General features: G+C 37.8%; 10 protein-coding genes and 2 long non-coding RNA genes across 15 annotated transcripts; 10 read left to right on the top strand and 2 right to left on the bottom strand.

Annotated features, from left to right (window-relative positions):
• Positions 1 to 22037: 22037 nt before the first annotated feature.
• LOC112184691 (protein argonaute 16) lies at positions 22038 to 29749 on the top strand. The gene is made up of 23 exons (XM_024322933.2): positions 22038 to 22433; positions 23174 to 23414; positions 23495 to 23700; positions 23819 to 24019; positions 24130 to 24266; positions 24359 to 24456; positions 24547 to 24644; positions 24740 to 24908; positions 25022 to 25138; positions 25221 to 25328; positions 25468 to 25530; positions 25661 to 25774; positions 25857 to 26022; positions 26107 to 26219; positions 26305 to 26442; positions 26527 to 26657; positions 27000 to 27065; positions 27935 to 27998; positions 28290 to 28401; positions 28481 to 28554; positions 28808 to 28902; positions 28992 to 29023; positions 29125 to 29749. The coding sequence occupies exons 2-23, from the start codon at positions 23184 to 23186 to the stop codon at positions 29298 to 29300; spliced, it is 2709 nt and encodes a 902-aa protein (XP_024178701.1). The 5' UTR covers positions 22038 to 22433; positions 23174 to 23183; the 3' UTR covers positions 29301 to 29749.
• A 3209-nt stretch (positions 29750 to 32958) lies between these two features.
• Positions 32959 to 42483, top strand: LOC112189434 (protein argonaute 16). Its single transcript, XM_024328770.2, has 23 exons — positions 32959 to 33114; positions 36382 to 36591; positions 36677 to 36882; positions 36976 to 37179; positions 37272 to 37408; positions 37500 to 37597; positions 37688 to 37785; positions 37867 to 38035; positions 38139 to 38255; positions 38333 to 38440; positions 38516 to 38578; positions 38703 to 38816; positions 38919 to 39081; positions 39175 to 39287; positions 39370 to 39507; positions 39616 to 39746; positions 39971 to 40036; positions 40878 to 40941; positions 41189 to 41300; positions 41383 to 41456; positions 41700 to 41794; positions 41888 to 41919; positions 42023 to 42483. The coding sequence occupies exons 2-23, from the start codon at positions 36397 to 36399 to the stop codon at positions 42196 to 42198; spliced, it is 2673 nt and encodes an 890-aa protein (XP_024184538.1). The 5' UTR covers positions 32959 to 33114; positions 36382 to 36396; the 3' UTR covers positions 42199 to 42483.
• Positions 42484 to 42623: 140 nt separating this feature from the next.
• Positions 42624 to 43929, bottom strand: LOC112184979 (probable sphingolipid transporter spinster homolog 2). Its single transcript, XM_024323197.2, has one exon. The coding sequence runs from the start codon at positions 43842 to 43844 to the stop codon at positions 42624 to 42626; it is 1221 nt and encodes a 406-aa protein (XP_024178965.1). The 5' UTR covers positions 43845 to 43929.
• Positions 43930 to 52216: 8287 nt separating this feature from the next.
• Positions 52217 to 59417, top strand: LOC112190389 (protein argonaute 16). 3 transcript variants are annotated; one of them, XM_040515133.1, is made up of 22 exons: positions 52217 to 52345; positions 53772 to 54007; positions 54100 to 54311; positions 54438 to 54635; positions 54748 to 55072; positions 55159 to 55256; positions 55357 to 55525; positions 55622 to 55738; positions 55818 to 55925; positions 55996 to 56058; positions 56208 to 56324; positions 56392 to 56560; positions 56644 to 56780; positions 56863 to 57000; positions 57091 to 57221; positions 57400 to 57462; positions 57845 to 57908; positions 58062 to 58179; positions 58355 to 58428; positions 58653 to 58747; positions 58850 to 58881; positions 58994 to 59417. In XM_040515133.1, the coding sequence occupies exons 2-22, from the start codon at positions 53786 to 53788 to the stop codon at positions 59170 to 59172; spliced, it is 2829 nt and encodes a 942-aa protein (XP_040371067.1). In that variant the 5' UTR covers positions 52217 to 52345; positions 53772 to 53785; the 3' UTR covers positions 59173 to 59417. The 3 variants fall into 3 exon arrangements, with proteins under 3 accessions (XP_040371067.1, XP_040371068.1, XP_040371066.1); XM_040515134.1 differs by lacking the exon at positions 52217 to 52345 and having other exon boundaries at positions 53365 to 54007; positions 54748 to 54887; positions 54975 to 55072; positions 58994 to 59416; XM_040515132.1 differs by lacking the exon at positions 52217 to 52345 and having other exon boundaries at positions 53365 to 54007.
• Positions 59418 to 62858: 3441 nt separating this feature from the next.
• LOC112188144 (zinc finger CCCH domain-containing protein 12) lies at positions 62859 to 67162 on the top strand. Its single transcript, XM_024327191.2, has 7 exons — positions 62859 to 63196; positions 63733 to 63902; positions 64073 to 64126; positions 65009 to 65125; positions 65212 to 65511; positions 66173 to 66433; positions 66559 to 67162. Exons 1-7 carry the CDS (start codon positions 63133 to 63135, stop codon positions 66901 to 66903), a joined length of 1311 nt encoding a protein of 436 aa, XP_024182959.1. The 5' UTR covers positions 62859 to 63132; the 3' UTR covers positions 66904 to 67162.
• Positions 67163 to 69033: 1871 nt separating this feature from the next.
• Positions 69034 to 71143, top strand: LOC112184711. The gene is made up of 3 exons (XR_002930087.2): positions 69034 to 69424; positions 69668 to 70061; positions 70747 to 71143. It is a non-coding gene; the product is annotated as an uncharacterized LOC112184711 (long non-coding RNA).
• A 5256-nt stretch (positions 71144 to 76399) lies between these two features.
• Positions 76400 to 78161, bottom strand: LOC112185364. The gene is made up of 3 exons (XR_005805752.1): positions 77799 to 78161; positions 76859 to 76915; positions 76400 to 76662 (listed from the first exon to the last, which is right to left on the bottom strand). It is a non-coding gene; the product is annotated as an uncharacterized LOC112185364 (long non-coding RNA).
• Positions 78162 to 90072: 11911 nt separating this feature from the next.
• Positions 90073 to 91228, top strand: LOC112188146 (ethylene-responsive transcription factor 3). The gene has a single exon (XM_024327192.2). It carries the CDS (start codon positions 90443 to 90445, stop codon positions 91136 to 91138), a length of 696 nt encoding a protein of 231 aa, XP_024182960.1. The 5' UTR covers positions 90073 to 90442; the 3' UTR covers positions 91139 to 91228.
• Positions 91229 to 93522: 2294 nt separating this feature from the next.
• Positions 93523 to 96303, top strand: LOC112188766. Its single transcript, XM_024327970.2, has 5 exons — positions 93523 to 93954; positions 94049 to 94121; positions 94726 to 94790; positions 95138 to 95247; positions 95858 to 96303. Exons 1-5 carry the CDS (start codon positions 93832 to 93834, stop codon positions 96132 to 96134), a joined length of 648 nt encoding a protein of 215 aa, XP_024183738.1. The 5' UTR covers positions 93523 to 93831; the 3' UTR covers positions 96135 to 96303.
• An 8394-nt stretch (positions 96304 to 104697) lies between these two features.
• LOC112188765 lies at positions 104698 to 106306 on the top strand. Its single transcript, XM_024327969.2, has 2 exons — positions 104698 to 104827; positions 105094 to 106306. Exon 2 carries the CDS (start codon positions 105095 to 105097, stop codon positions 106250 to 106252), a length of 1158 nt encoding a protein of 385 aa, XP_024183737.1. The 5' UTR covers positions 104698 to 104827; position 105094; the 3' UTR covers positions 106253 to 106306.
• A 4561-nt stretch (positions 106307 to 110867) lies between these two features.
• Positions 110868 to 112904, top strand: LOC112188764 (triacylglycerol lipase 2). Of its 2 annotated transcripts, none has more exons than XM_024327967.2 (9): positions 110868 to 111044; positions 111203 to 111313; positions 111410 to 111550; positions 111628 to 111738; positions 111837 to 111980; positions 112064 to 112104; positions 112184 to 112263; positions 112347 to 112442; positions 112528 to 112904. In XM_024327967.2, exons 1-9 carry the CDS (start codon positions 111012 to 111014, stop codon positions 112845 to 112847), a joined length of 1077 nt encoding a protein of 358 aa, XP_024183735.1. In that variant the 5' UTR covers positions 110868 to 111011; the 3' UTR covers positions 112848 to 112904. The 2 variants fall into 2 exon arrangements, with proteins under 2 accessions (XP_024183735.1, XP_024183734.1); XM_024327966.2 differs by having other exon boundaries at positions 110902 to 111106.
• A 1065-nt stretch (positions 112905 to 113969) lies between these two features.
• Positions 113970 to 115971, top strand: LOC112190690 (triacylglycerol lipase 2). The gene is made up of 9 exons (XM_024330157.2): positions 113970 to 114103; positions 114204 to 114314; positions 114409 to 114549; positions 114642 to 114752; positions 114857 to 115000; positions 115082 to 115122; positions 115213 to 115292; positions 115374 to 115469; positions 115566 to 115971. Exons 1-9 carry the CDS (start codon positions 114017 to 114019, stop codon positions 115883 to 115885), a joined length of 1131 nt encoding a protein of 376 aa, XP_024185925.2. The 5' UTR covers positions 113970 to 114016; the 3' UTR covers positions 115886 to 115971.
• The last annotated feature ends 5738 nt before the right edge of the window (positions 115972 to 121709 follow it).

The following is a 121709-nucleotide window of genomic DNA, read 5'->3' as shown; positions in this document are numbered from 1 at the left end:
TAAATGGTACATTCTAAGAATATTCGAATTGCATATTATAGTGGGTTTTGCGAAAATGCGAGGCCCGTGCGCCACGTACTGTTTAATTTCGTCGTATTAATAATTTTGGCGCCAAAAAAACCCACGCCCACAAGGTGCAGAGGGAGCCACTTCGTTGTTATGTGCTTTTCTTAGTCGCTGCTGACTGGGTCCTTGCTTCGTATATTCATCGGGCAAATCATGCAAGAACAGCTCTTTCCTCTCGTTTAGATCCGAAATTATTGCAGTATCGAAGCGAAGCGAAGCGAAGAAATATGCAATAATAATTAGTCGTAGTTCTTTTTGAGTCAGTTTGTCGAGCATTTTGTTTTTGTTTATAATCATGATCATCATTGCCTTGACTGTTTTAAGTATATACTTGAAAAGAACAACTTATTTTTCATAAAGTGATTGAGAGGCTGCAACTGCTTATTAATTAATTATATATATTCAAATCAGGGTGAAGAAGTCTGTTCTCGATATTACTTACGGTAATATGCATGGAATCGTTCACATGGTTTGGAGACGTAGAATTAATCATCAGTTGATCAGATGATTCCAAGTTGGGCATTCTTTTGGTCATTGTTTTCAATAAAATTGAAGTTTTTTTTAATTGAGAAGCGATAGCCTACCAATTGTTTAAAATTTGCTCAAAATTTCAACCTCTATTGCCAACTTTAATTTTTGACCACATAATTGAATTATAAAATACAATGATTTATGAAGGACCACCGTCTCCATCAAACATGCATGCCAATAGCCTTGAAGATTTTAAACTCCAATTATGTACATGATTCATGATGTCGATCTACCTTCTGACGACATTTCATTTTAAATTAGTCCATAAAAAACATTTTGAAATTGAAGAGCAGAACAAACTAGAATGATGAATAATGCTAATTGCTTTCGATCCCTAGCACTTTCAATGAAGTCGAATTTAGGGTATTGAAAGAAAACGTAAACGTTCATAGGTACATTCATCTTAGAAATAGCTCTTGGAGGAGGCTTACTTGCTGAAGAACTCGGTAATTTAACTTAAAAAGAGATCGAGGGGATCCAACTCAAGCCCTTTCAACAGTACCGGGAGAGTTCGCGATGGTCTCTAACATTCAATCACATCGTCCCGCTAAAACAACATTACAAACGAAAACGGTCCAAAATGTCGAACCAGTCCAAAAAGTATATATATGACTGTAACTTGATTGGAAACGAACCTTACATGCTTATAATTAACAGATCCCACCCGTCCAAAGGTACATAATTGAGTGTTGTTATCATATCCTTAATTAGTACAAGACGTTTGGAAAGGGATGAAAAGAATGCTTGCGGATAATTCGAATTCTCAAACCTCTTTCGGCTTCACATAATCATGTACGTTAAAGCTTGTCAACTCTCGCCAATGATGATTTTTAATCCGATATCGATCGTTTTCGAAGAAAGATGCGTGCAAATCCATTATGACCCGGAGTTTCAATCGTGTCAAGTCTTAGTTTCTGAAGTAGCTTGCACAGGCCCCCTCCTAATGGATTTAAGGTTCCATACAGTAGACAACTAGACAAGTATGAAAGGTTCCTGAGTTGTCAACTTAACTTACTGTACAGCCAAAAAGTTTCATTAAAGTTATGTATGTTTGATTGTTTGTACGTCTTGAAATCTTGAATGAGCAAGTTCAACAAGTTATCCCCTTTGATAATGGTTTATATACCGAAAGCATTGAACACGAATCCTAAACGCGTAATCAATTACATAAAGAGTAAAACAGCGTGTGCGTACAATTATAGCAGTATCTGTATATAACATATATACTCGAATTATTGGTATTAATACTGGTCTAGTGCTAAGAAAAAAGAATTCTTATGTTTATGTTTTCTCGCTTATCTGCTTTGTGTTTATTAACATCCATCACAACTCGCTTATATATTGAACGTTGTCATCTGAAATTGTGGACGGGTCTTCCTTTGGTTCTCTTTAATTTACTTACATCTTTCATATGTAAATCTCTTCAAACTAATTTGCATATAGTCTAAGCTTTGGTTCCGAACTAATGGTCGTCTATGACTTATATTGGTTCATCCTATATATGTTCGCAACTTGGTTGGTCTATAGTCTTCATCAAAAAAAAAAAAAAAAAATTACTTGGTTGGTCTATAGTCGAAGGTCGGCAACCAGACAACCCTGATCACTATATATTGGGGTCGGTTTTGGCACTATCATGGACATATAACTTGTTTATTATGTGATTAGTGCGTTTGAGATTCTGAGCTTTTGCTCTGGCTAATCCGGCTGTGTATATGATATTCTCCGCCAATTAAATTGCATGGTTGCCTAGAAATTAGGTCTGATCATTTCTAATTGTTTATCAGAAGTTCAGAACCACCTCTTAGGCTCTTATAGTGGCCAACTAGTAGAATTGCACCTCTTCTCGTTAGAGACACCAAATTTAAAATTAAAAAAGTGCGATACTTTCAAGTATTACACTTTTGTCATCCACCATTAGTCCATTAATTACCGATCATACACTCAACCATGCTTTTTTAATTAATAAAAAGTGCCAGTTAAAGATGAGAGAGTATTCAGAGCACCGTTGTGCGCTTGCACTAACACAAATAAATGGTTAGATTGCATTAAATACACTTTTTGTTTATTCAAAATAAAGTTGATAATAAATATCAATGGTTGAGATTATTTTATAAGGGTTTGGTCACTTGCACCGTCGGTGCATAGAATAATTTCCAAGTTAAAGATATATAAGATTACTTGCTTTTTTAATTTATTAACATTTCCAATTATTTAAATAAAATGCCAGCTAGAAGTTGTTGTTTGATCAGTAAGAGAGAGTTTTCTAAGTACAAGTAATTATACTTTCAAAACAATTGAATACTTTCGGGTATGTACTTGTTCTCGATGACTTTATGACCGAGTGTTATTGTGTTTTTTCCTCTGTTTAAAGTTCGGACAATTATTATATGATTTTGACCGTGAAAATTATGTGTTATATATTCTCTTTCTTATTAAAAGTCTAGGAGTACATAAACTGTATGTAATAAGCCTTATTGATTCAAGGATGAAGAATTTGTCAATCGACAAAAGAAAAAAAAGAAAAAAACTAGGTATAACAAGTTGCCTCAAACAAATTAATTAAGCCAAAGCAATAATGTGATACAGTGACATTTATATCTTCCCATTTGCAGGAGTAATCCTCATTCATACATTCAAACTTGGAAATTATTCCATTCAAACTAACCTGAACAGAATTTTCCTTGCAGAAGACTTTGATATGGGAGCAGTTAATGTGTTCTTATCGTCTTATCAATAATTGTGATCGATGACAATATGAATGAATGGTCATTGTCCTAAACGTGGCGGACGTATAATAACGTTTAGGGCTATGTGAGCCCACCGCCAGCTTAATGTGCTAGCTAGCTAGAGCAAGGGCACGTACAAAATTAAAGAAGATGATTATATCTTCACGGGTGGATGCTCTTTCTTCGTATATTTTTTGAAACCCTAGAGCTCAATAGTCAATACTGAAGCACATGAAGTCGATGATATATAATTAAGTTGGAACAAAACACGTAAATTAATAGACCTAAAATGGAACAAGAAACAGACAACAAATTCGAGCTTGTCCCATTTTCTCCAGCATGCATGTTCATCTTCCACGTAGCTAGCTAGCTTCATCGATCTTGAATGCAGACGTACTCAAAAGCTAGGGTTCCTATATAATTGGAATCTTTTAATTAGAGGTTGCGTATGGAATCTTTGTTCAGTGAGTCATGCATTTGAAAACTATAGCTCAAATCGGAATCTAATACAGTTGGTAGTTTTGTACTGTTTATGTGGTTGCTTGTAATGAATCTGAATTTTAGTGGAAATATATATGGGGTTGAGACTTGACTGTGGGGATCATCGATGTGGGTACGTTATCTTTGTGTCAATTTGTCAAAGGTAGGAAAGTCGGGTATTGTATTGCTTCACCGACAAGTCTTGACCAATTAGTTTTTTGTGGTTAAGCAGGACAGTCTCCACTTACCAGGTCAATAAATCAACAAGACTGATCACCTAAGAGGTTTTAATTTGTAGTAATAGCTCGCTTGGGCCATGAGTAGATCGATCTGAGAATCCTTTTGAAATATGACACCGAGGGGACCCACCCCCCCCCCCCCCCCCCCCCCCCCCGGTCCTCCACGTCCTTAACCAGCAAGTGAAGTTTAATTCAAAAGTCCTCAGTACTATTAACAACGATTCATGAACTCGCTTATCTTACATATATACATAGAGCTTACATATATAGAGCCACTACCACAATTTATAAAATAGTTAATGCATTATGATGAACAAAAAAAATATCGTCATCTCAATGGTTATTAGTCGATTCTTTCTACTCAATTCACTGTGAAATGGGGTGATCTTATAGCTCTTGTTAATTATACGAATATGTGTTTTTAGTCTTTTCGATCTCTCTTTAAAATATTGTAAGTATATTGGACTATCCCTATTCGACACATGACTTTCCCAAAGCCAAAAGGAAATCAGAAATTACAAAGCACTAGGAGAGTATCTCTCCTACTTGTTCGTGGCTTAAAGGAAATTAAAGAAGTCTGCAAGACCGGATCTGCATGATCGGATCTTCAAGAGGAAATCAAGGAGGAATCAATCTCATTGATCTTGAGTATAAGTGGTATTCATTTCACATCATGCTAGATGATTCAAATTGATATGCATGTCGATTAAATTGATTTGGTACACATTTGCATTAAAGATTTTTTTGACATGCATGGTGGTTAAATAGAAAGTGTTGATTTCAGTTTTTACATCTTTCCATATTTATCATATTTGTTAATTAAGAAAAGATTTGATTAAGGGGGAGTTTTCCTCTCTTATAAAAGGTTTCGAAACTGAAGTTAGAGCGTGGGTTTTTGAATGCATAAAATTGCTCTTACGTGAAAACTCTTTCTACTTGTTTCATGTTTTCCATGGTATAATCTCTTACATTCATTCTCAAGATCAGTGATTCATTTGAGAGCAAGGAAGGTTGAAGATAGATTGTCTAGAATGTTGTTTTAGGAGTTAGAACAGTTGTAAAACAAGTTAGCATTTGTTGCTAAATGAAAGTGTTTGTTATGAACAACACTACTTGTATTCTGTAAACTCTGGTATTTCATATTGGATTGTTTATTCGTGTTGACTACGTTAAAAGTCACGCAGTGAAGTTTCCTCAGTGGAGAAGTTTACACTGCGTCAGCAACTTTCCGTGTTGTGAATTATATTTTCCCTAGATAAATTCATTGAAATCAAACACTTTCATCAATACTCGTGCCATCAAGTATTTTCAAATATAAAATAAAAAAGATATAGAAAATAAAAAGATGAGAAAGCTAAGGAAAATAAATTCATTCACCAACCAAGGGACTACACGTGATTGAAGAGTAGGAAATTGCCGTGAGATTTGTATTGAGGAAGAAAAAGCCGAAGGTTGAATTAATAAGAACAGAAAGAGAGAGTTAGCTAGAGAAATGTAACGGATCACATCTTTACTAATTGAGGATTGTTGAAGATAACCACGTGGTGTGGTGTGGTGTGGTGGACGAGCGGCCTAGTCTGGAACCCCCAGGTCTAGTGTTCGATTCCTAGCTCCACCCTGTGGCCAGCAGATTTGAGGGACCTGGGTTTGTTAACACCCAAGGTTCGTGCGTATGCGGTGCAGTGATTAGTCTGGCAATACTGGGATACACTGCATGGGTGCGTGTGTAAAGGCTCTACTGTCGTCTTGCCCCTAAAAAAAAAAAGGATTGTTGAAGGTGCCCTTCCATTTCACTTTTACCGTCGCAATATCTCTCTTTGTTCAAGTGGTCTCATTCTTCTCATAAAAAATGAAACGAAAATTCTTGTATACACAGCAGTGCAAGTCTACATATATATAACAAACATGCAATTTAAGCCTTTCATATGTAGGATCAATTATTTATCACTCAAAATTGTCTAATCTCAATGGTGAGTGTATCTTCACACCGTGTACTGAAAACTCTCCCAAAATGAAATTGCCTTCAAATCTTAAATATCTAAGCCGATCGAGCATACAGCCTTATTCAGGGAATTTGAATTACAGAATATAGGGGAATTGAAAGGGAATAATAGCCAATGGAACTCAAAAATGGCACCACACCCTGCAGTCCAACCTCTTCTTCATCTCTCTCTACGACTCTACCTTTGCGCTGAGCACGTTGGTCAAAACTCAAAACGCGTCCTATATGATAGTTAAATTGTTAGGTCCCCCACATCACTGTAGGTGACATTAGCATATGACGAAGTAGGCTCATGATGAAATCCCTCAGTAATCTTCACGGGTTTGAAACTTTGAATCAGAACGTAAAATATTTAGCGTTTACAGTCGGGTGCACTCGAGTATAAGAATTTAAGACGTTGCAGGGTCTCTGAGACAAAAGATATCCATTACCATGCCATAATGAGACGCATAAAAAGGACAGACGAAGGGGTCAAAACACCATTAAATGGTGAAGGCCATGTGAGATAGACTTCACAATATATACGTTCCAGGCTAGGTAAGCTAGGTCCCAATAATTCTGAGACTACTGCATGCATGGCGAGGTATAATAATTACATAAGACATGAGAATTAGAGTCTTGGTTTTGTGTGATTCTGGAAAAATTTGCAGAGAGAGACAAAAGGAGGGTTACTTTGAAGAGAGACCTACATATACAGGGCTCTGTGATCATGTTCTTTCTCTATCTCTCTGGCGAGAAATTGAATGATTCTCTTACGATGTATGGAAGGCCGAGATTTAGCACAGCTGGGGAAAGGGAATTCAAATGGTCAAACTCAATTTCATGGTGGATTAAATTACGAAAATTCTGGTGCATGTGGACCACCCAAGACTCTTCGTTAAATTTACTCATATTGGTTTCTGTACAACTTGGGCAACGGGGGAAATAAAGATTTTTTCTGGGTGGTAGATTAACAGTGATGATCTACGGAAGTCAGAAAGAGGTAGAAGACAACAAAAAGAAGAGAACAAACAGAGGAAATTTTTGAATCCCAAAAAACAAACAATCATTATGCCTAGTGTCTCTCGACTCAGTCCTACATTTGAAAAGACCCATCACCTTATTTTTCCATTAAAGACCCCATTATACCCACCAGCCTTTATTTCCTTCTGTGACCATTCCTCATTATAAATACATATACTTCATCACCCACCCTCTTTCACCAGCACTACTAGTAGTCAACTTCCATATATATTAATACCTCTTTCTCCCTCTCCTTAATTCTCCTTCTTCATCTTCTCAGCAGGTTCTTTTGCTTTGGCTCTTGACCATGGCTCTCTTGGTGCGACTTTTGTTCATGGGGAAAGAGAAGCATATAGTTATGCTATTGTACGGTTGGAATTAGAAGTTATGGCGATATCTCTCCTGAGCTTATTCTTGTTATATGCATTCTTTTATTTTCTGAACTCCACGACAAATGTTCGAGTTTTCTTGACCTTGCAAGCCTGAAAATGTTACGCTTCAAGTCTAGATTGTGCTCGTGCTCCTTCAGAAACCGAAATATGCAACTATTCGTTTCGGGTTCGTGGTGGTTCTTCTACCCCTTCTATCCCTCCTGAGCTTTATATATATAGGTTACAAAATAATTAGAAAGGTTGTTTGTTTGGTCCTTTGTCATTGATTTATGCTTGGTTTTGATATCTACCGTCTACATGCACTTTGAGAATCTATGTATGAAATCTTCTCCTGAATTGTGAGATTAATTTATAGGTTTCTACGTTTCAAATTTCAGTTCTCTTTTCGGCTAAGTTTATTTTTGCATGTACTTTGTTGTGGACAATCATGGATGAGGCCATTAATATCATCTTTCAAAAGACGAAGAAAAATAATGTGAAAAAGTTGAGCAAAATGGTCATATTGGTTAAATTCTTTTGGTTAGAAGCCCCACTAGTGGAAGAGTATAGACGTGGTGTTCTTTGTTTAACAGGGATTAGTTCTTCTAAAGTGAAGAGTGTGAAGTTATGTCATAAAATCTTGACTCTCTTTTTCTAATACTGGACACATTACTCTTGTCATGAATCTTTAAAATTTTTGTTTGAACACCACTAACATGCCCGTTAAGTGAAAAAAAACAAAAACAAAACAAGTTTAACTCTTAACGTCAATCTTTCTCAGGCCAGTGCGTAATTTGGCTTTGACCTCTAACCTTCATGAGGATTGTTTGTAACAAACCAACCTTCAAAAAGGGGTCATCAATGTGGACTGATAATCATGAACTAGGACTGAAAATTTAATATATTAGGGACGAGGTGCGGTCAGGAAAAACCAATCTTGCCAAATTCAATGAGTGCATTCCCATCAATTTTCGTCTTCATGTTTTTCCTATTCAAATATATTGATTCCTATGTTTAATTTGGGTATCTTCACATGTCTCCACTAACGGTATCCATCTTCAAATAAAAAATATTTAAGAAGCCCTAAACTTATGTTGTACAGAGTACGTCGGATCTGTACTTATGAAAACAAACTAAAAAGCATAGGATCATTATTTTTTGATGAATTTTCCAACTAGAAGTGCAAGAAGTCAGTTATCATGGTTAATGCAGCCATGGATGCCAAAAGAAATAGCTGAGGAAGCACAAAGAAGGAATTGGGCGCAATAGACAAATAAAAAATGACGAGAAATATCTAATTTTTTTTTTCTTTGAAGTTAATGAGAGTTAAGAATTTAGATTTTACTGATATAATGATCTGTCGAAAATTAAGACTCTTAGATTATATAAAGCATCCAGATTTTATGAACTTGACGTAACTTCACATCATTCTTCTATTTAACAGAATCAATCATTTTTACTCTCTCCATTTTAACTCTCTCTTTCTTTGCTTTCGTTTACAAACTAAAAACCCCTCTTGTTTTCTTTCTTTCTTTGTTTTCTTGCGCGTAAATCTTGCAGTCTCTCTAATCCTTGGCAACGATCCATCTCTGCTTCTTTATACTACAATCTAGCGACAATTTCTTGTAGGGGTTACGTTGAACGTCTATTTTAGACGTTCAACAAACTATCTCCTAGCCAAGCTTTATGGCCACTGCCCCACCACTCCTCGTCCACTAACTATCTCCTAGCCTTCTGGCCACCGCCACCTCCGCTACTCTTCGTCACCAGAAAACAGTCAAATCATTCACATGCTCAGCCAACGATGAGGTTTCAAACCACTTACATAATGACATCTACCTGCCATAAAGACTGAGAGATATCCTCTCTCAGTCTTTAATTTTGACTGCTCAAAGTTCAGCTCCGCGGAAAGACTTGTTAACTTTCTCAAGTTTTTTTGAGGATGGCAACAAGCAGGCGTTGGAGTGGATGAGCAAATTCCACCGGGTCTCTAATTTGAAGACCCCAGTTTGGATGGCGGCGGCCATAGATGAGTTTAGGGCTGTGTATGTGGACGGTTTCACCAACTCTGACATGGTAATCGTCGCTCTGATCATTCTGAAAAAAGGTTTTGATAGACATGCGGTGGACGGGATCCGCAATACGTATCAAGATTTTTATTGCTCCTTGAACTGCCGGAGCTCGAGGAGGGGGAATCGTACCTACTGTTGTCCTTCATCCCCGAGGTTGGTCAGTTCTAATGAAGAACGTTGAAGAGGCTGAAAAAGTCAAGGTGTCTATTAGAAAAGGCTGAACAAATGGAGGGTTAACAATTGATTTGAGCTGAAAAAAAGAGGCTAAGCATGAATATTAACATTATTGCTCTAGAAATCTGTGAAGAAATGTATAATAAGGTTCTTGGTAAGGAGAAGGGAAACTGAGTAGGCGGTACTGGAGTGGGGGTTACTTGGGATAAAGTTCCTGGAATTCATTTGGAAGAACGTGTTTTAAGGGAAGTGCAACTCTTGCAAGAACGATTGGAAGCACAAGCCAAAGAGGCACAAGAGAAGGAAACGTATGATGGATGAATTACAAAGTAAAATGGTTGAACAAACACAAAAGATGGAAGTAACGTGTATAGGCGTAGCAGTCCAAAAAATAGGAGAAATGTGTAAGCAATGTGGAATATATATCGATGGATACACAAGAAAATATGGTGAAATCAATGTCTTAATTTGCTCATCACATTTCTCAAAGGCTGTCAAATGTGATTTTTCCCCCGAGTGATGATGTTTACCGCCCCACATTACCATTTGTGTGTTCTAATATGCAAACGAATTTAAGACATTAGTTAAAGACGGTGGTCGCTCGTTCAAGTCTATTAAAATTAGTTCAATAATAATTTAAGATTTTCGTATTAGTATTTCTATTTTCTAGTCATTTGAGGTTTCAGAGTAATTTTAATTATTGTCTTTTGTTAGTTTAAAGTTCAAACTTCGTAAATTTTATTACTATTGTGGGGGTTAGGAAATTTTCAAACTATTCAATTGAGATTATAAACTAACAATCAGATGATGGTACCTTGGATTCTTATTCCTATGCAAGAAAGCTCGAACAAATGTTTCTTTCTCCTCTTTTATGTTTGCACAAATCGAACTATCTTACTTTGTAAACATTAACAAAGAATGATAAGGCTCGAACAAATGTTTCTTTCTCCTCTTTCTATTAGTTGATTTAGTTCCAACAGAGACCAACAATGGAAATATGACCCCAATTGAATTTACAAATGTATGAATGATAAATCAATCAAGGTCGCTTATTAGTATTTCTGCTATCACATTTATCATGCATTTATGTGAGCTTTTAAAAATCAAATGCTAAGTATTCATTCTCTTCTCTTTCGTCATAAACAATGACAATCAATTTCATTAATCTTTTTATGAAAATTTTGCTGCTTAATTGCCAAAATACCTCCTAAACTTGAATATAATTGTCAATTTACACCCAGAACATGCAATTGCAAAATTAGCCTTCTGAACTTGACGAAAGTTGTCTATTTACATTTTACACTCTCTTCGTTAATTCTAATGTTTTTCATCTAAATGTGAGGCATGTGCTTTGCACATGAGGGGTAATATGGTCATTTTATAATAATATATTATTTAAAAAAAATTTCTTATTAAGAACAAACATACATAAAAATTATATATATATATATATATATATATATATATATATATATATTATAATGAAAACTTATGGCCTTCCACCTCAGCCAATTAAAATAAAAGTTAAAATTATCGTACTGATATTGTAGTCATTCACCAAGAAACTACTAATTTAATTTAAAAAAATGGAGTTGGAATAATTTCCAACATTAGTCTGATTATTGAGTGCTAATTTTTAATATAAGTATTTTACTGAGTTAATATAATGTAATTCAATATATAGAGACTTACTAGATACCAATATCAGTGTTTTGACCTAGCAGAGTGCTCTGCTAGGGTTTGTGGTGCGGTGGCTCTCTTGTTCGTCATGTCCTATACCTACTCCATCCATGGAGAAAATTTACGGCTTTGGCCTCTTCATCCTTGTCTTCGTTGTTTTTGAAGGCAGTGCCTCTTTGGAGGGGAGTTTGGGCAATGCTGAGGCTGTGTTGAGTTTGGGGTTTGGAGACGATGTTGTTTCTGCATCTGCATTCGATAGTAATGTGACAGATGCAGCTTTGAGGCTGGGGATGGCATCTAGATGGCAATTGAGCAACAATTCGGTCTTGGTTTGGTCAAGATCGAATCGGAATGGTCGCTTCCGATCGAGCCCAGGGGACGTTGGTGTACCTATTACAGGTGATGATCGTTGGCGTGTCAACGATCTTGCTATTCCCATTGGTGATGGCGTGCTATTTTGCGTGGATTCAGGGACTATTGCTGGTGGTGGTGGTTGTGCTCATGGGTATATCAGTTGCAAGGATGGAAGCAAGAGCCACTGTCAAATCAAATCGGGGCTTCTGGAGATATGGGCGAATCTGTTTTTCTCCGACCTAGGTAGCTCGTTGGCGGGGCTGTTGGCGTGGCTCTGCTCATCAAAGAAGATTACCTCTGGGGATACTGACTAGTGCAGCAACGAGGTCTACCACGTCGGCGATGGTGGAGGCTTGCTGGTTGGCGGCGAAGGTGTGCTAGTCCTGCGGGGTGGATCTTGTGGGGTTCCCTTAGCAATTTCTGCTTGGGCCCTCTGGGTGTCAATCTGGTCTGTGGGCTTTACACATTGCTGGACTTGGGTGGGCTGGACCTTTAGTTTTAGGTTTTGGGCGCCTTGGTTAAGGGAGTGGATGGTGATCTGTCACCTTCCGCTCCTATTATTGCTTAATTTTGTTTGGATCACAAAAACCAGTGCCTTAGTTGTTTACTTTTATGTCTTGCTTCGAGGTTTCTTAGTTTTTTTAGAAGGATTAAATACTTGTTACTCCTCATACTTTTCCCTGAAAAACAGTTTAGTCCTTCGCCTTTTAAATTAAACAGAATAGTCCTTATTCTCTCAAATTCTCATATAACAAGTCCAAAATGATCCGAAATGACTATTATGCCCCTAATTTTCTATTATTATTATTTTATATATATTTTTTCTCTATTTTTAAAAATTTTCTCCCTTTTTTTTAAATATTTTCTCTCTCCCTCTCTCTCTCTCTCCCTCTCTTCCTCTCTCCTGGCCGCACAGTCTCTCTCTCTCCCTCGACCTCTCTTCTTCTTCTTCTCTTCCTCTGCAACCACCGGATAACACCTTCCTCTACACGTAATTTAGCTACACTTCCTTAATAAACATTTAATCCTTAATATAATTTAGCTACACTTAATTTACCTTCCTCTCTTCTTCTTCTCTTCCTCTGTCATCACCGGAGACCACCACTTCCAGCCACCATCTCACCAAAAACCTGAACTCTCCCTTTCTCTATTCTTCTTCCCTCTGCAACTACCGGAGAACACCATCTCCGGCTACCATTTCATCACCATCCAAAATTAAACAACATAATTAGGGATTCAATTTCTCGTCAACCCAGAAGCTCCAATAAAAGGAAAAACATGAAGATTACCTAATAGAGGCGGTCTGAACCTCCAGCAGCCATGAGCAGCGGAGCTATCTTCTCCCACGCACCAGCGGCGGCGCGTGAAGGGCGTGCGACGACTTTGGTCAGAATTGGAGGTCGGGTGTTTGGGGTTTCGAAAGATAGTGCAGCTCCGACTTCGTTTATGGAGGTGTTGAAGCTCGATTCGAGCTGGAGACTAGAAATCGAAGGCATGCAGAGCCGAGAGCTCCGGTGATTCTCGAACGGCGTCGTCAGGAGTCGGCGGGCAGAGGGGTTTCTGGGTTTTGCTCTCTAATGCTTGCTGAGTCTGACGGTGGTGTCGATATGGCGAGGTGATGGTCGGAAATCGATGGAGGTAGAGAGGCGGTAGCGTCGCAGCCTTGGGTGGTCGCGGGTGGAGGCCGGAGGCGATGCATGTCGATGGTGAGGCTTGGGCTTGGGTCGGATTTGGGTGCTGGATCGATTGGAGGTAGCGGCGTGATGAAATGGTGGCCGGAGATGGTGTTCTTCGGTGGTTGCAGAGGAAGAGAAGAAGAAGAAGAAGAAGAGAGGTCGAGGGAAAGAGAGAGATTGTGCGGCCAGGAGAGATGGAGAGAGGGAGGGAGAGAGAAAATATAAAAAAAGGGGAGAAAAATTAAAAAATATATAGAAAAAATAAAAATAATAATAAAAATAGAAAATTAAGGGCATAATAGTCATTTCGCAACATTTTTCAGTTCTGTAGGCACTAAGGGAATGTTCTTATCCTATGCTAATGTTACTCAAAACACTATAATCAGTATTAATTCATGTCATGAAAGAGCCTCAAATCTAAATAATTAATTATAGCGTCAAGCAGGTAACGATTGTGATAGATTAGCAACTCTAAAATTTCCTTGTAGGATTCCTTGGGGAAATTGTTGTTGTCATCTTCTGCACCTTAAACATGTTCCTCCTTCTTATCTTCTGTTGTTCATTCTGCTGCTGTTATTGGTGTCAACTACAGAGCTCATAACCAGGTTATCTTGAAGAGTCCAAGTTGCTCTTCCTCTCTCATTACGCTAGTCTCGATCCCTGGAGTATTTCTCTAAATTAAATTTTGATGGTTCTGTCTTAAAGAAAAAGGAGGTTGCTGCTGGTTTTGTCATTAGATATTCTAATGGAGCCCCTGTCATTGCTGGTTCCCGGATTATTAGCCAATCTATTATAATTGTTGTGGAATGCAGTGCTATTAAAGATAGTTTACTTCAAGCTCTAGAAAACAGGTGTTCTAAAATCCTTGTTGAGGGAGATTCAAAGCTAATCATCGACTCCATCAACAAGAAGTGTGACCCTCTTTGGAGTATTAGGGCTTTGGTTAGAGATTTTCAAGTTATTGCTCATAACTTCAAGGGCATTTCTTTCGAGCATATTTTCCATGAGGCGAACTTCGTTGTCAACACAATTACTTTCCTTGGCCATGAGGATCAGACCCCCTGAATTTGGAGGGACATGCTTCCTCTCCCTGCCCTTACTGCCTTTAATTTAGATCAATTTGGTAGTGATGTTGTTAGGGGTTTCTCTTTGTAGCTGTTCTGTTTTTTTTTTTTTAATAAAAAAAAAAACCTTGAACTAGTAACTTAGGCACTCGCATACAATTTACCAAAGAGAATAAATTTTAATTGAATTGGAAGTTCTAGCATGGAGTCATGAGCTTAAGCTCCGATACGACAAATTTTTGACAAATTCTGGGCCAATTAATGAATATATTCACCATCGTCATCTTCTTCTTCATGATTCAGGTTCTTACGGAATCAACATGATTAAAAATTAATCCCTATTAATTTTGTCTCCACTTCAGAAGTCTTATGCATATGTTTTTTTGGTTAACCCAACCGCACACCTTGCAACCAAAATTTTATCTATACTTGTACTATCGGCAATATACGAAGTCACATATTTTCTCAGTCAAATCCTCCAAGCCATGAAATTTGGAATTCTTGAACCTTCTACTAACATCAGTGTCGACTGAGCAAGATTGTTAATGTAATCAGATAGTCGGATGTAGACAGTGGCGAAGCCACATTGGGGCACACTAGGTCCCGTGACCCAATCAATTTTTTGCTATATATATAATTAAGCTGCTCAGATGGCAAACAGCCAGCTTAGTGCAGTGGGTCTGGCATGTGCTTGCTATATTAAGGTCTAGGGTTCAATTCTATCAACCATCATTAATTTTTGTTTAACATTTTTTGCAAGGTTTAATGCTATCTTGTAGCACTAATTATTATTAATATTGCTATTTTTTTCATGTGGGTTGCTATTATAAACTTGACATAATTTTAACAGTATCTTATCTTAAATTAATCTTATTTTTAGATTATAATATTTCTCTCATATTTTTTTTATCGGAACTTTCATTAAAATTTGATATATAGAGTTCTAAATTTTTTTTGTACAATTTCTAAAAGTTCTCGCCTGGGATGAAGTTCTAGCTCCGCCACTCCTTGATACTTTTAAGTGATGTAGATAAAATAGAAAAGCATAGTTGCAATCGTCTCTTAACTTAATCACAAATTTCTTTTTATTTTCTAAGATTTTTTATGTTTTGATATTTTTGTTTGTTTGTTTTTGTGCCCCAGTAATCCTAAGTTTCTGACTCCGCCACTGGATGTAGAAGTAGATAACAAATGTCTACAAACACAACGTTAATTTAGAACTGCATATGTTAAGACTTATATACCTAAACCTTTACTTATATTATATATGTTTATAGGTGTTCAAGGAGTAACTAGCTCGCCATTTTCGCCCTTCATCTCTCCTTTTCCCTTATAAAACGGTACGTACCTCACAGCCTCTGCAACCCTTCACAGCCTCTACAACCCTTGCATTTATCTCCGCCCAAATGCCTATCTCTCAGCTTCTCGCCTCCATCCTCTCCTCTCCTGTTTCTCCCTTCCAGTTTGCCACCCCCTCTGTCCTCTCCTCTCCTATTTCTCTTTTCCAGTTTGCCACCCCCTCTGTCTTCTCCTCTCTTGTTTCTCCTTTCTAGTTTGCCACCCCCTCTATCCTCTCCTCTCCTGTTTCTCCCTTCCACTTGGCCACCCCCTCCACCCACACCCTACTCTCCTTTTCCCCTCCACCACGCCGTCTGGCTACTTCACTTACCCTTGTTAGGTGCTCTGCAGCTGATAATGAGGGTTCAGATGATGAAAAGTTCCATCTTTACAAAAAACCTCTGATCACCTTTACTTGCCACAAGAAATGTACAGACTGCCTCCAAATGAGATTTTCATTCTGGAAGGACTAAGAGAGATACTCTCTCAGTCCTTCGACAGTTTGAAATGCGACGCGACCTAGCGTTTAGCAACTCACTCATTTCCTTGAGTTTGCGGAACTGGGATATCACCAAGCTTTGTATGGTATGGGTATGAAAAGGATGTGGAACTTTCTGGTGCAATGTCTGAAAATGCCTATTTGGGTGGCCATGGGAACTGATCAGTCTGGAGCAGAGGTACTGTAACTACAAGAGTTTGTACGTATTGAGTGTTGACATTCCCATACAAAAGCAAGTGATGTACTTTATCTAATCTCATCTTTAGAAGCTAGAAAAATGACATCAGTACTGATCTCGGAGAAGCTTCAAAGAATGCATCTCATAGTTCTGCATATGCACTGGGGTTGCAGCTGTGTTGCAATCCCTGAGTCAGTCCTAGGTTTTAGAAAGTTCATTTTCGAAAAGTATCTTTCTGCCTTTTAAATATTATCTTGCAAAGATATTTTCTACCTATTAATTTCGAACCATTGAAGTTCTAATTGATTTAGGATATGTTTATTTTAATTGACAATATTTTCTTAAAAGATTATTCCTATTAGGAGTCAATTCGTGTAAAGACTTGATTGAATAGGATTTCATTTTTTCACCCATATATTCAAACTAGGGTGCGTTCATTTTGAGGTGGCTTTGACGCAAGATTTGTGTGCATCTTACTTGCTTAGAAAGAGTCTCATAGGCGTTGTTGAAACACTTGTTCTGCGTCAAAGTGTTTCATCATTCATTCATTCATTTGCATTGTTCTCTCGAGATCAGTAGAGAAGTCATTGATGCAAGAAGAGTGATTGTTGAAGATCATTCAAGTGAAGAGGGCAGAGAAGATTCAAGACAAACACCTCACTTAGTTGTCTAATGATTGTAGCCGAGTGTAGCGCTATTTGTGTTCGTAAAGAAACTTGTTCTTCACCACTAATGGATTGATTACATCTTTTGGGTTCTTAAGAGTTAGAGTCCCGCAGTGTTTTTAACCTCAAATTGAGGTTTTCACTAGGTAAACAAATTTGTGTTTGTGTAAATTTCGATTATCTGCCCAGTAAGGATTGCAACACAGCTATCAATCCCAATATCCAGAAACATGTTCATCCTTATATTTTCAATTGGCGTCAAAGCTGGTTCTAAAGATTTAGTAGATCCGAGAACAAGATGGAACGTGAACGTGATAGAGCTGCTGGTTCAATAAATTGTCCCCCATATTTTGATGGTGAAGATTACTCGCAATGGAAGATCATGATAAGTGTATTTCTCTATTCTCAAGATTAGAATATGTGGAACATAGTTGAGACTGGATGGAAACACCCAACCAAGCCTGAAGACCCAAAGATGAAGGAAGCTGCTTCATCTACAAGAATTCTTAAGCTTAGGGAAGAGTAGACTCAAGATGAGATTCATAACCGGAATTGCAACTTCAAAGTAAGAAACAGTCTTTACACCGTCTTGTCCAAGATAGAGAGGGTCCGTATTAGTCACTGTGAAAAAGCTAAAAAGGCATGGGATCTTCTTGAAGTTACCTACGAAGGAAATAAGAAAGTTCGCTCTCAAAAACTTTCAAACACTACTAGAATTATGCTGATAGACATCGGTTTCTAGCGGATGTAAACAAAAAAAAAAATCTACCGATGTCTTAGTCGGTGATGTTAAATATCATGAAAAAAAGACATCGGTTTTTAACCGATATCCCATACCAAAAGAGACATCGGATAAGCATCCAGAATCGATGTAAAACCATTATGATGATCACAAATTGGTGTGTTTCTATTGTTAAACCTTCATATATTTACATTTAATGCTTAATGGAGTATAGGTCCAACAACACAACTATGCCTACTAAATCGTTTCTCATAATACAAACGATGTCTTTTAGTCTTCGACACATCGGTTCTCATTATATAACGATATTCTAAAGTGATCAGCATATGATATAATATGCACTATCTTAAAAAGGAATACTATTTTAGGTATTTTTCTATAAGATTTGTGTAAATGGGCACAATACATACTTGTTGGTTTGATTGGGCAAAATATGGTGTGTTTCTGGGCATACGGGCAAAACCCCTATAAAAAATGTGTTGCGGTTGCATTACATATAGTTTAGGAAAAAACGTGTTGCGGTTGCATTACATATAGTTTAGGGTTTGGAGTAGTAGTATGTTGAGACCCTTCAACACCAGAAGAAATTGTTCACCAAGCCCATTCACAACAATACTAGCCCAATTATTTATAGGTATCTATAAGTTGGCACAACACAGCTGTGGTCCTTGCCACGTGTTGCCATTATGGGTATCTAATGAAATGAGTAGTCTTTGAAAGTTTGAATTTCTGCAATTTCCTTTCTTCTATATTTTGTAGTTCCAAGTCAGCATGCGAGTGGGCTTGGGGTAATTTCGTCAGTGTACTGTGGGGCCATTAGACAAAATGGTCCAGGGCTATTTATGTAACTTTACCACAGTTAGAGCTGGCCATCTGGCCTTTTTTGCCTGAAAGAAGTTCGTCACTTTCTATATAAACGGTACCTACGTACCACTCTCTCACAGATATCTGTAACTCCTCTCGTTCCTCCTCCAAACCCTCATCTAGCACTATCTGCATTCACAAAATATCACTCTCCACCCTTGTTACCACCAACACATCTGCCTCTGCTCGTTCATTAACCCACTCATTTCCCCGTTCCTCCAACACCTCGGCCACTACTCCTTGACTCTTTGCCATGTCGTTTTCTGGTCCAACCCTCTCATTCTCAGACTTCTGTTCCGCCACTCCTCCGCCATACCGCCGCCACCATTCCACCCCCACTCAGCTCTGCTCCTCCGCCACGGATGAAGTTCCAGACCCATTCCAGCGCATCTACCTCCCACCAAGATTGAGAGAGATTTTCTCTCAATATTTCGACCCCTCCAAGTTCAGCTCCTTCGAGCGACTCACTAACTTCATCAAGTTTTCTGCAGAGGGAAGCATCAAGACTCCCCTGGAGTGGATGGGCAACTTCAAGCAGGTTCCCAACATATATACTCCCATTTGGGTGAATGTCACTGTGGATGACTTCGGGGTCGTTCACTTGGATGGTTTCATCCTTTTGAACGACAAGCTGATGGCGGCTCTTATGGTAATGAAGCAGGGTTTCGACACACCGTTGTAGAAGTCAAAGCTATGTATGATGAATTTTTTGGGCTCCTTCAACTGGATCTAGGGGAGGATGATACATTCTTGTTTGAGTCTTATATTGTGTTATGCTTCATTCTGTATTTGGTTTCTCTTCATCAGCTTGAGTGATCGAGGGTTTGTCGTCCATCTTTATGTTCTGTTGTCGTTTTTTCGATTTGTATTTGGTTTATTTTCATCAGCTTGAGTGATCGAGGGTTTGTTGTCCATCTCTATGTTATGTTGTCGTTTTTTTTGTATTTGTTTTATTTTCATCAGCTTGAGTGATTGAGGGTTTATTGTACTTTCATTCTCTATTTCAGTTTTGTATTCTGTGATGGACTCTGGTTTGATTATGTTATTTGAAAACTTATTTTTTGTTTAGAGAAACAACATAACAAGAGGTCTGCTAGCTTCAAACTCAGGAGTCAGGAAAAAGTCAGAAATACCCAGGACCCAGATCCCTCACCTACAAAAGGAATTTGCTTTTTGATCCTTTTTGTCCTTCAATTGGAGTTGAGACTAGGGTTTATGGGCTAGTTTAGTGATTTTAAGACACAACAGTGGCAGAATATATAGTATGAGGGTGCTGCATGTTGATCCAATTGTAATTTGTTTATTACCCGAGACATGCATAGCGTGCAACACCACCACCATGTACGGTCCAAGCTCTTGCAGCAGTGTTGTGGCACAGGGGCAGAGCCACTCCCATGTAATGGACCGTTGCTCTCCTCTGAGTAAAATATAGGGCTGCCACTTGGTTTGATAATTACCAAACCGACCGAATACCAACCGATATTTTAGGTTTGGCAAAACCGACTTTTTGATAACCGAGATCGATAAAACCGAAATCGAAAATTATAGAAAAGGTTGGTATACTGAATCTACCAATTATCTAAGTATTAGCTTTATATACTATGATTTTCAATACACATACATGTATATTAAGAAATAAACGTAATTTTTTTTTTTATAATAGTAGAACATTACATATACTACATTAATAGTGCATGTATTTTAAGTAACCTAGTCAAAGATGGTTAACTAACCTAGTTTTATTGAAAATGGCTAAAACTTGATGTCATATATACAAAAGAAAGCTATAATTAGTAGATGAATACAAAGTTTATGACTATAAAATTGAAAAACCTAGTTTTGTTCATTCTAATTTATATTACAAAGAATTAGTTGTTTTAAAGTTGGTAATACCGAAAATCAAAATACCAAATTTGGTAGATATGATTAAAAACCAAACATTTTGGTTGTAAATTAATAGCTCAATTCAAACCGAAAGTTTTAGTTTTGAAGTTGGTAATACCTATAAGGCTATAACAAATTCAAATTGACCGAGGACAACCCTAGTAAAATATCATGCGACTTTCACATTATGGGAGGGACACGTATAAAGAGGAGTTTTTTTTGACTCTGTTCACTTCCTTACTTGAATTTTGATTCTTTTAAGGAATTCCTATTCTGGGTTTGTTGATGTTTTGTATTTTTTGAAGTCTTGGCAATTTATTAACCAAAGTTACTTTTGTCAGATCAAAATAAAGAAAAAAAAAACAACCATAATTGGACCTCTCAAAATAGACCAACAAATTGGGAGATCACAGAACTCTGTTGATGCTAAAAAACACACATCTAAGAAGAACCAAAAGGGGAAGTTGAATCACTATCGTATGGCTTTGTTAGGATGCAAAAGCCATTCAACAGACATGTACCCTATTTGCTAGGTGGCCTTCCTATAGTTCAATTTTATGGCCGTTCTTCAGTTAGAAAAGTACCAAAGACAGCCAGAATACCTAGAAGTAAACAATTTTGAGAAAATTCCACCTATATAAATCCGTTGAAAACCTTGAACTCAATTAAAATTCTCCGAATGACGGCAATTAGGATTCCATACAACTTATGCAAGTCCTTGTCACCGGAGAATAAGTGGCGGATGTCTATTGATCACTTATCTTGAAACCCTTCAAAGTTTGAATATCAATCATACATCGGATAACATGGTTTAGTATTTGTTCGCAACATAAAATAATTAAAAGTTTTGATGGCTTAAATATTATCGGGGTAAATGTCTCCTAAATTATTAAAAGAGTTTCTGACTTTTGGTGATATCTTTGTAGAGATTCCTCATTTATTTATTTATTGGTTCTATTTTACCGTGCGCAACACGTAGTGTGATTACTGACTTAAAAATATGAAAATAGAGTTCTCCTACCCACGGTAGACCTCTTTAAGGTGGATGTATGATCGTATACGAACAAGAACAACACCAGAGAATATCAATTTCTCTCGAGGAAGGTGATTTTCATTTCGTTTCAAAAAAAAAAAAACCACCTTTTATTTATTCATTAGTAGGGGTCTTTCCAACCCAACAATCATGCTCCTTAAACTTGACCCCAACACGGCAACACCCAAACGTCCCCGTTTAACCAGTGCACGCATTTCTTTGAATTTCACTCGTGCACCCCCGGATGATGCTGACGCGTCCCTTAATGGAATCTATTGAGGTCCTAACAAACCCACACAGCAAAAACCGTCGCAAAATTCCCAGCAAGGCGGTCATTAGACTAAATGACGAAAATACCCCTTAACGGAATTGCTTGTCCCCTTGTGAGGGCCAGTTGGCGAATTGGAGCCGACGACGGTCACGAGCATATGCTTTACAGGCGAGCCAACTATCCCCTGCAAACGAGTGTCTCTGCCGATCCCTCCATCGCTCAATCTACGGTCGTGATTTCAAATTGGGAATCAAATTCGAATCAGAGCGATGATCAAAAGCAGCGGATTATTTCTCCGGGTAAAAGAATTTGGTAACCAATTTTGAAAAAATATAAATAGCTGCAGCACCCAATACTATTCACTCTCTTTCACTCTGATTCCCTCTCTCTCTCGCTCATTCCCTCCCTCCCTTCCTTCATGGTCTCGCGCTCTCTCCGAAGCCAATAGAGCGAGAGACTCTTCGTTTTCGCTCGCTCTCACTCTCGGAAACCCTAGCTGGAGCTCGTCCCCGAACACCGACGGTACGATTTCTCACCTAAATCGCCGCTCTAGCTCGGCATTTCAGTATTCTGTTCATGCTTTGCTGCGTGCTTGGTTTCGTGTTACATTGGAATTAGGGATTTTGTTTGCTCAAACAAGGCTCTCACTGCAATGCTTGGTTTCGTGACATTTTACTCCATTTAAGAAGACTATTTACATTGCTTTGCATGGTTAGCCTTATATATTTGGAACGAGTTGGAAAATTTTCTAATCAATCAAGAGTGCTTCTGTGATAGCAAGATGGTCTTACAACATCTGTAGTCTAACGGCATACGAACTCATTATTGGTGAATGACTTAATGATTTATTGGGAAATTTGTGGTAAATTTGTTTCCTGTGGTTAAATTTGGTAGATTTTGTGCTTATGTTCATATTTTACATTTGGAACTATGGTATATATGGTATGCTTAAGATGGATATGACGTGTTTAAAATGAAATTTTACTCCATTTAAGAAAAACAATTTATATCGCTTTGCTTGGTTAGCTTTATACATTTAGGAAAAGTGAGAAAATTTTCTAATCAATCAAGAGTACTTCTGTGATATCAAGATGGTCTTACAACATCTATAGTCCTGTGGATTGGTGAATGACTCAATAAGTTAGTACGAAATGTAAACTGCATGATCATTTCACAATCTTAGTATATGCAAAAGTCCTGCTGATTCTGTATGATTTCCCTGCCAAAGTATCTTCATTTTTTCTTTCATTAATGGCTTGCAGATCATAAAGGATGGTGGATGTAGCTGTTGCTGGTGCTGGGAAGGCAGGTGGGGAACCAGATTTGATCCCACCACCTCCTCCAACCATTCCGCCCAATGTGAAGCCAGAAGTCCTGAGTTCTCCCAAGTACTCTATTATGAGTAGGCGTGGTACTGGAACAACTGGGAGACGCATACAGTTGCTCGCAAACCACTTCAAAGTCACTGTGAAAGCTCCAGATGCTGTATTCTACCAGTATTCTGTATGTCTACCTCATGTGATTCTTTTGCTGTGGAGTTTAATGTGTTCAGTACCAATTTCTTAATGGCATGCTATTTGCAGGTTCATATTACTTCTGAAGACAAGAGGGCCGTTGAAGGCAAGGGAATTGGCAGAAAACTGGTTGAAAGGCTCTATCAAACATATTCTTCTGAACTTGCTGGTAAGAAGTTTGCGTATGATGGAGAGAAAGCTCTGTATACAGTTGGTCCTCTGCCACAGAACAAGCTTGAGTTTACAGTCGTGCTGGAGGAGACATTTGCAAAGAGGTATATCCTACTATTGTTCTCTTTTTTGTGTTCTTGCTTTAAAGATTCCTCTTTATAGTCTCTTATACAAGAATCCATATATTTTCTCAACTGGGATTGTTCTCTTCTTTTGTGTTAGTGAAAGTGGGAGTCCCAGTGAAGTGGCTGAAAAACGGTCAAGACGATCTCTTCAGTCAAAAACTTTTAACGTAGAGTTAAGTTATGCTGCCAAAATACCTCTGAAGTCAATTGCTCTTGCCCTCAAAGGAGCTGATGTCGACAATACTCAGGATGCATTGAGAGTGCTTGATATTATTCTACGGCAGCAAGCAGCTAACATGTACCCCTCTCTTCTCTCTCACATATGTATTGACTTCATTATGGTTTTCAGCTGTACTCATATTACTCTGAGCTCTTACTTTCTTTAACTGTGACCAAAATCATGCGCAGGGGTTGCCTTCTGGTACGACAGTCATTCTTTCATGATGACTCCAGGAACTTTACTGATGTTGGGGCAGGTGTGATTGGTGTTCGGGGATTTCATTCCAGTTTCCGTCCAACTCAGGGTGGTTTGTCCTTGAATATGGGTACGAAATTTTGTTGTATTCATAAGCTCTAAAACTGACTACAACTTTTGTCACTTGTTTTGTTAATAGTTATGCTTCCCTTTCTTGTGTAGATGTATCTACAACAATGATCATGACTCCTGGACCGGTAATAGATTTTCTGATTGCCAACCAGGGTGTGCGAGAACCCCGCAACATTGACTGGGTAAAGGTAAAACAAAAAATGCTTAGTCTTTTCCTTAAGGTTCAGATTTTAGCAAAGTGTAGTCTCTTAAAAAATCAATTTCCTGGTAACTTACAGGCCAAGAGAATGCTGAAAAACATGAGGATTAAGACGAGACACCGTAACATGGAATTTAAAATAATAGGCATCAGCGAGAAGCCCTGCAATCTGCAATAGTAAGTCCTTGTTTCCCTTGAAATAGTTTGCCTCCTGATTGATTTCCTGGTTTTACCACCTCAAAAGTTTCTGATTTATTCGTGCTTTCCTCTAGCTTTCCTATGAAGTTAAAGCCTGGTGATGGTGCAAGTGAAGGGGAGACTGCAGAGGTTACTGTGTTTGAGTATTTCACCAAACACTGTGGCATTGAACTCACTTACTCTGCATACTTGCCATGCCTTGATGTTGGCAAACCAAAAAGGCCCAACTATCTGCCTCTGGAGGTCTGCAAATTCCTTGTGCTTATTATATACTTCTTTTATTAGTCTATATATCTGGAAATCTTGTCTTTAAGATTCTGATATGTTGTACCCTCCTTTCACCATGCTGTGTTTAGCTCTGTGCGCTTGTTTCCTTACAACGGTATACGAAAGCATTATCTTCACAGCAGAGGGCATCCTTAGTTGAAAAATCAAGGCAGAAGCCTCAGGATAGAATACGAACTGTGACTGATGTAAGTTTGTCTTGCCACCAAATTGCTTCTGCATTTTTATTTTTCAGTTACATGCAATCTAATTTCTCATTTTGAATTCCAGGCTGTATGCAAATACCAGTATGATAGTGATCCTGTGCTTACTACATGTGGTATTTCTATAGAGAAGCAATTAACTCAGTTTGAAGGGCGCGTTCTTGATACTCCGAAGGTAAAAAAAAAAAAAAAAAAAAAATTTTGTTGCTTAGTATATGGGTGTCTGTAGAGAGAAAACGTATAAATAACATTTCCTCTTCACAGAATCTATCTGTCAGTCCTCTTTTTAATGCATTCCCTCTTTTGATGAACAGTTAAAGGTAGGTAACAGTGAGGATTGCACCCCTTTTAAGGGACGATGGAACTTCAACAACAAGGTATTGGTTAGCATTTAAAAGTCATCTATCAGTTAGTCAAAGAGGTTCTACTCATTGTTCCCTTCAACACTAAGATTTAAATGTGTAGCTACTTGAGCTTAATGGTGCTCCTAATTCTCCATTCTTGTAGACACTTTTGAACCCCACTCGCATTGACCGCTGGATTGTTGTCAACTTCTCTGCACGCTGTGATACCAGCCATATCTCAAGGGAGCTTATCAACAGTGGGAGGAAAAAGGGCATTGTAGGTTACACCCTATTTGGATTTTAATTTTAATTGTCTGGAATGCACTGATTCTGATATCTCTCTCCCTCTCTCTCTGCAGCTTATTGAGCGTCCCTATACGCTGCTTGAGGAAGAATCACAGTCTAGAAGACAAAGCCCTGTTATAAGAGTTGAAAAGATGTTTGAACAAATTCAAACTAAGCTTCCAAGTCCACCTGACTTCATTCTTTGTGTTTTACCAGAGAGGAAAAATTCTGATATTTATGGTATGGTTTTGTTTTTTACAGTGGAATCCCAACTATCCATTGATATGATCATATAATCACCTTATGATATTCTACGTGGTACAGGGCCTTGGAAGAAAAAGAGTCTCAGTGATTTCGGTATTGTCACACAATGCATTTCCCCTTCCAAGATTAATGATCAGTACCTTACCAATGTGCTTCTGAAAATCAATTCTAAGGCAAGAACTAAATCTTGATATCTATATCTCTACTTTGTCTAATTTGTGGACACTACTGATTTGTTCTATCTGTTTACCTTCATAGCTTGGAGGAATAAATTCTTTGTTGGCGCTAGAACATTCCTCACGTGTCCCTTTGATAAAAGATACTCCTACAATGATTTTGGGGATGGATGTATCTCATGGGTCTCCTGGTCGATCAGACATTCCTTCTGTTGCTGCCGTAAGAACAAAGCTAGTTTCTTTCAATATTTATTACCTACCGATTGTTGCTTGCTAGTAATGTCAATTTTTTTGGAGCATACAGGTTGTAGGCTCTCGAAGTTGGCCACTTATTTCAAGGTACAGAGCAGCTGTTAGAACACAATCTCCTAAGGTGGAAATGATTGATGCTCTTTACAAACCACTGGCAAATGGAAAAGATGATGGTATTATCAGGTATTGAAACAAAAAATTTGATAATCTGTACCTGTTGACTATGCTTAGACATATAGACTGTGTTAACACTGAAGAAATGTCCAATATGGACCCATTAAGAGTATTCAGAAGTCTCCACAGCCCCATCTATCACTTGGAAGTTTTGCCTTTTTTTTTTTTTTTTTTTTTTTTTTTTTGTGTGGACCGAAAGTTGTGGGTTTAGATGCATTTAAACTTTAAATGTGATCCAATTGCATATTTTATACGTCGTGATGTTATTAAATGAAAAAGAAAAGTTTGAGAAGTTCATTTATTTGAAAATACTAATTCCAGTATACTGGTTAATGCTTGAACTTGTTGCAGGGAACTGCTTGTCGACTTCTATAAGACAAGCGGTGGACGTAAACCAACTCAGATTATTGTCTTCAGGTATCACAAGATTTTGTTGGCAATATAATTTGGCAATATAGTTTTTGTTTGTTGGTATTTGAAAATAATGCCCATGATCATGTTTTGGTCTCTCAAAAGAGAAACCATTTAAAGGGAAATTTGAAACATCCATGATCTTGCAGTAGCTTCATATTGGCATTTAAATCACTGAAAATATTTTTGACAATTTGTCATTTTAAAATTTTCTGGAATTTTGTTTGCTGTCTTGGGGGGATTGTACGTTTGAAGTAACTTATAATACTGCATAACAGTATCACTGTACACATGTAGTTAATTCATTTTACAGTGTAAAATTGTCATTTGAAGCAATTAAGTAGCTTTTTTCAAGTTGGCCGTAATTCATCACAGTGGTATTTTGATTTGAGGGAACTTGGCATTCCCCCCTCCCTTGACCCTAGAGGGTTAGTTTGTCCTATTACATGTATGGAAAGCTATAGATATTGAATGAAACTGGTTCCTGAAGGAGAAGTGGATGCCTTCTGTTGCCCAATGAGTAGTGAAATCAGATATCTTTTAAGCTCAAGGAGGTGTCTGGCATAATTGTCCTGTTTTATCTGACTTTTAAGTAGGAATGTTATTGGTTGCATGATTTATGCCTGTAAAGTCTTCTAGGAGCTTATTGTTCAAATTTGAAATTTTTTATATTTGCTCAGTTTCCTTTTCCTTAGGATCTGGTTTACTTTTAAATTCTTGAAGCTCAAAATAGCACAAGTCTTCTTTAGTACCTTATTTGTTTGAATCATTGCATCAAAAAAATATTTGGTGTTTCTGCACTTCATTTGGTATTTGTAAAGATTTTGTCTTTTTCTAATATCTATAGTTGTTTTTTTATTTATTATCTATTTCAGGGATGGAGTAAGTGAATCACAGTTTAATCAAGTCCTGAACATTGAGCTGGATCAAATTGTAAAGGTATGTCCTGCAATTCAGTGTTTGCAGTGCCTTGAATTAAATCTTTGATTCTAATGATGGTTACTGACTCAAAGAGTCATCCCTGCAAATAATTCATCAATTAAATATATGACGCCCTTAAATATACTTGAACCAAGTAAAGCCTTTTATTGAAAATGTCCAAAATAACTATATTTTATTGATAATCTGTTGTATCTGATGAACTCTGGCTTGGCCCTTGAGACCTGCTGTCAGAGGTATGGAATTTGTTCTTTTTCTCAACATTGAAATAGTAAATTTTTATTATGCCAGGCTTACCAGCACCTAGGGGAGGCTAATATTCCAAAGTTTACTGTGATTGTGGCTCAGAAGAATCATCACACAAAGCTATTCCAAACTAATTCCCCTGATAATGTTCCACCAGGTCTTCTACTTTATGTGTTTTCGATTCAGTTCTTTTACATCTATCCAGTTGTCCTGATCTCTCCTATTTCTCTCTCCAGGGACTGTTGTTGACACCAAAATTGTGCATCCAAGGAATTATGATTTCTACATGTGTGCTCAGGCAGGCATGATTGTAAGTCCTTCCTTCCCCAACCTTCTAGAAAGTAACTTATGAGTACCTATGCTGTAGCTACAGAATTCTGCACTTTATGCTGTTTTAAAAATAAAATCAGAAGGGACTCTGCTAAATGCCAACTGTTGGTTGAAAGTTGGTATCCTGAAAAAGATTATTTATTTACATATTTATCTTTTGTTTCCCCATTCTCAAATTTCTGATGTCCCTTTAACTATTAATCCTAATCTTTTGCTTTGCTTTCTTTAAACAGGGAACTTCCAGGCCAGCTCACTATCATGTCTTGCTTGATGAGATTGGCTTTTCCCCTGATGACTTGCAAAACCTGATCCACTCCCTTTCTTATGTGTAAGTGCTTAATTCTCTGTCACTTTACTTATGACTTAGTTCGACTAACCTTTCAATTGATCATCTAAATGTTCTTTTATGTATTTCAGGTACCAGAGAAGTACAACTGCAATCTCTATTGGTAAGCTTTTAAATCCTTTAATCTTTTCTTTTTCATACTCTTCCTGTTTTACCAGTAAAGCCTTTGCTTCCATCTCACCAACTTCTACAACCATTTTCCAGTGGCGCCCATATGCTACGCGCACCTTGCTGCAGCACAAGTGGGGCAGTTCATGAAGTTTGAAGATCTCTCGGACACCTCATCGGGGAAGGGCAGTGTCACTTCATCAGAGAGCATCCCAGTTCAAGAGCTTCCCAGGCTTCATGAGAAGGTCCAGGGCTCCATGTTCTTCTGCTGACGTCTCCCAGCTTCTAATTGCTAGCTCTCTTTGTGAATATGGCTAGTGCTATCAGCTTTTTGACTCTCTAAATATACCCTTGGCGGTATAGGAATAATAATCTAATGCAGGAATGACAACCCCCAGCTTTGCTTATATGTGGGGTAGAAAGAGATATAGGAATACATAATAGATTGGCAAACTTCTTGGTCTTGCTGCGGACAAATTTTGAGGCTTTTACATGTCCTAGCGGACTCTTGAGGTATGCTGGTCTCTACATTTATCAGTCTCCCTTGTTCTGGGTATGACAAGGACTTGCTTAAGTTGTATGGAACCCTAATTACCGTCATTTCGGGAATTTTGACCAAGTTTAGGGTTTTCGACGGATTTACGAAGATGGAATTTTCTTGAAATTGTTTACTTCCATGAAATTGAACTATATGAAGGCCGCTACTGGCAAATAAGGTATATGTTTGTTGTATGGCGCTTGCATCCTAACAAATAAGCCATACAACAAAAACGAAGAGCCTGAATTTGAAACTGGTACATGTTTGTTGCTATTTGCACCCGCGGTATTTTGGTAGTCTGGATTCTGGAACCAACTGACGGTGGACCACGTGATGTATCTGTCTATTACAAGTTACAGCTATGGGTGCTCGAAATCTTATGGGTGGCTGAAATCCTAAGCTTCTGTTTAAGTGTTCAACCCTGAAACCTACCTCCTTGACATTTTCATCTATTTAGATTGAAAGCGAACTAGAATTTATCCAACTCTTATGCCAATTAATGAATTAAGATTATTTTTTTTCCCCCGAAGAATGGCTGAATCCGGGTTAAGTTGGATGGGTAGACACTCACACGTACAAAAAGTTTATTGGGAGATGTGACGCCAATCCGTTTACTCATTCCTACTTACTCATTTTAATATTAGCTCGTGTGAAATCAATTAATTTTTTAATTTACTTTAACGGAAGACGCATTTAATGAATGATTCTTTTTAGTGATTTCCAAAGATTTTGTCTTGTCATCATAAACTTGATCTATAGCCGTCAAGTTCATTGAACACATTTCGTTTTTAAATTCAAAATCTACTTTAACATTGTCATTGTTATATTTAACTCACATAATACATTTCACTCATCCTAATTCTAAATATTTTCAACATTGAATCAACTCATTTCTCTAATAGCAGGCACAATCATTGAACAAAGTTCTTTGCACTACAAAATTTAGTGTTTCCATACAATTATTAGAAAACTGAGTCAACTCATTCGGGTAAACACAGAAGAGGAGGAGCAAACATTTTCCTCAGTGTTTTATCTTCGGGAACAGAAAACCAAGGTATTTATTTTTCCATCTAGTCTTTTTTTTTTCCTTTACTAGAACCCGAATTGTTACTTTGATGCATGATAAAGGATTGAAAGTGCACGGAGTTTTTTTATCCAACTTTTTTGCCAGTTTTGTAAATATTGTTTGAAAGATGGCTAGAGGCCACGTTTGGTTCACGGAAAGGAAGCATCAGGAAAGAAAACTTGTTCCTTTCTTGCGTTTGGGATGCAAAAGGAAAGGAAATCGTTTCCTGAAGGAAAGGAAAATAAGGGGGAAAGTGATTCCTTCCAAATCTCAAAGGAATCACTTTCCCTTCTTCTTTTCTTGCATTTATTACTCACAACATATTATTTTATTACATTATTGATAATTTTTTAACAACTTTCCTGATAACTTTCTTTACGTTACCAAACATCAGAATGAAAAGTTATTGGGAAAGATAAAGGAATTACTTTCATTTTCATGAACCAAATTAGTCCAAAATCCAGTTAAGTTGGATCGGTAGACACTCACACATGTGAAAAGAGCATGAGGATGTGACGTTAGTGTGTTCATTCATTCCAACACGATTTATAAATATTCTCGTGTAAAATTTTTTTTGTATATTTTATCGACAGGCACATCAAGTGAAGGAAATTTTTTTCTTTAATCTCATAAAGATTTGTTGTTCCATAATAGACTCACTCAACTGGAGTCAAATTTATGAACAAACTTTTTTTTTAAATTCAAAATCTACTTTTACGACTTTGTATTTTACTTTAATTTGTCCTTTATATTCAACTCATAAATGTCTGTAATTCTCATCCGAGCTCTAAATATTTTTAACATGAAATCAACTCATTTCTAAATTGCCTTACTTTTTAACAAATTTTTGAGCACTTCAAAATTTAGTTGTTCTACATAACAAACACAATTTGAGTCTAACTCATTTGTGCAAACACAAAAGTGGATCAAAGATTTTCTTCGTGTATTTGTCTTCTTCTTTTTTTTGTTTAAGTTCGTGTATTTTCGTTTAGGAACAAGATTCCAAGGTATGATATTCTCATACGTTATTTTTCAACAAAATAGGTTGTGTTGTTCCCCCAATCGCGAACTATGTTTTCATTTGTCATGTGGGCTCTTCTTTTGGCCTATTTGGTTTTACACAAAACCAAAGCTGGTTTTAAAAAAATTAATGGAAATTTCAGAATGGGAAATCAAAATTCAAAATAAGGAAGGTAACAGAGTCAAGAGGACTGGCCTTCATTCGTGTCCCTCCCATAATGGTGAAAGTTGAATGACCCTATATTACCCATAGGATAACAAAGAGCCGCAGAAAACAACAACAGAGCTATTCCCATTGCATAACATAAAGAGAATAAGTGGTGGCTCTGCCTCTGTGCCACTGCAGGAGCTCGTACCGTGGTGGTGGCGTTGTTGCACCCAAAACAATACTCTGATCACCAACAAAGGGATCAGCAGCACCCTCTGATCACGTACTATTCTGCCATTGCTACTTTTGTCTCATTTACCTCCCCAAAAATACCAAGCTGCCCATCAAACCCTATATCCTAGTCTTCATTGTACCCAGCGTTTCAAGTTTTCTCCTCTCAACGGTAAGTTTGTTTGGGTTCCATTTGCTCCACTTCTTATTGGTATTCAGAAATTCGTTTTTTTTTTTTGGCTACTTAGGGAGGGATCCAAGGCTAGCATTATCTGTATCAGATTCTAATCTCTTTCTTATTTTCTATCTAACCTTTTCCATTGCATCTAATTTTGGCATTGGAGTAGATTGCCATTGTTTGCCTCTAACTTCTTTTGGACATATATATGGTTGCATATAGTTGATGTGTGCAGATTCATTAGTCATTGATTATTTTTTTTGGATAGAGTATAGTTAACCACTTTTTTTTTTTTTTTTTCAGCTTCCATTTCATTAGAAGAAAGACCAAAATTACATGGTTCAAAACAAAAATTTCAGCATCGCTATTTAACAAAAACACAGGGACCAAAAGCACAATGATCTATTCTTTTGAAAAAAAAAAAAAAAAAACTTTAAAGTCTTTGATACTTTAAAAGACAAAATAGAAGTTAATAAAGTTCACATGTCATGAGATGATGAATGAATTAGATATAAGATGGAGATAGCAACATCATTAAATTTTTTTTACTCTTTCCAAAACACATTTAAGTCTTAACTTTGAAGGAAGAGAATTTTTTTTTAATTTTTGGTCCTTGTATTTTGATGAAATTACATAGTGTGTTTGAAGCTATTGTGTAAATTGTTGATGGGTTTACTATAAGTAGCCTCGCCCGTCACATCACCTATTTTCTAATAACAGCCTCTTTCCCTCCATTATAAGCATTGGCCTTCTCATTCAACCCAAACTGAAACAGAGAGCTTTTACAGAAAACCAAAACCAAACTCTTTTTCTCACTCTCTCTCTTTCCCTTCAGTTCCCTTCTCTCTCCCTCATCTCAAAGCCCTCAAGAACCCTAGCCGAATCTCTGTTCTTGTTCGTTGACGGTACTGTTCTTTCTCAATCTTTGCTTTTCTAGCTCTGCATTCCTCTATTTTTTTTTTCACCCATGCTTTGCTTGCTCTGTGTTCATGCCTCCTTAGCTTTGCTTTTTCTTTGGGTGAAATATGTGTGCAGCTTTGTTTGAAAAAATGGTATATTTGACACAAACTGTGTGAGTGGTTTGTGGGTTTTAAGCTTGAAAACGTTTTCATATGTTTGAAAGCTCCTCACTTTATTCTGTTTTTGATGTTCTAAGGTAAAAAAGAATCTGATCTTTTTTACTATTGGTAGTCAAGATTTAATTTTTGACTATTTTGCCTGTCTCTCTTGTTAGATTTGGTGTGTTTGATAAAACTTGTGTGCCTAGTTTGTGGTTGTTGTGCTTGAGAATGTTCTTTTTCTTTTGGTTCAAAGCTTGAGAATGTACCTTATGTGTTTGAAACCACTTTTTCGGTCCATTTACCAAAATTATTTACTCTTTTTCATATGTTTTCTCGGTTCTGTTTCATAATCCAAGAAAAAGGTCTGTTCTTTTTTGCACATTTTTCTTCTCTGTGCTCTTGCCTTGTTATCTTTTCTTGGATGAGGCTTAGACTGTAAATCTTTGCTTGCCACACCATTTCCTTATGCTAGTGTCTACATGTGTCTCTTTTGTCTTTCTTTCTTTGAGAAAATGGTATATTCGATACAAAGTCTGTGAGTTACTTGCTTCTGTCTCATTATCCAAGAAAAAGATCTGATTTTTTTTGCTCGTTGTAGTTTTAGTTTGATGTTTGTGTAGTTTGATGCACATCGGTAGTTCAAATTTGATGTTTGAGCACTTCGCTTGCTTCTCTTGTTAGTTTTAAGTATGTATAGATGATACCAAATGTGTGACTAGTTTGTGGTTGAGAATGTATATAACGTGTTTGAAAGTTTGAAAACTGTTTTTACACCATATACCAAAGGTCCAAAACTACTCAGTCTGGTTTGTACGGTTTACCTATTCTGTTCTTAATTTCCAAGAGAAAAATTCTGATTGTGAATCTGATATGATGTTCGAGTTAGCTTGTTTGTTTTGTTGCTCTGTTCTTATACATTTAAATACTCAACTCCTACTGTGCTTGATTCTGGTGCTGTTTGGTTCTAATTGAAGAACTCCATATGAGCCAAAATCTGAGCAGCTTTACCATTTACGGTGCATGGAAAGATCATTCATATGATCTAACTAAATAAAGCCATGATCTTTATCAAATATTTATGTCCTTTCTTACTTTCTTCTGGCTTTTGGTATTCAGCTGTATATTTATTAGTCTATTTGCTTCTAAGTGATTTCAATGAAGATGAAAATTAGTCATTGTTCACTATTGTGTAAATTATTGTATGATTTGTCTATTTGTGAAAATTAGTGTATTTGACTCTTGTATGATTTGGTGTGTTTGATAAAACATGTGTGGCTAGTTTGTGGTTGTTGTGCTTGAGAATGTACTTTTTCTTTGGTTCAAAGCTTGAGACTGTACCTCATTTGTTTCAAACTAGTTTTCGGTCCATTTACCAAAATTATCTACCCTTTTCCATATGTTTTCTCGGTTCTGTTTCATAATCCAAGAAAAAGGTCTGTTTTTTTTTTTTTGCACGTGTGCCTCCTCTGTGCACTTGCCTTCTTATCTTTGCTTGCAAGAGGCCTTTTTTATTTATTTTATTGCTTGGATGAGGCTTAGACTGTAAATCTCTGCTTGCTATACCATTTCCTTATGCTAGTGTCTACATGTCTCTTGTCTTTTTTCTTTGAGAAAATGGTATATTTGATACAAAGTCTGTAAGTTACTTGCTTCTGTCTCATAATCCAAGAAAAAGATCTGATTTTTTTTTAGCTCATCAGTTATTTTTAGTTTGATGTTTGAGTAGTTTGATGCACATTGGTAGTTCAAATTTGATGTTTGAGCACTTTGCTTGTTTCTCTTGCTAGTTTTAAGTATGTATATTTGATACCAAATGTGTGACTAGTTTTGGGTTTATGGTTGAGAATGATTATTTCAATATTGGACCTTGGACATATAATAGTTCCGAATAGAATCTCTTTAGAAAGAAGATATAACGTGTTTGAAAGTTTGTTTTGTGTTCATGCCCTCTTAGCTTTGCGTTTTCTGTGGGTGAAATATCAAATATGTGTGCAGCTCTGTCTTTTCACTATGAAAAAGTGGTATATTTGACACAAACTGTGTGACTAGTTGTGGGTTTTAGGCTTGACAACTTTTTCATATGTTTGAAAGCTCTTCACTTTGTTCTGTTCTTGATGTTGTAAGAAAAAAAAATTTGATCTTTTTGACTATTGGGTAGTCAAGATTTAATTTTTGAGTAGTTTGCCTGTGTCTCTTATTAGATTTGGTGTGTTTGATAAAAATGTGTGACTAGTGTGTAGTTGTTGTGCTTGAGAATGTATTTTTTCTTGTGGTTCAAAACTTGAGAATGGATTTCATGTGTTTGAAACCAGTTTTCAGTCCATTTACCAAATTATTTACCCTTTTTCATATGTTTTCTCGGTTCTGTTTCATAATCCAAGAAAAAGGTCTGTTCTTTTTTGCACATTTTGAGAAGATGGTATATTTGATACAAAGTCTGTGAGTGACTTGCTTCTGTCTCATACTCCAAGAAAAAGATCTGATTTTTTTTGCTCATCGGTAGTTTTATTTGATGCACATTGGTAGTTTAAATTTGATGTTTGAGCACTTCACTTGTTTCTCTTGCTAGTTTTAAATATGGTATATTTGATACCAAATGTGTGATTAGTTTGTGGTTTATGGTTGAGAATGTATACGACGTGTTTGAAAGTTTGAAAACTGTTTTTACACCATTTACCAAAACTACTCACTCTGGTTTGTATGGTTTACCTATTCTGTTCTTAATTTCCAAGGGAAAAAATCTGATTGTGTATCTGATATGATGTTTAAGTTAGCTTGTTTGTTTTCTTGCTCTGGTCTTATACATTGAAATACTCAACTCCTACTGTGCTTGATTCTGTTGCTGTTTGGTTCAAATTGAAGAACTCCTTATGAGCCGAAATCTGAGCAGCTTTACCATTTACTGTGCATGGAAAGTTCATTCGTATGATCTAACTAAATAAAGCCTTGATTTTTATCAAATATTTTTTTATCCTTTCTGACTTTCTGCTGGCTTTTGGTATGCAACTGTATATTTAGTAGTCTATTTGCTTCGAAGTGGTTTCAATGAAGATGAAAATTAGTCCATGGTTCACTTAACTGATACAAATCTTCATTATTATTGCCTGGTAGGTCATATTTTTCAAGATGGAGGATTTGCCTCCACCACCTCCTATTGTACCACCGAATGTGAAGCCAGAAGTTGTGGCTCTGGCTCCTCCTAAGCACTCTATTATGGTTAGGCCACGTGGGAGTGGAACCACAGGGCGGCGCATACAATTGAGCACTAACCACTTCAAAGTTTCTGTGAAGAATCCAGACGCTGTGTTCTACCAGTACTCTGTATGACCTCATCCTATCTTTTTAATATGTTTACTCTTTTCTAGATGCAATGTTCTACAAGTACCAATGTCCTACTATTTTGCAGGTTCTGATAACTTATGAAGATAAGAGACCTGTTGAAGGCATGGGACTTGGGAGAAAGCTGGTGGATAAGCTCTATCAAACATACTCTTCAGAGTTTGCTGGTAAAAAGTTTGCATACGATGGGGAGAAAGCTTTATACACAGTCGGTCCTCTCCCGCGAAACAAACTTGAGTTCACAGTTGTTTTGGAGGAGTCATTTACAAAGAGGTAGTCAGAATGTCTTTCTAACGGTTCTTTCTTTTCTTCCTGCTTTTGTTTTTATTCAATTTTTGTTGTCTAACATTCTTTCTTGTTATGTAGCAACAAAATTGGGAAGTCTGGTGAGACTGATAAAAGGATGAAGCACTGTTCCAATCGGTCGAAAACATTCAACGTAGAGATAAGTTATGCTGCCAAAATAACTTTCAAGTCAATTGCTCTTGCCCTTCAAGGAGCTGAAGTAGACAACACTCAGGATGCATTGAGAGTGCTTGATATTATTCTACGGCAGAAAGCAGCTAAGATGTATATGTTGACTGCATTTTTGTTATTCAAATGTACACTAGCTTGTGAGCTTTAAGTTCCTTAACTGTGGTCTATGCATTATTCATGCACAGGGGATGCCTTCTAGTACGACAGTCATTCTTCCATGATGACTCCAGGAACTTTGTTGAGATTGGAGGAGGTGTGACTGGTGTCCGGGGTTTTCATTCCAGTTTCCGTCCAACTCAGGGGGGCATGTCCTTGAATATGGGTACAATATTTTGTTCTTTTGTGATTTTAAGACCTGCTATAATTATTGTAATTTGTTTTGTTAGTAATGCTGATTCCTTTTCTTTGATCAGATGTATCTACAACAATGATTGTGACGCCTGGACCTGTTATTGATTTTCTGTTAACCAACCAGGGTGTACGAGAACCCCGCTACATTGACTGGGTAAAGGTAAGAAAAAGAAATGCTAAATCTCTTCCATAAGGTTCATATGCTGCATCAACTTTAGTTGCTAAAGATTCTGTTCATGGCAACACACAGGCCAAAAGAATGCTGAAAAATATGAGGATTACAACAAGACACCGTAACATGGAGTGCAAAATCACTGGGTTGAGTGAGAAGACCTGCAATAATCAGTTGTATGTGCTTATTTTCTAAAAAAAAAATTTCCTGTAGGTTTCCTTGTTGCAAAACTTATTTGCTTTTGTTTTCTCCTGAAGGTTTAATCTGAAGCTAAGGAGTGGTGATGGCATGAGTGAGGGGGAAACTGTGGAGATTACGGTGTATGAATATTTCGTCAAACACTGTGGCATAGAGCTCACCTATTCTCAACACATGCCATGCCTTGATGTTGGCAAGCCAAAGAGGCCCACTTATGTTCCAGTTGAGGTCTGCAAATGTCTTATGCTTATATGATGTTAGTCTATATTTTTGGAAGCCCTCTATCTGAGATTTCTAATTTTTGTTCCCCCTTCCTGTCTTGTGGTTTTAGCTATGTTCACTTGTTTCACTACAAAGGTATACAAAAGCATTATCTTCCCAGCAAAGAGCCTCCTTAGTGGAAAAATCAAGGCAGAAGCCTCTGGAGAGAATAAAGAGTGTGACTGATGTAAGTTTTGAATTTCACCAAAGTGCTCCTTTTCTGTTGTATGTTGCAACAATCTTCTTGATCATTTAAAATTGCAGGCTTTAAGAAATTACCGCTATGATGAGGATCCTGTGCTTGCTGAATGTGGTATATCTATAGAGAAGCAACTGATTCAGATGGATGGCCGTATTCTTGAGACCCCAAAGGTAAACATAAGAGATTGTCATCTTCACTTAATTTAACTTTAACTACTTTCTAATATACTTTATTCTGATGAACAGTTAAAGGTCGGTGGCAATGAGGACATGATGCCCTTTAAGGGACGATGGAACTTCAAAGGAAAGGTATTGTTTCTCCACCTTATAAACAGCATGTGTCAGTTAAAAAGGTTTTGCTGAGTTTGTCCTTCATCAACGCAACTTGGACTAACGTACCTTACATGGTTGTCCTAATTCCTCATTGTCCCAGTCATTTTTGGATCCTACTCGCATTAACTCTTGGCTAGCTGTCAACTTCTCCGGACTCTGTGACCTTAGTCAAATCTCTCGGGAGCTTATCAATGTTGGGAAGAAGACTGGAATTGTAAGTTAAACCATCTACAAATCTTGCTTTCTTTGAACTCTCTCTCTAGCATTATTGTAGGTTACACTGTCTTTGAGATTGATGTTGATGTCATCTGTGCAGCATATTGAGCGACCCAAAACTCTAATTGAGGAAGATCCGCGAGCTGAAAGACTAGGCCCTGTTGCTAGAGTAGACAAGATGTTTGAACAGATTCAGGCTAAGCTCCAAGAACCACCTGAGTTCATTCTGTGTGTCATACCCAAGAAAGGTTCTGATATCTATGGTATGGCCTTTGTTATCTATAATTTTACATAGACTTTCTGACTATCCCTTGCTTTGATCATATAATCAGTTCATGATCTTCTTCATTGTCCAGGGCCTTGGAAGAAAAAAACTCTGGTTGACTTTGGGATTCCAACACAATGTATTTCCCCACCCAAGCTTAGCGATCCTTACCTGACTAATGTCCTAATGAAAATCAATACCAAGGCAAGAAACTAAAGCTTGAAACCAATATCTGCATGTTTTGAATTTTGACACTATTGTTCTCTTCGTTTGTTTACTCTTATAGCTTGGAGGAATAAATTCTCTCTTGGCACTGGAGTACTCCTCATGTGTTCCTCTTATAAATGATACTCCTACAATGATTTTGGGGATGGATGTGTCTCATGGTTCTCCTGGCCGTTCAGATATTCCTTCAGTTGCTGCGGTACTTACAGTGCCACTTATTCTTCTTCTCTTTTTTTTTTTCTCAGTATATCGCTTATCTTCCAACTGGTGCTTGGTATTAATGTCATTGTTCTGTTGGAGCTTTCAGGTTGTTGGCTCTCGTAGTTGGCCTCTTATATCAAGGTACAGAGCAGCTGTTAGAACACAATCTCCTAAGGTGGAGATGATTGATGGTCTATACAAGCCACTTCCAAATGGTAATGATGATGGTATTATCAGGTATTGAAACTTGAAACTTTAGTCTTTAGCAGTAGATTACATGCTTAGACATATAGTTTATGTTAATGGTTAGGGAAATCTCTGTTATGTTTCAAAAGTCTTAGAATTCCAAGTGGAATCTTTCGCTAGTAGTTGTGGTGTAATTAAAAAATACATGCAAATTCTGTTAGTTTAATTATCAATTCCATTATTATGCTTAATGTTGTAATTTCCTTGTGTTGCAGGGAACTGCTTCTGGACTTCTATAACACAAGCAAAGGACGCAAACCAACTCAGATAATTGTTTTCAGGTATTACAAGATTGTCTTGTTATCATGTTTTGGTCTATCAAAAGCGCCATCCTTCAAAGGGAAACCCAAGTACAGGCATAATAATCTTGCAGTACCTTTCATGTTAGATCTTAAATCACTCGAAAATCTTTTGAACTGCGTTAATATAAATTTTTTTTAGAACTCTGAACTGCTCAATATAGAATTTTTCTGAAATTATTGTCCCAAAAAAGATGATAAAATTTTCTGGAAATTTGTTTCTGTCTAGGTAAGAGTAGTTATGAAACTGCAAAGTGGTAAGAGTGTACCGTAGTAGAGTTGATTCATTTTACAGTGTAAAATTGTAATTTTATAATCATGTAAATTGGTGCTTTTCTGTTGGAGGTAATTCATCCATACTCTTATTATTATTATTTGAGGCAACCTGTCATTTCCTGAAAATGGTTCTGGAAAAAGAAGTAGGGATGCCTTTTACACAAGGATCTGTTGCCAGATGGTAGTCATTTCATATATCCTTTTACACAAGGATGTGTATCCATGCTGTTGTATCCAATCCATCTCACTTTAACAGGAACTACCGTTTATTAAAAAAAAAAAAAAAAAAAAAAAAGGAACTACCGTCAGTTGGATGAATTAACTTTGTATGTAGGGGTTCTTTACTCTAATTACAGTTTACTATTTGCTTAGTTTTTCTTATCCCTCTCAGCTAACTTATCCAAGCAGAAAATATAAACAGTCTTTGTTGAGTACATTATTGTTTAGTATCCCTGCAGCATTTTCTTTTTGTTCTCACATTCTCTCTGGTAGTTGTAAAGACTTTTGTCTTTTTAAATATTTGAAGGGTATTGTTTCTGTATTATAGGGATGGCGTCAGTGAATCACAGTTTAATCAAGTGTTGAACATTGAGCTGGATCAAATTGTAAAGGTTTGTCTGCAACTGAAAGTTTCAAAGGGGCTTGAATTTAGTCATTGATTTGAAGGATAAATAACTACATGTCCAATGTTTCTATGTAATGTCACCAGTCAATTTCAAATGAACCAAGTAAAGCCTTAAGACTACCCACTAAAGGAGACTATATTTATTCTCCTGATATATAGTATTTGTTGCACTGTGGCTTTGCTCTTTCGTTGTTTCTTCCCAACACTGAGATAATCCATTGTTATTATTTCAGGCTTACCAGAACCTTGGGGAGGAAAATGTTCCAAAGTTCACTCTCATTATAGCTCAAAAGAATCATCACACAAAGCTATTCCAAGCTAATAGCCCTGACAATGTTCCACCAGGTCTGCTGCTTTCTAGTTTTTGTTTCAGTTATTTATATCATTTATCCAGTTCTCTTGATCTCTCTCTTTCATCTCTCTACAGGGACAGTTGTTGACACAAAAATCGTGCACCCAAGGATCTATGATTTCTACATGTGTGCTCAGGCTGGCATGATTGTAAGTCCCTCCTTCCTCAACCCATCTTAAAAGAAAACTTACTGGTAGTATGCCTCTGCAGCAGAATATTGTTTGTGCGGTGGTAACTCTTTCAAGAAATAGTTTTTCAAAAAGGACACTGATGAGATAAATGTTGGTGGGAAAACTAGTTACTCCTGAAAATTACTAGTAGTGTGCCTCTGCAGCAGAATTTTGTACTGTTCCTTATTCATTCTTTTCTTTTGCTTCGCTTCCCATAAACAGGGAACTTCGAGGCCAGCTCACTATCATGTCTTGCTTGATGAGATTGGTTTTTCCCCTGATGACTTGCAGAACCTGATTCACTCCCTTTCTTATGTGTAAGTTTTTCATTTTCAATCATCTCCATGTGACTCTTCTTGAATTACCTGTCAATTGAACTCATCCAAATATTTTCTTGTAACACATTTCAGGTACCAAAGGAGCTGTACTGCAATATCCATTGGTAAGTGAAACACATTTGTGCTCTTAACTTTCTGTCTAATTAAATCTTGGTGTGGAGATTGACTTTTCCATCTCACTAACTCTTACAACCATGTTTTTTCCAGTGGCACCCATATGCTATGCGCACCTTGCTGCAGCACAAGTGGGGCAGTTTATGAAGTTTGAAGATCTCTCGGAAACTTCATCAGCTAAAGGTAGTGTCACAACATCAGAGAGCATCCCAGTTCCCGAGCTCCCTAGGCTTCATAGAAAGGTCCAGGGCTCCATGTTCTTCTGCTAAGGTCCTGCTGCTACCTTTCTTTTGTGGATGTTATTAGCTTTTTGACTCTCATAGATGTTATTAGGACAACTCCAGCTTTTGGTTTTATGTGAGATAGAGCGCTTTAGGCATTCTCGTTGAGGACAACTTTTGAGACCTCATGTGAGCCGACTTTTGAAGCATGTTGATCTCAACAAGTATTTTGTTCTCTTTTCTGGGTATGATCGAAAAGCACTTATTCAAGTTGTATGGAATCCTTATTGTTGTCACTTCAGGAAATGAATGCAGATTTAAAATTTGGCTTTCTATTATCTTTGAATTTATTCTTTTACTTACTGAGAACTATTCTAAACAATTTGCATTATGTACAAACCCTTACAAAGTTTGAAAAGAAAATAGTATTGAAAAAGCCCTTGGAAAGTAAGAGAGAGAATATTGCAATTACACTAGACAAGAGTTGAATATGTGACAGGCTCGGCAACAGAATCAGTAGATTCTGTCTTCTTTTCTTCAACCTGAGTTGTGGATATCTGGTTCTCACTTTCTTCGCTGTACCTATCGACGCTGTACAGAAAAATTCCTATAAACCATATGGCAGCCGCTGGAACAAAAATAGATGTTAGAATAAGAGCAGTCGACCTCCAATTCTTGATGTGATCCTGGAGAACTCCGACGAGAGGCGAGGAAGGCACATCTCCAAAGATGTGAATTGCAACAGTAGAAATGGCCATAGACAGTGGCCTTAAACTAGGTTTCACACAATGCAGACAAACATAATTTACGGGACCCTGAATTGCAAAGACAAGTAGTTGTCCAACTGCAAAAAGAGCTAGGAAACCGTACGTGTTCTTCAAGCAAAAGGCACCAAAGCATAATATAGCCCCAATAAACGTTGTGGTTGCAAGAAGCTTGAAAGCATTGGAGATAGTGTTAGACATATAATCCAGAACAAAGCCTCCTGCTACTGTGCCAAGTACTCCGCACACAATTGTAACACCTCCAAACATCATATCTGCATTATTCATATGATATATATTGTAACCAGCCTTAGGTCCCCAATATGAGTAGGCACCAATTACAAAGGTGTATGCTACATAACCAAGAACATTAACAATGTACACCTTATCGACCAAAAGCTCCTTCATATCTTTCATAAACCTCGAAAGATGCTTCTTTATTTTCGTTGCAACTTTAATCTCGGAAGCACCCGAACCTCGAACTTGTGACACAGCAACTTTTGATTCATCATGCTTAAAACCTCTCATCTGCAAAGGCTTGACAACAAACCCGAGAATCACAAAGGGAAGCATCAGAATTGCCTCCCCCCAAAATGCAGCACGCCAACTTAGCCTGGTGCCCACCAAGCCACCATAAACATAACCAAGTGCATATCCAGATGGTATGCACATGTAGAATATCGAAAGCCATGCAGTTTTCTGAGGAGGTGGGGCATTATCATCGATGAACGGGGCGGCAAGACTAATAAATGAAGCCTCACCAACACCAACCAGCATGCGGCAAATAATGATGGACCAGAAGTTGAATGAGAAACCACAGCCAGTTACAGCCAAGGTCCAGACAGACAGTCCAACTCCGATGAGCCGAAACGGATTCACACTCTTGGCTAGTGATGCAAATATTGGAGAAGAAACGAGAAGTCCAACCATGAAAGCAGAAGATAACCAGCCATCTTTAAAGTTGTTCAACTTAAAATCGCCTTGTATGCCCGTAGCAGGTGTGCATTTGCCATTGTTGCAAGTTTCGAGGTTTCCATTGACGCCGTTGCTTGCTATTGCTCCTCTGTCGACATAGTTTATCAAGTTGATCACACAGAATATGACGAGTAGCCTCTTGGGCGTGAACCACGAAGGGCGCTTTGATTCTTGGTGTTGATTGGCCATGGAAATATTATAAGCCAATATCGTTATATTTCTATGAAAAAACAATGAAAACGCTCTGCTTTCTCTGTGCGTATGATGAGTTTGGTGTTTGCGTTCGTTTGGCGTTAGAGTTCCTCCTTATACGTCGAAAAAAAAAAAACAGAACAAGACTAGGAATTTGGCTTCTACCATGGTTAGGACTTTTGAGTTTTCTGAGGTTGATAAGAATAAGGAGTCCAGGGAGGATCGAGCTATCAATTCTATTCTTGTTAGGAAACTAAACGAACTGAAGTAACTAGCAATTATCTGTTCTTTGAATTATTTATGAGACTGACGTTGATCATAAACTTAGATCTTGAAAGTCCATTTTAGTGTCCTACACGATTGAAATTGTCTGTTTAAAATCTTAACTCTATCTTACCAACCAATAACTAAGCAACTATTGTATTGCTGCAGCTTAGTCTTTATGGAGAGCCAGAAATGATTTGATATTTAGACAGTAAACTATTCATCCTATCCAAATAGCTAATATTGAATATTTCATTGTAATTTTAATTCCCCAAAGAAATAAAAAAACTCAGCAGACTATCAAATGGTCTCCTCCTAGATCTGGCTTTATGAAATTAAACCTTGATGGTTCAGTGATTAGTAATAACAGCGGTGCTGGAGATTTTGTTTTTCGGAATGCTGAACGAGATCCAATCCTTGCTGCTTCCAAACATCTTGGAGAAGTTGACATCTTAGTCACTGACTCTATAGCCCTTCGAGCAGGTCTTCATGCAGCCTGGATTCATGGCCACTCAAATTTGGAGGTGGAATTAGGAGATTCAAAACTTCTGATCGATTGCATTACTCGTCAAATTCAAAACCCTTGGTGTATCAAAGCTCTAGTCAGTGACATCCTTCATCCTTCTCGTTTGCTAAATATTTATATTAGCTCCTTCAAGCGTGTTAAACTTGAAGCCAAGTTCCTTGCTGATGCAATTGCCAAAGCCAATCCTCCTCAAAGCTGGATCAATGCTCTTCTTCTCTCTGCTAGTCAAGCTTACCTTTTCGATTCTTAAGGTGTTGGTTCTAGTAGAAGAGCTTCTTTGTATTTTGTTTCTTTGTCCCAAAAAACTAAGCAACTATTATCTAGTGACATAAGATGAAATAGTGGTCAGCAAAAGCCTCTCTTATGAAAATAAAGTAAAGGAGATCCAACTTTAATTACCAACAAAATATTCACTGTCAAAAGCTTCCAATTAAAATATAGCCTTTACCGACGAATTTTTCATCTGCAAAAGTCTCTCAAATGAAAATAAAATAGAAGGATGCAACTTTGCCACCGAATACAGCTAAAGTCTCATAATCTTAGCTGACATTCATCGGCAAAAGCCTCTAAGACACCAAATGAAAGGAATGTATATTTTGCGACAACATTCATTGGCCAAAATGCTCCCATAAAAAGAATATCACCATTGCCGAGGAAAGTTTCGTCTCTAATTGTTTTAGTAGTCTGTAACTTAAACCAATATTCGTTTTATGTAACCTCCTCATGTGACTCTTATTTATCGTACTCTTCAGTACATATGTCATAATGCCATACTCGATACATATGTACTTATGAAGATTAAACAGTTGTTTAGGGCATAGAACTTGGTAGCTAGAAGATTGGTGGATAAGCTTTATGAAACAAGCTCCTCCGAATTCCTATAAAAAGGTTATAAAGTCTGGTTGTGGAGATGAAACATTTGAGGCTTCCCACAACATATACTTGAAACTCGTTAATCTTAGGATTGTTTATAATAATAGATGGCATATTCAGTCTAACAAATAGGTATATGTTATTTATGCAAGATTAAGGAGTCCTTCCAACATCACTGAAAGAAAAATTTGTAAGGGTTTTTCAGGAGCTAGACTTACGATCCACAATAGTGTACTAATATGTTTCTAACACATGTCCATTGTAGAATGCACCCACAAAGCTCTGGAAAATTTCTATCTGACTTTCTGACAATTAGGAAATGGAAAGCTGGGATTAAAAACATAAGGATAACGATGTCTACTTAAATGAGGCTAAGCACATGAGACTGATGATACGGTGTCTCTTTAAGTGAGGCTAAACACACCAATATATGTCGTATGTATTTCCAAGCATTGTGGGATTCAACTCGGTAGTTTTCTCAACAATTAAAAAAAAAAAAAAGTTTGGGACCATGATATTCCACCCAAATCATGCTCTATATAAACAAACACCAATTACTGCCTCTACATTTCACGAATCAGTAGCTCTTTCTCTGGTCCAACTATGTCTTGGCTTTATTTGAGTGGCACTGCCATCAACCACCTGCTCATCTCTCAATTCCCAATCCCTTTCTCATACAAAATATCATTCCCAAATCTAATTCTTATCACTCACCACAAGACTCTGCTCATTGGGAGGTCTTTATAGATCTCTTTCTAAGCCAAAACTCAATTCTATGTGATCTTCCAAAGTGCACCAACCTCAAACGTTTAGGCATATAAAGGTCTTCAACATCCTTAGGCTTATATGAGGTAGTAGAGCCTAAGGATGAGATCCTTAGGCCCATTCCCCCATTCTCATTTTGTAAAAAAATATCATATGTTTGTTGTTTGTGACATTTTCTATGCGTTTTTATTAATTTGCACTCTCATTATTATCTTAGTAACTAATGAACATGAACTTATAGAAAAGTGTATCTGTCCAACTGGGTCAAGCTTTTAGGGATGATCGATCTTCACAATGAAAGAAATGCTACGTACTTTGGATTTATGATTAAGAATGATTCAAAGATTACTATTATTGTACGTGTTGAGGAAAAATGCACTATGGTCCTCTTCAATGTACAAAAGTTTGTAAAAATAAAAAATGAATGGTTATTTTTTGTTCATGTACGGAGTGTGAATTCTTTTGGCTAAATTTGCGAGATCTTTTATATAACTTTTGAGGAAATCAATAATATTTGATACCATTCTCAACTTAAGTATGTGACCGAGGGAAAAGATTACAAAAATGAAGAGCTTGCTAGGGCATATTGTTTTGTATTGTATTAATATATATAAAAAATTACGTTTTTGAATTTGTTGTTCTAATATTAATACAATACAAAACAATATGCCCAAGCAAGCTCTTCCTCTTTGAATCTTTTTTCTCAGTCACACACTTGAGTTGAGAACGGTATGAAATGTTATTGATTTCTCAAAAGTTATATGAGAGGTTTGGCAAATTTAGTCAAAAGAATTCACACTCCGTACATGAACAAAAAATAACCGTTCATTTTTTATTCATAGTCCGTACATGAACAAGATCTGCTTGTGAAAATTCGCAACTTCAGGAATTATTGTCCAACAAGACAGTATGAGTTGAAAAATATAAGTTCAACTAATCAATCATTTTGGGGTGGACAAAATGTGGACAGATAGCACTCCGACTTCAAAGCCTAAATCAGCTAAACAGGAGCAAATTGGTCATATCCTAGATGGTATAGAAGACCATTGCCAACGTAACAAATTCTTCAACCTTTATCACCTCTATACCTTAAGGATGGTATTTTCAAACAACAATCTGAATCTGATGATTTGCTTAGCAACGTTTGTGCAAGTTACTGATACACCTGTGTAGCCGATCTCGGATTTGAAGTCTGAGTGCTATCTCTGATTACGTTTCGTCCCCCCAAGAATGATTGATTGGCTGGACCTATATCTTTCAACACATAGTGTCCTGTTGGGTAATTTTTCTTGTATTTGCTAATTTCCTGGAGCACTTCTGCAGATGACATGTCTTTCACCTGAAGAATATCAGGAGATTTGGCCCTTGGAGTATCGTTCCGTTTATTGGCAAGCATTGTCTCGCGCCAAGTCTGGAACTGTTTAAAGAGATCATGAAGTTCTCCAATTGGTATCGGCTGCCAAGGAATGTCGGTCATCTCTCAGTATATGGCAAGAAGTAGATCTGTAAAATCATGGTGGCACAATTATCAAACTTGGGTTAATCGAAAGCAGTAAAGATTAAAATCTTAGGACTAAAAAATAAAATAAAAAAACCCTTTTTTGCCAAAGAATAAATTAGGATAAATCAAACCATAATTATATATACACATCCCTCAACCTTGTGTTTCTCAAGAGATGAATGAGCAGTTATGTTTGCCATATTCGGCAGACGAGATAAAGTGTGCCTTGTTCTAGATGTATCCCAAAAAATCACCTAGTCCGGATGGTATGTCACAATTGTTCTTTCAGCACTATTGAGAGACTATTGGTGAGGATGTGACAGAAGCAGTACAAAGTTTCCTTCATACTGGTGCGGATGTGAAAAAACTTTGGGACATTCTGAAACTCCTTATCTTTAGTCTTATGGATTGCGATCCATTTGGATTTGAGATAGTACATGTTTACCAGCATAGTTCAAAGAAAATGTCCTATGATAGCAAGAGTATGGCTTCCCCGTCTACTTATTGTTTAGGATTTTCGCCTTCGGATTTGGAAGAATTTCCTAAAATTCCCCGTAAAGGGTTGAAGGAAGCCTATGAAGCAAAGTTGACTACGTTGTTGAGTAAAATAACTGAAAATTTGTTTTGGTGGACACAGATTTTAATGATGAAGGAAATAAGTGAAAGAACAACTATTGAAGTGGTGAGTAATATGGAGCCTGATTGTTTGGCTAGAAATTATCTACCATATCTCTGATTATGTTTCGTCCCCCCAAGAATGATTGATTGGCTGGACCTATATCTTTCAACACATAGTGTCCTGTTGGGTAATTTTTCTTGTATTTGCTAATTTCCTGAAGCACTTCTGCAGATTACATGTCTTTCACCTGAAGAATATCAGGAGATTTGGCCCTTGGAGTATCGTCCCGTTTATTGGAAAGCATTGTCTCGTGCCAAGTCTGGTTTGCTAATTTCCTGAAGCACTTCTGCAGATGACATGTCTTTCACTTGAAGAATATCAGGAGTTTTGGCCCTTGGAGTATCGTCCCGTTTATTGGCAAGCATTGTCTCGCGCCAAGTCTGGAACCGTTTAAAGAGATCATGAAGTTCTCGAATTGGTATCGGCTGCCAAGGAATGTCGGTCATCTCTCAGTATATGGCAAGAAGTAGATCTGTAAAATCATGGTGGCACAGTTATCAAACTTGGGTTAATCGAAAGCAGTAAAGATTAAAATCTTAGGACTAAAAAATAAAATAAAAAAACCCTTTTTTGCCAAAGAATAAATTAGGATAAATCAAACCATAATTATATATACACATTCCTCAACCTTGTGTTTCTCAAGAGATGAAGGAGCAGTTATGTTTGCCATATTCGGCAGACGAGATAAAGTGTGCCTTGTTCTAGATGTATCCCAAAAAATCACCTAGTCCGGATGGTATGCCACAATTGTTCTTTCGGCATTATTGAGAGACTATTGGTGAGGATGTGACAGAAGCAGTTCAAAGTTTCCTTCATATTGGTGAGGATGTGAAAAAACTTTGGGACATTCTGAAACTCCTTATCTTTAGTCTTATGGATTGCGATCCATTTGGATTTGAGATAGTACATGTTTACCAGCATAGTTCAAAGAAAATGTCCTATGATAGCAAGAGTATGGCTTCCCCGTCTACTTATTGTTTAGGTTTTTCGCCTTCGGATTTGGAAGAATTTCCTAAAATTCCCCGTAAAGGGTTGAAGGAAGCCTATGAAGCAAAGTTGACTACGTTGTTGAGTAAAATAACTGACAATTTGTTTTTGTGGACACAGATTTTAATGATGAAGGAAATAAGTGAAAGAACAACTATTGAAGTGGTGAGTAATATGGAGCCTGATTGTTTGGCTAGAAATTATCTACCATATGCTTCACATAGTAGGATGAATGATATTATGAATGGAAGTTAGACTCTTGAAAGCTCTTAAGATGCCTATATAAACTTCTTGTCATGTTATTGAATCAATCAAATCTATCAATTATTATTAGTCACGTATTTAACTAATTTAAATATCTTATCCACAAAGGTATTTTGATTGTTTAGAAGCTTTGTGCATGCCTTTGGGTTGCACATCTCCATCCTAGTTTTGTTTGAGTTTATATTTTATGTTTCCATCCTCCCAATAGAATAGCTTCTGCAATATCTATTTTATCAACCTTATACTAGTTGTATCAAGCCTTCCAATAGAAACTCTTCTGCCCTTCAACATATGAACTATTTTTTATATATTTTTTATCTTATAGTGTGATTTTTCTTAAGATTTTTTTTTATTCATATCTCCAAAATTGACATTTGAACTCTAACTTACTTTCTTAAATCAATCTAGTCATTTCAAAAAACAAAAACATACAAAATGCACAATTTAATGGATGTATTTGTCTATGCTTATGTAATGTATTGTTGTACCACTATAGATGAACGTGCTAATAGAAGATGAACTGTTTTTTTTCATTTTTATTTTTTATCTTATAGTATTGTTTCTCTTAATGTTGTTTTTATTCATATCTCCAAGCACATATCACCGCATATATATAGGGAGTCATTCTCAAGCTCGAGCTATTCATTCATTCCATTCCCCCTACTCTAACTTTCTTATAAATAGCTTCTGCTTTGTTTCCATGTCTGACTTGAGCGTCGGATGAAAGAAATCAGGAACCTTCCAGACTTCCTCTTAACGATTTCCTTTGTTGACAGGTCTTTTGAGAAGGATTGAATACAAGCCAAGTCATCTCTTCCTTCTGCTCAATCGCGCGCCCCGTCCGGATTCACGTACAAACAACATTCATATTGTTCTTCGATCAATCCTCCAAGAAATCAAGAAGCGACCTGAGCTCTGTAATTGCATTCTTCTTCTTCATATCATCTTAACGATCGATGTATGGAGTGCCAAATCATTTACTTCGAACAAAAAATCATCACGATTTACTTAGCTCCATTAGAGATGGACAGTTGGATTACAGCCCGTCGGACCTGGAATTAATCTTGCATTTTCTAAGAAGATGGAGCAATAATCCGGTATATGCAAATCAGCATTCTCAACTAGCCTACGCGGTTTCATATCTCGAGTTTTGCTCCTCCCCGGAATTGCTTCATGGTTAATTACTATTCACTTTGCCTTTTATTTTAGTTTTCTTTTTTGGTTTCCTTTGCCCTTCTTTTATTTTTCTGGTTTCTTTTGGGTGATTTAATTCCTTTTGTTTTTTAACGTTACTAATGTGTGATATTTGAATCTCTAACCTACTTTGTTAAATATCAAATATGCTAACTACACCTCCTCAATTTTCCTCACATGCCCTTAGATCATAAAATAATAAAATATGAACCAACATGAGAGTTCTTCGACAAGGGTTCTTAACAGCAAGCAACCACCACCGAGTCTCTTCTTCCACTCTATCCTCTGCGTTGAGTAGCAGTCGGGATAAGCCAAGAGTTTTTTTAGAAAATAGTACCAAAGAATTCAAGCCATATTATAGGGCTACTCCATAGCTAACAAGAACTTTTTATATTATGCAGTAAAAAATAGATGAAGTTAGGTGATTGATTAATAATTTAGTCATGACTACCGGAGTACTTAATGTGTGTATAGCCTACAAAGTTTTCTGAATTCCACCACATTTATTCCTTTAGCAATTAACTATCTCATCCATTAAATTGGATGAAGTTTAAGCTCAAATCTTTTTCTACTTATAAAAGAAAAAAGAAAAAAGAAAAAAAAGTTAATGAAATTCATGTGGCACGACTCGAATGTGAAAGTAGAAAAGGTATATAGCTACTTTGGTAATTGGTTAGACTTTTGGAGAAATTCATACAGTCATACTGTCCCAAACATTAAAGTCAAGATAAGACTTTTTATCTATACTATTATTAAGAGAATAGAGCTTGTTCTCTAAAACTAATTTTTTTTACCAATATGACCTTTATATATTAAAATATTATGAAATATAATTAATCAATAGGGATAATTTAGTAAATTGTAAAATAAAAAAATAATAGAATAAAAATATTTTCAAAAAGCAGAAAATGTGGTAGTTGTACAAAAAGTTTTCCCACTATCTTTAACTTCTCTCCACACACATAGTAGGTGGGTCCTGTTAGTAGATATTAAATTGGGGATGTGGAAAGGCGCTGAGGAAAGTGAAGAGTTTGTTATAAATAGTGAGCAGTTACACACTTGCACCAAACGCTTTATAAGTTGCTTTTTCCCTCCATGCTCTCTCGCTCCCTCTCTTTGAAGCCAAAGAGATATTGAAGAAAGAAAAATCTCTTGGTGTTCTCTCCTTCTCATCTTCATCTTCACTCTCATCAATCTCACTGCCTTTAACGGTATGACTTTCTGGCAATCTTTGGTCTCTCACTCTTTTCTTTCTCTGGATTTCCCAATTATTGTCTCCTTATTTGCTCTTGCTCGTTTGCTATTTCATCTCACAATTCTTGTAACTTGTTTTAGTATTTATCTTTCAATGAAGCTCAGACTAGGCTTTTGGTGAAGTTTATATGTGTACACATTTTTTTTCTCATCATTTTGAATTAAAATCCTGTATGTTTGATTAAGAGAAGTGTGACTACGTCAGGGCCGGCCCTGAGGGCTGCCATCTGAGGCAACCGCCTCAGGCCACCTGCTTTCGGGGGCCTTGGGAGTTTCTATATGTACGTTGTGGATAGTATATATATATATTGTTTCCTTCATAAACCAAATAAGGTGTGTTGCTCCAGTGGAAATGTAGTTATTATGTGTCTTCCCCACCCTGGTTCAAATCACAAGAATGGTTCATTTGCTTTTTTTTTTTTTTTTATCTTTTTCAATCACCATCTTGGACCCTGTGCCCCAGCACTTTAATTTTTTTTTTCATTTACTTATGTTAATTTTTCTTGGACTCAATAGCCCAGCCAACTTTTTTTTTTTTTTTATTGAAAAAAAATATGGGTATGACATGACTATATGTATTTTTGCAGCTAAAAATGTGAGACAAACAAGGTTTCAGTGATGCTTACAAAAATATATATATATATATATATTTAACTAGTTTTTTTTTAAGATATTTAACTAGTTTTGTAATTCAGAAATTTATGTAGGGAGTAGATATCTATATACTGTTGTTTTGTTATTAATTTCATATTTACTTTTATTCAAAATACATAATTTTGTACTGCTATTTGGCGAAAAAAATTTATATGTATATATAGGAGGCCACATTTTAATTCTTTGCCTCAGGCCGTTAAAATCTCAGGACCGGCCCTGGACTACGTACTTCATGGTTATTATTCATTAGAATGTATATAACATGCTTGGAAACAGCTTTTACACCATTTTGAAACATTATTATCTGAGTTTGTGTGTTTAGCCTTCGACTTTCAGAAATTTCTCATAGGTTTTGTGTTCTTAATGCTTCATTTCTGATGACTGGTTGAGTACATCATGATCTGCTGCAATCGATACCTACTGTAGATCAGTGAACTTAGCTTGATTAATTATAAGAGTTATCTGAGCATATATGTTAGTATGTTACTCTATTTAGTCGGCTCAACATTGAAAGAGCAAGATCCATGATCCATATTAATAAGTGTATATTTTGGCCTTGGTGCTTACTGCCTATGTTGATAAGTAGCCATATCAGAATCATGATCATATCAAAATCTTTGTATAGTAGTAAGTTCATCAATTTATTCTATATGATTCCAATGAAGATGACAATCATTTTTCCCTACTTTACAAACTTAGTTTATTCAACCTTGCATTGGTGCCTTGTAGATTTCTTTGAGTAAATGATGGTAGCTGGTGCCAAAAATGCAGGTGGGGACGCAGATTTGCCCCCACCCCCTCCAACCATACCATCCAATTTGAAGCCAGAACTATTGGCTCCGCCCAAGTATTCTATTATGACTAGGCCATGCAGGACTGGAACTACTGGACGGGGCATAACTTTGCTTGCCAACCACTTCAAAGTTTCAGTGAATAATCCAGATGCTGTATTTTATCAGTATTCTGTATGTAACCTCATATGACTCTTATTTAATTTGATGCGGTTTATTGTACTACTCTGGATTAGACCAATGCGTTAATGCAATACTATTTGCAGGTTCACATGACTTATGAAGATAATAATCCAGTTCTTCCAGGGATGGGAATTGGGAGAAAATTGATGGATAGGCTTTATCATACATACTCCATGGAATTTGATGGCAACAAATTTGCATACGATGGGGAGAAATCTCTGTACACATTTGGTCCTCTACCACTGCACAAGCTCAATTACACAGTTGTGCTGGAGGAATCAGTTTCTAGGCCACAGTATGACTTCACCTTTCCTTTTCCTACCCATGGTCATTAGAATTCTTTTTTGTTGACCTCATTTGCATTGTCCAACCTGTAATCTTTATTTATTTATTATTATTATTATTTTTTATAATGTTATAGTGAAACCGGCAGCTCTAGTGTCACTGAAAAACGGATGAAACTATCTATTCAGTCAAAGACTTTCAATGTAGAGATAAGTTATGCTGCCAAAATACCTCTGAAGCCAATTGCTCTTGCCCTTAAAGGAGCTGATGCAGATGATGGTCAAGATGCATTGAGAGTGCTAGACATAGTCTTAAGGCAGCAAGCAGCTAACAGGTAGCTCTCTATATCTTTCTCATGTATAAATTTACTACATTGTTTTCCTGTTACTATACTTGTATTTCTGTGAGCTCTAAATTCATTAACTATGACCATTAAACATGCACAGGGGATGTCTTCTAGTAAGACAGTCATTCTTTCAGGATGACTCCAGATGCATCACTGCTGTTGGAGGTACCGGTTTAAGTACTGTTCGGGGCTTCCATTCCAGTTTTCGTCCCACTCAGGGTGGTCTGACCTTGAATATGGGTACAAAATTTTGTTGCCTTTTTGTAATCTCTGTGGTTGCCTACACTTGTCGTCACTTGTCACTTTTTCTGTTATGGCTTCTTGCAGATGTATCTACTACACTGATCTTAACCCCTGGACCAGTGATTGATTTTCTGAAAGCTAACCAGGGTGTACAACACCCCCGCAACATTGACTGGGCAAGGGTAAAAAATAAAAATAAATTTGACCAAGGTTCTGATCTAGCCATCAACTAAGGTTTCTGAAAACTCAATTTCATGTTAACATTCAGGCTAAAAGAATGCTGAAAAATTTGAGGATAAAGACAAGACATCACAACATGGAATTCAAAATTACTGGCTTGAGCCAGAATCCCTGCCGTGAGCAATAGTATGCTTATCTCTTGAAATATCTTTCCTCCTGTTGGTTAAAGTGTTCATCCTAGATGACAAATTCATAATTGTCTTTTTTCTTTTTTCTTCTATTTAAGTTTTCCTATGAAATTGAGAAGTGATGACGGAACTACTGTGGAGCAGACTGTGGACATTACTGTATATGAGTATTTCACCAAACATCGTGGCATAGAACTTACCTATTCTGCAAACTTTCCATGCCTTGACGTTGGCAAGCCAAAAAGGCCTAACTATGTGCCACTCGAGGTCTGTTAGATAGCTTCTTACGCCTAATACACATGTTCTTATATCCCTCATGTTCTTGACTTGTTGTCCCCTCCTCAATGTCTCTTCTTATTTTAGCTTTGTTCCCTTGTTTCCCTCCAACGGTATAAAAAAGCATTATCTTCAAAGCAGAGAGCTTCTATAGTTGGAAGTTCAAGGCAGAGGCCTCAGGAGAGAATAAATAGTGTGACTAATGTAAGTTTGCATGTTACCAGAGTCCCTTTTTTTTTTCTGGTGTATGTAGCAAATATTTTTCTAATCGTTAACATCACAGGCTGTAAGGAATTATGGCTATAATGATGATCCTGTGCTTGCTGCATGCGGTATATCCATAGAGAAGCAATTGACTCAGATTGAAGGTCGTGTACTTGAGGCTCCGAAGGTTAGACATGTCAGTGTGTCCTTGATACTCAATCTAATCACTTTCTAAGGCACTCTCTTTTGATGAACAGTTGAAGGTAGGCAACAGTTCCGATTGCATGCCTTCAGATGGGAGATGGAACTTCAATGGCAAGGTATTGTATCCACCTTAATAATAAATGACATCTATCAGTAGATTTTTGAGACAAATGTTCAGCTGGTTCTTTTTCCTTCTTGACCACAATTTAAATTTTATTTTAGCTATAATTCTGCTGAATTGATGCTCCTATCTCTTTTGTCCCAGACATTTTTGAACCCCAAACACATTGACAAATGGATTGTTGTCAACTTCTCTTTGGAAAATTGTGATACTAGTCGCATCTCAAGGCAGCTTTATGACATTGGGAGGAAGAAGGGCATTGTAGGTTACACCACCAGAGATTTTTCTTTTTAACCTATTGCTTTTTTACTTATGCTATTCTGTGCAGAGAATTGAGTACCCAATCACATTGATTGAGGAACAACCACAGCTTAAAAAGCAAAGCCCTATTGAAAGAGTTAAAAAGATGTTTGAACAGATTAAAGTGAAGCATCCTACAGAGCCACCAAACTTCATTCTTTGCGTTTTACCAGAAAGAAAAACTTCTGATATATATGGTATGGCATTGTTATTTATAGTTGCATTCCAAGTATCTCTTGGTTTAATCATACATTTATATATGCTCATCTCCATTGTATAGGACCGTGGAAGAAAGAGTGCCTTGTTGACTATGGCATTGTCACACAGTGCATTTCTCCTCCCATGAAAAAAAATAATAGGGAGAGAGAGCTATCTGAACAGTACCTCACTAATGTACTTTTGAAAATCAATTCTAAGGCAAGAAACTAAAGCTTGAAATCTGTCTCTACTTTTTTAATATGTGGACACTATTGATTTCTTCTTTTTGTTATTATTACAGCTTGGAGGAATAAATTCTTTGTTGGCAACAGAACACTCTGGGGTTGTTTCTCTAATTAAAGATACTCCTACAATGATTTTGGGGATGGATGTATCTCATGGGCCTCCTGGTCGATCAGATATTCCTTCTGTTGCTGCGGTAATTACACGTTTAGTTTCTTTCGATATATTTTCCACTTCATTTATGCTTAATAATCATGTTTCTGCTACAATCTTCTGGAGCTATCAGGTTGTTGGCTCTCTACAGTGGCCACTAATTTCACAGTACAGAGCGGCTGTAAGGACACAAAAAGTTCGTAAGGAGATGATTGATTCTCTGTACAAGCCACTGGAAAGTGGAGAAGATGATGGTATTATGAGGTATATAATGAAACCAGGCATTTAGTATCTGTAGCAGTAGATCACATGACTATTTAAATTTCTTTCATTTCCCAAAGGGTCTTATTCATTCCTTACACTCCTTTTCTGTAGATTGTGATATATTTAAATAAAGTGGAAAACTTATTTAAATAATGTGGAAAACTTCCTTGCCTTGTAGGGAACTGCTTAAGGAATTCTATAAAACTAGCAAATGCAAACCAACTCAGATTATTATCTTCAGGTGTGTATTATGGCATTGTGTTATTTAAAATGTTAACCATCTTTTAAAAAATGCTCATTGTTTTGTTTTGGTTCCTCAAAAGTGATATCCCCTTCACAGGGAACTTGAATACTTTCATAATCGTGCCATGTCTGTCTCATTTTATATCTTAAATCTTTGTAGAGTTTAGATTTGATGTAACCTGGCTGTTCAGGCTTTTTAAATCATTAATTGGAGCCTTTGTGTTGGCCTGAAACATGTCCACAAACATTTCTGATATCTTGCCCTATCATCTTCATATGGACTCTATAAATCTTCATCACCAAGTTTTTTCCTTAGCCTAACTAGTTCACTTAATTAATTTGGACTTGAAAATATGATAAGACTATCTAATTCATTATAGGGATGGAGTCAGTGAATCGCAATTTAATCAAGTTTTGAATGAGGAGCTGGATCAAATTATGAAGGTTCATTTCCAATTCTTATGGCCTTACTCAAGAAGCCATTTTCTGGCAAGGTCATGGACCGTCTGTGGCTTGTTCATAGGACCTACCATCAATGGCTTCCTGAATTTTGTTCTTTCTATTCTCAACATTGATTGTTAATTTTTAATTTTACAGGCTTACAAGCACCACCAGAAGGTTGATGAGCTTCCAAAATTTACTGTGATTGTGGCTCAAAAGAACCATAATACAAAGCTATTCCAAGCTGGTTCTCCCCAGTATAATGTTCCACCAGGTCTTCCACTTTCTGATTTTCATTTCACTTTGATCATTGAACCATAATACAAAGCTATTCCAAGCTGGTTCTCCCCAGTATAATGTTCCACCAGGTCTTCCACTTTCTAATTTTCGTTTCACTTTGATCATTTCTCTGGTTGTCTTATTATCTTCCTTAATTTTTCTCTTTGCAGGAACAGTTGTGGACACAAATATTGTGCATCCAAGGAATTATGATTTCTATATGTGTGCTCACAAAGGCTCCATTGTAAGTTAAGAAAAAAGAAAAAAAAGAGTGCTTCAGCAACAAATTGTTTACTGTTACCTTTATATGCAGCTGATTGTGTAAGAATCTTACATATGTATGCTCTAATCTATGCCAGATAATCTGTTCTACAAATCCTAAGATAATCTGTTATACAAATCCTAATTTGTTTCCTTTTCTGCTAACCTAATGTTTGTCTTTGTCTGTTGTTTTGCTTCCTACAACAGGGAACTTCTAGGCCAGTACACTATCATGTCTTGCTCGATGAGATTGGCTTTTCTGCCAATGAACTGCAAAACCTGATCCACTCTCTTTCCTATGTGTAAGCTTTTCATTTTCAGTAAATCACCTCATTATGATAGCGCTTATTTTGAATAACCTTTCATTTGAATCGTCAATCTATATTTTTGTTACCATATTGCAGGTACCAGAGGAGTACAACTGCAGTCTCAATTGGTAAAGCTGCACACACTTGATGCTTTAACTTGTTTTTTCTTGAAGTAATAAATCTACTACTACTTGAATCTTACTATTACAACTTTTGTTTAATTTTATTTTTGTTTCTCAGTTGCGCCCATATGTTATGCGCACCTTGCTGCAGCCCAAGTAATGCAGTTTATGAAGTTTGAAGATCTCTCGGCAACTTCATCATCAGGAAGGGTCAGTGTCACTACATCAGAGAGTATCCCAGTGCCTGAGCTCCCTAGGCTTCATGAGAAGGTCCGCAGTTCCATGTTCTTCTGTTGATCAGATTGCCGCTGCTTCATCTAGCACTGTTTAGGATTTCTACCCCAAACTTAGCAGACCTCTTGGTCTGGTTTCGAGTATCTATATTCTTGACTCTTTAAGCTAATTAAGTTGGGTTTATAGGTTTATGCATTATGATATGGACCTGCATGGTCTTGGAATCATCATTCGACATGTCTATCTCATTTCTTGTTATTATTCTGAAAGGTACCAGGTGACAATTTGTTCATGCTTTAATATAATAAAGGTGACATTCAACTTCAACTTCTTGTCACTGGTCTCTCTGCCTTGGCCTGTTTTACTACTTAACCTAAATTTTAGTTTCACTTGCTAATTTGGACAACTGCTAAGCGCTAACAAAGCTTAAATTGGAGAAAAGATTACGATCAATAGACCCGAATCAGGTAGTACTGTTTCCAATCTTCAATGAACTGAAACTTATAGCAAAACCAAGCAATGTGCTAGGTGAAGTGGGGAAATCAGTGACAGACTCACTGTCGAAAATTGTAGATGGGAAGATTGCTTGTAACAGCAAAGGGAAAAAGTTGCATATCAATCTAAACTGTAGTCTAACAAAGAGTACTATGTAAGTCTAAAAGTAAAGGTATCCCATCCTTTATTAGGTTAATTTGTTCCCCGGAAAATTCCTCCTATATTTAACTCCTTTCCAAATTATCTTATACAACAGTCCAAAGCTTTGTGATGGATATCTACCTAAAACCCCCAAACTAAACAGCTTCCCTACCTGTAGTTTTCAACCATTTTTGCTAAGCTGCTTTAACTATCTTGACCAACTGCCAACTTCCCACCTCCTTTCCTACTTGTATTTGTCTGCTATGACGTTGCTGCTTTTGCTTTTTCTTCTTTTTCCTTAAACACACACATACCCCTTTTTGTTGGTTCAACATCCAAATTCCAAAGAAACCTTCCCAGAGCGCTGTTGTGTATGTTAATGGCTTAATGCTAGGTGAACCATTTTTTTAGGTACCATATATGCATTTCACCTTATGTAACAGCTGATGTGGCAGAAAATCCAACCTATCACAGAATTTCATTAAATGACGTTACTGTGTCACATCAGCTGCCACATAAGATGATAAGATGAAATGAAGTTGGTACCCAAAAAGATAATTCACCTAGCATTATTCATATATTATGTGTTCAGAAATTTTTAATAAATAAATGGTATGCGTCCTTTCGCGATGTTATAATCATACTCTACTTAAAATTAAATAAGACAATGACACTTAAACTAACAATTGGTATTTTCCCTCCTTTATAGTGAACTGATATAATTATGTACATGACATCTTACTGTGCGAAATTCATTAAAAGTCAAGAACTTGTGACAGTGAAGGCTGAACAGAGAATGATTCAATTGGCCAGGCGAAAATTTCCTCACTCTTGTCTCATCACCTTCTTTGCTGGGATATTTGAATCTAGAAACGTGAATTTCTTGAATTGTTAGGCTATATGTAATTCTTTCTTTTCAAATTTACTCATGTTTTGGCTTTAGGTGGTAAAGGAATTAGAAAAAACAATACACTCATCAGTTTAGTGGATGAATCATCGAAACTTAACACAAGGAGGAATATCAACTGAAATTATAGAAGTCGTCAAGGTTTTCTTTCTCTCATGGTAAAAATTGACAACTATTTAATAAAAAAAATTAAAAAAATTAAATCAATAAATAGGAACCAAACTAGCATTTGATTGGAGGTAAAATATGATGGAAAGTTTCATATGAATAGTATTGGGGTTAGGACAGTTATTTCGGTGGTCAATTTGAGTAAAATATCTTATTTATCCCTGCACTTAATTGAGGAATAACTGCACCTTATTAGTGTAGTTTTGTAAGTTCAGATACCTATTCAATCACTTGCTCGGTCCGAAAAAATTCAGACCCCACCCATTCCTTAATCTGAGTTGACGTAGAAGTCACACCTGCGGTAAGTCTCGGAGTGGGACCCTCCACTATTTACAGTTACTGCTTGGAAAAATTGGTCCTTTACCATCTGTCTCCGGCCAATTACATCGTGGTCATGGACGCATGACACGAGGTCTAAGGCATCAAAACTTTGGTGCTGCCCATTATTGTGGACCACTGGGTCATGGTCATGGGTCGAGTCTAATCTCGCCGGGACCCACACCTGGTAGTGTTTCCAGTGGTTGTGTGAAACAGTGCAGCGAGGGGTTTCTTGAGCCAAAATTAACCCCTCATCGGACGATCGTACCCCTCCATGGGTCCTCTTATTTTAATTAGATTAATTGCAGTCAATCCACCCTGATAGCGATTTTTGCTTCTTCTCTGTAGCTCCTTTTTGACCACTTTGCCCCTTCTCGTGGTCTCGCCATCAATGTTTAACATTTGAACAGGCTTTGGCAGTTAGGAAACTATTGAGAAAATTCGCCTCCACGTAGCCAAGTTCATTGTGAAAATGGTGCGTACATTTATAATTTAAAAAGAGAATTTAGAGCTCCAATGAGCACTTGCACTAACAAAAATAAGTAGTCGGATAGTATTAAATAATTTTTTGGTTATTAAAAAAATATTATTTACAAATATCAAGAGTTGAGATCATTTAATAGGTATTAATTCAGTTGTATTGTCCAAAATTTTCATACAATTCATTGTCTTTGTTTTCTCCATTTAACGTCAATGCAAGAAAATCATTTATATTTACCATCAAGGCAAGAGAAATCCTTACTCGTGTTACATTAATATGATCATGCAAATATTCTATATGATCATAAACTAATGTCGTTTCAGCTACTTAGTTTAAGGTTAGGTTAGTTGCCTGAAAAACTGAAGAAGAAGGTTTAGATTAGGTTGCAGCAGCTCAAAATTAATAAATAGCTCTACTCAATTTTGCGGAAGGAGGGCAATTTAGTCCTTTCGTTAATGGCCCCAGGACGCACTGTCTTTTTTGAATATCAAATCAGGGATCCAGGGGTCCCACAGCTCCCCTCAAGATTTTAGATCGGTGGTCCAAATGTCACCAAAACCTCCCACGTTTTCACACTGCTGAAATCACCTTCCCGCCCTTTGACGGCGACGATTTTCCACACCTTGTCCTCCCTATATCCAAACAAAAACCAAAAAATTATTAATATACAGAGGGAAATAAAACTCCTTTCCGTAAAAGACGTGACTACCCTTCGCGTCAGTCTTACGAGGACTTTTGTCATGCCCCCCCGGATAGTTTCGTCCTTTCGCAATCCCCCACCACAATCCGACAATCCGCATCTCGCCACGCGTCCTCCTGAGCACAGCCACTATGTGATACCGAAAAGACAATAATACCCTTACCGAACTGAAAAATGGCACACGGGGGGACAGGAGTGACAGACTTCCGGATTTAATCAAAGTCATTAGCAACGTAATTACCCCGAACAAACGCAAACCTCTCGCTTGACACGTGGAGGGTACATCCGTCATTTCAAGCTTCCAGCCAATAAATTATTCGTACACGAGGGGAAAAAAAAATTCAATATTTATTTTTCGGGTTCCCATTCAGAAGATCCTCCTCTGGCCTCTTTTTTTCCTTTTTTTTTTGGTTTGTTGTAAAAAAAAAATTGGAAAAGGAAAAAGCGACCAAAAAAAAAATATTTCCAAATAAAAAAAAATGAAATAGGAAAATTTGGAAGACCTTATTATAGTCATAATTTCCTTTTTAGAATTAGTTTATACATCTCTCTCTGATTCTCAGTCCCTTTCCTTTTTCTTTCTTTATTTCCAGGAACCTTTTTGTTCCTTTCTATTCCCTTCTCTCTCTCTCTCTGTGTCTCACAGTCTTTCTTTGATCATCACATTCACAATCACACCCTCTGTTTCCCATATTCTCCCCTTCCTTGATTTCTGCGATTCCGGTTTCATTTCGCCGAGAAAGTCTCAAGCTTTTCTCGGTTTGATTGCTCAGAACTCAAGGGGGGAGGGTGCACGCAATCTCTGTGCTACCGATGCCAGACACTCGGCAGGCTCTGAAGCATGCCGTTCCCAATCAATCCGACGGTACCGTTGAAGGTAACACCCTCTTTTGATGCACCTATTTGGGAGTGTAACGATCTGATACGACGGTTTTTTGGTTGTGTGGATTTTTTTTTGTGATCATGATGAGAGCAATGCGTTGTAATAATGCGTGGAATTGCTGAATTGTCTGGTTTTGATTAGGTTTGATGGTAGGTGCAATGCAGATTGTGGCTTGTGAATGGAATTTGTTTTTGTGTTTGATTTGATTTGATTTGATTTGGTTGCTAAAAGCTATGATGTTGATGCAAGTAGCGCTTTCATTTGGGTTTTCAAAGACTTTTGCTTTGTGTGTTTACTATGTTGTGGATATTCGGTTCTTTTTGGGAGGTGGATACATGCCTTCAGAGACTTTCCTTTCTTAGTGTTAGATTTGTTTTTAATCCTAGTTCACTATTTTACGTTTTACAAGCTCTAAAATTTTGTATACTCGGGGTTGATGCTTTTCGAGGATTATATAATGCAGATTCTGATTGAGGCTTTAAAAATTGAGAGATCTGATTTTCGGAATTTAATTTGGACATTTATTGCAGAGGGGTTTTGGCGGTTGACAATCAATGAGAATCAAGATGGGGGTGTTGTGGCTCAGTCTAACCTATACCCTGATCGACCTGGTGAACCCGACTGCATATATTATTTGAGGACTGGGTTGTGTGGTTATGGCAGTAACTGTCGGTTTAATCACCCTAAATATGCTTCACAGGTGATTGAGAATTACCATTTACGTGTTGTGCCTAGCCTTGATATGCTGATTGCATTTGATTGAAGTGTTGTGAGAAGGAGTCTCACTGACTTTTTCTCTCAACTAGACAGTGGTTCAAGTGAATTATACTATAGTTAACTGAACCTTCTGTTGCATTATTATATCTGCAGGCTGCTCAGTACAGTGGAGAACTCCCTGAAAGAGTTGGACAACCCGACTGCGGGGTAAGGTTTTCATGCGGTTGAGATTGTTCTAATTGATAAGCTTCTTTGTTGCTCAAATTTTTTACCTTCTCTGGTTTCCTTCCTTTTATTAATATTTGCTACACATAAAAGATAACAAATTTATGTTCCTCAGGTGCTCATTTGATAGACAGACTTTAGAAAGGAAAAAAAAAAATCTAAAATAGAAAGTCGGATAAAGTCAGATTTTAATAAGTTGATGATCCACGCAGAGATAACTGGTCTGTTGTTGATAACATATAACCTTGTTATTCATCTTTAAAAATGCATCACACAGAACTGAAGTGCAGACTGCAGATTACTATGAAATAAAATCTCTAAGGGATAAAAAGGAATAGACACATTGAATGATCACAACTTTAACAAGCTTGTTCTAATGATAGTCCAGTTGTGGTTGGTCATTTCCTACATCTCAAATGGCGATGAGCTGTTTTTCATTTTTTCTCTTTCTGGCTTGTATTTCTTAATGTGTTCACAATAAGTGGGTGTGATTCCTTGTGTCATTTAACAGGGCTTACAATGTAATATCAATTTTTCTTCTTCTAAAGTTCCTTCATATATCTGTCCGGATAGCCAATATGTGCACTTTGTGCTCTTGCACCTCATTCCCATCTATCTCCTTCATTTTCTTCTGTTTTTTTTTTCCTCCTTAGGATCTTGGTAATGGGACTAATGCCACAAAATGATACCTTGAAAGTGAGTGATATGTAGAGTAGGAAGAATCTACTGCTATGCTTGTTCTTGTGAGATACTATTAATAAGCAATAAATCTTTTCATGATTGTTTGAAATTCTGTGAGACATGGAGAATGAACAAGCTTGGGTTGGCACATTTGTGACTGCTTATCCCAAACATTTGTGGCAGTATTATCTGAAGACAGGGACTTGCAAATATGGATCAACCTGTAAATTCCATCATCCAAGGGACAGGCGTGGAGCTGGACCAGTTTTGTTCAACATATTAGGACTGCCCATGCATCAGGTTCTAGCCTTTACTTTGTCACTACACTGCTAATTGATTATTCTCAAGAGTGCTTTTCGTTGTAACAATTTTGTTTTTATTCTCAGGAAGAAAAATCCTGTCCATATTACATGCGAACTGGATCATGCAAGTTTGGACCTGCATGCAAGTTTCATCATCCCCAGCCTCCGTCATTTGGAACTGCCGTACCTGCTTTTGGATCTACAGGCTCAACAGTTGTGCCTTCTTCAGGTGTACCTTACTCAGGTGGACTTTCTGCGTGGTCATTTCCAAGAGCACCATATGTAGCAGGCCCACGTTTAGCAACTCCTCAACCTTACATGCCTGCAGTTGTTCTTTCTCCGCCTCAAGGCGTTCTACCTGCCCATGGCTGGAATACCTATGTGGTGAGTGTATTGTTTCTTTAATAGAACAACAGCTTGCTTTACTTTTGGATGTTCCTACTAGTGTCGAGAATTTGTTAGGAACACTGTTTTGTCTGTTTAAGTTGCAGTATCCTAGATTGTGCAGAGCTTGACATTTTTCTTTAGAAAATTATATTTGCTTTAGCTTTTCAGTTTTTTTTTTCCTTTGAGTTTATGCGGTGAGGACAGTTCCAAAATATCTCATGTAGCTCAGCTGAAAGCGATGCATCATTTTCTGCAAATATTTATGTGGTCCTCAGTGTTAATCAACTAGTCATTTTTCATAAATCAGTAGAAAGTGCACGGTCTTTTAGACAACTTGACTGGATGTCATGTCCACTTCTCTGCTTCTTGCTTATTTTGAATCCATATCTAGGAAGAAATATTCTTCTCATGTTAACATTGAGTTTAGTATTTTGAAACTGCAAAGAAAATTGCAATGTCATACTGTATGTTTATTTGTCCTTAATTATTAACATGAAGACATGTTCAGTTGAATGCCTTTGCTTTTGACTTCTCTGTTGACTAGCCCTTTGCTTTTGACATCTCTGGTTATATCAGTTATTGAATTTTCTGAGGACTGAAGTGGTTCTGGTGCGTTGAACTTTTCTTTGTTTTAATTTTGCTTTTATTTTTTCAATAGGGAAACTTGAGCCCTGTGTCTTCGACTAGCATTCTTGGATCTAATCTTGCGTACAACTCCAGAAGTCAGGGGGAATCAGCTTCCAATGGGCAGGTTCACTTGTCATCAAGTCCAAATCTCCCCCAGAGGCCTGACCAGCCTGAGTGCCGGTACTTTATGAACACTGGAACATGCAAATATGGAGCAGAATGCAAATACCATCACCCAAAAGAAAGGATTGCAGAATCCGCTACAAACCCACTTGGGCTTCCCTCAAGACCTGTAAGTTTTATTTCTAGTGCATGATATGTGCAGTGTTCAGCTCAGTTCTTACAAATGAGAGAATGCTTTTTTTTATCATTGGCTTTCAGAACAAGCTGCTTACTTTGATCTTTGGGTATATGCAGGGGCAACCTTTATGTACAAACTACATCATGTATGGAATCTGCAAGTATGGACCAACTTGCAGATTTGATCACCCCTTTATGGAACATTCCGGTAACTATAGTTTTGGTATGCCTATGCTGCTTGATTCGTCTCCACTAAATTATACCAGAAACTGGATAGCTCCCCAAGGATTTGAGACTTCCCCCTCTATATCATCAAAATTTCCTGATGTGGTCCAAAAACCAGAGAGCGAAAAATATCAGAACTCAGAAACAAAGGTTCCAGAAGAATCCCCTGAACGAGCTACTGGCACTTTACCTCCGTCACCATCTTCCTCCGAAACTGTACAAGACCAATCTGGTTGAAGCCCAGTTATATTTTTTGTTGGTGCACTTTGTTTATTTTTTATATCAGTACCTTGAAAGGTTGAATATTTATTACACGTTATTTCCTGCCCCCCATTTTCACCTGCAAGTTTGAGGAGGGGGATAGGTTGTTTGGAGATCGATTTGATGAGCTAAAGCGGGGGTGCATGGGAAAGCATTTTTTTGTGGTGAATAAAACGCAGGTGGAAAATTGTAATATTCCCTTTTCTCTTTTCTCTCTTTATCTCTCCTTTTAACATCGTCTTTCTCTGTTTGAATGACTTGAAGTTCTTCCTTTACTTTTGATTTCAAACCTCATTGCGGGTGTGAATATCTTACTTACCTCCTGTGAATTCATACGAGATGGCCAATGTGTTGTGCGGGTAATAAAGTTGTTTTGAAGTCTGCCATAGCCATAGTAAGACACCGGGTCGCGATTCGTTACCTTTTTTCTTTACTAAACCAAAGAATCCATGTCATCGAAAAAAACCAAAGAATCCAGAAAACTCAGGGAAAAATAATCACAGTTTGTAGAGAATTATAATTAAGTACCTAATGTCCAATGAACATACCCAAAATTCGTATGTCAGATTATAGGTTACTCCATACAGTTGTTAAACTTCGCATTCAGAATTGGATGTGCGATGTCATGAGCAATACTATCAGAGTGCAAGTGTGCAACACAACATTCAAGTGTGTTTAGCCGCGTACGTTTATTGTGAAATTTTCTACTTGTATCTTTGAATTAACAAAAGTAGTACTACCATGGTTTGAGCATAATTTTTCAGGATTATGTAGGGGCTGTTAACGGATTATGTATTGTTGGGTTTGGGTTGTCATCTAGCAAAATCAAACTTGACGCAATTAATAAATATCTCCCCTTTTTTTTTGTGTGTGACTTGAAACTGGAGAATTAAGTAAAAGGCAAATAGCCTTTAGTTTCCAGATTTTATTGAAATAAAAAAGATTACAAAAGGAGGGGAAACAAAGCCAACTTTTGAAACCAAAAAGAAACTATACAAGCCAATTATCGAAAATGAAACTTTGGTAAACCTAAACAGTCACTGTTACATTGTGTTTGGATAAAGGGTGGAGCCAAGTTCTACCATATCAAACCAGAGGAGGTAGAACCATAATTTGCCAAAATATTTGCTACTTGGTTACCTTCTCGAAATATATGCGAAGATTTGAAATGCATGTGAAAGATTTGGTGCAAACAATTACCCCATTCTATACGAAACTTCTAAGGGACCAAATGAGGAGAGTGAATGAAGTCAAGATCCATAGAGGAGTCTACTTCTAACCATGGCGACTAAGCTTGGAATGTCAAGATTAGCTGCAAAAGCACCAAGATAATTCCCTTTTTAATCACGAAAGACGTCCCCGTAACCTTCTAACCCAGAATCTTGCTTCCATTCACCGTCCAAATTAATTTTTATCCACCCCAAGGGTGGAGGATGTCAAATAACCTCAACAATTTTCGAAGCACAACGAGACTTGCATTGATCTTCAAAACTCTTCAAAACTCGAAGATCATTCACAGTGTTATGCATGCTGTCAGTAGCAATACAACTTGTAGATTGAATGTGCTCAGAAATCAGCTGGCAAGTGTATAGCCGTCTTTAGATTTGTTCCTAGCTTGCCAAAATTTAAAATGATGCTTGATCATATATAAATGTCTCTCAACATTAACTCAACCCAACATTTTCAAATGAGTTACTTAACTCAATCCATATAATCCGTCAACAAGGTCAAGTTGATTTAAGTTCGTGACTTCAGATGTCACTCATATCAAGGAGTTTGATGTTATGCTTACAAGAATGCAAATTTGACAAGAATAATTGAACAGCTAGCACGACAAAGTAAAAGAAATGTTATTTGGCAGTGGAAGATCCAGAGAAAGCATCTTGAAACATTTTCATTCCCCCTTAGTCAACTCGGAAATGAGCTTTTCCAAACTATGTTATGGTCTAAAATTTTTTCAAAAAAATAATATTATAAACTGTTAATGTTCTAACTTCATCATGTGATAGTAAGAGGGTTTAAGTTTCTTCAAAACTACAAAAAAAATCTCATTAAAATTTCCATAATTTGTTTATGCAACTATTCTAAAGCCCATTCAGCAAAAGGACGAACAAACCATCTCGTCCCCAAGACAGATGTGTTCCCAGCGTATTGCACCCCCGGGTGGTTCCAATACCTCTGCGTGTTTACTCCAGAGAGAAGGAGAACCTACTTCTTTGATCTGCACAAAAAAAGAAGGGTGAGAGAGGGGTAGAGAGGAGTGATAGAACAAGTGCACCCACCAAGAGGAAGAAAGAAGAAGACTCTCTCGATTTTCCAATTCCTTTACTTGCTAGCTATTTACCACAATCAATCTTTTATAGGCGTTCATGGAGATTCAAAATCGTATGATCGAGCTCACCGCCAAACTGAAGCAGGTTTTCTTTTTACCCACTTTTCATAGTCCAATGGCTGCTAACAACGTTCCACTGTTCCAGTGGGTTTGGATAAGGAACAGGTACATACCCTTTTCTTCATTGCTTTTCCTTTGTACATGTTTGAATGTGAAAAGGAATTCAGGTGTGCCAAAGATTGGATTTTTGGGAAATATTGTCTAAATATTGGTCAGTGATGAGTGTTTGATCTTAATGAAACAAAGGTATTTCCTGAGTGTTTGGTAGGCGACAAGATGGTTTATTTTTACTCTTTTGCTATTGAGTTGTTGTCCTGGAACTCATGCTTTTTAAACATTTGTGTGCAGATTTTCGGCATGGCAGAGAAGGAGATGGAATAGTGGAATACAGGATTGAGTTGTTCAACAAATAAGTTTTCTGCATTGTATTTTTAGTTGATGTCACAAACGAGTAATTTGCAGGGTAGTATTTGAATCCAATTTCTTTTCTATCTCAGCTCCAATAGTTTGAGCAATTAGTTTGGGTGCTTTCTTTGCCACGCACATTGTCTTCCATTCATTCATTTATTTTGGCTTTTCACACTTGCTTCCTTCTATTTCCATTAGCTCTCAAACTTTTATTTGATCAGACAACGCGGTTCAATAATACTTTCTGCACCTACACTTCTAGTTGGTGCCAATAATCTCTCCAATTTTGTTATTCGCCGTGCATGCATCAATTGGCTCTTCTTTGCCTATTTGGGTGAGTTGCTTTTTATTTTTTATGTTTTTTTTTTATTCTTGAATTTGTTTTTAACTATTTTAGTTCTTCATATTTTTTATTCAAATCCTTTTGAGTTTGGTTATTTGCATATGCATATGCATATGGTGTATCTTTGAGCCGATAATGAATTAAACAGTTGATGCATATGGCACACAACCCTCAAACTACAGAATGCCTGTTTGAAATTGCTTTATTGATTGACGAAATGCGTATGGTTGTTTTTTGTCAGCCTCGGTCTTTATATTGATTTAAGTGGAATGCGATATGATTAAAAAAAATTTAATTCCATTATGTCTATTTCTAATACAAGAGGCTGAGTTATGTCTAATTCTAATACAAGAGACTGAATTATGTCTAAATGAATTTTTTTCGAATTCCATTATGCCTAATTCATATCTATTATTTTAATAGAAAAGACTGTAAAAACAAGCCTTTTTTCTTTTCTTTCCAAAACGATGATAGTACATTCAGTACTTACTGATGTGCATTCTTCATATAGTAATCTGGCATTTTGAAATTGTAGCATTCATGAATTTTGTGGAAAAGTACTCTTGCTTCACATATCACTAACTTCACCAATTCCATAATAGAGATGGAGTGCAAGAAGACCTGTGTTTTGTATGTTGGTTCTAAAGTGATGGGTTTTGTATCATTTTCATTGTAGATTTTCATCAATGCTCCATTCTGGTACTATGGTTTCCGCTCTTGACTCAACGAACCAAAAGCAAGTTTGTTGTGGTACTTGAGACCTTTCTTAAGTAAGTCTTTTCCCTTCATTATTAGCCATCAAAGATCTGATTTTGACTCCATTATAAACTTGACATTTGAGAAATGAACGAAAATTGTGTATATTTTTAGGTAAATTCCAGCTGAGGAGATACCGATTAAGTATGGTGGTTTCAAGAGAGAAATTGACACCAAGTTCTTCTTCTCTAAAGATGGTTATGTTTTTGAGCAACTCAAAGCAAACCATAGAAATTGATGTAGCTCATGTACTAATAATTTTTTTTATTTGTTTGGATACCGAAAACTGAGGAGGATAATAACAGAAGTTTATTTGAGGCTGCTTTTTGGTTCTCTAACGCATTTTGCAGAGATCCTGGTATTTGATTGTTTGTTTTGTTTTTCTTTTCTGATTCTTTCAATTGTTTTGTATGTGAAAATTTTGTTGGGTAGACTTGCCCAACTGTTCGTGTAAGAATTTGATAGTAAAAGGAAATACATGTTATGGATTCAAAATCATAGATATGTATATATACATACCTGCCTCACTACCCTTATCTTCAACATATAGCACACGAACCAGTAGCTTTATTCTACAAGACTTTATCACCTGAACAAAACACCAAAACCCCTTTAACCAGGTGGCCAATTCACTAACTGTAACCGTGCTATGCTTACTCTGTTATGAAGTCTTGTGCTAACTTCTAAATGGAAGCGTTCATTTGTTAATGATGTTAAGGTGATAAAATTGATTTTGTTCTCATTTTGTGCCTGATTTGATATCTAATCAGTCAAATATAATGAAAACCAAGAGATAATTTTGACTGAATAGCTTAGATGTAACATTCACCTTACAAGAAGGAATTATATACAAATTACAATTGCGCCTAATAAGACAAGTATTGCTCCTAAAATAAGTAGTAAACCTAATAATACTACAGATATTACATAATATTAAAGATCACGGAATATTATAGAATATCTACATAAATAAGGTAAGTATGACTCACGCCAACACTCCCCCTCAAGTTGGCGCATACAGATCACGAATGCCCAACTTGTCAAGTGAGTCATGAAATGCCTTACTCGATACTGCCTTTGTAAGAACATTAGCTAACTGTTCTTCAGAGTGGACAAAAGGAAAAGAGATAAGCTTAGCATCGAGCTTCTCTTTAATGAAATGTCTGTCAACCTCAACATGCTTAGTTCTGTCATGTTGAACTGGGTTGTGAGCAATATCCACCGCTGCCTTATTATCACAATACAAATCCATGGCTCGTTTGGGTTTAAATCCCAAATCACTAAGTAAATTTCTCAACCAAAGTAATTCACAAACTCCATGAGCCATTCCTCTATACTCTGCTTCAGCACTTGACCTGGCCACAACCTTTTGTTTCTTACTTCTCCAAGTAACAAGATTACCACCTACAAAAGTGAAGTAACCAGAAGTGGATTTTCTATCCGTAACACAACCGGCCCAGTTTGCATCTATAAAACCACTAATATCTAGATGATTATGCTTTGAAAACATCAAACCTTTTCCAGGTGCAGACTTTAAATACCTCAGAATACTGATCACAGCTTTCATATGAGTTTCACTTGGATTATGCATGAATTGACTCACAACACTAACTGCATATGCAATGTCTGGCCGAGTATGTGAGAGATAGATTAATCTGCCAACTAACCTCTGAAAGCGAGCCTTCTCTGTAAGAGCTTGATTAGGGTACTCAACCAGTTTATGATTATGCTCAATAGGAGTATCATCAGGTCTACACCCTAGCATTCCTATCTCTGTCAACAAATCAAGCACATATTTTCTCTGGCACAAGAAAATTTCTGAACTCCCCTTGGCGACCTCAATCCCCAAAAAATATTTAAGAGAACCAAGATCTTTCATCTCAAACTCTGATGCAAGCAGATTTTTTAATCTTTCAACCTCCTCTAAATTATCACCAGTAATTATCATATCATTAACATAAATAATCAAGGCAGTTAATTTACCTTCACATCGTTTCAGAAACAATGTATGGTCAGAGTTGCTTTGCTTGTACCCAACACGATGCATACCTTGAGAGATCTTCCAAACCAAGCTCGTGGTGATTGTTTGAGTCCATACAAAAACTGATTTAACTTACACACAAATCTACCTCCTGTGCTTGCCTCATATCCTGGTGGTAGATCCATATAGACTTCTTCAGATAGCTCTCCATGTAAAAAGGCATTATTCACATCAAACTATTGCAAGGGCCAATCTAGATTAGCTGCTAGAGACATCAACACTCGAACAGTATTAATCTTTGCTACTGGAGCAAAGGTCTCCTCATAATCCGCGCCATATGTTTGAGTATATCCCTTTGCAACAAGTCTTGCTTTATACTTGTTCACTGAACCATCTGCATTGTGTTTGATAGTGTACACCCATCTACATCCAACAACTCTCTTTCCTTGTGGAGGTGGCACCAACTCCCAAGTATTATTCTTCTCCAATGCCTCCATCTCTTCATTCATAGCTTGAGACCATTTGAGATCCTTGAGACCATCCTGCACTTTACTGGGAACACATACAAAGGATATTTGATTCACAAAAGAAGCCTGGGATTTGGATAACCGGTGGGTGGATACAAAGTTAGCTATGGCATACTTAGACTTAACATCTAAACTTGGTTCATATTGACGAGGTGGTTTACCACGAGTGGACCTAGGAGGCAAAACATACACACTATCACCAATATCAGGGTTAGAAGAAACACCACTAACCTCAAGATTGGGACGCTCCTCAGGGATTGGTTGACAAGGGTTATCTGTATCTAAGAGGGGTGGACGAGCTTGGCCTTCGTGGAGGGTAGATGATTCGACAATTGTCTTTTCTGTTTCGAAACTTGAATGCTCTGTTCGACAGTTGCATGGCGAAGGGTAGACGATTCAACAATTGCCGTTTCTGTTTCAAAACTCGCAATGCTCTATTTGGCAATTGCCTTTTCCATTTCAGAACTGGTAATGCTCTGTTAGGCAATTGCCTTTTCTGTTTCTACAGGAGTGTCGTTGGCTTCAATGGGCTGAATTTTAATCTCACAAGACTTCTCTTCCAAAAAAGTGTGTTTCTCCCCTGAAGTGAAGGATTGATGGGAGAAAAGTAACATGCATCCTCATAAAAGGTGACATCCATGGTAACAAAAACTTTCTGTATATGAGGATGAAAACACTTGTAGCCCTTCTGATTAACACCATAGCCCACAAAAACACACTTTAATGCCCTAGCATCGAGTTTGGACAATTGATTCTTAGGAACATGGATGAACACAACACACCCAAAGACACAAGCAGGGAAATTAGAAAAGGAAGGGACTGACACATGATTTCAAAGGGCAGCATATGAGGTTTGACCATTGAGAACAGAGGAAGGTAAGCTATTGATGAGATGACAAGCAGTGAGAATTGCATCTCCCCAAAGATACTTAGGCATATGAGCACTAAATAGAAGAGACCGGGCTATGTCAAGAACATGACGATTCTTTCTTTTTGGCACTCCATTTTGTTCAGGGGTTTGAGGGCAAGTAGTTTGATTAAAGAGACCCAAGTAAGACGGGTATAATCATCAATAAACAAAACAAACCAATGTTTGCCAGACAAGGTTGACTCACGGGAAGGTCCCCATACATCAGAATGAATAAGCTCAAAAGGAAAAGAACTTCTAGTAGTACTCAAAGGATAACTAGTACGATGACTTTTAGCTAAGACACTTGACTCACAGTGCAACTTAGACTCATCAATGCCCAGAAACAAGGATGACATAGATTTCTTCATGACACTAAAGGAAGGATGTCCCAATCTCCGATGCCATAGCCATAATTCTTTAACTTGATTAGTAACCTCAGTTGAAATCAACGCTGCTTGGACTGCCTTCTCCAGCTTCATTCCGTCGAACATACAATCCAGATGAAATAGTCGACCCCTCATATAACCCCTGCCGATTATTTCCCTGGTGAGGAGGTCCTGAAAAATCACATACAACGGAAAAAATGTTACAGAACACCGAGATTGAGTATTAAGCTGAGGCACAGATGTAAGATGATGAGAGAGATCAGGGACATAAAGAACATCATGTAGTGTCAAAGAAGGGGTGAGACGAACATACCCTATTCCTAAAACAGGAAAAGAATCACCATTGGCATTGACAACAGAGGAAATAGAGGGTGGATTAAGAAAAAGAAGGAAACTACGATCATAGGTCATATAGTCAGATGCTCCAGAATCAATTATCCAAGTATTGCGACAAGTAAAACTATAAATTTTTTAAGCAACTCCAATCTTACCATTACCACCTCGACTTACGGATGCGGTATCCTTACCAGCAAAGTTGGTGTAATCTGGTTCTGTCACCGCATAATAATCTTGGTCTTGAACAAGATGAACAACAACTTTTCCCTTGGGTTTGTTGTCCTGAGGTCGGGCCTATCAAAGTAGCCTGCTTGAAAACCGACTAACCTGTAACAATTTGCTTTGATGTGGCCTGGATTCTTGCAGTAATTACAAGTCAGATTTGAGGAAAACCCTGGAGGAGGACCTTGAGGAGAGGGACGCAGAGAAGAAGGAGGCCAATTGCCTGAGAGTGACCGATTACTTGAGGGATTGGGTGGCTTTGATTGTATTGCAAGGCCTGCAACTTCTGAAATAACTATTCTAGTTCACTACAAGAGAAAATGTCATCGGCGACAACTCAAAGTTGTTGTAAAAAGTCTAAATTTCTCGCTGAATTGAAAATGCGACGACTTTGGGTTGTTGCAACCAGTTGTCGCCTTATGTGTTTTACTGATTGTCAAAAGCGACGAAATTACACGGTTGTCGCTTTTTCAATATGCGACGCAATCAGTTCCTCGCATATCAAAAATTGTGAGACACACAAGTGTGTTACAAAAAACTATATGAGAGACTTTATATTTGTTACTATTTTTAATATACGACGCTTCATTTACGTCGCATATTCCATCTGCGGGGCTTGCATTTTTGTCACATTTTTAATAAGCGACACAATTCGTTCCTCACATATGATATCTTGTGAGACATGTAAGTGTGTTACAAAATGCTATATATGAGATTTTATGTTTGTTACAATTTGTAATATACGAGACTTCGTTTATGTTGCATATGCCGTCTGCGAGGATTATATGTTTGATCAAAAATTTATATGTGAAACTTCTTTTTGTTGCAAAAAATAACTGCAAGGTTTTATTTTTGTTGCATATATTAATATGCGATACATATGTATTTGTTGTAGAAAATTATATGCGAGACTTTTTGTTTGTCTCGTATAATTTCATCGAGAAACTAATTGCGTCGTATATTGAAAAAGCAACAACCGTGTAATTTCGTCACTTTTGACAATCAGTAAAACACATTAAGCAACAACTAATCGCGACAACCCAAAAGTCGTCATATTTTCAATTAAACGAGAAACGATTGTTTGTTGCAAACAATTATAGATGTGGCTAGGTTGTTTGTCTCATTTAATAATAAGCGGAATGCAACAAATGGCTAAATATTTCTTGCTCAAATTTAATTATTTAATTAAAATTTTCAAAATAGTTTCAATATTAAAAAAAAACTTTATTAATAATATTCATCTGCAAATAATAATATTCGAAGACTTACTAAATCATAACCCAAATAAAGTCTACAAATATTCTACCCAAAAATAATAATAGTTAATAAAAAAGAATTGTTTACCAAGACTAGCTAAAACCTAAACTAATTATTGCTCAAAACCACTTTACGAATCAAAATTCATCATCTTCATCAAATTCCTCATGTTCCAAATTGTCTGCATTGATTGACACTATCTTCATCTCTTCGCCATCTGCATTACATAACAAGAAAGAGTCAAACTATTTATTCAAAGTTTAGTAGAAGTACAACTATCTTCTGTTAAAAAAAACACCTAAAATGGAAAATTTCAAACTGTGGTGATATAAATAACACCTAAAAGAAGAACTCAAATTTTAATTAGCAGTAGAATATTTAAATTACAGAACTACCGAAAGCTGTTCCATTACCTTTTCATCTGTTTCAAAGTGCTCCAACTTGGATAGCTTTCTGGTAGTCATTATCTCCTGAATATGACATCAAGGATGAAAAACTTTAGTTAATTTGAGGATTCGCCAAACTTTAGTTATCTGCAAATGATGCTTCACATTAAAAAGATAACAATATTGAACAACTGAGGACCTTAAATGTAGAAACATCTAACTCTGAGTAGGAACTGTAGGTAAATCAACTCTAACAACAAAAGGTAAAGGATAATCAATAAGTGTCAGTAAGTAAACGTATAAATAAAACCTTATTCATCCTACAACAGTAAGCCCTTATTCATCCTTACTATTAGCTACACAAGCACATATATAAAAGATAATCTCAAAAGTCCCTCATTCTAAGACAATAGATAGAGTGAAAAATGATCTGGTTTAAATAACTCAGAAAGCATTCTCTTTTAGCAGGAGGCAGACTCAGTGAATCGGGACATTGCCAAAAAGAGAAGAGACACCAAACATAGCACAAACCAATCCTAAAATTAGCCCTTTCACCATTTGGTCACACAGAAACCATTGATAAAACACAAAATTGCAAAGCAAAAACCATGGAGTTAGACACAACACCAGAAAACGTCACAGAGAACCATTTTTTATGGTCAACACTATGATCCAACTATACATGAAAATAATCTATAAACTGACGATAACAAAAGTAATACACACAACTAGAAAAATGAACAAAATCATGTAGGGTTTACTTTGCAGAAGCAAGGGTATTCCAAAGCATCCAAAATTTCAAGAATTTACTAAAGCTAAAAGCAAAATCCAGTAATAGATGCAAATCTCGGTGAAATTCAAAACAAAAACTTGCATGGCTTCCATGGATGAAGCATCTCATAGAACCAACCAAACTAGCAAACATTACAATCATGATAGGTTCTTAAAGACCTTTTGAGAAACATACCTTGCAAATTGAACACTGGAGAATTGACCGAAGAACACCTGTAATCTCCACTTCGACAAAAGAAAAAAAAAATCAAAAGTCAAATCAAGAAAATCGAAGAAATTGGAAAAGAAAAAACTAACATCATACATTCATACATACTCAACCTTATGGAGACGAGAGAGTAGTCAATTGTGTGGTGATCAAAGGAGCAGTATCCCTTTTATATTGCCTTCGATCTCGCTTGGGTTAAGAAGAATCCTAATTAGGACTCCTCTCTTTTCTCTAAACATCCCGCCTAGATTTCTCGCCGTTGAGAGAAGATTGATAGCTCGAAGAACATTTTGCGGCTGTTTGAGGGAAGAACGGGAAGCTCTGATTGAGTTCTTCCATAGGTTTAGATATTTATTTATGTTTTTTAATAAATTTATAGATAAATATTGAAGAAGTAATAAGTTTAATGGATTTTACGTCAACCATTGATTAAACCCTAAATCTAATGGACCACAATTAATGCCAAAATGTTTGATAACAAAAATGTTGTACGAGAGTGCAAGGGAAAAAAAAATGGAATCAGAATCGTAATTATGGAATTATAATTATAATTAGTTTTATATATGATACATGATTATGGAATCACAATCATAATTAGTTTGTGTGTGTGCGCTTGCGACAAAAACAAAAAAATAGCAAAAAAGAACATATGAAATTTCCCTTAAAAAAAAAAGGAACATTGAATCTCAGTGTCAAAAATATCAAACAACATAGATGATCTAATGATTCAATTGACTCGGGTCATAATCTCAGCGTTTGGTTTACTTCCTGACAGGTTTCGTTTTGGTGGATTAAAGGTTGTCTTGACATGTCGAAGATAGATTGAAAAAAATGTTAATGATTCATACGAGATATAAGTCTCAGCAATAGAACCTTCTGGTAATTCTTTATTGCGCACATATTTTTTATATGTTCCCACCACCCTATGAATTAAAAACAGTTACTTAGTTTATGAATGCACACTAGAAAAATATAAATAAGTTCAAAAAAAATAATATGCATTACCTCTCAATTGGATACATCCTACAGTATCCTATTGGGCCAACAAGTTTAGTCTCGCGTGGCAAGTGGACGACTGAATGAATCATGATGTCTAAGAATGCTGGATGAAAAATTTATCAATAAGCTTCGATGAATCTATTCTTCTTCATCTTGAAGGTATTTATAGAAATTACATATTGTAGCAAATAGAGAAGTAAACAAAATAAATATAAGTTGAATATGATTAGAATCAAATAGAGTACCTAATCAAACCAGTCTAAATAATATAATTCAAGTAGGAAAGATAAATTTCACCTCAACAAGAAAGTACAAACAATAGTAAAAACTTCATAAAGAGAGGATTTCTCTTCACCCAGATTTTCCCCTATGATTAGAATCATAATCTAATAAGGAATAGAGTACCTAGTCAAACCAGTCTAAATAATATAATTCAAGTAGGAAAGATAAATTTCACCTCAACAAGAAAGTACAAACAATAGTAAAAACTTCATAAAGAGAGGATTTCTCTTCACCCAGATTTTCTTGAGGGGATTACTCCTCACCCATATTCGTCTTGAGGGGATTTCTCCTCACACAGATTTATCTTGAGGGAATTTCGCCTCACCCAAATCCGCCTTGAGAGGTTTCACCTCATCTAGATTCTCGTTGAGCAGATTTCACTCGCCTCACCTAAATCGACCTTGAGAGATTTCACCTCGAGGTATTTTTCTCAAACAGATTGAGGTGCATCTCTATTAGGCCATTTCCCGACTAGAAACCGTTCTTAACTTTTACACCCCCACATAACCACCATATAGAAACCTTAGGAATAATCGAGTAACTTTTTGATTTTTTTCTCTTCTCACATTTGACAGATATTTGTGCATTTTATGGGGATATATCTCAAATATCTAATATATCGGAGAAATTTTCAAAAACCGTGGAAGATAAGATATTTTTCCTCTATAATATATCAGTAGGTTGTGAGAAAGTTCAAGTTGTCACATAATCATTAAGCGACAACCCTTAGATGTCGTCACCTAATTGGTTTTTTGTGACAAAATTAAAGTTGTCTCATAAACATTAACTGACAACTCGTACAAGTTGTCGTCTAATTGGTTTTTAGCGAGGAAGTTCAAGTTGTCACACAAACATCAAGCGACAACCTGTAGAAGTCGTCACCTTATTCGTCTTTTGCAAGAAAATTGAAGTTGTCACATAAACATTAACTGACAACTCGTAAAAGTTGTCACCTAATTGGGTTTCAGTGAGGAAGTTCAAGTTGTCACATAATCATCAAGCGATGACCAGTAAAAGTCTCCGCCTAATTGGTCTCTAGTGAGGAATTTCAAGTTATCACATAAACATTAAGCGACAACCCATTGAGATCATCGCCTAATTGGCATTTTGCGATAACATTAAAGTTGTCACATAAACATTAACTGACAACTCATAAAAGTTGTCACCTAATTGGGTTTCATTGAGGAAGTTCAAGTTGTCACATAATCATCAAGCGACGACCAGTAGAAGTCGTTGCCTAATTGGTCTTTTGCAAGGAAATTAAAGTTGTCACATAAACATTAACCGATAACTAGTAGAAGTCGTCGCCTTATTAGTTTTCAGTGAGGAAATTCAAGTTGTCACATAAACATTAAGCGACAACCCATAAAAGTTATTGCCCAATTGATTTTCAGTGAGGAAGTTAAGGTTACCACATAAACATTAATTGACAACTCACAGAAGTTGTCGCTAAATCAGTCTTCACCGACAAAAATATGGTTGTCACATAAACATTAAGCGATAATTCTCAGAAGTCGTCACCTAATTAATCTTTTGCGAGGAAGTTAAAGTCGTCACACAAACATTAGCCGACAGTTGGTAGAAATTGTTGCCTAATTGACATTTTGCGAGGAATGGGGTGTCGCATAATGTCAAATGGGCGACAACTGTCAATTTGTCGCAAATACCTATTTTATGTGACAAATTGGTTGTCGCAGATGGAATCATGTGCGACAATTGAAATTTCCTCGCATTTGCCAAGTTTTTGCGACGAATTTTTGGTTGTCACAATGAAATTCCTCGCTTTTGCTATTTTCTCTTGTAGTGGTTCCAGCCCTCTGGGTCTCATCTTTGAGAATATAAGCAAAGGCTTGCTGCAAGGTTGGTGTGGTAATCCGGCGAAGCAATTTGCTCCTTGCATTCTCAAATATTGGATCTAGGCCAGCCAAAAAAAAATGAACTCTCATGAGATCCTGCTCCTCCTTATAAATCTTGACATCATCCGGGCACTTCATGCGACATTGACGCATTTGATCAATTTCTTGCTAAATCCCCTTTAGTTTTACAAAATACATGGCAACTGGTTTTCCATCTTGTGTCATACGGGAGGCTTGAGTGCTGAACTCATAAACCTCGGCAAAATCAGTTCCGTTGAAGTAGATCTCCTTAAGGCTTTTCCAGATTTCTTCAGCTGTATTACACCCCATAATCATCTATGAAACATCTTCAGTCATGGATTTGTAAAGAATAGAGGTTACTGAGCCATTTGCAGTCTTCCATTTTGAATAATTGTTGGCTGCAATTGGTGGTTCAGTAATCGAACCATCAACATAGCCCACCTTATCGATTCCACAAAGGTGAGCCTCCATAATCTTCTTCCAGGTTCGGTAATTAGAGCCATTGAGCTTGACACCTCCATAACTTCTAGTTGAATCATCTTTAATGGAGAGAGAAATTTGGTTGGAACCATGAGAAGTCTCACCATCTCCATCTTGCTTGATCACGGTCGAAACGTCTTGATATTTCACCATGGTGAATACGCAGCGTAAGGAAAAACAACAAAGTATTTGGAAATATAAGAAGGCAACGGTGATGAAAGGATCAAAGGACAAGGAACAAATCTAATCACAAAGAACGAGGGTCAAGGATCAAAGAACAATGAGTCAGAGTGCAGGATCGGATCTCTGCTTTGATACCAAGTCAAATATAACGAAAACCAAGAGATAATTTTGACTAAATAGCTTAGATGTAACATTCACCTTATAAGAATGAATTATATACAAATTACAATTGCGTCTAATAAGACAAGTACTACTCCTAAGGTAAATAGTAAACCTAATAATACTACAGATATTACATAATATTACAGATCAAGGAATATTACAGAATATCTACATAAATAAGATAAGTATGACTCACGCCAACATAATCTAGAGTTTAGATGGTAGAAGAGATGGAACTCAGAATATCCCAACCATTGTTAAATTCATAGTGTTAATCTTCATTTTAGGTCAAGAAGGGGGTAGCATGAGCAAGGAAGGCACATAAAACATGGGCAAAAATCGAGTAGCTTCAAACAAAGAAAGAAACTTGTTTCTTGGGGTTATTCTCAAGTATATAATAGAACACCAAGACCTTATATGTGAGAGTTCAGTTATAAAGAAATCAATTGATAATTGTTATATAACTAGAATGCAGTTATATATTACCCGCAGCAAAGCGCGGACTCTCTAACTAGTATTTATCGATATTCTAAATTTTTTACTGAATTATGTGTAGTAAATTATCGATTATGAGGCTGCAAAAAGTGGAATTAATTAAGGGTATGGGACAGATTGGAAATACCGTGTTACAGGACACGTGGAGTGGATTATAGTTTATAAGCAAAGGGAGAAGCATGTACAGCTGTCGGTTGTTGCCTTCAAGAACTTCCGAAGCCCACCATGGTTTTCTACTTGGCGACTAGCTTGACGAAGAGCCGTTGCCGGTTGTTTTAACCGGGAAACCTGCTGCTCCCAGTCAACTTCTAGGTCCTATTGAAAACCAATACAATAAACTCACAACATAACTGGGGAAATATGGAGATATATTTGGACATACGTAGTTACGTACCAGTACAGGGCGGAGCCATCCTATTAGTGCTTTCGCCTTCCCTAGATATTCACATTTGTATTTAACGTACTAGTTGGAGATGGGGATGAAAACTATGCAAAAATTGTGCTCAATTTGGTACGTGACAAATTTCACTCTTGTTTGGTTTTGGAGAAGAATCCACGAATATGATTTTCATATGAAGCCGTATCTCATTTGCTTTCAAGAAGCAATAATTTTGCAGCATAATTAGACTTGGAAAACTTTAGGTGGTGCCGTGGTGATGATTTAATGAATGAATTACCCTGCCAACTAAGTAAATCTAAGAGTTTTGATAGGTGAAACGAAACCAGAGGCGTGAATTTGGAGGAGATGATGGAACAAAGAGAGAGAGACTGGCAGTCTGGAAAATGGTTGACTTGACGGTCAGAGTGGAGCCCAAACCCCATTACCATCGTTGAACCTTGGTCGGAGGTGGTGTCAGTAACCTCCTCTTCCTTTTCTTTTCCTTTTTTTTTTCTTTTAATGAGAAAAATAATTCTAAAATACAATCTTGATCTTTTCTAAATCGGACACTAACATGTCAAGGTTAAAAGCAAGAAAATTCTTCAGGCGGCAATTAGAAGACCCTTACGCTTTTATTAGTTATTATACCTACTCTTTAGAGTAGCCAAAGAACAACAACGAAATTTGATTCACAGGAAATATATGATGAAGTTGATGTTATCAAACAATAGTAATACTCCTGGGTTAGAATCTCCTTCAACAATAACTCTCTCTGGACACCTTCAATCCTGCCATGAGACCAAAACCCTCAGCTTGCAATTTATTGCCCTGCCTGAATTTTAAGAACCAGCAGCCAAGGGGCAGCATTGTCAGACTCATACCTAATGCCATTGTCCTCAATGAACAGAGATTCGTTTTGTTTTGCAGCTTTGCTTTTTCATTTTCAAGGGAAATAGTAAAAACCATCATGTATATGCCCCTTTGCCTTTAATCACTTTCATTTGCTTAATAAATAGCTCCTGCGTCGCAATTATACTGTACACCAAAATTATTGTACCAGACAAAAACGTAATAATGATAAATTATTGTAGAAAGTAGAAACTATGTCCAAAATTTAGAAGTTGTCAGTATCATTTAATCCGGTCTTTATTTAGTAAGAAAATTTTTTTGAGTTGAACTCATAAATTAGTTATTATGTATGTATAATAAATTATTATATAATAAAAATCGGATATGTTAAAATAGTGTTCTCTGATTGTGATTATAAGAAACGTCAATAACACTCATACTCCAAGCCTCCAATATTGGATGCTTCACTTGTACTTACTTGGGGTATAAGCCATGCAAACTTGTCATATCAAAGCTTTCTTTAAAAAAAAAAAAATTGATAGACAAAAAGAAAAGAAAAGGTATACCAATTTGAGCTATCTTCACGGAAATAGGAAGATATTTTAATAATAAAGTTGTGATGGAAGATGAAATTCATAGTTACCTTGGGAAAACGTTGTTTCACGTGATTGATTGAGTATATATAATCACCTAAGATCGAATCTGTTTTTTACCATAATATTTTGCTTATTCCATGATGAAAAGGTTAGTGAACTTCTACAACCAAGAAAAAGATAATAAGATATTTTACAATTTGAATTTAAAGGCCTTCAAAAAAAAAAAAACAAAATAACTTATTTAGCTATAGACATTGGAATCAAAATTCATATGATTTTTTACTATACTCGGTTTTTTTTTTTTTGCTGAAGAGCTAAGTATGACATTAGTACATGTGAGTTGTTTAGTAACTGTTTACATGTTTCACCGAGCAAAACAACATATTCATTAAAAATTAAGAAAGATGAATCACACAGCTTAACCAAAATAAAATAAAATCAACCAATCAAATATCCAACATATTTCATAGGTCGAAATGCGCCCGATGGACCAGTCTCATTGTCCCAACGGCTTTCTACCGGTCAAGCTCAGAGGCTCGAGCCTACAATGCTGCAATCCAGCATCCAATCAAAGTGTACTAGTCAGGCTCAAAGGATCAAACCCTGTTAAACAAAAACGGAGGATCCTAGCTATGTGACGGTTAACTATCAAACCCTGTTAAACAAAAACGGAGGATCCTAGGTATGCCTTGACCTTTTACTTTATCCCTCTAGGTCAAGGATCAGAACTTTTGTTTCCATATGACCCCAATAATATATGGTACGATTAAACAGTGTGATTTGAGAGAGAAAGAAAAAATTTAAATGCAATTATTGTATGACGTGATATGTTCGACTTATCAACTTCAATTGTCTAGTTAGAAATCAAACTATAAGTTATAACAATACCATATTCTACGCATCACATTGAAATATAGCTTCTCCCAACTCTATTTTCATATCTTTTGTTTTATTTTATTAGTCTCTCGTTAGATTAGATCATCTTAACATTTTAGCAGTAAGTATTAATTAGTCACTTAACCGTTACTTTTATAAATATTCATTGCTCTTAATCCTATTGTTATCTTTTTTTTTTTTCTTTTTTAATAAAGAGCTTGTGCGGCTGTACTCAAGCCTTGATTAATGAAACTGTTGAATACAAGAGGGTGACATTGAGCCTAAACCCCTGTTTACAATAAGCATCTAGAGTATTTTCTGAAATAATATCAGAAATCTTTACAGGAGACTTGTATTCTAACAAGCACCAACTAGCAAAGAGTGCACAATTAGCTACTCTATTCTTAATCCTACTGTTATCTTTTCTTAAATGCCTATGTTGTGAAAGATTTTTTTTTTTTTTTTTTTCGCTTGGAGTTTGTCTGTACGAAAGAAAAACTACAACTAAGAAGAACACGACCACCTGGAGACGGAGCCAATTAGACCTTTTGCCTATATATTAAACAAAGGTTAGACAACCAAAAGATAGAACAGTAACAACATTTATGGCCTGAAAGAAACAGAAGAATACCCAATAATAACTCCAAAGAATAACCTTCAAAATATGGTTCTTTGTATAAATTTGTCTATAATACATGACATTTACAGTTACAACCAAATGAAGCTATATTTTCAATTATATATAGGAGAAGTTGGACTTAGATCATTTGCTTGTCCAAATAGAGAATTTACCCTTTTTTTGGCAATATATAGTAGGATGATTAGTTTGTGTAGATTTTCAATACCCACATCCACATGGAAAACTTTTTAGCTTTCTGAACTGAAGTTAAAATCGGTTTATTGTATAGTTGTCACAATTGTCATACCATTCATGCTCTAATATCTTGTCATTACATTCGAACTTGTGCAGCCACTTGATACTTCTTTTGGGTGAAAGAAGATGCTGTCATCTGGTCCAAGAACAATTGCGACTGGTCTTTTATTGTCATTAAGATACTCTAATCTCTCTTGTTGTTGTTGGTATTTTTTTGTTCCCTATTTTTCTTATTTTTGTGGCAAGTTATACACTCCCTACTTGAGGATCATATAATTCTTGAGTCACATTAACGAGCTTGTTCATATATTTTCACCCACTCGGCCACTCCCATACCCATAAGATGTACGTGGAACAAGTAATGTCGAGCTCAAAGTGCACATGTCCATAATGCTACAATGCAGTCCCAACAATTCCCTAGTGACTGAGGACCAAAGGCTCAAGCCTAAAATCGAACATCTCAAATCAAGTTGTACTAGTTCGGTTCAAGGGTTCCAGTCTATAAGACAAGCTCACAAACCCCAAGCAGCCCTTTGTTGAATTCTCTGCGATCGTCACTCGTCAGCAATTAAGGACTCTTGGTGTCTTGGTCCTTGACATCTATACTCAAATTCGGCTTTTAGAATCAATAAGATTTCTTAAGAACTCTGATCAACGCCTTTGTTTATGTAAATTGATGATCCAAAATTTTCCTATGAATCCCATTATATATAGTCCCTTAAATTGTAATTGTATCACTTGCTATGTGATGAATGTACCACATGATACTTTCGACCTACAAATCACAGATATTCATTTATAAAATTCAAACCGATAATACTTGTATGTTATGAAAAGAAGCCACAATCTGCTGGCAATATTCACTACTAGAAAAACCCCCCAATGCACACAGATGACATGCACACGGATATTCACACGGACGTAAATCTGTGTGAAAAACATTGCAATACACACATATATCCGTGTGAAAAGTTCATTCACACAGTCATCCGTGTGAATTATTTTCTGAAAGTGGGGCCGCAAAAATTCACACAGTCATCCATGTGAAAACCCTGTATATGTGTCAGAAATTCACACGGATTGCCGTGTGAATTAGAATTGACACACCAAAATCCATGTGAATTTCATTTCAAAATAAATAAATAAATTATTACATAAAATTGTACTCATATTTGGCACATTATTTCTGATAAATATTTGGTTCACACGAATATCCGTGTGAATTTTTTTTAAACGCTTTTTGCAATTGAACACACCTCTCTCTCTCTCTTTCTTTGGGGAATTTTTTTCCTGCAAATTTCATAGACCCACTTTATTTAACTTCAATTTATCAACTTCCTAACTTATTTTGAATTTTTGAATTTTATTGTTTTTCTCTTTAAAGCATGAGTGGATAGAGTTTAGGTTGGTATATATTATTTAATATTCATACTTCCTTTTTATCGTTTACTAGTGGCTAAGAAGGGGCTGTAAACAATTGTTGCGAAAGAGGGAAATATCTCTATAGCTCCTTCAAATTCTGCCGAACAGAGACTCAAAAAATGGGTTGTAGACTATCAAATACACTGCGAGTCCCTATTTCCATTTCTTCTTTTTTCACTCCAATCACCTATTCCCAATCTCCCTCTGTAACACCCGAGGTAAATTTGTTTAAATTTAATACATTATTGTAATATTAACTAACTTTAGAAAATACATGTGAGCCCCGGAAAACTTTATCAGGATAAGGAGAGATCGTTTGGAATAGATTTTACGATCTCGGTAATTATTAAGGTCCTCGGGAATAATTATCGAAATTTCTCATAAAGTCTTCAAAATTTGGACTATGTGATAATGTATGCGTTGCGATGAGTCCGTGAGAATTCTCGGGGAATATTTCAGATACCCGAGCTAATTGTTACAAATATTGGAAGTTTTGGGATTATGAAAAATATTAAATGGAAAAAAAAAATTTCGGTGGTGTGATCCTAGCCATCTAAAATATCCACCGCTCCATCTGAGCCGTCCAAAGTCATTTAAAAGAGAGGATATAAGGCTGGAGATCGAAGGAACGCAGGGATGGAGAGGGATAGGGAGAGGGAGAGAGAGAGATGGCTCCAGAAGGTTCACAGCTGTTCGACCCGGATTCTCGACCCGGTAACCCGCGAAGGAGATCCGACGGAATCTCCTCCGTCTGGCCACCTCACGACAGCGCACCGGCACCTATCGTTTCCTCTTCTCGTCGCCGATGTCCTCCTGGGGTCAGACCATTCAGCCGATAGCTTTAGGAAGAGAATCGACGCCGTGAAGCTCTGAGTTCCCCGGCGGTTCCTCCGCTGTTTCTGGCACCACCGCAAGTAGGAGCTATGAGAAGAAGAAAAATGGAGAACTGATCGATGGAAAATGCTCAGATCTCTCTCTCTCCCTCAGTTGACCTCATATATGAACTCGTGATGCCAAATCCCCCGGTAACCTGGGTTTCAATTTTCTCTCTTTAATAACTCTTGTAGATCTGCCTGATGTTGTTGGTTGGTATAAGATCTTTCAAACCCAGCAGAAAATAGAGCCAAGAAGTTTCGATATTTCTCAACAAACTCACTGTAAGTCTCTCTTTCTCCATCTCTGCCCAATTTACATTATTGTGATTGCCTTCCTAGATTTTCTGCACTTCTTACTACTTCTCTGATCGAAAGTTTATTATTTTTCCCGATTTGGTGCCTGCAGAAGAATCCGTAACAGATCTACAATCGAACCCACTAACTTCGGTTTTGCTTCTAGATTTGGTCAATTTCCTGCTTTTTGGGTACTAGATTTCCGGTCTCGGAAACTTGTATATCAGCTCATGCTTTACAGACCTGCGACTATATCTGTTTTGCTTCTTCTGTGAGATTAGTGTTTGAATCGGACGAGTTGGCTCTGCCTCATGGATTTGGTGGTATTAATGAATTCAAATGGACCGGAGTTTTGGTGGTATTGGTGACAGGAGATGTAGTGGTATGGGAATGGACCGGAGATTTGGTGGTATTGGTGACAGGAGATGTAGTGGTATGGGAATTGAAAGGACAATAAATTGAGGGACCAAACAATAAATATGTAACTGTAATTAATTTAATAAAATTCAATCAAATATATTATATTTGGTACACACGGATCTTTTCGGTTATGGATATAATTGCTGGAGTTGTGATTTATGTGGGACCCAGCAAAAGCATTCACACGGATTAGATAAATCTGTGTGAAAGTAGTATTAGCAACGCCAGCAATACGTACGGATTATTAATCCGTCGTTGTACCGTGTGTATTGGTGTTTTCACACGGATTTCTGTATGTAATACTATCATTTCACACGGATTCTCATCCGTGTGTGATGGGGGGTTTTTCTAGTAGTGATTGCCGCATGTGTCCCATTGGAACAACGAATAGATGTAAGCTACTCCAAAGTCTTAATGCATCCTCGTATATTTTGTTTTTCTTTATTAGAGGTTCCATATATGACAAATGTTTGCTAACAATAAGCAACTATTACTCACGTAACCGTTATTTTTCCTAATCATTGCTCGTAATCATCCTCGATAACTTTAGCATCAAAGTGTACAGAATTGACATACTACGATTGAAAGTTTAGGCTCTAATGTCTGAAATACTCTGGTATTGACCTTGTAATGTCGCTAAAAATATTTATTTTCTAAAGAAAGAAAAAGCAAGAAACTTCTAACGAAATAAAAATTCTTGGGTTCCTTCTCCAAAATGAAAAAAAGATTATGAAAATGACATTGTTTCAAATGTTGATGTTGGAAAAACTTTTGAGTATTGATTGATAGAGAAACGCTATAGAGCTAACTGGTTAGCTTCATATCAAGAAACTAACCATATAACTTTTAAACTTTTAAGTCACATAGAATATTCAATTTTTAGATAAACAGATCACTTTGGTAAATTTTCAATTACATTGATGATGGTTTGAATAATCCTCACAATGTAATTTGAATAATACTATGAATCTCACTCGGATATTGGTGAAATTACAGACTTTTTAGTTCAAAAGAAAAGAAAATCCCGAAAGGACAACCAAAAAAAAAGAAAAGAGAAAAAAAAAAAAAGCAGAAAAGATGCCACGTAGTTGATCTGTGCGATGGCGTTTGTGTAATTTCCACGCGGCAATTTCTTTTTCCGCATTCGGCTTCGGACCGAATAAAAAAGGCGATGAGACGATAACAAAACGGTGAGAGAGGAAGAAAAACCAGAGCGAAATAAGAAGAAGAGGAAAGTGATCGGAGAAACAAAGAGAGAGAGAGAGAGAGTCTAACACCATCTCTCAACCCAAAAATGGAGACCCAACAAAACTGAAACCACATCCTATCAACCCCTTCCTAATCTGAGAAACCCTCAAAAGGAGGTGGTAGAAGAGAACTGGTAGAGCGGCCAAAACCCACCACCACCACCACCACCACCACCACCATCATCATATCTGTTCATAAGAGAGGCCCTCTCACCTACCTACCATCTCCTTTTCTCTCTCTTTCTTTGCTCTTTGGTTATCTATATATCTTTTCCGGTTTTTCTTTCCGATTCGAATCCCCATGCGGCGAGCAGGCAGAGCCACCGCGGCGGCAGCCAACAACCAATCACCGGCATCATGCAAGAAGCCCAGGGCGGCAGCCGCAGCCCCGAAAACGACGCCGTCTTCGTCGCAGCAGCAGCAGCAACCGCAAATCAGATTCCGCGGCGTGCGGAAGCGGCCGTGGGGCCGATTCGCCGCCGAGATCAGAGACCCGTGGAAGAAGACGCGTGTCTGGCTCGGGACCTTCGATTCCGCCGAGGACGCGGCCAGAGCGTATGATGCCGCCGCCCGATCGTTACGGGGGCCCAAGGCCAAGACCAACTTCTCCCTGCCCTGCGATCCTTTCTACGGCGGCGATTTCAACGACGACGCGATTTGCTCTAAGATCGATGTGATTCAGGCCAGCCGGCCGACCTCCAGCAGCCTCAGCAGCACCGTCGAGTCCTTCAGCGGACCGAGGGTCAACTCCGGCAAGCCTCCTCCGATGAAACCCACGCAGCGGAGACCGGTGTATCCGGTTTCGCCAGAGGACTGCCACAGCGATTGTGACTCATCTTCCTCCGTCGTCGACGACGGTGACGATTGCGTCCTCACGTCGTCTTTCCGCAAAGCCCTGCCCTTCGATCTGAACATGCCGCCGCCGATGGATGGTTTTGATTTCTCCGGCGACAACGTGGATGATCACGATCTTCAAGCCACCGCGCTCTGCCTCTGATTTTACATGGATCTAAATAATGGTCCCTTTTAATTTCCATCTTCTACCATATTTTCTTCTCCGGAATATCTTATGAAGAAAAAAAAAAAATCTGGTACTGGTGGGTGAGAGAAGAATTTGAGTTTTCTTATCTTTGTTTTTGTTGTTACATCTGCTCTGTTAGAATATTGTTCTTTGTTGTTGTTGTAGAATAGCATCTGGGTTTTCTTCAACTTTGATGGGCTCCGGAATATCATCATCATCATCATCATCATTATCGTCTGTACTATTAAAGCTAATATAGATCTGGTTACAAATTGGTGGATCCGACTTCTGGGTTTGCTTGCCCTCTTGATCAGATTCACTCTCATCATCACCCATCTTATATTTTTCCCCTTTTCTGTACAAAAACATTATCTAAATCTAAAAAAAAAAAAAAAATTATCTCTAATCTTATGCTGTAAAGCCTCCTCATTTTGATTGTTCTTTTGATCTTGATCCTCCTTGTTGGCATTTGCATAAGTGCATAACATTCAATTATGAGAAACGGGTGTAGAGCATTGTGGGCATTTGTGGTTGAAGGGGGTATTTTATGCATGTTGAATTGAAAATATTATTGAAAATTGTGATGGTAGGATAAGAACAAAGTGACATTAGGTGGTGATTTGTGAAGAATGGTCATAATAATAAATGGGAAAGAGGGGAAGGAAAGGGTATGGAAGAAGTAGAGTATAGAGGAGAGGAGGTGGGGGGTGCACTTTGTTTGGTGAGGATACATCTTCATCTTGATAGGGTTTTTGATAAGAACCATTAAATTGCACATGTGATGCCAGATTCTTTTGCACTACTGGTTGGTTGACAGGTTGAGTGTCAAAATATATCAAATATATCCCCCAAACCCCAAGAAGACCTTGCAGACTGCACCCTTGCCCCTAACTTTTGCAGAATAATGCAGAAGATGGTGTTTAGGGTTCCCCCCTCACCTCACATGGGTTTTCTTTTTCTTTTCACTCTCCTCCAGAAAGAAATAAAGAAACGAGGAAAAAAATAAAAGGAAAAGAAAAAGAGACCCACATGTTTATGTGTGTAATACTGTTATTCTTGAATTTCTTGTATAAGCAATAGTCTACAAGGCACAAGCTTCCATTGCATAGTTCCAACTTCCAACCCTGGAGTACCATCCTAGTAGGTGAGTTAGGAACATCTTTTTTTCTTTGTTGGACTTTGAGTTCAACTTAAGTTGCTTGTTCTTTGGATTCGTTTTGGTTTAGGTGTCTTCTGATACCATTTTTCTTATTGTTGCTCTGTGGTGAGTGTTAGTTGTTGGAAAGACGTGGCAATTGGTCTTGTCATGTCTTATGCATAAAATGATTCCCATAAGTAGGTTCCTAGTTTCTTTTGCTCATAGAGATTTTCACAAAAGTGAAATACAAATTGGCCCTTTAAGTTGAATTTTACATGTATTTGGGGTTTTCTTTTGCGTTTTACCAACAAGAAAGAGAATCACAAGGTGTTTTCAAAGGAGCAATCCCTAAAGGACATTTTTACGAGTCATGCATGAAAAATAATGCGCTCGTAAATAAAATGTTACGTGCATGTTAAGAAATTCTTATTTTGTAAGAGTTTAAAGGGTCACGTTAATTTTTTAAGCAAATTTATTTGAATAATACTTTACTTGAAGACATGCATGAAAAATGATATGCTCGTAAATAAAATGTTATGTGCATGTTAAGAAATTCTTATTTTGTAAGAGTTTAGACAGTCACTTTAGGAACAATCTTTTAAGGAAATTTATGTAAATAACAATTTACGTGAAGACATGCACAAAATGACATTCTCATAAATAAATTTACATGTACGTTACGAAATGTAAAAAATTCGTTATTGTTTATGTAAATGGTCTATGTTGGGTTTCCATTGAAAGATTTTTAATTGACCTTGAGATATTTTATTTGGGGTCTCCTTATTGAATCACATTACCTGACCTCTTTCTTTTTGGACGATTCCACAGTTTTATCCTCTGCAAAACCAAAAAATGAACAAGAATACAAAATTTTAATCAATTCCAATAACCAAGCACCAAACCTTACATACGTCTAATGTCTTAGTAGTAGAAACTCCAGGTCTTTGTGATGCATACATGCCTCAAGTTTGGTTTTTAGATCTTCCAAGTGAAAGGTGAGTCTAGGACTTTGATTAATTGTATCAATGAATGTTTACTCCATACCTTGGAGGATCAAGTCGATCATGACCGATATCTAAAACCTTGTTCTCTATATCAGTTTCATAATTCATACACACTAAACTATTTTTTGTGGCTGATCGATTGGTAAACATCGGGCACAAGATTTCCTTAAGTGGCTTTTGGACTAAACTTTGGGGTATTTGAGATGACCTAAACTTTGGGGTATACCCTCTCCAGATTCCAAGTTGTAAGGTGTAAGCTGCTCCACTAGATACATCCCAATCTAAATAGCAGAGTAAAAGGAGAAAGTAAAATCCTACGGCCATAATTCTTATCTTCCTCTCCAAAACCAAGTTGAACAGTCCAAAATACTCGTCTGTGTTTTCTCGAACACTAAAGACGTCAATAAGCTTCGAGCTTCGAGCTTCGAGCTTCGAGCTTCGAGCTTAGCCTTTTTCCCTCCTACAAATTAGGTTCTGGGTTCCTCTGAATCGTTTCCCCAACTCAACGATCTCAATTAGAATGCGCCATGAACCGACTTAGAGGCTCAGGGAAGCTATTTTCTCAGTCTCTGCCCCAATTAAGGACTAATATGAGGCATAGAGCTCTGAGATCATGGACTGCTGTTCAGGACACTTTTTTTTCAACCAAGGTAATTGCTTTTTTGAATTTCCAGGGTTTTCTTCGAGTTTGAGGAATTGGGTATCCATTGGTTTTCATGTTCTCTGTTTGTGAATGATTTTCAGGATGTGTTTGAAAGTCATAAGGTGGTGTTCACAGTTGGAACTTCTATAGCTTCAGTTGCCACAGCATGGATTGGTGAGTTCTTGTTTGGTTGCCTTTTGATTCTCAATTCCAGTTTGCTTTTTTCTGCATACATGTTTCTTTTGTGATCACCAAATTGATAAAAAGGGTGTGACTTTGCACCATGGATTTAAATTAATTAAGCAAACTATGTGGGAATGAGAGTGGCATTCCACTTCAATTGGGGATTGAAATATTGGCAGACAGTGAGGTTTTAATTTGTTTGAAGCCCTCATTCAAACAAGTTTGTTAAAGTGTGTGTGATTTTTAGGGATAGAGATTTTGCTTGGAGGAGGCTGAACTGAACCTGAGTAGTTTTTAGTCCAAATTATGTTTTGTTTGTTATAATATAAACTTCAAATGTATGATCTTTTCTACTTATAGGTGACTCTAGTACTAGATTTTTGTAGTGGCAGATTAATTGTAGTGTAATGAATTACTGATCATTCCCCGATATGTATGAACCTTTTGGGATATTCGAGAAACAAATAATTCGTTGTTTATTTTCAGTGATGCATTGAGTTGCAAATATTTTCCTTGAATCTTATTAATATCATTTCTGTTCGGTGACCTGTTGGAAAGGGTGTCTTATTTAATACACATCCGGTGATGGATGCAGGATATACTGTACGCCACTTACATGATACAAGAGTTGATCGGAGGCTTGAGTCGATTGAAAAAACTGTAAGCACAGTATTGGAAGTTATTGACATTTGGCTTCCAAATCCTTCATACCTTGTAACAGTGATTATATTGTTCAATTCTAAAGAGACTTTTTTTTTTTGTTACAATTTTAAAGAAACACTTTTGGCTATAAACAAAGATTTCTGTTAGCTCTACTTATATATGCCTTGTTCTTTTGTTTTCATCCATTTCTGATATTATCATTTTGATGATGCATCATAGAAGCAAGCAGTATAGATTTAGTTTATCCGTGCAACCAGAATCTACATTTACTTGATTGTTTGGTTCACTAATGCTGGTTAGAGTATATTTTCTCTACAGCTCACCTTTTCTTGTATCTCTGGCAGATAAAAGAAAATCATCATATTAAAGAATCAGAAATAAGAGAAGTTATTGGTTCTGGAAGTATCAGTCTTTCTTCATGCATAGCCACTGCTGGAACCACTTTGATCATCGGGTTTGTTCTTAAATCATATTATGAAGCTACATATTTGAATTATTCAGAGTTCTTATGATTTACACTACCGTTCTAGTACTCACTCTAGTAATAATGTTAGACAATAATTTGAAGAGCTCTATCAAGTCCACCCAGAGGTTATGGAGTTGTGGGAGTCTCACATGAAGTGGTCACTAAACAATGATGGGATAGCTTTCCTCAGAGGTTTAATTGATAAGAGTTGAGGTGCCCTTGGAAGTTAAATTAAGTGATATCATTTTGTTCTTGTGATAGATCAGATAAAATTTGAATTCCTGTTCTATGCTAGTGGTAGTCTCTAATGGGGATCAGAGTAAAAACTTGGAGAAGAATTATTTTCTAAAAATCGAAAACAGAAAAGGCATAGAGATGCTTAAAAGTTGGAACAAATTATATAAACAGTAATTTGCTCGAGTCAGTCGTGCCATTACCTCTTAGTCTATTACAGTATCACTGATAGGTAGTTTGTCTATCCTCCTGATTGTATATTCATTCTTCTTTGTTGCTGCACTTTTGGTTTCTAGCAACTGAGGCTTAGCTTTTTGACTGTCTTTGATATTCTTATGTTTCAACTTCTTTAACTGAACTGCAGCTATGCTTTGGGTTGGCGAGGTGGAAGGTGGTTTGCAAATAAGCAGTTCAGAAAGGAGCAGATGAAGTTGCTAGGGCATGTTAAGCCTAAAAGGTGGCAATTGCTTAGGCAGCGGATACAACAACCTAAAGGATGGCAATTCCAATTTCTTAAAAGACCATTACTCAAACACAAAACACCAGAAAATGCAGTCAAAACGTGTGAAAAGATCAAGGACACTCAAACTGCACATAATTTGGAGAATCCTGTTAATCTTGTTAGCAAACAGATGTCATGACAGGTTCTTGGTTTACTGAGATAGTTTCCTATTTGTTTGAGGTCGGTTTTTGTATCCTGTAAAATGGTATTTGTCATAGTGGGAATATAAGTTATAAGAGTCATCGATCAATAGGAATTGAACTGAACGTTGTCTATTTATTCTGAATAAATCTAATTTTCTTCCTAGATATGCACTTGGGAAATACACCAACCCACGGACATTGGCATTTGAGAGCAGCCTGATAAAGTTGTAAAGGTATAATGTACCCTTGGTTTTTGCTAAGATTTTGTTCTACCATGTTGAGCCATACCCATCTTGTATGATCATGGACAGCCCGGAGCTTTTGCAAAGTTGGTCTTTGGTTGATTGCTAATATAACCGGTCTCATTGTATTCAACATGGACGTTGAAGAACATAGTAGAATTTTCTAGGAGTTGTGATTAGAAAGCAGAGTTCTCTCAATCAAAGGATAGAGGACCGGATTATATGAGTTTTGACCGTCTTTTTCATCTGCTTATGATATCTGCATGAATGTAGCAACTTTCTTTACCAAATGAGGGTGACAGTCTTGGTTTCTAAGCCTGCATGCATGGGCAGTACGTCTTCATGGCTAGTGAGACAAAAGTAACATTACCAACGAAGTACCAAGTATAATTCTCTGGAATGAACATATTTTTGGGTTTGCATACTTGGATCACTTGCTTGTCTGAAATTTGAAATAATCAAGGAAATTCTTGTTTGATATGGAATCGAGGTAGCGGCGAAATCCAAGGTTGTTGAAGTTTTCTGATTGTTTTAAATTACAAAAAAGGTCCCCTTTGTTGAAGGAAAATCAAGTTTAGTGTGCCTTATCAAACTAGGAATAGGAATAGGAGAGAAGGTTCTAGATTTCCCAATCCTACACGGATTGGTATTCCTTGTAACATTAGATTATGCACTTTGTAATCCCTATATATAGGGCTCCTATTCTCTATAATGCAATACACTTCTCTCATCAACTTCTCTCAAATACATTATACTTAAACACGTTATCAGCACGAGCCCTAAACCACAAAAGCCAAAAACCCGAAAAGAATTTCATATCGCCAAAACTGCCGCAGCCCCTAGCCCGTGCTAGCATCGCTGCAGCCTGCCCCGCGTGCGCCCCTGCGCACACTGCTGCCACCGAAGCATCCCTGCACCTAGCCCCTTGCTAGCCCGCTGCTCCTGCAGCCCTTTCGGCCTGCATACCTGCCAGCGCGCCCCCGCGCTCAACTCGCTGCCTTGCAGCCCCGCGCCCGTGCGTCCACCCCACGCTGCCCCTGCAGCGTCCCTGCTTCCCTGCGCACACCTGCGCACGCTGCTGCCCCGCCTACGCACCCGTGCACCTGCAGCCCTACACCACTGCTGCTGCCCCGCATTCGCTGCACGCTTCTACTCGGATTGCTTCGCTCCATCACGCCTGCATCGACACGCGCGTGATCCAAAACCAAAAGTAAGTATTCAAAAGAGTAAGTTTTGAAGTTCCTAAATTTTGAATATTTCTTCTTTTTCTCGGGGATTTAATAACCTCCCTTCTTCTTCATCCCACCTTTCTTATAACGTGGGTTCGATCATTGAAAAGCGGAATCGTGGGGATTCACGCAATTAACGAACTAAGAGCGTTCGTAAGACTTCGGACTAAGAGCGTCCGCAAGCATCGATTTATGACCTTATAAACATCATTGTTTCGGTCTAATCCAATTTTCTTGGAAATCGATTTCTTGGTAGCATAGCTCGGAAATCTTAATATTTAGTTGTCGTGGAAGTTTTAACTCCGAAACTAATATATTTCTTCTTCTTATTTCAGGATGTCGAAACTTGACTTTCCTGCACTTACCTCAACTGGCTCGGAATATCATAGTTGGGCCACGGATGTTGAGCACCATCTCACTTCAAAAGGGATCCTGCCCTTAATTCAAGCTCCTAATCCTACTCTCATATTTGAGCGTACGGCTACGAACAATGCCACCGCCCTCATCTTGATGAGGCGCCACATGGATAAATCACTCCGATTGGAGTACATGGCAATCAAGGATGCTAGAGAATTATGGGTTGCGCTAGAAGAGCGATTTGGTAATATCAAGGATACCCTCCTCCCTGACTTGAAAGTTCAATGGGGCAATCTACGATTCGCCGACTTCAAGTCTGTAGCTGAATATAATTCAGAAGTTCTACGCCTCAAAACCATGTTGGGGTTCTGTGGACAACCCGTCACAGAGCAAGAACTAATTGAGAAAACTCTCTCCACCTTCCCCGTCTCAGCAATTTTGCTCTCAAAGCAATATCGAACGGAGTTCGATACTAGACGGATCACGAGATTTCATCAGCTCATTACTATTATGTCTGTAGCTGAAAAGCATGATAATATCCTCGTGAAGAATTATAATTCAAGGCCTATCGGAACTAAGAGCGTTCATGAGGCAAATTATAATAATGCACCCAAAGGAGGGCGCAAGGAGCGGAACCCTAACAATAAGGGACATAATGGACGTTTTGGTCCATATAACCGCCCTACAAAGGAAGGAAACCGCCACAATGGAGCGGGAACGCATGGCAACAAAAGCCAACGTGGGAGAGGGGGACACATGGCCGCCGGCCATAGGGGTGGCGCCAATGTCCAACACGGACGCCAATCTCGTCCTCATGCACAAGATGCATCTCAATTCAAGGGAGGAAATCGTAATGATGCATGCCATAGATGTGGATCTATTGAACATTGGTTCAAGCAATGCAATGCAAGCAAACAATTGGCTGCACATTACAAGGCATATAGGGAATTTCGAGAACATGAGACCTATCTTGCCGAAGATGTAGAAGAAGAAGGTGATGATGCACACGCCAATCTCACCATAGCGGACTTCAAATCTGACAAAGAATTGCACAAGGATGCTGCAGATTTTGATTAGTATAGTCCTTTACTTTTCCAAGAATTATGTAATGGCTATTATGCCTTAAATCAATAAAATGACTTATTGTATTAACTCTTTCCCTCTAGGCGTACTCAAGAGTACTTGTGATGTCTAGGCAAGGTTTGATCTGAGAGAACGGTTTTTAAAAGTGAGCAACGCTCCACCAAAATCTCGCCTTACCTTACCTGGTCACAACTAAATTGAAATTACCGAAAGGATTGAGTGACTACAATTTGTCTACTATTTGACTTTATATTGGATTAGATTTTAGTCAAGAAATTTTGATGTAATCATTGGCTATCATTAATAAAGTGTCGACTTATTTTATTCAAATGTCTTGGACATATTCTAAATTCGAACTTTATTATTTTTCAGTATGTTTCCCGGAGAGCTCGAATGCCTCGTGGATAGTGCCACTACACATACCATCCTTCGAAACAGGCAGCTATTCCTATGGATGGCGCCTACTCGATCTTCTGTGACTACGATGGCTGGACCATCTCAATTGATTCATGGTCGAGGACCAGCTCAATTTATGTTGCCTAATGGCACTACTTTGAATGTCACCGAAGCTCTTTATGCTCCTAGGGCAGGAAGAACCCTATTGAGCTTCAAAGATATAAGAGCCAATGGTTTTCATGTGGAAACACATTGTGAGAATGGACAAGAGTTCCTTTGCATCACCTCTAATGACTACGGACATAAACAAGTCTTAGAGAAACTTATGTGTCGCTCTAGTGGGTTGTATGCAACCACTATTCGAGTCATTGAATCCAACCATGTCATGAGAGATGATTTATGGGATTCCGACACATATCGGCTTTGGCACGACCGTTTGGGACACCCAGGTCGTGACATGATGATCCGTATATTAAAGACTTCACACGGACATCCCTTTTTCAGAACGAAAGGAAGTAAAAATCGAAATTTGGATCAAGGAAGAGCACCTGCGCCTCACGGCGCCTTCCCCCTTCAAGTCCGGCCACCACTAGCCGGCGCCGCCATCCCCCTGCGGCTCCAGGGTGGCCTTGACGCCACCCCTGCTCCCCTGACTCCAATTTCTGCTTCTAAAGTCAAAAGTGACTTCATGGCTCAACCAAAATCCTCATTGGTTATTTCTAAAGCCCATTATTCGTTCTGCAAAGCCTGCTCTTTAGCAAAGTTAGGATCGAGACCATCCTATGCAAAGGACACCAAAGAAAATATACCATTCTTGCAAAGAATCCAAGGTGATATTTGTGGACCTATTCAACCATCATGCGGACCATTTCGATATTTTATGGTATTGGTTGATGCATCGACACGCTGGTCACATGTCATGTTATTGTCCACAAGGAACGCTGCATTTGCTAAACTCCTAGCACAAATAATTAAGTTAAGGGCTCACCACCCTGATCATCCTATTAAGTCTATAAGATTAGACAATGCTGGAGAGTTTACATCAAAGACTTTTGATGATTATTGCATGTCCATTGGGATTGATGTTGAACATCCTGTTCCTCATGTTCACACCCAAAATGGTCTCGCAGAAGCCGCCATTAAACGACTACAAATGGTCGCTAGGGCATTGGTAATGCGCACCAATCTCCCTATTTCTGCTTGGGGCTATGCAATATTGCATGCAGCTGTGCTTATTCGTCTGAGGCCCACTGCCACTCAACCCTTTTCTGCGTCCCAGATGGTGACTGGGTATGAGCCTAATGTCTCACACTTACGCATATTTGGGTGTGCAGTTTATGTGCCAATTGCGCCTCCACAGCGCACCAAAATGGATCCTCAACGACGATTAGGCGTTTACGTTGGTTATGATTCTCCAACGATCATCCGCTACATAGAACCCTTGACAGGCGATCTCTTTACCGCAAGATTTGCGGATTGTCACTTCGATGAGACAGTCTTCCCATCGTTAGGGGGAGATAAGAACATCAATGTTCAACAGGAACGACCGGAATTGTCGTGGTCTGTCCCCACTCTGTCTCATCTTGATCCCCGAACCGCACAGTCAGAAATTGAAGTGCGGAGAATTCTCGATCTTCAGAACGTAGCAGAATCGATGCCTGATGCGTTTTCTGATATCGCTAAAGTGACGAGATCACACATACCTGCTGCAAACGTGCCTGCAAGGATTGATGTCCCTAAAACTAGAGGACATGACGCTAACTCAAGAGGATTTGAGCATGGCGCCAACGTCCCCTCTCACAGTGATGGTGACGTTGTGGCTAGGCCCATGGCTCCTGCCAGGAAGCGCGGGAGGCCTATAGGTTCGATGGATTCTCGCCCAAGAAAGAAAGCGAGTTTGGCACAGAATAATCCATTAATCATCGATATAAATAATCCATCTCATGAGAATATTCCGGATTATGGTTATGTCCAAGAGACATCATTGGGGGACGCTCCAATGTCAGAACCAACTCCAGAGAATAGAGAGATCTCCATAAATTACACTAGTGTACATGAGATGATGGATAGAAATTCTATGGCGATTGATGATGCATTTGCATATCATATTGCGAAAGGGATTATAGAATATGATGATATCGAACCTCGCTCTGTTGAAGAATGTCAACGAAGAGCAGATTGGCCTAAATGGAAAGATGCGATCCAGGTTGAATTAGATTCACTAACAAAGAGACAGGTATTTGGGCCTGTAACGCAGACACCCCCAAGTATAAAGCCTGTTGGCCATAAATGGGTCTTTGTTAGAAAGCGTAATGAGAAAAATGAGGTGGTAAGATATAAAGCCCGCCTTGTGGCGCAAGGTTTCTCACAACGCCCTGGAATCGACTACGAGGAGACATATTCTCCCGTAATGGACGTTATAACGTTCCGCTACCTTGTCAGTTTGGTAGTTTCCGAAAAACTTGACATGCAGCTTATGGATGTGGTTACAGCATATCTCTATGGGGATCTAGATTAAGAGATATATATGAAGGTTCCAGATGGACTTCAATTACCCAAATCAAGTGGCTCTAAACCACGGAGCGCGTTTTCAATAAGATTAAAACGCTCACTATATGGATTAAAACAATCTGGACGGATGTGGTATAACCGTCTAAGTGACTACTTGATTGGGAAGGGATATATTAACAATGAAATATGCCCATGCGTGTTCATTAAAAGAACAAGTTCCGGATTTGCAATCGTAGCAGTTTATGTCGATGACATGAACCTAATTGGAACTCTAGATGAGTTAAAGGAAACTGCTAATTACTTGAAATCCGAATTTGAGATGAAAGATCTTGGGAAAACACGGTTTTGTCTCGGTTTAGAACTCGAACACCGTAGTGATGGGATTTTGATCCATCAGTCTGCATATACTCAGAAAATTCTAAGGCGCTTTAATGAAGATAAAGCAAAGCCTGTGAGTACTCCCATGATCGGCCGTAGTCTTGAGCCCGGAAAAGATCCGTTTCGTCCAAGGGATGAGGACGAAGAACCATTAGAGGCCGAGGTGCCCTATTTGAGTGCAATAGGCGCATTATTGTACTTAGCTCAATGCACAAGACCGGATATCTCATTCGCAGTGAACTTGTTAGCTCGACATAGCTCTGCGCCAACACGCCGCCATTGGATTGGTATAAAGACAATCTTTCGATACCTAAGAGGTACGATTGATATGGGCTTATTCTATCCCTACAGAGAGAAAAGGAATGACGGAAAATTGGGATTGGACCCCAAAAGGCAAAACGCCCCCGTCCATGTTGCCGCCGCCGGCGCCGCCACCACTCATGGTGGCCGGCGTTCTCCTATCTCCCTCCATCAAAACGACAATGATGTCTTGATGGGTTTTGCTGATGCAGGGTACCTCTCTGACCCTCACAAAGGTCGCTCCCAAACAGGTTATGTCTTTACCATGGGAAGCACCGCGATATCTTGGAGGTCTACAAAACAGACCCTTGTTGCTACTTCCTCAAATCATGCAGAGATTATTGCTCTACATGAAGCTGTACGTGAATGTGTATGGCTAAGGTCTGTAATTCGACACATTCAAGGAAGTTGTGGTTTGAAGTCTACCACAGATGAACCTACATGCATTTATGAGGATAATGCAGCTTGTATTGAACAAATGAAGTTAGGGTTCATCAAAGGCGACAACACCAAGCATATATCGCCTAAGTTCTTTTATAATCAGCAACAACAATCACTTCTAAAGATTGAAGTGAATCAAATCCGATCAGAGGATAATGTAGCGGACTTATTCACTAAGTCGTTACCTAAATCCACCTTCGAGAAACATGTGAAGAGCATCGGATTGAGAAAGTTATCCGAACTCCCACGATTGTAGCAATCAGGGGGAGATACCGACATCAGGGGGAGTTATGATGTCTACATGTTCGATCTCGAAGAGTGAAGGACGTGTTGTGCTCTTTTTGTCCTTCGACCAGGATTATTTTTGTCCCACAGGGTTTTTGTTACCTGGCAAGGTTTTTAACGAGGCAACGGATGAAGCGTCACCACCAAGTTTGAGCGGCACAAGGGGGAGTGTTGAAGGAAAATCAAGTTTAGTGTGCCTTATCAAACTAGGAATAGGAATAGGAGAGAAGGTTCTAGATTTCCCAATCCTACACGGATTGGTATTCCTTGTAACATTAGATTATGCACTTTGTAATCCCTATATATAGGGCTCCTATTCTCTATAATGCAATACACTTCTCTCATCAACTTCTCTCAAATACATTATACTTAAACACCCTTTGTTTTAACTTTTAACAATACAGTTCAAAACCACTAAGCAATCTGTTGACAAAAGTTGAATGACTCTGTGAGCTCCTCATGTGAAGGTCCATTTTTGTTTTTATTGTTGTAGTATATATGATTCACATGTACAAAACATGAGTCATAGTATAAATGTCTATATCATGTATACAAATAGGTACTTGAGTGTATAATGTAGGTATTGTGACTTGTGTGACAAGCTTTATGCCAAAGGGCAACAAGCATGGCATTTTATCATCATCACAGCCACCATAGAAGGCTGCAGCTGTGAATGTAGAGGTTATCAAATTGAGTTACTCTTTGAGCTTTCACACTTGTAATATTTTCCTATAAATACCTCTTTGTGTGAGATGAATAAACACACTTGAATCTCTATTCTCACAGAAACATTACTCTCTCTCTCTGTTTATCATTTCATACTTGTCCTCAAACACGTTATCAGCACGAAATTGCTCTAGAATTAGAATCGAAATTGAAAAGAGGAGAGGTAGTTCATAATCCGATCGAAGTCATTTTTTCAAACTTGCAAAAAACCTCCAAACCCTAGCTCATATCAAAGCCCTTGATTCAAGAAGCTCAGAACCGGTTTCAGAACGCCCAGAACCGGCCGGAAACAGCCTGAACCGGCCACCGGAAAAATCGAACCGCTGCTGAACCGCTGTCGAAGTGCTGCCGAGACCTGCCGAAAGCTCCTGCCGAGTGCTGCCGAGTGCTGCCGAAAGCCCCTGCCGATACCTGCCGAAAGCACCTGCCGAAGCCCTGCGCAGCAGCTGCCGAGCACCTGCCGAAGCCCTGCGCAGCAGCTGCCGAGCCACCTGCAGGCCATCTGCCGAGCAGCTGCGCAGCAGCTGCCGAGCTCCTGCCGAGCAGCTGTCGACACATCTGTCAACAACTTTTCCGGCGACTTTCGGACAACTTTCCGGCGACTTTTCCGGCAACTTTCCGACAACTTTCCGGCGACTTTTCCGGCAACTTTCCGACAACTTTTCCGGCGACTTTCGGACAACTTTCCGGCGACTTTTCCGGCAATTTTTGGACAACTTTTTCCGGCAATATTATTCCAAGGTAATATTTACTAAAAGTTCCCGTTTTTGAGTTTTTACTCTATTCTTCTTCTCTTTATTTTTCTCGGGAACTTACAATCAAAAGCGGAATTCCAAGAAATTCACGCTAAACGAACTAAGAGCGTTCGTAATTATGAACTAAGAGTGTTCATAATATTCGGACTAAGAGTGTCCGCAAAACATCATTGTTTTGGTCTAAAGATTATTGATTTTAGATTTCGTGGAAGTTTTGAACTCCGAAACTAATATATCTTCTCTTATCTTCAGGATGTCGAATGCACCTAGACTCGACTTTCAAATGCTTGACTCAACGGGTTCGGAATACTATAGTTGGGTAACCGACGTTGAGAACCACCTCACTTCAAGAGGGATATTGCCCATAATTCAAGCTCCTAATCCAGGCCTTGTGTTCCAAAGAACACCTACAAAGCATGCACAAGCTATTATCTTGATGCGGCGCCATATGGATAAAGCTCTCAGACTAGAGTATATGTCAATGAGAGATGCTCGAGACTTATGGGTAGCGCTAGAAGAGCGTTTTGGTAATATCCAAGATACCCTCCTCCCTGACTTGAAGGTTCAGTGGAATAATATACGCTTCTCCGACTTTAAGTCTGTTGCAGAATATAATTCGGAAGCTCTTCGACTCAAAGCTATGTTGAAGTTCTGTGGAAAGCCTCTCACAGAAGATGAGCTACTTGAGAAGACTCTCTCCACCATTCCCGTCTCAGCAATTGTGATATCAAAGCAATTTCGCACAGAAGTCAATGCTGGACGAATTACAAGGTTTAATGAGCTTATTAATATTTTGTCGGTATCTGAAAAGTACGACAACATCCTTGTAAAGAATTATAATTCTAGGCCCATAGGAACCAAGAGCGTCCGTGAGGCAAATTATAATGCACCCAAAAAGGGGCGCAAGCAGCAATACCCTAATAATAAGGGACAAGAAAGGCGTACGGGCCCATATAACCACCCCAATAAAGAGAGAAACCGCAACTTTAAAGCGGACACTCGTGGTGGCAACTTCACACGTGGTGGTAACTCCACACGTGGCAACTTCACACGTGGTGGCAACTCCACACGTGGGAGAGGTGAATATAATAACAATATGGGCCGTGGAGGTCGCATCATAAGGCGTGGTAGTAGCAGTAACCCTCCTAGGGAATATCCACAACATGGACAAACTGCACCTCCAATGAAAGGAGGCAACCATAATGACGTGTGTCATAGATGCGGATCAATCGAGCATTGGTTCAAACAATGCCATGCAAGTACTAAACTAGCTGCAAGCTACAAAGAGTATAGGCAAAACAGGGAGCAAGAATCCAACCTTGCCGAAAATGAAGATAGTGAAGATGTCAATCTCACAATAGAGGACTTCAAAGCTGAACAAATGCACGAGGATGCAGCAGACTTTGATTAGAATAGTCCTTTTCTATTTTCCAAGGGCAAATGTGCCTTAATCAATAACAATTGTATTGACTTTTTCTTATGTGGTGTACCCAATGAAATATGATGTCTAGGAAAGTAATTGAGACCATGGTATTTAAGCGAGCCTCGCTCCACCAACATCTCTCTACTTCCCTGGTCATATTTCATTGGAATTACCAAACGGAATGAGCAATTACAATTTGTATAAAGTTTTATTGTACTTTGGAATAGACTTTGGAAACCTTGATGTAATCATTGGTTATTTTCCTTATTAATAAAGTATCGCATTCAATGTCATGGACATGTGTTAATATTCCGAACTTTACTCCTTTTTCAGTATGTTTTCCGGAGAAATGGAATGCCTTCTTGATAGTGGCACCACACATACTATATTACGACACAGGCAATTATTTTTATGGATGAAGCCCAGTCGATCTTCAATAACTACGATGGCAGGATCATCACAATTGATTCATGGTCGAGGACCAGCTCAATTTTTGTTGCCAAATGGCACGAATATTAATATCATCGAAGCTCTATATGCTCCTAGGGCTGGAAGAACCCTATTGAGTTTTAAAGATATAAGAGCCAATGATCTTCATGTGGAAACACATTGTGAGAATGGACAAGAGTTCCTTTGCATTACCTCTAATAACTACGGAAATACACGAGTATTAGAGAAACTTATGTGTCGCTCTAGTGGATTATATGCAACCACTATCAGAGTAATTGAATCCAACCATGTCATGAATGAAAATTTATGGGATTCTGACACATATAGACTTTGGCACGACCGCTTGGGTCACCCAGGTCGTGATATGATGCTCCGTATATTAAAAACTTCACACGGACATCCATTCTTCAAAACGAAAAGAAGTACGAACCAAAGATTGGTCGAAATAACTACTTCATATCATTCGTTTTGTAAGGCTTGCTCTTTAGCAAAGGTAGGATCAAGACCATCCTATGCAAAGGACTCTAAAGAAAATATACCATTCTTGCAAAGAATACAAGGTGATATTTGTGGACCTATTCAACCAACTTGCGGACCATTTAGATATTTTATGGTGTTGGTTGATGCATCGACACGCTGGTCACATATCATGCTATTATCCACGAGAAATGCTGCATTTGCTAAACTCCTAGCACAGATCATTAAATTAAGGGCTCACCACCCTGATCATCCTATTAAGTCAATTCGTCTTGACAATGCTGGAGAGTTTACATCAAAAACTTTTGATGATTATTGCATGTCCATTGGGATCGAGGTAGAACACCCTGTACCTCATGTACACACCCAAAATGGTCTCGCAGAAGCTGCCATTAAAAGACTTCAAATGGTTGCTCGAGCATTGGTTATGCGCACCAATCTCCCTATTTCTGCTTGGGGCTATGCAATATTGCACGCAGCTGTGCTTATTCGTCTGAGGCCCACTGCCACCCAACCATTTTCTGCTTCCCAGATGGTCACTGGGTATGAGCCCGATGTCTCACACTTACGAATATTCGGGTGTGCAGTCTATGTGCCAATTGCGCCGCCACAGCGCACCAAAATGGGTCCTCAAAGACGATTAGGTCTTTATACTGGATATGACTCTCCCACCATTATCCGCTATATAGAACCCTTGACAGGCGATCTATTTACCGCTAGATTTGCGGATTGTCACTTTGATGAGACAGTCTTCCCATCATTAGGGGGAGACATGAACAGTAATGTTCAACAGAAAAGACAGGAATTGTCGTGGTTTGTCCCCACTCTGTCTCATCTTGATCCCCGAACAGCACAATCTGAAATAGAAGTGCGGAGGATTCTCGATCTTCAGAACGTAGCAGAATCAATGCCTGATGCGTTTTCTGATATCGCTAAAGTGACAAGATCACATATACCTGCTGCAAATGTGCCTGCAAGGATTGATGTCCCTAACACTAGAGGACATGATGCCATCTCAAGAATACATGAGAATGGCGCCAACGTCCCCTATATGGGTGATGTAGTGGCTAGACCCATGGCTCCCGCCAGGAAGCGCGGGAGGCCCATTGGTTCGATGGATTCTCGCCCAAGAAAGAAAGCGAGTTTGGCACAAAATAATCCATTAATCATCGATACAATTAATCCCTCTCATGAAAATATTCCGGATTATGGTTATGTCAAAGAGACATCATTGGAGGACGCTCCAATAAAAGAACCAATTCCAGAGAATAGAGAGATCTCCATGAATTACACTAGTATACATGGGGTGATGGATAGAAATTCTATGACTATTAATGATGCTTTTGCATATCATATTGCAAAAGGAATTATAGAATACGATGATATCGAACCTCGCTCCGTTGAAGAATGTCAACGAAGAGCAGATTGGTCTAAATGGAAAGATGCGATCCAGACTGAATTGGATTCACTAACAAAGAGACAGGTATTTGGGTCTATAATGCTGACACCACCAAATATAAAACCTGTTGGCCATAAATGGGTCTTTGTTAGAAAGCGTAATGAGAAAAATGAGGTTGTTAGATACAAAGCCCGCCTTGTGGCACAAGGTTTCTCACAACGCCCTGGAATCGACTACGAGGAGACATATTCTCCCGTAATGGACGTTATAACGTTCCGCTACCTTGTCAGTTTGGTAGTTTCCGAAAAACTTGACATGCAGCTTATGGATGTGGTTACAGCATATCTCTATGGGGATCTAGATTCAGAGATATATATGAAGGTTCCAGATGGACTTCAATTACCCAAATCAAATGGCTCTAAACCACGGAGCGCGTTTTCAATAAGATTGAGACGCTCACTATATGGATTGAAACAATCCGGACGGATGTGGTATAACCGTCTAAGTGACTACTTGATTAGGAAGGGATATATTAACAATGAAATATGCCCATGCGTGTTCATTAAAAGAACAAGTTCCGGATTTGCAATTATAGCAGTATATGTCGATGACATGAATCTAATTGGAACTCTAAATGAGTTAAAAGAAACTGCTAAATATTTGAAATCCGAGTTTGAGATGAAAGATCTTGGGAAAACACGGTTTTGTCTCGGAATAGAACTCGAGCACCGTAGTGATGGGATTATGATCCATCAGTCAGCATATACTCAAAAATTACTAAGGCGCTTTAATGAAGATAAAGCAAAGCCTGTGAGTACTCCCATGATCAGCCGTAGCCTTGAGCCCAGAAAAGATCCATTTCGTCCAAAGGATGAGGACGAAGGCTTATTAGAGGCTGAAGTGCCATATCTAAGTGCAATAGGTGCATTATTGTACTTAGCTCAATGCACAAGACCGGATATCTCATTCGCAGTGAACTTGTTGGCTCGACATAGTTCCTCGCCAACACGCCGCCATTGGATTGGTATAAAGACAATCTTTCGATACTTAAAAGGTACGATTGATATGGGCTTGTTTTATCCCTACAGGGAGAAAAGAAAGGACGGAAGTATGGGATTAGATCCCACATGGCAAAAAGCCACCTTCCGCAATATGAACGCCGGCGACACTTTCCATGGTGGCCGACGTTCTCCTCCTCCCCTCCATCAAAATGATAATGATGTTTTGATGGGCTTTGCTGATGCAGGGTATCTCTCTGACCCTCACAAAGGTCGCTCCCAAACAGGTTATGTCTTTACCATGGGAAGCACCGCGATATCTTGGAGATCCACGAAACAGACCCTTGTTGCTACTTCCTCAAATCATGCAGAGATAATTGCTCTACATGAAGCTGTGCGTGAATGCATATGGCTAAGGTCTGTAAACAGACACATTCGAGGAACCTGTGGTTTGAAGTCCACCACAGAAGAACCTACATGCATTTACGAAGATAATGCAGCTTGTATTGAGCAAATGAAATTAGGTTTCATCAAGGGGGACAATACCAAGCATATATCGCCAAAATTCTTCTACAATCAGCAACAACAAACACTTCTAAAAATTGAAGTAAATCAAATCCGATCAGAGGAAAATGTAGCGGACTTATTTACTAAGTCGTTACCAAAATCCCCTTTCGAGAAACATGTGAAGAGTATCGGATTGAGAAGGCTATCCGAACTCCCACGATCTTCAGGGGGAGTCTAAATCAGGGGGAGTATCCAGTTACATACTCCACACTCAAACGCGCGTTGTGCTCTTTTTCTCCTTCGACCAAGGTTGTTTTTTCCCACAGGGTTTTATTACTTGGCAAGGTTTTTAACGAGGCAATTTCGAAGCGCACGACCTAAACAATACTATTTGACATGAAATATCCAAGGGGGAGTGTTGTAGTATATATGATTCACATGTACAAAACATGAGTCATAGTATAAATGTCTATATCATGTATACAAATAGGTACTTGAGTGTATAATGTAGGTATTGTGACTTGTGTGACAAGCTTTATGCCAAAGGGCAACAAGCATGGCATTTTATCATCATCACAGCCACCATAGAAGGCTGCAGCTGTGAATGTAGAGGTTATCAAATTGAGTTACTCTTTGAGCTTTCACACTTGTAATATTTTCCTATAAATACCTCTTTGTGTGAGATGAATAAACACACTTGAATCTCTATTCTCACAGAAACATTACTCTCTCTCTCTGTTTATCATTTCATACTTGTCCTCAAACATTTATCTGTTTTTTCCGTACCTATAAAAAATGGCAGAACCTTTATTATTATAACAAATGAAGATGGCGAACATTGGTACCCCTATCATTGTAGTTGTTCTGTTCTGGGGGTTGGCAGTTGCAACTCGAACAAAGCTGTTCTCTGAAGAAGATGGGATTGCTGTTTCGGCGTTGGCTCCATCTGGTAGTGATGGCATTTGTGCATCAATGGTGGAAGCACAAGGCTATCCTTGTGAAGAACACACAGTCTGTGCTGCTTTCTTTCTGTTCAATTTATCAATGAGTTGCGAATCACTTTTAGTAGACGTTGAGGGATATTAATTAGTTGCATTTGGTTTACAGGTGACGACAGAAGATGGCTATATACTCAGTATGCAGAGAATTCCAGGGGGGAAGTCTGGGGAGACATCAGGAAACAAGATACCGGTTCTTCTACAACATGGACTCCTCATGGTGAGTACTTCTGTTGCAGGAAGTTGAGTTTTCTGTAAGTTCAGTAAAATTAGTATGAACTGAGATGTAACAGTTTATATGGTGTGTTGTGGGCAGGATGGGATAACATGGCTGCTCCTACCTCCAGACCAAGCTTTGGCATTCCTCTTGGCGGATAATGGGTATGAGGTGTGGATTGCCAATACCCGTGGAACCCAATATAGCCTCGGCCATACATCACTCACACCCGATGATCCGGTAAATACATGTCATTCTCCTGATCAAATCTGCTCTTGTTGTCACCATTTTGTTTAATAATTTTTGCTCTTTTCCAGGCTTATTGGGAATGGTCATGGGATGAATTGGTGGTTTATGACCTCCCGGCCACATACCAATATGTGCATAACCAAGCAGGACAGAAGATTCATTATGTTGGACATTCACTGGTGAATTTTACAATTATGCAGTTTTGCTACTCCTGTGATTTATTTGAAGATATAATGTAGGCATCTTAAGTGATGGGGAGTGAGGAATTATTTTATAGGGAACTTTGATTGCTCTTGGTGCTTTTTCAAAAGACCAGCTAGTGAACATGTTGAGATCAGCTGTCTTACTTAGCCCAATTGCTCATGTTGGTCAGATGACCTCACCCCTTGCAAGAGCTGCTGCTGAAAACTTTATTGCTGAGGTGAGTGCAATTCCTTTTTCTATCTCTTTTAGTTTGTCCGACAGAACCATAGTCTTTGACAATCTATTGTCTTCTTATAACAGGCTTTATACAAGGCAGGTTATAGAGAATTTAATCCACGATTGTAAGAACAATGCTTGTTCACTTGTTCATTAAATTCTTGAAAACAATTCACAGATAGTAACTATGTTCTTTGTTAATAGAGAGGCAATAATCAAAGTTCTTAATGCATCATGTGCGAAATCAGGCGTTGACTGCACAAACCTCTTGACGTCTTTCACCGGTATGTCCCTACATTTCTAGATTCCTACTAATACTAGCACTTAAAACATCGTCTGTTGACTTGGAATTTATGTTAACTTGTAGGCCAGAATTGCTGCTTAAATCCATCTATTGTACAAGTCTTTCTAGCTCATGAGCCTCAGGCATCTGCAACTAAAAACATGATCCATATCTCTCAGAGTAAGTCTTTCTAATTTCCCGTTCACAATGAAATCACCACTGAGAAACACTGTTCTCCATATTGAATCCTACAGTTTCTGGGCAGTGATAAGAGACGGAAAAGTTGCGATGTTTGACTACATTGACAAGGATAAGAACCAAAAACATTACAGGCAGGACACTCCTCCAGAGTACAAAATGGCAAGCATTCCGCATGACCTTCCTCTCTTCCTCAGTTACGGAGGGGCAGATGCGCTTTCTGATGTCCAAGATGTAAAGCTATTGCTCAACAGCCTCAAAGATCATGATGGAGATAAGCTTGTGGTTCAGTACAGAGATGATTATGCTCATGCTGATTTTGTCATGGGTGAAACTGCTAAGCGAGATGTATATGATCCTCTCATGGCATTCTTTAAACTTCAGTGACAGCATTACTAGTAATGCCAATACTTCTTTTCTTTTCTTATCTTTTTACCAACAAAATTTATACCAAAATGTAATAATAGAGACAATTAAAGTTTTGAGATATGATTTCTACCACAATTTAAGGTTCATTTGTTAATTGCAAGTTAGTGAAGATGTGAGAGCTAGACTCTTGCAAGGACGACAACTTTTGATAGTCTCGCACAGGATTTCCCTAAATATACATGGTAATTAAAGCTAATTACAATCAAAATTAGAGTCAAATTATAATCCAAATTATATTTCTAATTATAATTAAAGTCATAATCCTAATCATAAAATAACATGAAAATGTAAGAACATTAATTTCACCATGATATGAAATAAAAAAGAACCAAATAGGCTACCTTAAGTGACACATAGGCTCTACTTTCGCTTTTCTCAAAATTCACATATTTGGTCTTAAGAGCATAATGATTCTGGACTCGAACACATAAAGTTAACCGGTTCTCTTGAACTCTGTCATTGCTTATTAACATGAATGCGACCCTGATCGGCCTGCAAAAGACGTAGAACAAAAGGTCTTATTAGTGCCAAGCGAGGACTTTTGATTTTCTTTTTCATGAGCTAATAATATCTTCATAAATCTAGTAACTCTTCTTTGCCAAACCGGGGTGATGGCCTTAGCTTTCTCTGCTTGCATTGGCGGTATGTATCTGTTAGTAATGAGACAAAAGAAACATACTAGCGAAGTACAGACAAAGCATAGTTCTCTGGAATGAACATGTTTTTGGCTTGCCTCCCTGGATCACTAGCTTGTTTGAAACAATCCATGATATACTTGTTAAAATATGGAATCGTGGCTGAGGCGAAATCCAAGGTTGATGTAACTTTCTAATGATTTTTAATTAGGAAAAGGTAGGCCCAATTAGATGTCTTAGTTTAAACTAGACAGTTTAATCCACCAAGCAATCTGTTGAAGGAGGTTGTATACGATATTCCAGTACAGAGCTCCTCATGTCAATACCCTTTTCTTGTTTTTATCTGCTTTTCTCTACCTATAAAAGATGGCAGAACCTTCATTATTATAACAAATGAAAATGGCAAACATTCTTACCTCTATTACTGCAGTTGTTCTATTCTGGGGATTGGCAGTTGGTACTAGAACAAAGCTATTCTCTTTCGAAGACAGCATGGTTTCAGCAGTGGCTCCATCTGGTAGTGATGGTATCTGTGCATCAATGGTGCTATCACAAGGCTACCCTTGTGAAGAACATACAGTATGTGCCTTCCCTTCAGTTCAATTTGTCAAGAGCTGTGATTTTTGTTTAGCAAACGCGGACTGAACTTAAGTGGTTGCATTTGCCATTTGGTTGATAGGTAACAACACAAGATGGCTACATACTCAGTATGCAGAGAATTCCAGCTGGTAAGTCCGGGGAGACCTCCGGGAATAAGGTACCGGTTCTTCTACAACATGGACTCCTTATGGTGAGTAATTCTACTGCAGGAAGTTAAATTTTCATTAAGTGTAGTACATTTGTATGAACTGAGATGTAACAGTTTATATGGCGTGTGTGGGCAGGATGGGATAACATGGCTGCTACTACCTCCAGACGAATCTTTGGCATTCATCTTGGCAGATAATGGGTATGAGGTGTGGATTGCCAATACCCGTGGAACCAAATATAGCCTTGGACATACATCACTCACCCCCGATGATCCGGTAATTACTAATACTACATATCATTATCTTTATCAAACTCTGCTCTTGCTGTCACCATTTTGTTGTTGAATAACTTTTTCTCTTCTTTTCAGGCTTATTGGGAGTGGTCATGGGATGAATTGGTCGCTTATGACCTCCCAGCCGCATACCAGTATGTGCATGATCAAGCAGGACAGAAGCTTCACTATGTTGGACATTCACTGGTGAATTTCACAACTGTCTTTTTGCAACTTTTGTATGCATGTTTCTGGATTTATTTGAAGATACCATACAAATTTCATGAAACGGAATGTGGACTATTTTGTAGGGAACTTTGATTGCTCTTGGTGCTTTTTCAGAAGACCAGCTAGTTAACATGTTGAGATCAGCTGTCTTACTTAGCCCAATTGCTCATGTTGGTCAGATAACCTCACCCCTTGCAAAAACTGCTGCTGAAAACTTCATTGCTGAGGTTAGAGTAATTCCTTCCATCTATATTAGCATATCCGGTAGAAACAATAGTCTTTGACGATTTATTATCTTCTTATAACAGGATTTATACAAATCAGGTTTTAGAGAATTTGATCCAAAAGGGTAAGAACAGTGCTTGTACACTTGCTGCTTATATGTGAAACAATTGACACATAGTAATTCTGGTAATTTGACTAAATCATAAACTTTCAGACCAATGATAGTCCAAGTTCTTAAGGAAATCTGCTCCAAACCAGGCGTTGACTGCACAAACTTGATGACCTCTTTCACAGGTAATACACATGTTCATACATAATTACTAATACTAACACCTAGACATCGTCTGTTGACTTGGAAGTTTCGGTAACTTGTAGGCCAGAATTGCTGCTTAAATTCATCCATTACCGACATTTTTCTAGACCATGAGCCTCAGGCAACTTCAATAAAAAACATGATCCACCTCGCTCAGAGTAAGTGTTCCTAATATCCAATTCACAGTTAAACCATCACTACTGGAAACTTGGAAAGACTTCTGCTCAAAATTGAGTCCTGTGGTTAATGTGCAGTGATAAGAGATGGAAAAGTTGCGATGTTCGACTACAATGACAAGGAGGAGAACCAACAACACTACGGTCAGGACACCCCTCCAGAGTACAAAATGGCGAGCATACCGCATGACATTCCTCTCTTCCTCGGTTATGGAGGGGCAGATGCGCTTTCTGATGTCCAAGATGTGAAGCTATTGCTCAACAGCCTCAAAGATCATGATGGAGATAAGCTTGTGATTCAGTACATAGATGATTATGCTCATGCAGATTTTGTCATGGGTGAAAATGCTAAACAAGATGTGTATGATCCTCTCATGGCTTTCTTCAAACTTCAGTGAAAAACTGAAAACCTCATTTGTACAAAGTAATATCAATACTTTCTTTCTTCTAATTTTACCAACAAAAGTCATACTAAAACAGTAAAATGTAAGAGTAGAATCTATAGTTGAAAGTTTGTACACACTGACACTCATTATAGTGAATGATTCTGGGAAACCAATACAGAGCCCCAATGAGAGCATATTACCTACCTAGTCGTACGGCAAGCTTGTGGCACCTTGGAAAAGGCTTTTATTAGATTCGAAACCAAGATGTTCTTACTATCGTTTGAGAGTAGTTAAGGTGACGAGTAACAAAAATGAGTTGAATTAGTGTTGAGACGGTCCTTGAGTCATTTGACACGATTAGACAAACTCTTAGGGCCCGTTTGGTATTGAGTTTTCTAGGCAATTTCTGCTTTTTTTCACCATTTTGTTCTTTAACTCTGTTTGGTTAAATTTTGATAAGTGGTTTGAGAAATCGCGGCTAAAAACCAGGAAAAATAAAAAGCAGGGAGTGGGTTGCTTTTTTATATCCACGTTTAGAGAACGCATAGTGATTTAATTAATTATTGTGAATTCTTAAATTACCCTAGTAAATTTCACAATTGGCGTGTCCACATCCTGATCGCTTCGTCTACCTATATATCTATCTCAAAACTGACTTTTATTTCTAGGGTTCATCAATTGTATTTATAATTGTAATTTCCTCCCTGATCCTAGTCGATATATTGGGTTTCATCTCACCCTTGAGATATATTGTAAGGAGGAGTGACCGATTGGATTTCATCTCTACCAAGAGATCTTATATATTTTTCAGGGAAGAGCTATCCCTGCGTCAATGATAGGTAGGAATATTTGTAGAAATTTGGTTGTTCTGCAAGTGTGTGGTGTCGATCTCCTAGGACACTTGTTCTCAATATATGTAAAATGATAATGAATACAGTAAGAAATATGATAAACCAGCTGCAAATCTACGGTAAATACAATTTGCAGATGCAGCTGCAGATTATATGTATGTGTATATATAATTGTCGATATTTGTCTGTATTTTCTAATTTCTTGCCAAGTGAGGATTAAGAAAATATTTTGCAATGTGAAAGTGAATCAATAGAATTTTCCAGAATCATGTACATTTTAGTCTTTAGATATAATCATAGTACATTTCATTTAGTTTACCAAACACATTGATATGGTTTTTTTTAATCATCACACCTTTATAAATATATTTTACCAAACATTTAGCCAATTTATTTTACAACTAATTATTTTTACAATTGTGTTTTTTTACAACTGAGTTTTTTCACAGCAATACCAAACTAAGCCTTAATTTGTTAACTATTATTTAACAACTAGCATGTGCCCACATTTTATGTGTGTAGGTGTTTTTTTTTTTTTTTTTGGGTAAGGAAGTGGGTAGTTTCTTAATCAAAACAGTTTTCTACAACAATAACTATTATTTATTTTATTTGAAGATATTTATTTTTTAATATTTTTTTAAATTGACATTATTGTCCCTGTTAGTTATTTCAGTTTCTAAAGTTTTTTAATATTAGAGGGTTATATTCGTCAAATTTTTCAGTTTTAGAAAGCAAGTTTTTTTCTCTTAATAATAATAGTATAGATATAGATAAACATATAATGATACGAATAAGACTTGGTACACCTTATCAGAAACCCTATTTGGCAAGTACCTTATTGGCAATTTCAAATTGTATTTATGTTATATTACCCACAAGCACGATAACCATTGGCGTAGGCGCGTAGCTAGCCTATGCCCATTTCTCAATTTTTTTAAAAAAATCCTTAATTAGTCTTAATTTCAAAATTTAATATATATTTATCTTAAGTAGTTTTTTTTTTTTTTGATCAAATGAGGTTAGCCCATTATATAGATTCAGCAAGCAATACAAAAATGAAACACCCCTAAAGAGTCGACAGAAAGAATAGTTTCTCAGAGTACTATGAGACTCCTATTCTAAAACAAGAACAAGACTCACTATACCCCCAGTACACACACATTTTAGACAGTTCACGCACTTTTCTTCCAAACAAAAATCAGTAATCTCCGAAGCAAGATAAAAAAACCCTCAGAGATTATGATATTTGCGACCTAACAAAATTAAATAGTTTTCGGAAGAGGAGTAGCAGACTCCCTTTCCAATTCTGGCTGAGCCCACGACATCCACATCACCATCCAAAGCAAGCCTGGTCCAACTAGCCCAAGGTATGGAAGGCCTAATGGCACCCAATCAGGAAATGCTAAGGGCACCCCATAGCTTTCTCCATGGAATTTCAGACCATCACCACCGGCAACCTGCGCCGCTGCCAGAGGACATTGACATCGCAGACCACCTCACCCAACGCCTGTAGAAACACCGCTACCATCCTTGTTCACCTATTTGCATCCACCAAAATCCAAATCCCCATCTCCTCCACCATACGTCACAACCATATAGCACGGCCATAGATCCGACCGAAATAGCCCTTCCCAGTCATTAGCCTTTCCAATGAACACAGTTCGAAGCAGTACAATACAGTTGTCGGCAATCACCCTAACACCAGTCTGTCTACCTCTGAACCCGACCCCATTGTTCTTCACCATTTTGAGATTGCCGCTGCCATCACCATTACCACCTGTAGCCGCCAAATCCATGATAAGAAACCCCGGTCGAAAGCCATCAGAGAGCCGCACCAGAGTCTCTGATAGCCACCAACCCTTGTCAGCAACCAAACGTTACTCTGGGCTTGATACAACTTCTCTGAAATCCAAATAACCCCCACACAACACTGTTGGTTGAATGAAAGTGATAAGAAGTAAGATCCATTTAGTCATAAAGCTAGTAGTGGCCATGGCCAACAAGATTGAGAATTTTGATCGGAAACTGAGAAGTTCACGATTAAACCCTAGCAGAGCGGATAGGTTAGTTACAAAAGTTAAACAATAAAAGACTTATCTTAAGTAGTCTTAATTAACCTTGAACCTTAATAGAATGAAACAAAATTGATCATTCTCAATTTTGGAAAAATCCTTAATTAGTCTTATTTTTCAAAATTTAATACAAACTTATCTTAATCAGTTTTAATTATACTTTTTTTTTTGGGTTGAAAATTATATTTAATTATTCTTGAACCTTAATTTTTTTTTTTTTGAAGCTACTGATTTTATTGCAAACTATGTCAATATGTTACAATCATGATGTAGTACATCCCTAATGCAATTAGGAGCTTGGGTAAACCAGGCTTGTTTCTGATCAGATTCGAATCCATGGTTGGCTAGTCTATGTGCTACTTGGTTACATGTCCGTGGGACAAAAGTGATCCTGACTTGTGGCAGGTTGTGTAGGGCTGTACCTACATCATCAACAATACTACCAGACTCAAAAAGGGCAGCACCCTCATGTGTGATCTCTTGTACTGCTGCAAGACAATCAGTTTCTACAGTAGCAAGCGTGATCTGCAAATGCTGAATGAAATCCACCCCCTCCCTGATAGCTAAAAGCTCCACTTGCTTGGCTGAAGAAACAAACTGACTAGGGTGTGCAAAAGCTACAACAAATTGACCTTTATAGTCTCTGATTACATCGCCAAGACCCCCTTGAGTTAGAGTAGGCAAGAATGCTCCATCAACATTAATTTTTACTTCACCATGTTGTGTAGGCTGCCAGCAAGCTTTAGTCTTCGGTTGAGGTGCAATAGGAGAAGTTCTAGCCTGTTTGTACTCATCTAACCATGTCATAGAGCTGAGGAAAAAAGCAGAAGCAGGTTTCGAAGTGTTCTCCCATAACATTTAGTTTATGTTCTTCCATAAGGACCAGATGCCCATGAGAAGTCTTTCAAACACCTCCTGCTTGAGATGTAGGGCTCGTTCAAGCATCCATTCTTTAAACACCATATTGGGGAGAATAGAATTTTGAAGATGAGAAGATAATATGGAGAAGAACTCAACAACAATAGGACACTTGCAAAAAAGATGCACAATGTCTTCCATTATATGCTTACAAAGGAAACCACTCAAGTCACCTTCATAGCCCTTGGTGAGAAGACGTTCCCTTGTGGGCAATAGATTTTGACATGCTTTCCACACACATATTTGCACTTTCCCCGGCACTTTGGCTTCCCATAGTCATTTCCACAGTTCTTGGAAGGGATCCCCGTTTGATGTAGTAGCTAAAGCATTGCCAAGAACATGAGCCCTAGCCACCTAATAAGCCGATTTCACTGTGAAGATACCTTTCTTTTCTGGTTGCCAATACTGTTTGTCACATGTGCTTCTTCTGCTTAAGGAAATAGCAAGGATGCGTGTAGCCACGTCAGTAGGGAAAAATGTATGAACTGATGTGGGAATCCAGGAACGATCATGCTCATTTAACAAGTCTGCCACCTTATCAAAAGGAGAGCTCAACGGTCTTTAGATTAAATATCTTGGACAATTTGGGATCCAATCATCGTTCCTGATGCTTACAAGCTAACCATAACCTATTTTGCATTTGACTCATACTTTTAGCACTGGTCTGCCCTCAATAATGCTTCTCCATGAGAATGAAGGTGCCATACCTAGCTCGGCGTCCCAGAAAGAACAATTGGGAAAGTACTTGGCTTTAAAGAACTGAGCAACTAGAGATTGAGGGTTGGAAATAATTCTCCACCCTTGTTTAGCAAGCATGGCCAAATTGTAAGGCATAACTTTTCCCAGCTTCTTAAGTGGTTTTCTTTTTTGTATTAGAGTCACCCTAGAAAAAAGAGGCACAAAGTTTATGAATATCATCACATAGACCTTTAGGTAATAGGTAACAATTCATAGCATAGAGTGGCATTGTTTGTGAAACTGCTTTGATAAGAATTGTTTTACCTGCACTGCTGAGAATCTTGGACTTCCAATTCACTAATTTCTTCGTCAACTTTTCTTGTATGTATTGGAACTTGGTAGTTTTGGATTTTCCAACTCTTAAAGGAAGACCTAGGTATCTGTCATGCTCATTAACTTTCTTCACTGCTAGAATGGATGCCAACTCATGTTGTAAAGTGTCTGGTACATTTCTACTAAACACCACACTACTCTTCTGGAAATTAATCTTTTGACCTGATGCTTGCGCATAGACATTGAGAATCCGTCTAAGCGTCTGACATTCTGCTACAATTGCAGCTCCAAAGAGAAAATTGTCATCTGCAAAAAATAAGTGGTGTAGAGTGGGAGCCCCTGGACACATTTTCAGACCTTGAAGTGCACCTGCTTCCACTGCTTGAGACAAGAGGGCAGAGAGACCCTCTGCACAAAAAATAAACAAATACGGTGACAACGGATCCCCTTGTCTGATGCCTCTTGTTTGTGTGATGACTTCAGTTGGTTATCCATTAACCAAGATAGCATAAGTGACAGACTTGACACAACTCATCACCATTTGAATCCACCGTGGATGAAATCCCAATTTTGTTAACATGGTCTGCAAAAAAGTCCATTCCAGACGATCATAGGCCTTTGAGATATCCAATTTGAGAGAAAAGAAACCCTCCTCTTGAGTCCTCAATTTATACATAAACTGAGTAGCTTCTGTTGCGACAAGAGTGTTATCAGATATCAGTCTTCCTGGGACATAAGCACTTTATAGTGGAGAGATGATTTCAGGGAGCCACCTTTTCAGTCTGTTAGCTATGGCCTTTGAGCTAATTCTATAAAGGATTAATTTCAGTTTAGTACCCTGTGGTTTGGGGGTAACATCATGTCAGTCCCTGCTCTTTCAATTTGATCAGCAACACCCCTGTGCTTTCAATTTCAATCAGCCGTGCCTAAATTTTACTGTTTCGTCCAAATTTTACTTTGTCAATACAGTCAAAGTTAACGTTC

Source organism: Rosa chinensis, chromosome 2 (assembly GCF_002994745.2).
Source record: "Rosa chinensis cultivar Old Blush chromosome 2, RchiOBHm-V2, whole genome shotgun sequence".
In the NCBI taxonomy this organism is placed as follows: Eukaryota; Viridiplantae; Streptophyta; class Magnoliopsida; order Rosales; family Rosaceae; genus Rosa; species Rosa chinensis.
The sequence above is the reverse complement of the archived record's forward strand: the minus strand, read 5'-3'. Positions and strand labels throughout refer to the sequence as shown.

What these genes read in the sequence shown, in the direction of transcription:
- LOC112184691 (XM_024322933.2), top strand. Translation starts at nt 23,184, where the DNA reads ATGGTGGATGTAGCTGTTGCTGGTGCTGGGAAGGCAGGTGGGGAACCA. An exon ending in AAAGATGATGGTATTATCAG is followed by an intron (nt 26,658 to 26,999) that starts GTATTGAAACAA and finishes AACTTGTTGCAG; the next exon opens with GGAACTGCTTGTCGACTTCT. An exon ending in TACAACTGCAATCTCTATTG is followed by an intron (nt 29,024 to 29,124) that starts GTAAGCTTTTAA and finishes ACCATTTTCCAG; the next exon opens with TGGCGCCCATATGCTACGCG.
- LOC112189434 (XM_024328770.2), top strand. Translation starts at nt 36,397, where the DNA reads ATGGAGGATTTGCCTCCACCACCTCCTATTGTACCACCGAATGTGAAG. An exon ending in AGCTGGATCAAATTGTAAAG is followed by an intron (nt 40,942 to 41,188) that starts GTTTGTCTGCAA and finishes TTATTATTTCAG; the next exon opens with GCTTACCAGAACCTTGGGGA. An exon ending in CCCTGACAATGTTCCACCAG is followed by an intron (nt 41,301 to 41,382) that starts GTCTGCTGCTTT and finishes ATCTCTCTACAG; the next exon opens with GGACAGTTGTTGACACAAAA.
- LOC112184979 (XM_024323197.2), bottom strand. Translation starts at nt 43,844, where the DNA reads ATGGTTGGACTTCTCGTTTCTTCTCCAATATTTGCATCACTAGCCAAG.
- LOC112190389 (XM_040515133.1), top strand. Translation starts at nt 53,786, where the DNA reads ATGATGGTAGCTGGTGCCAAAAATGCAGGTGGGGACGCAGATTTGCCC. An exon ending in GATGGAACTTCAATGGCAAG is followed by an intron (nt 56,059 to 56,207) that starts GTATTGTATCCA and finishes CTTTTGTCCCAG; the next exon opens with ACATTTTTGAACCCCAAACA. An exon ending in GTGCTCACAAAGGCTCCATT is followed by an intron (nt 58,429 to 58,652) that starts GTAAGTTAAGAA and finishes TTCCTACAACAG; the next exon opens with GGAACTTCTAGGCCAGTACA.
- LOC112188144 (XM_024327191.2), top strand. Translation starts at nt 63,133, where the DNA reads ATGCCAGACACTCGGCAGGCTCTGAAGCATGCCGTTCCCAATCAATCC. An exon ending in TTGGACAACCCGACTGCGGG is followed by an intron (nt 64,127 to 65,008) that starts GTAAGGTTTTCA and finishes CATTTGTGGCAG; the next exon opens with TATTATCTGAAGACAGGGAC. An exon ending in TTGGGCTTCCCTCAAGACCT is followed by an intron (nt 66,434 to 66,558) that starts GTAAGTTTTATT and finishes GGGTATATGCAG; the next exon opens with GGGCAACCTTTATGTACAAA.
- LOC112188146 (XM_024327192.2), top strand. Translation starts at nt 90,443, where the DNA reads ATGCGGCGAGCAGGCAGAGCCACCGCGGCGGCAGCCAACAACCAATCA.
- LOC112188766 (XM_024327970.2), top strand. Translation starts at nt 93,832, where the DNA reads ATGAACCGACTTAGAGGCTCAGGGAAGCTATTTTCTCAGTCTCTGCCC. An exon ending in ACACTTTTTTTTCAACCAAG is followed by an intron (nt 93,955 to 94,048) that starts GTAATTGCTTTT and finishes AATGATTTTCAG; the next exon opens with GATGTGTTTGAAAGTCATAA. An exon ending in GGAACCACTTTGATCATCGG is followed by an intron (nt 95,248 to 95,857) that starts GTTTGTTCTTAA and finishes ACTGAACTGCAG; the next exon opens with CTATGCTTTGGGTTGGCGAG.
- LOC112188765 (XM_024327969.2), top strand. Translation starts at nt 105,095, where the DNA reads ATGTCGAATGCACCTAGACTCGACTTTCAAATGCTTGACTCAACGGGT.
- LOC112188764 (XM_024327966.2), top strand. Translation starts at nt 110,918, where the DNA reads ATGAAGATGGCGAACATTGGTACCCCTATCATTGTAGTTGTTCTGTTC. An exon ending in TACAACATGGACTCCTCATG is followed by an intron (nt 111,314 to 111,409) that starts GTGAGTACTTCT and finishes TGTTGTGGGCAG; the next exon opens with GATGGGATAACATGGCTGCT. An exon ending in CATGATCCATATCTCTCAGA is followed by an intron (nt 112,443 to 112,527) that starts GTAAGTCTTTCT and finishes GTTTCTGGGCAG; the next exon opens with TGATAAGAGACGGAAAAGTT.
- LOC112190690 (XM_024330157.2), top strand. Translation starts at nt 114,017, where the DNA reads ATGGTTTCAGCAGTGGCTCCATCTGGTAGTGATGGTATCTGTGCATCA. An exon ending in ACCCTTGTGAAGAACATACA is followed by an intron (nt 114,104 to 114,203) that starts GTATGTGCCTTC and finishes TTTGGTTGATAG; the next exon opens with GTAACAACACAAGATGGCTA. An exon ending in CACTCACCCCCGATGATCCG is followed by an intron (nt 114,550 to 114,641) that starts GTAATTACTAAT and finishes TCTTCTTTTCAG; the next exon opens with GCTTATTGGGAGTGGTCATG.